General features: G+C 40.4%; 10 protein-coding genes across 14 annotated transcripts; 3 read left to right on the forward strand and 7 right to left on the reverse strand.

Moving 5' to 3' along the window:
• The first annotated feature begins 5,105 nt into the window (after window positions 1-5,105).
• Window positions 5,106-15,275, forward strand: LOC115780243 (ras-related protein rab7-like). The gene is made up of 6 exons (XM_030729335.1): window positions 5,106-5,430; window positions 10,419-10,481; window positions 11,736-11,862; window positions 12,021-12,239; window positions 13,650-13,778; window positions 13,902-15,275. Exons 2-6 carry the CDS (start codon window positions 10,429-10,431, stop codon window positions 13,995-13,997), a joined length of 624 nt encoding a protein of 207 aa, XP_030585195.1. The 5' UTR covers window positions 5,106-5,430; window positions 10,419-10,428; the 3' UTR covers window positions 13,998-15,275.
• Window positions 15,276-18,723: 3,448 nt separating this feature from the next.
• LOC115780631 (ras-related protein rab7-like) lies at window positions 18,724-37,474 on the forward strand. 2 transcript variants are annotated; one of them, XM_030729928.1, is made up of 7 exons: window positions 18,724-18,853; window positions 18,945-24,640; window positions 29,347-29,409; window positions 30,162-30,288; window positions 30,951-31,169; window positions 35,027-35,155; window positions 35,275-37,474. In XM_030729928.1, the coding sequence occupies exons 2-7, from the start codon at window positions 24,627-24,629 to the stop codon at window positions 35,377-35,379; spliced, it is 657 nt and encodes a 218-aa protein (XP_030585788.1). In that variant the 5' UTR covers window positions 18,724-18,853; window positions 18,945-24,626; the 3' UTR covers window positions 35,380-37,474. The 2 variants fall into 2 exon arrangements, with proteins under 2 accessions (XP_030585788.1, XP_030585787.1); XM_030729927.1 differs by lacking the exons at window positions 29,347-29,409; window positions 30,162-30,288; window positions 30,951-31,169; window positions 35,027-35,155; window positions 35,275-37,474 and having other exon boundaries at window positions 18,945-24,601.
• A 2,692-nt stretch (window positions 37,475-40,166) lies between these two features.
• Window positions 40,167-44,975, forward strand: arpc4 (actin related protein 2/3 complex, subunit 4). The gene is made up of 6 exons (XM_030728728.1): window positions 40,167-40,300; window positions 42,688-42,806; window positions 42,918-43,029; window positions 43,146-43,241; window positions 44,177-44,347; window positions 44,446-44,975. The coding sequence occupies exons 1-6, from the start codon at window positions 40,298-40,300 to the stop codon at window positions 44,449-44,451; spliced, it is 507 nt and encodes a 168-aa protein (XP_030584588.1). The 5' UTR covers window positions 40,167-40,297; the 3' UTR covers window positions 44,452-44,975.
• On the reverse strand, window positions 44,953-61,639 carry pfkfb4b (6-phosphofructo-2-kinase/fructose-2,6-biphosphatase 4b). Of its 3 annotated transcripts, none has more exons than XM_030728727.1 (14): window positions 61,503-61,639; window positions 52,782-52,898; window positions 52,601-52,697; window positions 52,215-52,281; window positions 52,039-52,113; window positions 51,901-51,957; window positions 50,987-51,108; window positions 50,296-50,503; window positions 50,040-50,186; window positions 49,848-49,952; window positions 49,622-49,751; window positions 49,470-49,532; window positions 47,578-47,642; window positions 44,953-45,974 (listed from the first exon to the last, which is right to left on the reverse strand). In XM_030728727.1, exons 1-14 carry the CDS (start codon window positions 61,543-61,545, stop codon window positions 45,915-45,917), a joined length of 1,356 nt encoding a protein of 451 aa, XP_030584587.1. In that variant the 5' UTR covers window positions 61,546-61,639; the 3' UTR covers window positions 44,953-45,914. The 3 variants fall into 3 exon arrangements, with proteins under 3 accessions (XP_030584587.1, XP_030584584.1, XP_030584585.1); XM_030728724.1 differs by lacking the exon at window positions 61,503-61,639 and adding an exon at window positions 54,236-54,413; XM_030728725.1 differs by lacking the exons at window positions 49,470-49,532; window positions 61,503-61,639 and adding an exon at window positions 54,236-54,415.
• A 991-nt stretch (window positions 61,640-62,630) lies between these two features.
• Window positions 62,631-68,147, reverse strand: LOC115779694 (neural Wiskott-Aldrich syndrome protein). The gene is made up of 9 exons (XM_030728442.1): window positions 68,054-68,147; window positions 64,475-64,621; window positions 64,147-64,233; window positions 63,981-64,056; window positions 63,799-63,871; window positions 63,623-63,707; window positions 63,371-63,524; window positions 63,022-63,254; window positions 62,631-62,834 (listed from the first exon to the last, which is right to left on the reverse strand). The coding sequence occupies exons 1-9, from the start codon at window positions 68,117-68,119 to the stop codon at window positions 62,697-62,699; spliced, it is 1,059 nt and encodes a 352-aa protein (XP_030584302.1). The 5' UTR covers window positions 68,120-68,147; the 3' UTR covers window positions 62,631-62,696.
• A 1,094-nt stretch (window positions 68,148-69,241) lies between these two features.
• LOC115780276 (MAP kinase-activated protein kinase 2-like) lies at window positions 69,242-74,172 on the reverse strand. 2 transcript variants are annotated; one of them, XM_030729380.1, is made up of 10 exons: window positions 73,760-74,172; window positions 72,486-72,625; window positions 71,710-71,774; window positions 71,533-71,612; window positions 70,919-71,045; window positions 70,653-70,728; window positions 70,401-70,525; window positions 69,870-69,955; window positions 69,711-69,788; window positions 69,242-69,621 (listed from the first exon to the last, which is right to left on the reverse strand). In XM_030729380.1, exons 1-10 carry the CDS (start codon window positions 74,021-74,023, stop codon window positions 69,400-69,402), a joined length of 1,263 nt encoding a protein of 420 aa, XP_030585240.1. In that variant the 5' UTR covers window positions 74,024-74,172; the 3' UTR covers window positions 69,242-69,399. The 2 variants fall into 2 exon arrangements, with proteins under 2 accessions (XP_030585240.1, XP_030585239.1); XM_030729379.1 differs by having other exon boundaries at window positions 69,711-69,791.
• A 975-nt stretch (window positions 74,173-75,147) lies between these two features.
• Window positions 75,148-80,590, reverse strand: uroc1 (urocanate hydratase 1). Its single transcript, XM_030729860.1, has 19 exons — window positions 80,465-80,590; window positions 79,826-79,956; window positions 79,523-79,616; window positions 79,355-79,414; window positions 79,144-79,272; window positions 78,996-79,057; window positions 78,839-78,905; window positions 78,574-78,717; window positions 78,380-78,468; window positions 77,426-77,488; window positions 77,128-77,307; window positions 76,930-77,027; window positions 76,772-76,844; window positions 76,408-76,597; window positions 76,230-76,328; window positions 76,022-76,121; window positions 75,758-75,839; window positions 75,565-75,664; window positions 75,148-75,468 (listed from the first exon to the last, which is right to left on the reverse strand). The coding sequence occupies exons 1-19, from the start codon at window positions 80,588-80,590 to the stop codon at window positions 75,328-75,330; spliced, it is 2,028 nt and encodes a 675-aa protein (XP_030585720.1). The 3' UTR covers window positions 75,148-75,327.
• An 820-nt stretch (window positions 80,591-81,410) lies between these two features.
• On the reverse strand, window positions 81,411-84,647 carry chchd4b (coiled-coil-helix-coiled-coil-helix domain containing 4b). Its single transcript, XM_030729706.1, has 3 exons — window positions 84,454-84,647; window positions 82,809-82,907; window positions 81,411-82,733 (listed from the first exon to the last, which is right to left on the reverse strand). Exons 1-3 carry the CDS (start codon window positions 84,473-84,475, stop codon window positions 82,399-82,401), a joined length of 456 nt encoding a protein of 151 aa, XP_030585566.1. The 5' UTR covers window positions 84,476-84,647; the 3' UTR covers window positions 81,411-82,398.
• Window positions 84,648-85,764: 1,117 nt separating this feature from the next.
• Window positions 85,765-92,054, reverse strand: LOC115780308 (protein transport protein Sec61 subunit alpha-like 1). Its single transcript, XM_030729427.1, has 12 exons — window positions 91,900-92,054; window positions 91,203-91,270; window positions 91,000-91,065; window positions 90,276-90,354; window positions 90,060-90,191; window positions 89,863-89,972; window positions 88,673-88,826; window positions 88,350-88,510; window positions 88,018-88,215; window positions 87,410-87,601; window positions 87,247-87,323; window positions 85,765-86,852 (listed from the first exon to the last, which is right to left on the reverse strand). Exons 1-12 carry the CDS (start codon window positions 91,904-91,906, stop codon window positions 86,666-86,668), a joined length of 1,431 nt encoding a protein of 476 aa, XP_030585287.1. The 5' UTR covers window positions 91,907-92,054; the 3' UTR covers window positions 85,765-86,665.
• Window positions 92,055-108,501: 16,447 nt separating this feature from the next.
• LOC115780141 (inositol hexakisphosphate kinase 2) lies at window positions 108,502-114,490 on the reverse strand. The gene is made up of 5 exons (XM_030729157.1): window positions 113,922-114,490; window positions 111,290-111,521; window positions 110,991-111,169; window positions 110,303-110,478; window positions 108,502-110,129 (listed from the first exon to the last, which is right to left on the reverse strand). Exons 1-5 carry the CDS (start codon window positions 114,133-114,135, stop codon window positions 109,542-109,544), a joined length of 1,389 nt encoding a protein of 462 aa, XP_030585017.1. The 5' UTR covers window positions 114,136-114,490; the 3' UTR covers window positions 108,502-109,541.
• Between the last annotated feature and the right edge of the window lie 16,032 nt (window positions 114,491-130,522).

A 130,522-nucleotide genomic window follows, 5' to 3' on the forward strand; every position in this document is an offset into this window, starting at 1 on the left:
AGCCATTGCCCCAAGGGCCTGACTGTGACAGTGGAGGTCACACTCTGTCAGCACAGCTGCCATTAGAGCCAGGATGGCCCCTAGAGAATTGCTCTCCTGGCCCCCATGACTCCAAGGGGCCCCAGTCTCCTGGACAGAGTGCATACAGCGCTGCAGCTGAACCAGGCGCTCTTTGACACCTGCAGCCTACAAGACAATGACACAGGTATTTCTTCATGAGTACCTGTTCTTCTTCATTTGGTGAAAGTCAGCAATGATTTGCTACTGCTAAATGTGTTCTAATCTGTTTATATGTGCATAAAAAGTCCAACAATAAAACTGTGCATGTGCATAAATATCATCCACTCATCCTCACGCATAACCGACAGCTCAGTTTTGTGTGGCAGCCTGTCTCTTACACTTACATCACCCATTGTAATCATGTCCCTAACACACCTGTTCCTGCATGAGCTCAGCACAGCCATATGATGAGGATATTTTTAAAGCAAATCTAATTTTATCCCTTCTTTGATTGCTGACGGTTATTCTTCTCTGGCTGATAGGTGGTGCCAAGTTTAGTGTCCCATGAGAAAGAACCTGCTGGCATCAGTTTGATGGTATGCTGCTTACTCTCACTGCTTCACGATAAATAAACAGTCAGACTTTCATATTGTGGTCTATTGGGGTTACATGACTGGTTTAAAGTTGCACCTGGCCCCTCTGAGATTTCACGATTTATAGGCTGAAAACTGTCAAAAGCATAATGAAAAGTACTGTGTGAAATTTTATTTACCTTGTACTGAAACTGGGGTAATTCATGTTTATGCTCCACTTTCCGAGGGACGTCCGAGATAGCTGGAAGAGAAACTTCTGTCCTGCAAGCAGTTGTCCCAGTTTGACCCTCACAAGCCCCAGTACCCACTCCAGCTCCAGTCCCTGGCTGGATGGGTGCAGCCACTAGATTCTCCTTGCAGGGAGAATTTATGCAGGCTGGAGATGCATCTGAGGACAGCAGCGCTCCAATATACAACAGAGAAAGCATGCTAAAAGAACTGAAAGGAAACATGGGAAAATGTTTTAAACTCTTAAGCTGTGGTCCAAGATGTTCCTCCAAGTTGTAGTTGCTATTTGTTGATGATCCCCTGAAAACTTTCACTTCACTTTCCTTCAGCTCATCAAGAAGTGCCTCCTCAGCTGAACAAGAGTTCACTGACTTTTCCCTTTTTAAAAAACAAAATTTAGATCTTCACATCTTGTTTTGGCCTCTCTGAGTTTCTTTCATTTTCTTTCGCTCTCCTCAGATCATCTCACTTGTTGTCCCCTTTCTCCTGCTCCTGCTAGTGAGGTTGCTTTGGCTCAGATTCCTAGATAAATGCGGCACTCTTTGCTGTCTGACACGGACTAATGCACCCACCCCCTAATACACACACACACACACACACACACACACAGACAGACACACACACACACACAGACACACACACACACACACACACACAGACACACACACACACACACACACACACACACACACACACACACACACACACACACACACACACACACAAAATCTGTTCATCTCCTTAACTCATCTCATTGCCGCTCCTACCCTCCCACGTAGCCACACACAGAGATGCATGTTTACACACACACATGCACCAAGAATGTGAATAAAAGTGCCATTCTATCTCTAAACACGTTTTGATAGATGTCTCTCACAAATTAATAGACTCTAGTCTTTGCTGTTATGGATAAAATTGTCTGTCTTAATTATGTAGGTGATGTGTCAAACTTTAAGCACCTCTTACCTTTAGCCATCATCAAGGTGCAAATATGGCAATATTTGCAAAGATGAAAATACAGCAGATGCTCCAAGTATGTGGCTCCTTCCCTCCCGTGAACCATTTTCTCACTCGCACGCTTTTGTGTTACAGTGTTTGTATTTACAAAGAGGCCATAAAGACGGCACATTCAATAGGTGTGAAGAGGAAGGAATTTCTCTATAAACACCAGAGTCATCCCAGCCATCAGGATTCTGCAGAGGCACACTTCCAGTAATGAGGAGAACAAATGTACACGTGTTGATATGGTGAGGAGGAGGTTTCAGTGAGGCGAGAGAACCGATTCATGTAAAACTGTGGCAGATCAATATTTTTAAAGATGTCACACAGAGTTTTGGTTTAATTTTAAATCAGTAAATTCATATACTTGGCTCTTGGTACATACAGTCATACGAAAAAGAAGTTTTCACAGGACTCTTTGCAGTCCTGTGAAAAACTAAGTATACCCCATGATTCAGTAGCTTGTAGAACCACCTTTAGCAGCAATCATTTGTAGTAATCATTTTTTGCATGACTATTAGTTTTCATATGGTTGTGGAGGCATTTTGGCATACTCTTTTCTTTTTTCTTTTTTTTTTTACAGTGTTGCTTCAGTTCAGTGTTAATGCACAGCTCTCTTAAGGTCCTGCCACAGTATTTCAGGTGGGTTGAGATCTGGACTTTGACTGGACCATTCCAACACTTAATTCTTTTCCATTGTGTAGATTTTCTGGTGTGTTTGGTATCACTGTCCATGTCCAAATTTCAGCCAAACTTTAGCTGTTGAACAGATGGTCTCACATTTGACTCTAGAATACTTTGGTATACAGAGGAGCTCATGGTTGACTCAATGAGTGCAAGGTGCTCGGGGCCTGTGGCTGCAAAACAAGTCCAAATCATCACCACCACCATGTTTGGCAGTTGGTATGAGGTGTTTGTGCTGATATGCTGTGTTTGGTTTTCACCAAATTTGGCGCTCTGCATTGTGGCCAAACATCTTTGGTCTCACCTGTCCAAAAGACATTGTTCCAAATGGCCTGTAGAGTCCGAGATGTAGCTCTTGTTTTTTTGTTGCAATTTGTCTGAGCATTGGGGTGAATTTACTGGGATGTCCACTCCTGGGAAAATTATTGCAATGTGTTAACACATACCTGACTGCTCCAGATGAGCAAGATGCCAAAACCTCTGCTTTTAGAGAGGCGCTCACACTTGCTGATGATCAGTTAATCAAGTGCATTTGAGTAGCAGAACCTGGGAGCTACATAACCTCTTACTACTATGTACTACTAAGACCTGTGAAGACTTTCTTTTTTGTATGCCTGTAATTATGCAGGGTAATTAATGTGCTTGACAATAACAATGTAGTAAATAAATAACATTAATAGCTGCCAAGGTTCTGAATATTTTTTATTACCTTTTCTATTTATTGAATTTTTATTCTATTAGAGGCCACTGATCATCAGTAAAAAGATATATGTAAATGAGCCAGTTAATCCATTGATATAATTTGTATTTGGTTGTGTGTTTATAAGGTACTCCTGTAATATAAATAAACAGCATATGATTATTAGAAGGATATTACTTAAAAAGTCACAATTGAATGGTACATATTTAGCAGTAAAAATGCCACAGAAAACCAGTGAAAACTATTATGAGATATTATAGATCACTTCTTTTATCTTTATGTGAGCAAACAAAAATTTATTTATGATGGCCATTCTCCATGTAATTCAAAATTGCAATCTACAGGCTGCTTAAAGCAATGACTTTTATATTATGCAAATACAGAGCATTCATCAGTGGGTTCTAATTACCTGATAGAGGCTGGGCAGTAGTTGTAATGAAATTTAAATGTTAAATTTATTGTTCTGAATAAACCTGGTTGAAAACCTAAACCTGGAAAAAGTCTGAGCTCATCACTCACTTGGCTCATTTATTCAAAATGAATTAACACTGCCCTCTAGTGGTGGAAGAGCCCAGCTCGCACTTTCCAGTGTAATAATTCACTAGAATTAAATAACCATCCAATAACCCTAACCATCACATCTCTAACATAGTATACAATGTATGATTATACAATAATGAAAAACCTTCAAGCTGTCTCCCCAGAAAGCTGACTCTATTCATCTGGACACCGATGATTGTACTGTTTATAAACCTGCACTCAGCCAACACTGAAGCAGTCACGTGGATGAGTGATGAAGGTTTTTCCCACTGAAAAAGCTTTCCAGATGAACTGAATCAACTTTCTGAGGTTTCCTTCCCTGGATTATTGAGCATGCATCAAGACGGTACCTTTAAAGGTTTTTTATTGTCATGTGTGTCCATCAGCCCTACACACTGAGGTCAGACTCAAACCCGATCTTACTATTTGGTTTTGTGCAGTCACAAACAATTCAAACGACAAATTAAAGATTAATTAAGATTAAACCCTTGGGAGCTAAGAAAATTATCTATGATCATTCAAATTGATATGGTAACAAGGTTAAAATTAGAGTAACAGGGTTGCACAAGATAACAAGATTGAATTTATATATTACTTTTATTTATAAATGATGACATTCATTTTACAAATTAATACTCAGAACCACAGAAATGCTGCTGAATACTATTTTATGTTTTTTTGTTTTGTTTTGTTTTTTACATATGTTTGTTTTATATGTATGGTAACAAGGTTGCAAATCAGTGCAAGTATTAGTGTTTTCTCAACAACAAAAAAGATGTGAGCTGTGGACTGTAATTGACTGAAAGTCAAACATAAATGTAGATATATAAATAAAGGAATTAAAGTTTGAAATTAAATTGTCTTCTTTTGGTAATACATGTAACAGTTTTGATTAGAGTGACACAATCAACAACAGTCAGAAAAGACTGAAAAAAATCCATATAAAAAAGTGGGTTTATAACTTATTTTAATTGTGATAAACGACATTGAAGTTGCCAAGAAGTTGAAACAAGAGAAAAAGGTATTTAGAACTTTAAATAATATTTAATATGTAGGTTTACATGTTGTCTAAGGGCAAGTGTAATTTACATAACAAACGTATGTTTAAGAATTCTGTGCATGGATTATTTTCAAATTCATGAGTGGGACAGAAACTATTCTGCAATTGTAGAATGGCCCACATATATTTAAACATGAACTATTTAATTGTTTAACGGGTGATAAACTTATGTCATGCTTTTCCCGTCAGAGACAGAAACTTAAATTATTTCTGTGCAAGTGACGCGGTAGTTGATAAATATCTGAGAGAGCGATGTCATTGGCGGGCTACATCTGACGTAGCACACAAGCGTTGTTTGGGAGGCGGAAGTGAAAGGTGAAGGCAGGGGAGTACTAGATAGTTAGCTGACTGGCTAGCTGGTAGGCAGGCAAGCCTTCAGGCAAGTGCCAAATTTAAACACTAGTTGTAGATAAATTACCTCGTCCATTTACGACACGGTTTTTGTTGGTGTCTACGCCAGAAAGTTTTCTAAGAATCTTTAAAGGGACATTGCCAAATCAACGCTAGCTAACGTAACGCCTAGTTAGCCAGTGACGCTAGCTGCCCTGCACAACAACAGCTCGTTATCTCGCAGCCGGCTCCGATACGGTCAGCAAGTCTCCTCTGGCGTGTGTTACGAGCTGAAAGTAAGTTTTTGAGACGACGACACAATGTTTATATGTGTAACGTCTGCTCACTTGTCACTGCTTTCTGTGTCCTGATAACCCTGACGCGGTAGCCGCTAATGGTGGTGCAGTGTTTTTCGGCAAAAACAAGGCCGGCCTGTGGCTCCTCTGGGTCGAATCCAACAAGGAAGGGGAACCGGGTAATCGAGGTTGGTCTGTCGGACAAAGCATCGTAAAAAATGTTGTCTCAGGGAATATTGATGTTTTTAAACTGTGTTAATTTCTATTATTGCTCATGCATACAAAGAAGGGGGTATTTTTACCTCAAAATTACACATTTGTGAGTGGTTAATAAGGTCCACGCCAGGGTGGGCTTTGGCCGCATCTTGATCAGAATCAGAATCAGAATCAGAAGGTTTTTATTGCCATATGGGTGAACAGGTTCACAGCCTTAGGAAATTGCTGCGGTACTTCGTGCGTACAGAAAAAAACAAATAAGTATAAAAACTATAAGACAATATACAAGTATACAAATTGCAAATATACAGAGATATTAGAGCTATAACTATAGCACAATATTACAAAATTACAAAATATACAGTGCAGAGACTAATTAAAAGATGAAAGAATGTAGACTATATTCCACTAATATGTACATCAGTGCAGTCAGACAGGTGCATAGACATAGGGTCATCAGCGTTTGTGGAGGGTGGTGGTAACAGTCTTAGGGTTATTGTTCATGAGTCCAACAGCAGAGGGGAAGAAACTGTTCTTATGGCGGGAGGTTCTGGTCCGTATGGACCGTAGCCTCCTGCCTGAGGGGAGAGCTTTTGTTGATGCTGGCCAGTGTGAACTTTCACCGAGCCCCTCAACTCTCCTGTCTACAGATTGTGTTAAATAAATGTGACATATCTCTGTCTTATTGCTACTAGGGAAACTTGACCTGTCGTTTCTGTTTTCTGCGTTAAATGGTTTTTGTTTCGTTTGTGACTCACAGGTCACGCGGTTACACGTCGTTCAGTGTCGAATTACACAACGTCTGCTGCTTGTACCAACAAGTTTGAGACATAAAATCTATTGCTATACGCGCATCAAAATTTGTCGTATTTTACTTTTAAATTACAGATACTGTCTGACACTACCATCTACCCTTTCCCCATTTTTTTTCTCATTTAGTTTTGTTTAAAAAACACACACACAAACTGCAGAGATGACTCGCATATGTTCTTGCACAGTGATATTTATTTTAATTTTTTGGGTGTGTGTTAAGTGATTGCAGTTGTTGGGAACTGTTCCTCAAGTGCAAACAGCTCTGGGAGTATGTATCATTTTAATTTGCTGTCAATGCACATGGATTTCAGAAGTTATTAAGTTGGTTGATCTTGAAGTAGTTCAGCTTATCTAGCTGTTCACTCAGGCTTGTTATGGCTAAAACACACACATATTTAGAAAGATATCCCTTGACTGCTGGAGCATCTGTTTCTCATGTGGGAACTGGTTAACCGGGAAACATGATCATGGCCTTACTCTGTGATGTGGAATAATGGACAGACTGTTAATAAACACCTGAAATTTGCCCTCCAAATCCATATTTAGTTTTTAGTTTGTTTTGTGTCATTTGGTGTGTATTTACAACACACATCAGAGGTGAATTCTAGCTGCTCTTAGCAGGAGTGGATGAGCAGGGAGGAGCTGTGCTGGATCCAAAACTTCATGGTTTTTAAAATAATATACAAGTGAATCTTTGGGTACAGCCCTAATTAAATCAGAAGCACTTATTTCAGAGAAATTATTTAATTTGAAAATCAGTTTACAAGTTTTGATGACAGAAGACTAAAATTTATCAGTTTTAGTGAAAGGCATCCATCTCATTTTGGACTGAACCTCCTGTCAGAGATCAAAGTTAGTATTGAGAAATCATGAAGTGCTGTTCATGAAAGTTTAAACACCTGAGCTCACCTTCAGCTGCAATCATGTGAATGGTTTGAGCACACCTACGTGAGTGTGTTGCTGCTGTTCATCTGTCTGCTACGCTGTGCTTCACAGTGCTGGTATTGGAGTTCCACCCAGAAAGAATGCAGGTGTTTTCCAGCTCATGAAGATTTCTGAAGTGTTTGTGTTTTATGAGATTAACAGACTGATTTCTGCTGACTGAAATGAAGTATTCGCATTTATTATTAAACTGCTGCCTAAAAGGTATTGCCTCACCACCAAAAAGGATTAAATTAATAAATTTTCACCTAGAATCAGAAACATAATTGATCTTCAATTAGACACAATGACACATACAGTGTATAACATATGTAGTACTATGTATATCTGTGCATATAGTGCTTTTCTAGCTTAGAGGAATTTGTGACGCTCCCAAAACAGTATTGAGGTAGTGCCAAAGGAAAATCACCTACAATTCAAAAAGCTTTCTGTCAAATTTCTGTTACTGTACATGAACTGATGATGACTGCTGGGCTGCGTGCAGCTCTGCACACAGGAGGGAGTTTATTTCCCATTTGCCGCATTAGAAGAAGGTAATTTGCTTGTGTGTATAGATTAGCAAGAATCACAGTTGAGGCATCTTCTCACCCCTATGCCCTTGTATACTATGAAGCAAATAAGGTCATCTTTAGCTTAGAGGAAATACTGCAAGACTTTAACATCAGGCATCTGTTGTTGCTGTCCTCTTTATTGACAGTATTCAAACCTACAGTAGATTTTCTAAGTTTTGTTGTGTCAGTCACATTATGAGTGTTTACATAACACAGATAAGAGAAATTTCTGTGAGAATATAAAGCAGCCTCTTGTGAAATCAAGGTTTATTTTGTCTAGTCTATTTGTGCATGGATAAGATTTACAGATAAACCTTCAAGAATCTAATATTGTCATATTTTAATCAACTGAGATACCAGCCTTACTTTATGTTGCTATAATTGTAGATTTATTCTGCATTATTGTCTCTTATTGCCTAAAAATTAGTTAGGCAGTTATGCTATGAGGCTAACTATGTATTTTCCACTGGAACACACTACATTTTGTGGTATATTTCATGCATGAAAAGCAGAGTCAACACTTTCTAGTTTGTTAAAAATCAAAACTGGCACAGAAGTGAATTGAATCTTGCCCATCATCATTCACGCAAGAATAGTCTTCAGTTCAGAGTACCCTTTTTTTATAGTATTCTGTGTACTGGTGAGCTGAATTTGTAATCAGAATTGGACAGAACCCAAAAGGAGATTTGCTTTAACCTGCGTCCAAACTAGAAGCAATTCACTCGTTGAACATCGTGATGAAGCTGACAGCTGGCCCCTTGCAGACATTATAGGCTCTGGTTACATAGGTAACTCTCTAATGTATTTAGTACCAGGTCATATGTCAATCAACTATATCCTGCACTGTCATTGGTGCTTTAATTGCTCACCTAGCAGAGGAGAAAAATTTCTTTGGTTCTGCCCACTTTGTGTCACCAGCAGTTATTTCACTCATAGTCCCTTGAAGCTGCCAAATGCATTTCACTTCTATGTTCTCTGGTCACCTCATCTCCGCAAATCACTTACAGTTTGGATGCAAACTGTAAATGATATATTATACATACATACATACATACATACATACATACATACATACATACATACATACATACATACATACATACATACATACACACACAGTAATCCCTCACTTATCGCGGGTGTTATGTTCCAGGACCACCCGCGATAAGTGAAAATCCGCGAAGTAGGGACGCTATATTTATTTAATACTTATACATTATTTTAGTAGTTATACACTATATTTAAATTTTTTTTGTTTGTTTGTTTTCACTTAAGCTGGGCCAGATCTTGCCAAGATCTCTTTGACAAGAACTGATTAAAATTGTGCACATGGGTGAGCAGTAGTGTTTGAGTGTTCAGAAAAGGCACAGATTACACAACATTTAACTACGACTCTTGCTCAAACTAAAGTGACACACTGAATTTGGCTTACCTAAGCCAAGGGTCAGTTGGTCAGACCCAGGTATTTTGTACAATACACCAGAATGTAGTCAACAATTTCTCCCTAAATGATCTAATATGTGTCTTATTCTTGTAAACTAAGTTTTTAAACATTGCAGTGTTTTGACTTTGGGGACAGAGGCTGAGAAAAAAGAAGGGTGTGGGGGGAGAGAGAGAGAGAGCGAGAGAGAGGGAGGGGGAGAGAGGGAGAGAGAGAGAGAGAGAGATAGAGATAGAGAGAGAGATAGAGGATATAGAGGGAGAGAGATGAGAGATAGATAGAGATAGGATAGAGATAAGATGATAGATATAGATGAGAGAGATATATAGAGGAGAAGAGTATTATAGTATAGAAGATTATATAGATAGTATAATATATATAGAGAGATATATAGATATATATAGATATCTATTTATGATAATATAATAATCTTATAGAATAATAGTGTATATATATTATAAATATTATATATATAATAGTATATATATCTATATACTATCTATATATATAATATTATAAAAATCTCATGTTGTATTTGTGCTCATTTTACATAATTATACCTTTTATAATACCTGACAGTGTACTGACATCTGCATGGTGCAGCAGTGTGTTGTCAGCTTAGTGACAGTGAAATCAGCAGGAAATGTCTGATGTGTCACTTGGTTTGTACTTTGAGGAGGAGTCTGTATTCTAAGAAGTAACTTCCCTGTTTGTGTGTGTGTGTGTGTGTGTGTGTGTGTGTGAGTGTGAGAGAGAGTGTGAGAGAATATGTTCCTCGTGATTTGCCCAACAGCTTAGGAAGCACATGACTGGAATGAGTGGCATTTATATATGATTGGTCCAGGGCCATGAAACTTAACACATAAATTTGTCCAATAGGCCAATCTCTAAAGAAACTGATTTCTTTTTGTGTTGAATTATATTGTTCCTGAACTATAGAAAGCTGGTGTTTAGGCTGTGACTTCCAATGACGAGGTCAGGAAGGCATTAGTGGCTGAACTCTTTTGCTTTCTGTCTTACTGCAGCTGTGGCAAAATGACATCCAGGAAGAAAGTGCTCCTGAAAGTCATCATCCTGGGAGATTCAGGGTGAGTCACAGCAAACTAGTATTCTATATATTTTTTTCAATTAAATGTGTTTCTTTTGTGTTACTTCCTCATTGATACACGTTATTGTTGTGCAATAATCTGTCACCAGGCAGAAAACAAACTGTCATCCTTGCATAGATAGCCCTTGTCTGCTGCTAATAACTGTTATTCAAAGACTTTTTAATGGGAACTTTTATTTTTCCACAGTATGTCATAAAGACTTTCAGTAAACATTAAGAAATCTTGGACCTGAAAAGACTGAAAGCTTTTTGTTTTATTACTTTTGTTGATAATATGACTCATCACTGGTTTCCTACATGATTTGCAATACATTAAAGTTAGAGTTAAGCAATAAATTATAATATTTTATGTGCTGTGAAAATATGATGACCAAGCTGGGTGAATCAGCCACCATTCATTCATGTTACCATGGTAGCAGGCTAAAATGTAGCACCAGGCCACTGCATATCAAGCAACAAAAAAAAAAAAAAGAATGTGGCTGAAACCTGCTTTGTTGGGTCGAATTGCCACTAGGATGGACCCCAAAGTTGACCCTGACTCTTTGCTGCCTCACCATTAAATGGTCTCTGTTTCTGTTTGCATCTGTTTGCCAGATGCAAATTAAGGTTGGCTCTTCTTTACACTAGTGTGTGGTGTTAATGCAGCTTAAATAGTTTGGTAACTGAAGAAAAATTACTTCTTTTTTTTTTTTTACTTTAGGTGTATAATAACACAAAGCAGTTTGACTGATATCCACAACTAAGAGTGAGACAAATGCTTTACTCCTCAGACTTGCTTGCCTTCTTTCTCTTACATGTACCAGCGTATCCGTTCTCTCACGCCCTCACAGGTCATTAATTGTTTGCACTGATTAAGGATCAGATGGAATTTGCTGAGTCTGTTGTCTTCTTGTTGTCCCACAGGAATAACACATTGATAATTTCACCATACTCTGTCATTTTAGTTTCCTTTAACACATGAATAAAGACCCTATAAGTGGCTATACTGCTGTACAAATTACATGCTAAAGCGGTTGGTGGTATGGTTGAGGTAATCGTCTTCCAACTCATATGTAATATATCCTTATATTTAAACTCAGCTTCTGTCACTTGAGATGGATATCTAATGTGTTCAAACCAATGGAAATTATAACAGCTTTTACCACATCCATACATGACCCAGCTCAGTGTGAATGACGTTAATTTAATTGCTGCATATTTCATATATCTGTTGTCTTGCTGCTTCCTTTCTCAGTGTTGGAAAGACCTCCTTAATGAACCAGTATGTGAACAAGAAGTTTAGTAACCAGTACAAAGCTACAATAGGAGCAGACTTTCTGACAAAGGAGGTGATGGTGGACGACCGGCTCGTTACAATGCAGGTGTGTGTAGGTGTGGTAGTTGGAGACTTTGATCATGTGAGGAGGACTGAAGCTGTAAATGATCAAGGCTTCAAGCAGAGTGTTACTGAGAGACATTGTTGCTTTGCATTACCTTTTAATCCTGGTGTGGCTAACTGTTTCCCTCTTTCATTGTCTAGATCTGGGACACAGCTGGCCAGGAGAGGTTCCAGTCTCTGGGTGTTGCGTTCTACCGTGGAGCAGACTGCTGTGTGCTGGTCTTTGATGTGACTGCGCCCAATACCTTCAAAACACTCGACAGCTGGAGGGATGAGTTTCTGATCCAGGCCAGCCCTCGAGATCCTGAGAACTTCCCGTTTGTGGTGCTAGGCAACAAGATTGACTTGGAGAACAGACAGGTTGGTATGAGATTTCTGAGACAACAACACCTGGGTCCAGTTTCTTTAATAGACTGTCTCTACCATAGCATAGATCACTTTACTTAAATGTGCTTATCAGTTGTAAGAGTACGCTGCACACTATGGTTGTTACTGTTGTGCTGCTTTCGTTGGCTGGTGTATAGAAGGAGAAAAGACAAAGCCCTCAAAAACTTAGACATGGACAACTTAGAAGTGTTGATTGGGTTAAACTGCTGTGTAAGGAATGGCACTTGGTGAAATTACAAGAGTCACTTCACCTGAGCAGAGGCCCTACTGTGGTCAGGCAAGTGCATGCCTCACATTCTTTTAGGGGTAAATGAAGATTTTAGTGTATAATGACCGAATCAGATGTGCATAAAGCATTACGAAGTCATCTCAGTTTTTCTTTTTAGTCCTCTGGTTGACAAATTGTCTATAAAAGGAGACAGTTCAGGAGTGTGGCTACTTGACCTTGATGTGGGCAGCCAACTAAGGTGACTCCAAAGGCACAACACAGAGCTCATCGAGGAGCCCAGTGTACCCACTAAAGAAATCTGCCATATGCAAATAATAGAGCATGCAGATTAATGTCCATGGCAGGACTCCACAGAGGAAGCTGCTGCTCACCAAAACCATCACTGTAACACTGTGATTGAGGGCTGCTTTCCTGGGCATTTTTATGGGGCTGGAAAGTTGACCTTAACAGAGGGAGATTTTCAAGTTTATGTCTTACATAATAATATCGGGGTGACTGTTCACCAGCTGAAGTTCAGTAACAGCAAAACAGCAATACTAAACATGGAAGTAAATCATATCCACCCTTTGAAGTAGCCCAGTCAGAGCACAGACCTCAACATAAGACTGTGAACTGACACACCAGGAAAGCTGTTCACACCAGACATCCTAAGAATAAAAAACAATCTTAAGCAGTTCTCTGACATTGAATAGTGCATAGTCCTCCTGAATGCTGTGCAGTCACCTATAAGAAATGCTTGTTTTTCAGGTTTTTGCTGCCCAAGTGCAGTCGGCCAATTGTTAAATCCAGGTTTACTTTTCTGCCAGCACCAGGAATATTTGTTCGTGTTAAATACACACAAAAGAATATTGTTTTATAAGCATAGTATGTCTTTGTATACTTGTGACTTAAATATCAGGCCATATTTTTAGTGTTTAGAACTTCAAATTCTGACTAGAGAAGCAAGTGAAATGCTTATTTATGTTCCTCTTACTGCATCATGATGCCCGACACACCCTTTTTTTAAATTACATGTGATAATTTTAACACACATTATTCAACAAAGAATATAAGTTAAATTGTCATATAACTTCAAAAATATGAAACTTGATGTTTAAAGGTCTTATATTTTAGCTTGTTTAGCTTGGACTCACTTTCCCTCTGTATTTCCACAGGTGACCACCAAAAGGGCTCAGGCCTGGTGTCAAAGTAAGAACAACATCCCGTACTTTGAGACCAGTGCGAAAGAAGCTATAAATGTAGAACAGGCATTCCAGACAATTGCACGTAATGCACTCAAACAGGTGAGATACAGTGTGGAGTGAAGGAGTGGGTTTTGGAATATCTTGTTGCATTGTATAACTGTTGAATTATTTATTTTAAATCTGTTGGGTTTGCTGAACATTTTTTTTCTTGATACCTCACAGGAGACCGAGGTGGAGTTGTATAATGACTTCCCAGGGCCCATAAAGCTGGGAGGGAATGACGGACCTAAACCCTCAACAGAAAGCTGCAGCTGCTAAGGGAAAACTTGGACCATCTTCTCTCTTGGCTTTTCGGAAACACCTATCACTGGTTACATCACCTCCACCTCGCTCCCAGGGAAGGGAATTCTCTACTGGTCTTCCTCCTCCATGCCATTGTTCATTCCACCACCATGACCTTTCACACAGTGCGCTGCACATGGATGTACCCCCCTCACACTTAATACACAAATTAATACACTAGTATTTTCTTGTAAAAAGTCCAGTGCCCAAAGATCACATGAGAGAAAAATGAGCCCCAAACCTCACAGTCCCTGAATTGACTGTGAGCGATATCCTGCCCTCCCCACCCATTTCTGCGGGTGTGGCCCCTGACACTCACGCTCAGGGGACAAGATGGAGCCATGTTCAGAGTACAATTGGGAACTCTAGATGTTCTTGCTGATGTTCTCTAATGTGAGGCGATGTTGGCTAATGTCAGCATCCCTAGTTTCATATTCTGATTTATATTTTGCTTTCTTTTTGCCTGTCTGTCAATAAATAATCTAGCTGAACTATATATACAGTTGTATTAATTGGCTAATGCTGTTTTTTGAAGCCAATCTGAAACACACTTTCTTTTTTTGTGCACTTTCTTTTTATGTTTTTGCCTTTTTAAATGTTATACAGGGATGACTGATTTTTGGGCAACATCTGCTACAACATGCCTTTCAGATTAGAATTCCTCTCTTTTCTTTTTGATATCTCCTGAGAATTTGTCTAACACTCTGATGATTGTCTTTGCCTTTTCCCTTCAAGATTGTGTGTTTAAAGGGTTTATAACTGCCTCACACTGCAGAAGAAATGTTACTAAGTAGACTAAAAGTAAAAGCTGGTAAGGCAGTCAGTGTAAAACATGGGTTAATTATCCCTGATATATTAATATTTGCCTTTTGTGTAACATTACTTGTACTGCTACTATTACTGCTGTATATGTTCTGTCCTTTCATCAGACATCTTTTCAGTGCTGTGGAATTACAATATGCATCACCAACACAGCGAACACCTGTCTTCTGTCATGTCTTTGTTATTGCTGTTCTTTCTGCTTGTAGCTCAGGTTGGCTAAGTACTTAATATTTTTAATGGATTGTGTATTACAGTATATAGATGGTAAAGGTATAATGGACTGAAATCACATGGATGTCCTCTGTTTCCATTTAAAGAAAATATCCAATTATTTGTCCAGTTATTACTTCCCATCTTTACAGAACGAAATTACTGCAATGCAAACAATGCTGTCAAAGATAATTCGGACATCAAATAAAACTCTTGAATATATTAACGGTCTGACTTTCTGTGTCTATGTACGTGTCTTTTTCCATTCAGATACCCCTCAGTTGTGTAATAATTGCGTAAGGCCTTGTTCACACGTACAGAGGGCTGTTCTTTATTTATTTAAACTTTGCTTTCTGGCCTTTAGTTCACACACAGACAGTTTTAAGTTACTCTAAACTGATTTAGAAAGCATCCAGTGATCAGCAGTTCTCTGGGTAAAAAATGCCTTGCTGATGTTAAAGGACAATGGTCAGACTGCTTTGAGCTGACAGAAAGGCAGCAGTAACTCAAATAACCACTCGTCACAACCAAGGCACACAGAAGAGCCTCTGAATGCTTGTCAAACCTTGAAGCAGACGGTCTACAGCAGCAGAAGACCACCCCAGCTAAGAACAGGAAACTGAGGCTACAATTCACACAAGCTCACCAGTTGGACAACAGAAGACTGGAAAAAAATTGCCAGTAATTGGATCCTCCTGGGCTCACTAATTTAAGCAGGGCTCTACTAATTATTCTCCCCTCTTTGCTCCTCCAGGTAACCTTGGTTTGTCTTTTGTTTTAGTTTGGTTTTGGGTTGCAATATTCATTCAGATTTCCACATACATGTCCACTCACTCATACACTGCATATACAGGACATACTGACATATTCACATCCCATATTTATCTTTCTTTTTGATTTGTTTACTTTTCAATAAAACTAATCTGATTGGCCTATACCTTTGCCTCCCCTCATTCTTTGTTACGGGCCATGAGCCAGCCTGTGACAGCTATCATGTCAATATGGTCCAAAATCTCTAAGAAATTTTTCCAGCACCTTTCGTGACAGTTCCAAAGGAAAAAGTATTAAGATGTACCTAATATGAACTTGATGGATGGATGTATCCTCCATGACCTCACCTTTGGTTTCTGTACTCCACAATCTGAAGCTTTAACATTACTCTTATTTTTTGTGGAGCTGGAAATTATTAGCTAAGGCCAGCAAGCTTGGTTCGCAAGTTGCATCCATAAATTATAAAGGTTCAATGCACACACATAACTGTTAATTATTGCTAACAGACAGATTAATAAAATGCTGTAATTTCATTTTAAAAGTGCAAAATGTTTGGAATGGCGACACCACACAGTAGACAGTCTTTAGCCTCAAAAGCGTTTACAGCCAGCAAGTGGCCATTAGGGGGACTGCAGCTTTTCACAGTCCTTTGTTATGACTTCATTTTTCAGTGGCAAATGTTGCCAATTTGGGATTAACTAACTTCACCCATTTCATATTTCCTGCAAAAGACTCAGAAGTTTCAAACACAAGATGGGTCCACTTAATGTTAATGAAAACAGGCTAAATTACCCAGAATAACAGCAAGCATGTGGAAATGGCCTCCTGGAACCAAACAACACATCCCGTTACAGACAGGCCTCGTTCACATCAGGCATTTTTGTTTAGCCATGTTAAAAACAATCATAAGACTTACTAAGTGACAGTAAGACCAGATAGCTGTTTAGCAAATAGTAATTAACTAACAGCCATCTGTAATCCCCATTGTTATTTTTAAAATAATTTTGGGCTGTAGGCAGATGAGACAAAAGATTTTGTGTCTTAAGTTCATCATGATAAGATCAAAGAACCTCTTCATCCTGAGGAGGAACCCAGTGGAGGTAAGTGGCCTTTGAAAATGCATCAGTCACACCTAAAGAGTTCCTGAAAGAGGTGTTGAAGTTTACATTGCCGCTGACAATAACTGTGATATTTAAAAGTGAAAGGACATTATACAATTATTTTAAAGTCACAGTCTCTCTCCCTGTCTCTACGCTCCGATATCATTGCAATTCATTTGACAAAAGAGACCAAAAACAAAGTTAAAGAAAAATGTGACACAAAGTCTTATTATTTTTATTTAAAAAAATCATGACACAATTTTAGTGAATTCTTTTAGCCATCATAAATTCCCCCTCCTCTTTGTCAAATGTTGTTTGGGGGAATAGTGATATATTTTTTTAATACTGCACATTTCTATTGAAGTCCATGCATGAGTATTTTTTACTTCAAAACTATATATTTCTAAATGGTTGATTAGCTACACACCAAGGTGGGCTTTGGCTACATTTTGATGTTGACAAGTGTGAACTTTGACACTTCTACTTATCAGAGTCTGCCGTGTGACAAGCAGGTTACACACCTAAATGCAGAACTCGGGATGCAAGAGTGGAACATGAAAGAAGCCTTTATTGCTGGCTGCTCAAAAAAGTTAAAAAATAACCCAATGGGAAACTTTGCCAGAAAAACACAGATCTAGGGAAACAAATCTCAGGACACACGGCGCAGAGGAGCATACAGCATAAAGGACAACATGACAAAGGGCAAGGGGAAAGTCAGATAATAAATACACAAGGTAATGTGGCTAGGGGATGTATATGATTTTACTTATCTTTTTAAGAGATATGCATTATGGCTAAGGCCTTCTAACTGAGGCCCTTTACCTTAAAGTCATCTTCTCTCCTATGGCCAAATAAGGAAAGGTATGCATTCCAAGACTCCCTGTCTTTGCTGAAAACTGGCTAAAACTGATACACAACAGGGAAAACAGGTGGGAAACAGCAGGAACAAATCAGGAACAATGAGCCAAGGGCAGTTAAACTCAATACAAGGCACATGAGACAAGAGATTATCAAAATTAAGCAAGAAATAACTGACAAGGGATATTTTACACAGATGAAGACTTAACAGGAAACACAGGGAAGGTATGGATAAACTGAAACACCTGGAATCAAAAAACAAACAATAATCAGAAACAAACAAGACAGCGATGGATGGTGAAACTAAGACTCAGAAAACCCAAGAATACTTATATGGCAAACAGAACCCAACAAGGAGACAAACCCAAAATAATATAAATGATAACCTCTTCCCAAAGAAATCATAAACCCACAAAACTCAAAAGCTTGGGTCAAAACCCAGGGACCATGACACTTGTGTCTACAGACTTTGTGGCTGCCGTCAGAGGCAAAGGTCATATATTTTGGTTTATTATTTTTAATCTTTGGTTAAAAAGGACAATAAATATGTTGGGTTTTTGTTGTTTTTTTTATCTAAAAGGTTCAATAATAAATAAGTAACAATGTTAAGTAAATTAATGTGGTTAAAGTTCATTTATCGGGTTAAAAAGGAGGAATGAACATTAAAATGTAAAGGGAATTCATTTTTTGTTCCGCATGCCACATTGTTGTTCCTGGGACAAGATTGAGTGGTGCACTTAGAGAGCCACACGGAACGTTTTTTTTTTAAGAAAGAGCTTTATTTGTCACATACATTTACATGCAGTGAAATTCATTCTCTGCATTTAACCCATCACACACATGGAGTATGTAGTACACACAGCACAGCATGGAGCAGGGGGCAGCCAAAGGGCGCCCGGGGAGCAACCTGGGGGGGTGGGCTTGGGACCTGGGGCGGTGGGCTTGGTTTCGCCTGACATGTCTGCAAGAGACCAGTCATAAGAAGTTTCCCAGAAGATAAAGGGTGTTTCTTGTATAAGAAGAAGCTGTATAAATCGTTTTTATTCCTCTGGAGTTAATGCGGCCAGTGAGGTACAGTTTATTGTGTTATTTGTGTCTTTTATTTATGTAAATTCTCTTTGTTTGCCATGAGCTAATTTAGGTCTGTGTTTTCCTTTCTTAGTTCTGACGGTGTTTTTGGGGCACTGTTAAGGCATGTAAAGACATGTGAGCCACAATAAATGTCTGTTGAAACCTAAAGAACGAAGTTGAGCCTTGATTGAACTCGAGAGGAGTAACAGTCAGAACGCGGCCTGCTTCGTGCTGGAGAAGTCCGGAGAGGGAGCGGTGCCTGCAGTAGCCGAGGAGGCGGCGTCAACGAGCAGCTCGTTAAGCGGTAACGTCGCTCTCTAACATCAAATGGAAGGCCGACTACATGCGCAGACTACACGAATCGGAGGCAGCCAGTGTCCAGGAATTCAGCGTGGTCAATCTGCCACCAAGTAACACGTTTAAAAATAAGTTAAATGTGAAGAGGTGGATTAATCTTGCTAACTTTAAAGGGACGCCATAAGTGGTGAAGGGGTAACCTGCTGTGGTTAATAATAAAAATAAATAAATAAATAAAAACACAAGTTTAAGGGTTAAGAAATTGTTTTGATACGAGGTGATTGTTACCAAGCTAATTTTAGGTAAATTACAAGTGTTTTGACAAATTTAAGAGTAAGCCAAGGTACTTAAAGGGCGAGTTGTATAACTTAGTTGGACATTGAAATAATTTTCTGTTTCGTAACAAGTGAAAGAAGATTTCTTATTCTGATGTAATGTGTCTGTAATACCTCATTTGAGTTGCTGTTTGAAGAGAATATTTGTTTATGAACACATTTAAAGGGGTAGTATTTAAGTTGAGTTAAAGCGACAGACTTCCAATATAAGGACACTGAAGTTAAATTTAATTAATTAGGCCCAAAGTACGTACACAAATGAACAGTGACATGACAATGCAAAAGGATTGTGATGTTGAAGCTGTGGAGTTGCAGCAAGAAGGAAGTCACGAAGAAGAGGCCTCAGGTACAAGCCCATTACATCCAAGCACAAATGAAGCTGTCTCAGTAGAGGGCTTGAGGAAAAGTGAAGAAAGGGTAAATAAGCTTCAAGCTCACTTCAAATTCAGCTATGACAAATGGAAATGGACAAATGTGTTTTGGATGTCTTAGCTTTGGACACCTATCTAAGAAATGTGAAAGGAGAAATATTTGTAACACCTGCAAGGGAAAACACCCAAGGTGTCTACATGAAGAACGAGACAAGGAGTCCAGAAGAAATAAAGACAGCAATAAAGAACAAAAGGAAATGAATGAAAGAGGCCCTGGAAATCAAGGAAACACCAAGTGAGGCAATCTCAAACCGTGTCATCCAAGGTAATAAGAGCAATCTCACATCTACAATAATTCCAGTTTGGTTATCCACAATAAGCAACCCAGAGCAGGAGATGCTAGTATACGCCCTTCTAGATAGTCAGAGCGACACTACATTTGTTCTGCAAGAAAAGGCAGATGTTCTGGACACGGAAAAGAGAGATGTACAGTTAAGGCTCTCCACATTGTCATCTAAAGATGCAGTTGTCCCAAGTCAAAGGCTCTCAGGGCTACAAGTCAGAGGTTTCTACTCATCAAAGAGAATCTCCCTTCCCAGTACATACACAAGAGAGTTCATCCCTGCCAATTTAAGCCATATTCCCACACCTAATACAGCGAGAGTATGGCCTCACTTGGAACACCTCGCTGAAGAGATCGCCCCTCTGATTGAATGCGATGTTAGTCTGCTAATAGGTTATAACTGTTCACAAGCTTTTGTACCTAGAGAAGTTGTGTCTGGAAAGAACAGTGGGCCCTTTGCCCAAAGGACAGATCTCGGCTGGACAATAGTCGGAGGTGTCAATCCTTGTGTCAACTATGGAGCATCATTGGATGCAGTCACAGGATCGTTGTCAAAGAAATGACACCCAGCCCACCATCTGATCAGTTGTCAAAGGAAGTGCACTACATCTCTCGCACCCAGGTCAAGGAAGTTGTCACACCTTCAGATGTACTCAAAATGCTCGAGGCTGATTTCAATGAAAGGCAAGTGGAAGATTCTCATCTCTCGAGAGAGGCTTTACGCTTCATTTCGATAATGGAGGAAGAAGTGAAAATTTGAGAAGATGGACATTGTGAGTTACCTTTACCTTTTAAAGAGGATAGACCGCATCTACCAAACAACAAGAACTGTGCAGAACACTGACTTAAGTGCCTGAAGAAAAGATTTGAAAAGGATAAACAATATCACAGGGACTACCTCAAGTTTATGAACGAAATAATAGAGTGTGGAGATGCAGAAAAGGTACCTCCTGAAGAACTGGACAAACATCTGACCTGGTACATACTTCACCATGGGGTGTACCATCCCCACAAGCCCGGAACATTAAGAGTGGTGTTTGATTGCTCAGCAAAGTATGAAGGAGTCTTATTGAACGATCACCTGTTGACAGGGCCAGAGTTAAGTAACACACTGGTAGGAGTCCTGTGCAGATTCCGAAAGGGACAAGTGGCAGTGATGTGCGACATCAAACGCATGTTTCATCAGTTCAGCGTCAGAGCAGAAGATCAAGACTATTTCCGCTCCATTGTCCCACCACAGGAAGGACAATGGAGATTTTCATTCTACTCCATCTGTCTACCGCATGCGTGTCCACCTGTTTGGAGCTGCTTCATCGCCTGCCTGCGCAAACTTTGGCCTTAAGTACATCGCAGCACAAGGTCAGGGACAGTTTAGTGAAGCGACAGTAAGATTAATTGAAAGAAATTTTTACGTCGATGACGGCCTGATCAGTTTCCATTCAGAAAAGGAGGCAATTTGTCTGGTGAACGAAGCAAAGCAACTCTGCAACACTGGAAAACTGCGACTGCATAAGTTCGTTTCAAACAGTCAACAAGTACTCAAATCCCTTCCCAAGGAAGGCTGTGCAGAGACAGCGAAAACCAAAGACCTTGCACTCCGTGAGCAGCAGACTGAAAGAGCTCTAGGTGTCAAATGGTGTGTCGCTTCAGACCATTTTCAGTTTCGAGTGGTCGTAAATGAGCGTCCACTTTCCAGAAGAGGAGTGTTGTCGATTGTGGCCTCCATCTACGACCCACTCGATCTTTTGGCGCCCTTCGTTTTACTTGGCAAACAAATACTGCAGCAAATGTGTCGTGACAAAACGGACTGGGATGCACCATTCTCAAGTGAACTTAAGCCACGGTGGGAGTCCTGGCTGTCAGATCTCAAGAAACTTGCAGATGTCAAGATCAACCGTTGTTACCTTCCTAAGGATTTCAGAGCAGTTCAGAAATATGAACTCCACTATTTTTCAGATGCAAGTGTTCCAGGATATGGAGTTTGTACCTACCTAAGAGCCATCAGTGTATCCGGGCAAATCCATTACTCACTTGTATTTGCCAAGTCCAGGGTAGCACCCACAAGGGTGACTACAGTACCAAGATTGGAGCTGTCTGCAGCAGTTGTCGCAGTACGTATAAGTGACATGCTCAAGGCAGAATTGGAGCTTGAAAACATTGAAGAATGCTTTTGGACAGATTCGCAAGTCGTCTTGGGATACATCAGCAATGAAGCCAGGCGATTTCACGTTTTCGTAGCAAATCAAGTCCAGCGTATCAAAGAGAGTACTAAACCAATGCAGTGGAAGTATGTCGCGTCAGAAGAAAATCCCGCTGACCATGCGTCTCGTGGATTAAAGGCTAAGGACCTTGTTACTTCCAACTGGTTTTGTGGACCAAGTTTTCTTTGGCAAGAGGAGCTTCTCAGTGGAGAGATTAAGGTGGGAGAACTTCAATCAGAGGACCCAGAAGTACGCAAAGTAGTCGTACACCGAACAACGGCAAGATTGGAGTCCCTGGCTGAAAGTTTTGTGAAATTCTCCAGCTGGTCAAGACTGGTCAAAGCTATTGCAAGATTTATCAGATTTGGAAGAGAGTTTAAGAAGATGCAAGGAAGAACCAGTGAAACTACTAGTCTTTAAGAAAGACAAGAAGCTGAGCTTAGGATCATAACTATTGTACAAAGATCAGTCTTCTTCAAGGAGATCAAGGAGCTTCAGTCCTGATAAGAGATAACTGAAGACAAGACAAGTAGGCTCTACCGACTTAATCCCTTCCTGGACCACAAGGGTGTCCTCCAAGTGGGAGGTAGATTGGAGCAAGCTACGCTACATCCATACGTCAAGCACCCAGCTATCTTGCCAAAGACCAGCCACAACACAAGGCTACTGATCGATCACTATCATCAGCGAGTGAAACATCAAGGTCAGGGCATGACAATAAATGAGCTAAGAGCAAATGACATTTGGACACTTTGATGCAGTCGAGCAGTATCATCCTATATCTACAACTGTGTCAAATGCAGGAAATTCAGACATGGAACAGAAGAGCAGAAGATGGCGAACCTGCCTAGTGAGAGGATGGAAACAACTCCCCCCTTCACATATTGTGGGATGGATTGCTTTGGTCCATATTATGTCAAGGAAGGAAGGAAAGAGCTCAAACGCTATGGACTGCTGTTCACATGCCTGTGCTCTCATGCAGTACATATTGAGTTACTCGATGATCTGTCAACTCACTCCGTGCTTTCATTGCCCTATGTGGAAATGTCTGTCAGTTGCGGTCGGACCAGGGTACTAACTTTGTTGGGGCAGGGCGAGAGTTCCTGGAAGCGGTTAAAGAAATAGACCAGGAAAGTCTGAAGCAACTTGGCTGCGAATTCATTATGAACCCTCCCTCCGCCAGTCATATGGGTGGAGCCTGGGAGAGGCAAATTCGTACAATCAGAAGTGTGTTGTCTTCTATTCTGAATCAGTCATCCCGCATATTGGACTGTTCATCATTATGGACCTATCTTTATGAAGTGATGGCTATAGTGACCAGTCGACCCATCACCACACACCTACTCAACAATCCTACTGGACCTCAACCACTTACGCCCAACCTTCTCTTGACGATGAAGTCATCCATAATACTACCACCTCCTGGAGACTTCGCAAGGGAGGATCTGTATCTTCGCAAGAGATGGCGTAGAGTTCAATACCTGGCCAATGAGTTCTGGCACAGATGGAAAAAGGAATATTTGTTGGGTCTGCAGCATAGGAAGAAATGGCAGAAAACAAGGAGAAATGCCAAGGTCAACGACGTAGTGATCATACAAGATGACAGGGCACCCAGAAACAATTGGAAACTCGCTAAGGTCACAGCAGTGTATCCAAGTGAAGACGGATGTGTACGCAAAGTGCAGCTGTTGATCAGTGACTCTGCATTAGATTGCCATAGAAAGAGACTCAGTAAACAGGTGCACTTGGACAGACCTATTCATAAGACAGTTACATTGTTAGAGGCAGAATAGAACCACTCACACTTGTAATAAAAATCACAAATGATTTGGTGGGAGTGTGGCTGCCGTCAGAGGCAAAGGTCATATATTTTGGTTTATTATTTTTAATCTTTGGTTAAAAAGGGCAATAAATATGTTGGGTTATTTTTATCTAAAAAGTTCAATAAAAATAAGTAACAATGTTAAGTAAAGTAATGTGGTTAAAGTTCATTTATCGGGTTAAAAAGGAGGAAAGAACATTAAAATGTAAAGGGAATTCATTTTTTGTTCCGCATGCCACATTGTTGTTCCTGGGACAAGATTGAGTGGTGCACTTAGAGAGCCACACGGAACGTTTCGCCTGACATGTCTGCAAGAGACCAGTCATAAGAAGTTTCCCAGAAGATAAAGGGTGTTTCTTGTATAAGAAGAAGCTGTATAAATCGTTTTTATTCCTCTGGAGTTAATGCGGCCAGTGAGGTACAGTTTATTGTTTTATTTGTGTCTTTTATTTATGTAAATTCTCTTTGTTTGCCATGAGCTAATTCAGGTTTGTGTTTTCCTTTCTTAGTTCTGACGGCGTTTTTGGGGCACTGTTAAGGCATGTAAAGACATGTGAGCCACAATAAATGTCTGTTGAAACCTAAAGAACGAAGTTGAGCCTTGATTGAACTCGAGAGGAGTAACAGACTTTGTTAAATAAATGCTACATATGTCTGTGCTAGTGCTGCCAGGCAAAGGGGACCTGTCATGTTGGTTTTCCATTCTGAATAGTTTTTGTTTCATTTGTGACTCACAGGCCACACGGCATTCAGTCATCTGATCATACGCCTATTGCTTGCACCAACATGATTAAGGACAAAATTAAATTTGTTGCATGCAATTTCATTTTTCAATTCTACTCTGACACTACCATGTACTTTTATCCAACCATTTTGTTATTTTGTGCAGAGTATAAAGAGTGAGATACACTGTAAGGACAAAAGTATTGGGCCACACCTGTTAATCTTTGAATTTAGCATCTAGCCATGCCATCTGCCTTTACAAGCATTTTTGAAAGAATGGTCAATCTAAAGAGCTCACTGAACTCTAGTGTGGTACTGTAATAGGATATCAACATTGCAAAGAGTCAGTGTGTGAATTTTTTCCCCTCCGAGATACTCCATCATCAACTTTAAGGGGTATTATTGCAAAGTGGAAGAGTTCAGGAACCACAGCAACTCAGCCACCAAGTGGCAGACAATATAAAGTTACAGAGCGGAGTTGCTGCTATGCATAGTGTGTGAAATTTCACCAACGCTCTGCTGACTCAGTAACTTAAGAGTTTGAAACCTTCCCTGGTATTAACATGAGTATAAAAACTGTGCACTGGGAGCTTCATAGCATGGGTTTCTATTGCCAAGCAGCTCCTATAGGCATAATGTGTAAGTGGCCCAGTACTTTTCCATATTGTATATGTTCTTGCACAGTGATTTTGTTTTTAATGATTGCAGTTCCTCGAATGCAAACAGCTCTGGGAATTTGTGTCAGTTCTAATTTGCTGCCAACTTCTGTACATCTCACAAGTTGATATGAGTCACCTGATTCTTGAAGTTGTTCAGCTTATCTGTCTGTTCACTCAGGCTTCTTATTGCTAAAATACACACATTTACAAAGACTTGCTGATATCCCTCGACTGCTTTAGCATCTGACAAACGTGACAAACATGAGAACTAATGAGGAAACATGATGATAGCCTTATTCATGTAGTGATGGACTGAACGTTGAGAAACATCTGAACCCTGCTTTCCAAAACTATATTTAGTTTAGAGTTTGCTTTGTGTCTTTTGGTCTGCATTTATAACCCATAACAGAGGTGAATTCTAGCTGCTCTTCTATTCTAACAGGAATGTCTGAGCAGAGAGGAGCTGTGTGTCTTCTGTATGGAGGCTGTGCAGCTTCCGAACCACACAGTGATGCTGCTGGTTAGGGCACTTTCATTAATGCCCCTGTAAAAAGTGACCATGATGGGTGCTGGAGCTCTCGCTCTCCTCAGTTTGTGGAGGAAGCAGAGGCGATGTTGGGCTTTCTTGGCCAATGCAGCAGAGTTGGTGGTCGTGGTCTCTGATTCATTCATTTAAAAATTTTTCACTTTAAGTTCAAATTTTGTTCACAGAAAATTAAAATTTGTCAGTTCTAGTGAAAGGCATCCATCTCATTTAGGACTGAACCTCCTGTTAGAGATCATAGTTAGTATTGGGAAATCATGAAGTGCTGTTCATGAAAGTTTAAACACCTGAGCTCACCTTCAGCTACAATCATGTGACTGGTTTGAGCGTGCCTACATGACAGTGTGTTGCTGTTGTTCCTGCTACTGTCAGCTACGCTGTGCTTCACAGTACTGGTATTGGAGTTTCACTCAGAAAGAATGCAGGTGTTTTCCACCTCATGATAGTTACTTAAGTGTTTGTGTTTTATGAGATTAACAGACTGATTTCTGCTGACTGAATGGTGATGAGGTTATTGCTTCATCACCAACCAGAAGGAGATTAATAATTTGTTTCACCCAAAATCAGAAACTGGTGTTCGCAATTAGACACAATGACACATAGTGTATAATATATAGAGTGCAATGTATATCAGTGTATCTCTATATCTGTATGTCATGCTTTTCCAGCTTAGAGGAATTTCCAACTTCAAAATATCTTCAAAAATATTTTTTTCTTCAATTTATTTATTAGGATTTCCTTTAAATTTTAAATGTTTTCCAGTTGTTCAAGGAATTACATAAAAGTGTGTAGCTTTCTGTTGAATTGTTACTCTACATGAATTGATATAAAACATTCAGGGCCAGTGCTTTTTAGGTTTAAAGCACAGTTAAAGGAAAATAGGTTTCAATTTCAGAAGAGTTTTAAATGTCTTTTTTAGCCACTTTATCAATTGGGTTTTCAATTACACACATGGTGCACGGTGGCGCAGTGCACTGCTGCCTCACAGTTAGAATAACATCTAAAAGGCCTGGGTTTGATTCCACCTTGGCCCAGGTCCCTCTCTCTGTGTGGAGTGTGGAGTCTAAAGACATGCAGTTACTGGCCTTAGGTTAATTGGCCACTCTAAATTGCCCATGGGTGTGAATGGTTGTCTGTCTGTCTGTGTTAGCCCTGCGATGGGCTGGTGACCTGTACAGGGTGTACCCTGCCTCTCGCCCTGTGTCAGCCCCTTGCGACCCTGAACAGGATAAGCGGAAGAGGATTTATGGTTTTCAATTAAATATATTTTTCTTTACCAAATGGAATTACAGAAAAAAAGTATTTTAAATCAAATAAGGTCAAACAATCTTATTGCCATTTCTGTTCATGAATTGATCATGCTTGTGCAGGGTAAGTTGTGCTTGTGATGGTAAATTTAGTATACTTTAAAGTTGTACTTGAGTGATAAAGTGCTGCCCACTTGCTGTAATGCTAATCATTAATTTATGGTGCCACAGACATAACATCTGAGCTAAATTTCTGCTATTGGCTCTTGTTCTGAGCTCCAATCCAATAAACAACACCAAACAAGAGTCAATAGCAGAATAAGCAGTTTGGCATTGGCAGAGAAAATGTGACAAGTTTTTCATGGGCGCAACCCACATGCTCAACTCTGCTGCTCAACCCACAAATCACAAATGCATTTTCTTTACAAATGTGGCACCATTTAAGGGTAAATAAACAGGCTTTCCAACACGATAAGATTAATTGCCAAGAAGTATTGTTACAGCAAAGAAATAACTGACCAAACACAATTTTCCTCACTTTTTGTACTAAGTATAATTCTTTCAAACTGTTTTATATACGTACACCATTACTGGCAATAGTAGGCTAATAAGGTATGTTGGCCAGCTTGATAGTCATACCTTCTTTTTTTTCTAAAAAAAGATAATGGTGGTTATTTTTTTCTAATAGAAGATAAGATAATGGTTGGTATAAACATCAGAGGGGTCAAATTAGACCAGGAGGGACTCCAGGCTTCTAGTACGCTGGTGGAAACATGCTTGCTTTGCTCACTAAAAGCACATTCAGAGCCAGTAAAACCTTTGAGGAAATGCTGCTACATATTACCATCAGACAGCTGCTGTTTCTGTTTTGTCAGCAACATTGTGATGACTGTTTACATACCACAGATATAACAGAGGTATGGGAAAAGATAAAGCAGCCTCTTATGAAATCAAAATTTATTTTGTCTGTCTAGTCTATTTATGTATGGATAACCGTGTAGATAAACCTTTAGGACTAGCATGTTTCTACTTGAATATATTCCATTTTGTGGTCTGTTTAATACATAAAAAGCAGTGTACAACTTTTTCCTAGTCAAAGCTGGGAAAGAAGTAAACTGAATTGAACAATGACAGGTAAGAGTGTGGTGGTATGTAGGTATGCATATTTCAGTTCACTAGTAATCAGAATTTGATAGTACTTGTACTGTGCAGATCCCAGAGCAGTGATGAGTGTTTGCACATTCAGAGAAGGCACAGACTACACAACAGTTAACTACCGCTCTTGCCTAAAGTAAAGTGACACCCTGGATCTGGCTGACCTAAGCTGTGTCAGTCAGGTGTTTTGTTCAATACACCAGAATTTATTCAACATTTAATCCCAAACTGACAAACATTACAGTGTTTTTGCTTTAGTATAGATTTAGATTTAAATTCATTACTTAATAGATGCCAAAAATAAATATATATACATGGTGTCTCCCAACTCGGTGTATTTGTGATTGTGATCGTTTTACATAATTATACTTTATAGAGCTTGACAGTGTACTGAGATGTGCATGTCGCTTAACGACAGTGAAATCAGCAGAAATCAATTGTCTGATGTGTCGCTTGGTTTGGACTTTGAGGAGGAGTCAATATTCTGTGTGTGTGTGTGTGTGTGAGAGAGCGAGAGAGAGAGAGATAAAGAAATGTTCCTCGTGATTTGCCCAACAGGTTAGGAAGTATGTGACTGGAATGAGTGGCATTCATACATGATTGGTCCAGGGCCATGCAACGCAACACATAAAAATAAATTTGTCCAATAGGTCAAGCTGTGAAGAAACTAATTTTTTTTTTTGTATTGGTTGCATTGTTTGTGAAGGACGGAAAGCTGGTGTTTAGGCTGTGACAAGACCTGACGAGGTCAGGAAAGCATTAGTGGCTAAATTCTTGTCTTTTTGTGTTACTGCAGCTGTGGAAAAATGACATCTAAGAAGAAAGTGCTCCTGAAAGTCATCATCCTGGGAGATTCAGGGTGAGTCATGGCAAACTAATCTTCAGTTTTGTTTTTAAATTAATCTTCAATTTAAATGTATTTATTTTGTGTTACTTCCTCATTGGTTATTGCAATAAGCTGTCACCAGGCAGAATACAAACTCTGGCCCTTGCATACACTTAAAGCTAAATCACTGTTATTGTTTCATGCCCAGTTCTGCATTATGCTGCCTATGAAAAGTACTTGTCATACTACAGTTATTCAAATCCAGTTTATGGGGACTTTAAAGGTGTGTAATAACACAAGGAATTTTATCGTGTATCCACAGCTAATAGTGAGACAAACATTTACTTACCTCGTCAGACTTGCTTACTTCTACTGATCAGTGCTCTCTCACTCACTTGGTTCATTAATTGTTTGCAGTGAGTAAGGCTCAAACTAAATATGCTGAATCTATTTTCTTACAGCAGATGTATAATTTTACCAGTTTTGCCATACTCTGTCATTTTAGTTTCCTTTAGCACAGGAATAAATACAAGTGGGTATACTGCTGTATAGGCCACATACTTAAGTGGTTACACTGGTGATATGGTGGGGGAATCATCTTTCAACCTGTCTATAATGCATCCTGCTTACATTTAAACTCAGCTTCTCTCACTTGAGATAGATATCTGATGTGCTCAAACCAGTGGAAATTATAAAAGCTTTTACCACACCCATACATCATGGATGAAGGTAATTTAATTGACGCATATTTCATATTTCTGTTGTCCTGCTGTTTCTTTTCTCAGTGTTGGGAAGACCTCCTTAATGAACCAGTATGTGATCAAGAGGTTTAGTAACCAGTACAAAGCTACAATAGGAGCAGACTTCCTGACAAAGGAGGTGACGGTGGATGACCGACTCATTACAATGCAGGTATGGTAGAGTAACCAGTTGGAGACTTTGATCATGTGAAACGAAACTGTAAATGATCAAGGCAAGCAGAGTGTTACTGAGAAAAGACTTTTTCTAAATCCTTAGTGCAGTGCTTCTCAGTTATTTTCTGTTATGCCCCCCCCAGGAAGAAGAAAACCTTTTGCGCCCCCCCACCCTCCGCCGCGAGTATTAATAGTCGCAGTGACTATAAATAGTGTATAAATAGTCGCGGAGGACCCTGCTCTACGCTGTGAGTAGGCAAAAAAAAAGAGAAGAAAGAAATGTACACCATAGAGCTATTGCTTACTGCGCACACTCTGACGATGAGAGCGCCACTGCCACTTACTGTAGTGGATGTGCAATTACACTTTATTCTAGCTCGGCAAAAAAAGATTGTTCACTATGGAACTATATTTAAGTCAGAAGTCACGCGCGAGCCAAAAACATAACAATGTGAATGCATTCCTGCACCCGTGAAATTAAATTATTTGCGCGGATTGTGTTTTTGCTTGCGTGTGACTTTTGACCTAAATATAATCCCCCACCCCCCCACCCCCCAAAATATCTCACTATTTGAGAAGGACTACCTTAGTGGAACATTGTTGCATTTGCATTATCTTTAATCCTGGTGTGGCTAACTGTTTCCCTCTTTCATTGTCTAGATCTGGGACACAGCTGGCCAGGAGAGGTTCCAGTCTCTGGGTGTTGCGTTCTACCGTGGCGCAGACTGCTGTGTGCTGGTGTTTGACGTGACTGCGCCCAATACCTTCAAAGCACTCGACAGCTGGAGGGATGAGTTTCTGATCCAGGCCAGCCCTCGAGATCCTGAGAACTTCCCATTTGTGGTGCTAGGCAACAAGATTGACTTGGAGAACAGACAGGTTGGTATGAGATTTCTGAGACAACAACACCTGGGTCCAGTTTCTTTGTTAAGATTGTCTACCATAGGGGCATGAGCTGTTTTTGCTTTAGTTTAGATCTGGATAAAAATACATTCCTTAATGGATGTATAAGTAAAAGTAAATATCTATATATGGTGTCTCCCAACTCATCATGAGCTTTCCAGCTCATGATGGTACCTGATGAGTTTGTGTTTTAGAAGCTTAACAGACAGATGTATTTTAACTAAAATGAAGGCTGTTGGGACATTTTCGTGCTTCTGTTAAACTGCTGCCTGAAATGTTATTGCCTCACTGCCTGAATCACACTTGACCTTGTTTAAAAAGAGTGATGAACATACCTGAATTAGTGGACATTAGGGGACATATTTTAGCTGACAAGGCAAAACAGTATTAAGTCATAAAGTTTGCTTGGTTGTTTATTCTCTTTTTAAAACTGCTTTATAGTTTTTTCAAGCACTTTTTACATGCATAGATACATTGAATGGCCACAGTAGGCTTATAAGATACACTGGCCATCCACCTCCATCAGAAGGGGGCAAATTAGACCAGACAGGGCCGGACTTGTAATACACTGGTGGAAACATGCTTGCTTGCCTTTTCACCTCCTACAAGCACATTCTAAGTCAGGAATACCTTTGTATGCTATGGAACAATTAATTAGCTTTAAGGAAATACTGCTACATATTACCGTCAGACAGCTGCTACAGTAGACTTTCTGTTTTGTGAATAACATTGTGATGACTCTATACATTCCACAGACACGAGAAAGGTTTTGGAAAAGACAAAGCGGCCTCTTTTGAAATTAAAATTTATTTTGTCTGTCTATTTATGCATGCAAAAGGTTTAAAGATAAACTTTATCCATAAATTCTGATCTATTTCTACTGAAATGCATTGCATTTTGTGATATGTTTCACACATGAAAAACAGGTCAAACTTTTTCTAGTTTATCAAAAATCAAAGCTGGGAAGGAATCTCCGCTGCACAGAGTAGAGTAGGGCAGGAAGAGCCAGCTCCACTGCTTCAGTTGAATTCTTTCTTTGTTCTTTTCTTAGTCTTAAGATGTATGCTGAGATGAAGGTCCATCTTGCATACCTTCATATGGAGAAGGAGGGGCAAGAGAGGGAGTTCAAACTCAAGAGGGATCATAAAATAAAGAAACTAGAAGTTGAGACAGACATTGGGTTGCATCATTTAGTGCCAATAAGGTCTGGTTCTATTACTATTGGTGCACAAGTGCCTGCTGCCTCATTCAGCATGAGCAAAAATATTCACCCTGTTCCAGCGGTTTGTGAGACTTTTTTCACCGCATTTGAATGCATAGTAATTACGTTGCACTGGCCTCAGCATGTGTGTGCCATAATGTGGCAGTGTAAATTGGCAGGCAAGTCCCAGGAAGCCTGTTCTGCCCTGTCTGCTGAGGACAGTCCAGTTTATCAAAAGCTCAGAAGCAATATCATGTTACCTGAATCCTACTGACAGCATTTTAGAAGTCTGAAGTTTGCCAGAGAGAAGGGAAACATTTTTAACTGGTGCTCTGCATCTGAGGCTATGAACTTCTGATGTTAATTTGTCTGCCACTTTGGATGTGTGACAATAATGGTGTCAATGTCAGGTCAGGTGAATAAGGTCTCAGTAACACAGGCCTAGAGACCAGCCCTCGTGACCATCTGGCACTGGTGCTGGTACTGGCATGTAAATTGAAAGTCAAAGCACTAATAGTATTAAAATTTACAAAGAAATGGCAACAGAGGTGGGAGACATGGGCACTGGGAAGACACTTATACAGAATTCAGAGAAAAGTGGATCAAGATAAGAAAAAAGGGAAGAAATGATATTTTCTAGCTTAAGAATAGGTCACACAACTCAACTCAACTGTGCAGCTTGTAGGAAAACGTAACACCGGGCAGTGTGAAAAATGTCAAGCAAAGAAAACAGTGTAAAATGTAATGATAGATTAAGATACAAAGGTGTGCAAAAGTTAGGTTTAGAGGTATTCAGTGGTGGCATGTTAGTACTTTTGGGTTTTTTAAGGAAAGTGGGAATTCTACATGGAATATAGGATTGCAGGATAAAAAATATTATTGTAGTGCGGAGATACCGTCCAGCCAAGTAGGCGCCACGGACAACCTTTATATTGGTTGCCGAAAAAGAAGACGCTGCAGCACTAGAGGGGTTTTGCTTTGCAGCTTGTTGGCTGTGTGTGTTTGTGGTGAGGAGGTGTGCTTGATCATTTTCCATTTATGATTTAGTCTTTTGTTTTGTGATCAACTCCTAGGATTTGTTTTACTTCTTTTGATGGTAATAGCAGTTATCCCATCTATTAGTTTAACCAATAATAATAATGAAACTTTGTTCTGCTCCTAAATTTGCCTCCTTGTCTCCTTTCTTCAATCTGGACACTTCTTACTTTCTCACATCCTCTAGACTTCTGGGAAAATGTAACAGGTGTGTGAGAAAGGAAAAATTGCAATAGTCATTGAGCAAATGGAGCAGAAGCACTTCTGTGGCCAGTCAAGTGCATGACTTACTTTTGTATGTGGTAAATAAAGATGTTTGTTTCTCACATTTGTATGTGGCTTACTAAAATAGTGTATCAAAACTTGCTGATGTGCGTAATCTGAAAGTTTAGGTATTCTTTAGTACACTGGTAGACAAGTTCTCTATAAAGGCAGACAGTTTAGAACTCTGGGTACTTGACCTTAATGTGGGTCACCTCCTGAAGATGTAGGCAACTAACTGCACCAGCTGAAGTTGGTTGCCTACACAAGAAAGTAAATCTTATTCATGCTTTAAAGTGGCCCAATCAGAGCACAGACTTCAACATAACAGACAGTGTGAGTTGACACCTCAGGAAAGCTGTTCACATCCATCTGAAGCAATTAAATCAAGGCTTACTTTTCTGCTAGCACTGGAATATTTTTGTTTTTTTAAACATAGTGTGTCCATCCATACTTATGGCTTAAACGACAGTCCATACTTTGTGATCAGTTAATGCAGAAAATTGAGCAGTTACAAAGTGTTCATACTTTTCATCTTTTTGGTGTTTGGTATTTTTTAACCACGGTAAAATGCTCACTTTGTGCTCCTCTCTCTGCATTACATTTTCACAACACCTTTTTTTTTTATGCATATGACAATCTTAACACAGTTTATCCAACAAAGAAATTTGCCATGTAACCTCACAACTATCGAACTTAATATTATTTCCTTTGGAGATAAAGTAAATACCCTCACCACCCACTTTAATACAGTAGGTACTGTTACACTGCTTGTTAATGTATATATCTAATGAGCCAATCACATGGCGGCAACTCAATGCATTAGGCAATCAGGACGACCTGCTGAAGTTCAAACCGAGCCTCAGAATGGGGAAGAAAGGTGATTTAAGTGAATTTAAATGTGGCGTGGTTGTTGGTGCCAGATGGGGTGATCTGGTTATTTCAGAAACTGCTGATCTGCTGGGATTTTCCCACACAACCATCTCCAGGGTTTACAGAGAAGTTTCAGGAAAAGAGTAAATAACCAGTGAGCAGCAATTCTGTTGTACTCTTGCTGATCATGTCTATCCCTTTATGACCACAGTATACTCATTTTCTGATGGCTGCTTCAGCATGCCATGTCACAAAACTCAATTTTTCTCGCAGTTGACAAATCTGCAGCGACTTTGTGATGGTGTCACATCAGCACAGGGCAATAACTTGGAGCTCATCACTGAATCTATGTCATGAAGAAATAAGGCAGTTCTGAAAGCAAAAGGGGGTCCAACCGGGTACCAGTCAGTGATTGTATTTCAGATGATTATTGTTGATGGACTCACTCTCTGTATTTCCACAGGTGACCACCAAAAGGGCTCAGGCCTGGTGTCAGAGTAAGAACAACATCCCCTACTTTGAAACCAGTGCAAAAGACTCCACAAATGTAGAACAGGCATTCAAGACAGTTGCACGTAATGCACTCAAACAGGTAAGATACAGCTCAATGCCGGGGGGGGTTGGGGGGGGGCTTTTGATTTTGGAATATCTTTTTGTATTGTGTGATCGTTGACCTTTTAAAAATCTGTTGGCTTTACTCTCTTTCTTGAGGCCTCACAGGAGACAGTGGTGGAGTGGTATAATGACTTCCCAGGGTCCACTATGCTCGGAGGGAACAACGAACCTAAACCTTCAACAGAAGGCTGCAGCTGCTAAAGAAAAACGTGGACCATCTTCTCTCTTGACTTTTCGAAAACACCCGATCACTGGTTACATCACCTCCACCTTGCTACCACCATCACCTCCACATGACCCTTCACTTCACACAATGAAGGGTCATGTTGCTGCACATAGATGTTACCCCCCCCCCCTCAAATACCTAATACACAAATTAATACACTACTGTTTTCCCTTTAAAATACGTTTACAAGTCCAGTCCCCAAAGATCACATGAGAGAAAAATGAGCCCCACCTTCTGACCTCACAGTCCCTGAATTGAGCGTCAGTGAGTGTGAGTGATGGAGCCATGTACAGAGTACAATTGTTGGGCCATACCATTAAAATATGTAAAGAAAATCAAAGAAAGAAGCTAACAAGAGGAGCCTACAATAGAGCTCATCTTGGCACAGCGAAGGTGTTTGGCACAACAGGGCATGCAGACAATAATTTTGCTTGCTTAAGCTGCCAGACAAGACAGGTTAAAGGAAAGAAAGAAAGAAAAGAGTACAACTGGGAACTCTGGATGTACTAGCTGTTGTTTTCTAGTGTGAGGTGATATTGGCTAATATCAGCTTCCCAAGTTTCAGCGAGGTACCAGGTTAGATCCCCTTTTACCAGCGCACAGTCTTATTTCTGAGATAATTCCTTTAAAATGCTTAAAAAGGCACCAACAGCACAAAGACTGTGGAGAGGTGCAGTTCAGCAGCTCGGATTAGCAGAAAGGAAGTTTATTAGAGCAACAGGTTACAGCAGCCAGTCTCAGCACACCTGTCATTCAAGGCAGAAAGGCCACTAACTTTGTCCAGGATGAGTTACAAACAAACACCCTTTTTGTACAGTTGTTATGAAGAGAGAAACTATCATTAGAGACTAAAACATATTTTAGAGCAGGGCACAAATCAATCTTTTTTTGTGGCTGCTTCTAAGTTCATGTTTGTGCCCCTGACAGATTTGTGCCTAAGGTAATGGAAACTCTAGCTCCCCCTGCTAAATCCTCTATCAAGAACCTTGGGGCAGCTTTTAACTCAGCTTTCACTTTGGATGCTCATGTTAAATCTCTGGTTTGCCCTTGTTTGTTTTTCACTTAAGAAATATTGCCAAGTTGAGTTCCGTTGTGTCATGCTATGAAATGGAGATTGTTATAATGCCTTTATTTCTTCACAGTCAGATTACTGTAATTCATTGTTTGTTTGTCTTAACAAAACTTCCGTAGACTGTTTGCAGGTTGCTCAGAATGCCACTGTGCAGCTTCTGACTAACTTTTCTAAGTAATCACATGTCAAACCGTTGCTAATTCAACTGCACTGACTCCCCATTAACTTCCAAGTGCACTTGATGATTTTTTTCATGGACAAGCACCAGTGTACATCAGTGAACTTTTGAATCCATATATCTCCAGCAGGTCTCTGAGGTCATGTGATCAGGGCCTGCTGGCTGTGCTGCATGCAGAGCTGAGACCTAAAGGAGACAGAGTATTTGTGACAGTGTCTCACAGACTCTGGAACCCTCTCCCTCAGATGGTGGACTCGGTGGATGAGTTTTTAAAAACGTATCTTTTTAAACGTGTTTTTGGGAAACGTTTTGTCTTTATGTTTTAGCATTTTGTTGTTAAGCACTTTATCTTGAAATGTGGTATGTAAACAAAATCTGACTCTACTTTAAACATGCTTTTTAATGCTATTTAGCATGGGGCAAATAAAGAGTGTCTAGTTTGACTTGCGTTTGGAGGCACCCTCAAGTGGACATTAGGGGAACTGCAGTATTTTGCACTTCTTTTTTTACAGCTTCATTAGCTCATGTGGCTGAAGGAACAATGTGTTCATGCGCTGGTGAGGTGCCCGTGATTCATCCCTCCACAAGAACTGCTGCTCCTCCTCCTCCATAAATTCTGACAGTATGGGTCAAAATGTAGTGAAACTTGCACACAATGATCACCTAATGGGTCTCCAGCTAAACGGTGCTTGAGGTCAGAGTTACATTTGTAGCACTTTTCCATTTTCAGAAGATTCACTACTTTGCATGTGATCCTGTCCAATCTATACATAAATGCTCTTTTCAGGTTTACATGACCTAAAAATGCCTTAGGCATACTCCTGAACTCAAACACTTTCACTTGGTGGAGAATGAGATTAATTTGTCCTGAATATGACTGTGAGGATGCTTAACTTCTCAATGGATTTAATGTAACAAATCTGAATTAACAGTGTATTTCTAGTGTTATTGACTACTCAAAGCTTTTTAGACTAAAAGTCACATTTTAACCATTCATTCATACAATGCTTTATTCTGTACACTTCAAGCATCTTCCTCACACAGCTACTTTAGAACCACCAGTTAAGCTAACATGCATGTCTTTGGACTGTGGGAAAATGCCCGTGCGGGCACAGGAGGAACATGGAAACTCTACACAGAGGCCCCGGCCAGGATTCAAGCTAGAAACCTTCTTGTATGTGACCGCCCTATGAATGTTCATTAGTTTGTGCAGTACAGCCAGCAAGTGACAAGAAAACTTATCACTTTCTTTCTGTACTTCACACATAACAATAGCTAGATAGTGAGCTGGATGAGCTACTATGTCACTGACACCCTAGCTGAACAAATCAGAGCCGGGCCGGGGGCGGGGCAAATGACCGGGCCCTTTATACCCAAATAAAAAACATCATTTTACAACATACACATGCCCAGAACAGTGGGAATGTGTATGTTATGAAATGCCACTCATCTTAGCTTAGTCCGTAAAAATGCTCCACTTAAGGCCTTTAAGGCCGTTTCACACCGGGTGCGTTGCGTAAAAATGACATGAAATTCCGAATCTTTCGGATGTGAACTTGTCGTGTAACCTGTTTTTGCGAATAAATCGCCCTCATAAAACGTACTGTGAAAGAAAGGAAGTCGACATCAAGCGATGATGTAATGAGGCCCTGATGTTTCTAAACAAGAGAAGGAAGAAAGAGAGTTTATGTGTTCATCCAGCTCATAAGAAAGCAGCAGCAGGGAGAGTTTCATGGCTTGATCCAGGAGTTGAAGCTGCATCACGGATGCTTTCGCGCATATTTCAGGATGTCAGTGGGACAGTTTGAGCTCTTGTTGGAAGAGTTGGGATCACATGTTAGGAGGCAGAGGATAATATCAGAGAGCCGACTGACCCGGAGCAGCATGTAGCTGTGTGTCTGAGGTAAAATATTATGATTTTATTGTCCCCACATCACTGGATATTCAGTACATTGGTGCGCGTTTTGAGCTGTGACCTCACATGCTGCTAAATGCAGCGCTCTGAATATACAGCTGGGAACAGTAAACTCATACTATTTTACCTCAGACACACAGCTACACGCTGTTCTGAGTCAGTCGGCTTTCTGAAATTATTCTCTGCCTCCTCACATATGATCCCAACTCTGCCAATAACAACTGCCCACTGACATCCTGAAGTATGCGCCAAAGCGGCCGCGATGCAGCTTCAACTCCTGGATCAAACCATGAAACTCTCCCTGCTGCTGCTTTCTTATGAGTTGGATGAACCCAGAATCTGTTTCTTCCTTCTCTTGTTTAGAAACATCACAACCTCATTACATCATCATTTGACGTCGACTTCCTTTCTTTCACAGTGCGTTTTATGAGGGCGATTCGCAAAAACGCAGCGCGTCCGGTGTGAAACGGCCTTTAGAGTGAAAATAAAGCCAGTCATGCAGTCCAACATCTTATTCAATATTTTACACCTACTACATCACTAAAGTCAGTCGGTCTTGTAAAGTTTTGAGCAACCAAGACTTAGTCCTGACTGTGGCAACCTTTAAAACCCCCATGTAAAACATGAATGATGGGTGATGTATAGTGGGTTGTATACTGTGCACATTGAGCCATGCATATTGCGATACAATCAAGACAGGGCCCTCCTTCTCCACCTCACCTCGGACGTGACAGAGGCCTGGCTACCTGAAATCTTATTCTCCTCTCCTCTCTCCCATCCGGGCCCCCTCTAGCCCCGGGCCGGGGGCGTGCCGCCCTCCCAGCCCCTCCAGAAGCTCCGCCCCTGCACTGACAGAGATTGCCACCTGGGATGAACCCGCACTTCCTTGTGTTCCCTCACATCCTGCAAAAGACTCACTTAACATACCTATGGTCAACTTGGGCGCAGTTCCTGTCATGTTTCACATAAGAATGACAATAAAACTCTCTTTGAATCTTTGAGAATAACTGCAAACATGGCCTTATTGAGTAGAGCAATGCATCCTGTTGCAGACAGGCCTCGTTCACACAAGGAGTTTCTATTTATCCATGTTAAAAACGAGCATAAGGCTTACTAAAGTTGGTCAGTGTGTGCCACTGAGCAGCATATGCAGTACCAGAACCCTGAAAGGAATTCAGTGTTTGCGCTTTTCTTATAGTGAAATATCCAGAGCAAGAATACCAGGTAGAGCTGCAGACATTCCAGTTAGATAAGCAAGATAGCTGTTTGACTGGAACCGCTTACCAGGCCACTTAAAGAAACTGAAACGCCAATACGCATTCATATTTATGTAAATATATCAGGAAACCCGTTAGAGAAGGTGATAACGTAGTGCTGATATTCTGGATATGAAACCTTTTGCAACAGAAATTGAAGTTAATTAGCTTTAACATACATTCCATTGCTTTTTTTTTTTTTTTTTTTACCCCTTGTTCAAGTAATAAGCAGTTACGCATGTTTGAAAAGTAGTTATTCTGCCTTTTCCTCTGTGAACTTTGGCCACAGTATTTTGCTGAGGAGCTCGAAATGTTAGTACACGCATAATTGATGAATAATATTTTGGATTTTGTAATCTACGTCCTTTTTCACACAGCGGCGGTGGCCGCAAATGATTTCCGGAATATTCACGGAAGAAGCTCCGTTAGTGCAGCTACTTCCGCCTTTAGCCGACTCTCCTGACACTGAGAAATGGTAAGAGAAAGTAGACATATTTTCTAATGAATCTATTTAGTTGAACAGTTATACATATTGGATGTTGTGTGTATTGGGTTTGTAGCTGTTTGTTAACTGAAACTACATTAATATTTGTGACCCTTTGAGTAGCTAGGTGGCCGGATAGCTAACAGGCTAATTGTATCTAGCTAGTTTCCTTGCTAAAAGGAAAAGGCAGATTGCTGCCTGGTTATAGTTCATGCTGACGGTGAAATCAGATGGGTCCTAACTCTGTAGTAATACTTGATTGTTAAGTAGCGTACAGTCTCCGTGCTATCTCTGCTACTGAAAAAGGAAGGTTGCATCTGGTGAGCTGCTCGCTCCAGCTGATCTGACGATATGGTTGATAAGGGGGTGGTGTAGGTGGTGGTGCTGCACCCTGTGGAGCTCGTCTAAAAATCCCTCTGCAAAGTCACGATGCGTTTATATAGATTCAAAGCTTTTTACATTTTTTCAAGTTTTGTGTTACTGATATCCTGAACCGTGTGCGGCAACACTCACCGGACACTTTATTAGGTACACCTTGCTAGTACAGATTTGTCGACTGCACGTCCGTGATGTGAGTCTCATCACATCTGATTATTATTAGGGAGGCCATTTGAGTATAGTGAACTCATCGTCATGTTCACGAAACCAGATTGAGATGATTTGAACTTTGTGAGAAGGCGTGTTATCCTGCTGGTAAGCAGCCATCAAAGGATGGGTACATTGTGGTCATAAAGGGGCTCATGGTCATGGACTCAGGTAGGCTGTGGCATTTAAACGATGCTCAGTTGGTACTAAGGGGCCCAGAGTGTGTCAAGAAAATATCCCCACACCATCACACTACCGCCATCCTGAATAGTTGATAGCAGGCTGGGTGGATCCATGTTTTCATATTGGTTACACTAAATTCTGACCCTGCCACCTGAATGTCGCAGCAGAAATCAGAACCCATCAGACCAGGCAATGTTATTCCAGTCTTCTGTTGTTCAATTTTTTTAATGTGTCTAAACTGTGGCCTCAGTTTCCTGTTATTAGCTGACAGTAGTGGCACCCGCTGTGGTCTTTTACTGCTGTAGCCCATCTGTTTCAAAGTTCAATGTGTTATGTGTACCTTGGTTGTAACAAGTATTTGTTGCCTTCCTATCAACTCGAAGCAGTCTGGCAATTCTCTGACATCAACAAGGCCTTTTCACCCAGAGAATTGCTGCTCACTTTTCTCTTTTTCAGGCCATTCTCTGTAAATCCTATAGATGGTTCTGTGGAAAAATTAACAGCGTCTGAAATATTCAGACCAGCCTGTCTGGCACCAGCAAACATGCCACATTCAAAAGCTCTTAAATTTCCTTTCTTCCCCATTCTGATGCTTGGTTTGAACTTCAGCAGGGCTTCTTGACTTTTCTGCATGCCTAAATGCATTGAGTTGCTGCCGTGTGACTGATTATATATTTGAATTGTGCATTAATGGACAGTTAAACAGGTTTGCCTAACAAAGTGGCCAGTGAGCAAATGTTGTATTGTGATACTGATGACTTTGAGTTTATGTATGAGGTCAGAGAGTAAAGTGAATGAGGCTATTACCAGTTTTTGATAGTTAAAGAAAACCCTTTTTGGTAATATTAGCTAACATTTTTTAAATAGTAAATAAAATAAAAACATGTTTGATGAAGATCCCTTCAATATGGTTATCAAACAGTCTCTTGGTGTATTTCTTTCTGTTCGTGTTGGCAACTGAAGCTTCTTCCTTTGGTTTTCAACTGGGTTTAGATCTGGTGAGTGCAAATGCCATAACGTATGACTTGCATCATTTTTAATACTGAGCAAACAACGGCTCATCCTCGAAGATGCAACCCCAACCATGTCAGAAATGTTCTCTTGGTGTACAAATGCTTATGGTTAAAGATGTTTCATTTGACCACATCCACTTTAATCTCACAAGTGCATTTCATCCCTTATTAGAAATATAAATGCTCATCAGCCCTACTATAATATCTGTCTGTCTGCTCATGCATTGTGATCACATTCTCAGTTATCAATGGGGAAGCTGTGTTACTGTTACTAAATTGCAGCTGCCGTTCACAACTTCCAACCATATTTGTGGATGTTTTTTCCACTAGAGCTAAATTAATCTCCTGCCGTCCATGTGCCAACAATGAATCAGTGTCACTCAGATCTATAGCTTTTTACACTGGATTTCTTTAGTTTGTGACAACAGTGGTGGATTTTGACTTGGCATACCTTTTAAGCATAAGGAATTGGTGAAAACGGAGGAAAGTGTATGAAACACACATGACCAGTCAGACTCAGCTGTACGTAAGAATAGATGCAGATGTGGTTCATTAGAAAATATTATCTCTTTTCTTTTTATTGTTTTCAACCCTCAGACAGCAACGTTGCGTCCGTATCTCAATGCTGTGCGTGCCACACTGCAGGCCGCTCTCTGCCTGGAGAATTTCTCTTCACAAGTGGTGGAGAGGCACAACAAACCAGAGGTGGAAGTGAGGTGAGTTTAGCAATGGTGTGAGACTTGAAAGAGTTTAACGTCACAGTCCCCGTGGACCGACTCTGTGACACAGTATTAATAGTCTGTGTGTGTTTGTCTGCTTCCTTCCAGGAGCAGCAAAGAGTTGCTCCTCCAACCTGTAATCATCAGCCGTAATGAAAAGGAGAAAGTTCTGATCGAGGGCTCTATCAACTCTGTCAGAGTCAGCATCGCTGTCAAGCAGGTGAGTGAAGACCTTGACTCAGACCAGATGGCTGCTTAGTAATTAATAGCATTCACGTAAACGTCAAAGCTGCCAGAAAGCCCCATTGTTATTTTAGAAACAATTTTCTGTTGTAGGCCGATGAGATTGAGAAGATTCTGTGCCATAAGTTCATGCGCTTCATGATGATGAGAGCAGAGAACTTCTTCATCCTGAGGAGGAAACCAGTAGAGGTAAGTGGCCTTTGAAAATGCATCGGTCACATTTAAAGGGTTCCTGTTAGAAGTGTTGGAGTTTATGTTGCCACCGGTAATAATGGTAATATTTTAAAAAATGAAATGGAAAAAAATATTTTCCATTCTTCTCCTCTCTACACTCTCTATAAAAAAGACCAAAGAAAAAGAAGAATTTAAATGACAACTTTATTATTATTGTTGATAGTAGTAGTTTTAGTAAACTAGTACAAGCTCATGCTTCAGTATTGTTTGGTCAGGGGATTTTAGTCAGTTGTTAGGTGGTTGCAAGGCAACATGATGACGTCATGCCTAATTCACGTTGTGTGTGTATATAAACGAGATGTTACTGTCTTGAAATTAAAATGATGCAATGTTTTTATAACATGTCACAGGTGCATAAATGCTACAAATGGGCAATTTATCCCATTGATAGTAGGTTGCTAGGTAACACAATGACATAATATGTGATTATAGATAGTTGTGTAGGAGGAATTCATGGAGAAACAGATTCTTTTGGCCATTGTCGATATTGTTGTAGTGAAAATCAAATAATGCAATAGCCTCTTTTTCCCCACACACACTTATTATGGGTGGAAAATTTCCCAAAAGAACCTGATAGGGATGACATTGTACTAACAAAGACAATTTGTTGCATACCAGATGTAGACAATAAAGTTTCATAAACTTTAACCACAAAGATTTTGTCTAGACATGTACTTGAATATCCAAAATATTAGTAGAGACAGAAGATTTTTTTTAGGTTAAAATAGCAGCTGTCATTTTATCTTCAATGTTTTCCACAAATATAAGATGAAGTTTTATTGCAGATAGTAGGCTCCTTGATCTACAGTCTACACCATTCAGTTCAAGTGGGTGAATGTGATGATGTGGCGAGAGGATGCCTAACATTACTCTGTTCTTTCATTTCACAGGGCTATGACATCAGCTTTCTCATCACCAACTTCCACACAGAACAGATGTACAAGCATAAACTAGTGGACTTTGTCATTCATTTCATGGAGGAAATTGACAAGGAGATCAGTGAAATGAAGCTGTCTGTCAACGCCAGGGCTCGTATCGTTGCTGAGGAGTTCCTCAAAAATGTGAGTTATAGTCTCAGTAATTCTTTCATGTGTAAAACTTTGTATTAAAATAGCCAAGCTTTAATATTACTTTATTGTGCTTTGTTCTACTTTCGCAGTTCTGAGAACAAGGAAACTCGGAAAAATGCATTCCTTTTGCAATCTTGGCCGTCACTGTGGAGCGTTCCCATCAGAGGAGTCAAACTATGATCAGCCAATGAAAGCTGAGCGACATAAGATGTACCGGCCAATGAGCTTTTAGCCTTTAAACTTAAATTACCCCTGTGCTCAGAAGTATTGATGGTTGTACATAATGAACATTCACATGTGAAACATTCATTTCTGCCTATGGAACAAGTCAGGGCAGGTCCTTAAAAAGAGTTATCGATATTAATGAGTACAGGCTAATATGGATTTTTTTCCAGATAATTTAATTTTTTTTTAAATATATAGACAATATATATATATATATATATATTATATGCATATTAATTTCCTTTTGCTGTTTTGTTACAACACACTTTAACCCATCAATGCAATCAATTAGGTGACTTTTCTTGCTTTAGTTCACAAGTACACAGATGAGTCTGTTGTCGATGAAACAAATGCATCTGCTGGCAATGAAGATAAATAAAGAATATGCTTTGTATTTCAGTCTGTCTGTGAAGTCTTTAAACACAACTGCACAGCTTTCTTTACAAGAAACATTAACATTTATTGAGGTTGGACAGCTGGAGACAGACAAGGCATTTTGGGTTATTTTTCCCCAGTATAGTAGTATACGTTGTTACCCCACAAAAAGTATTCATGCATGTACAGTTTTCACAGTTTTAATTCATACTTTTCACTTGTGATGGAGTGATTTAGAGGCCAAAAATGCCTTAAGTGACAAACCGAATATTTCACAAGTTCTCAACTTTTAGTCTTAAAGACAAATAAGTTTTAGTTTCACTATGATTACAACAGGAAGTGCTTCATTTTGGAGTTTTAGCATATCAGCTACATTTCAGAGAAAACATACGACATGTATGTAAAATTTCAGCCCCTTGTTTTTTTTTTTTTTTTTATGATGAGCTCATTGTAACATTTTCTCTTTTCTGGAATGTTTGAAATTTTTAAACACACCAAGAATAATCAGGGTTTTTTTTGTTTGAAAAAAAAAAAAATTAAGCAAGAAAAGGAAAACATGATTAGTGTCCTTGGTCTTTTCTGGTGTTTTTTTTTTTTTTTTTTTTTTTTTGTCTTCCATATAAAAACACCTTTAGAAACAAACAATGGCAGTATACACAATGCATGGAAGACAATGATTAAAGTTAATATCATTGCACCATTTAAGAAGTTCACATATTAAAAAAAATATTCACATCTGCCTTTAGTTTCCCCGCCAAAGAGAGTCAAGCTACTGTACGGTTAAAACAAATGTATAAAATGGACGACATTTAGTGAAAGTGCTTTACAATGAGAGTCTAGAAAGATGTCTCTGACTCAGGGAAAAAGCTGCCTCAGCAGTTGATCAGCACCGTTAATGCCGTTCAGAGGTCCTAACGAAGTTAGATGAGGTTTCGGCTGTGACAGGAAGTGAAGGAGTTTAGAAATGAGCTGGGACTGTCTGCAGAGCATCTTCAGTGCTGCGCTGCACATTCACATTCTGAAAGAGCGATGGGGGGGAAAAAAAAAAAAAAAAGAGTTACAGTTAGTTAAACAATTCATTTATTCATTAATTTCCTGAAGTCTGTATCTTGAATAAAAAGAATCCATCGTGTCACACAGTGGTACTAACAGACCTTGCGAGTCCAGCTATGGTGATTTTTAAACTCTAAGAACATCTGTTTAAAATGATTTCAAATAAAACACATTCATGATCCTGAGGCCTTTACAGCTATGACATTATTAATGTCAAACATTTTCAATCAGTGTTAAGAGGTAGTAAAGAAGCAAGCCCTTAATTCTACATAAATATTCATACTTAAGCTATTTATAGAAATCATTCAGTCTGCCACTCAACTACTAGAGCTGGACCAAAACAGGATTTTAAAGTCCAGTACTGACATTTGCTGATTTTAAAAATCGGATATTCCAATATATTGGCTGATATATATATAGATTTCTTTTTCCAGACCCACAAAACATGAACAGGTTTCTTAAACACTTGTTATGTGTAGTTATTTACTCATGTAAACTCAGCCCGATTCTGCTCAGATCAGCTTTCCTAAATATTGCGCCTCTCAAGACGGCTCAGGATTTCATCTTATCCAACTACGATCAGGGTTAACCCTGGGTTTCTGTACTATCAAGGCAGTTCACTTCTTACTGGGGTATATCACCATGGTTACCTTGTACTGTGAGATTAGAGATCAACACTTTCCAATTCCCAGCCTACTGAACGATCAATACCCTGGAAAGAAGCATTCCTGAAAGATCCCTCTGACCTCCGAGTGCGGATAGTAGGAGGGATCAAAGTTTTTAGCGTCTAATACCTTTGTGCTTCCCTGATGAACAATAGTAATAAATATAGATTCTCAGAATCAGAAATTTTATTCATTTTAAAAACTGAAATAGTTTAAACAATAATTTAATGAAATACTTGATTCTAATCCATCAGACTCTCCCGTGTCTTAACATTAGAGCTGTGATATTGATAAGTCTCCTAATTTTAATCTTCATTACAGCACGGTGGCGCAGTGGTTAGCACTGCTGCCTCACAGTTAGAATAACATTTGAAAGGCCTGGGTTTGATTCCACCTTGGCCCAGGCCTCGCTCTCGCTGTGTGGAGTTTGTATGTTCTCCCCGTGTCAATGTGAGTTTCCTCCCACAGTCCAAAGACGTGCACTTACAGGGGTTAGGTTAATTGGCCACTCTAAATTGCCCATAGGTGTGAGTGTGGATGGTTGTCTGTCTCTCTGTGTTAGCCCTGTGACAGGCTGGCAACCTGTACAGGTGTACCCTGCCTCTCGCCCTATGACAGCTGGGATAGGCTTCAGCCCCCCCATAACCCTGAACAGGATAAGCGGAAGTGAATGGATGGATGGAAGCTGATAAGCTTATCCTGCCAATGTTAAGGTAAGTGAATCCAGATAACAGAAAGACACACTGGCTATGTTGAATGCATGTCATAGTACAGGCCTCAGGAAACAAGGTCATAGTCTATGTATCCAGTGTTATTTGTGAGGGAGGCTCCTGACTGAGTTGTGGATGACAGCTTGAAAATGTAGTGAGGTCAATGGGCTGAGTGAGTGCCTATGATACCCACCTCTGGTCTGTCTCTGTGTGTGTTCACAGCATCCACGCTTAAACAGAAAGACTCCACTTTACATCCTGATTAAGAGCAAACAGTCATTAGACCAAGCAGAGATAATGTGTTATATTAAAAACATATAAAAAAAAATGCAGCCATTTCTGTTAAATACAGTGGCTTGCAAAAGTATTTATTTCACTGGAATTTAATGTGAAAGACCAACACAAAGTGGTATACAATTGTGAAGTGGAAAGAAAATTATACATGATTCAAAACATTTTTTACAAATAAACTGAAAAGTGCGGTGTGCAAAAGTATTCAGCCCCCTTTTCTCTGAGTGCAACCAATTGCATTCAGAAGTTGTCTGATGACTGCTAATGACTAAAAAGAGTCCACCTGTGTGTGATCTAATCTCAGTACAAATACAGCTGCTCCGTGACGGCCTCAGAGGTTGGTTAAGAGAATATTGGGGAGTAAACAGCATCATGAAGTCCAAAGAACACAGCAGACAGGTCAGGAATAAGGTTGTGGAGAAGTTTAAAGCAGGCTTAGGCTATAGAAAGACTTCCCAAGCTTTGAACATCTCACGGAGCACTGTTCAATCCATTATCCAGAAAAGGAAAGAGTATGGCACAACTATAAACCTACCAAGACAAGGCCGTCCACCTAAACTTACAGGCCGAACAAGGAGAGCACTGATCAGAGATGCAGCCAAGAGGCCCATGGTGACGAAATGCAGAGATCCACAGCTCAGGTGGGGGAATCTGTCCACACTGCACAAATGTGGTCTTCATGGAAGAGTGGCAAGAAGAAAGCCATTGTTTAAATAAAACCATAAAAAGTCCCGTTTGCAGTTTGCCAGAAGCCATGTTGGGGACACAGCAAACATGTGGAACAAGGTGCTTTGGTCAGATGATTGAAATTGAAAATTGAACTTTTTGGCCAAAATGCTATGTGTGGCGGAGAATTAACACTGCACATCACTCTGAACACACCATCCCCACTGTCAAATATGGTGGTGGCAGCATCATGCTCTGGGGCTGCTTCTCTTCAGCAGGGACCGGGAAGTTGGTCAGCGTTGATGGGAAGATTGATGGAGCCAAATACAGGGCAATCTTGGAGGAAAACCTGTTGGAGTCTGCAAAAGACTTGAGACTGGTGCGGAGGTTCACCTTCCAGCAGGACAACGACCCTGAACATGAAGCCAGGGCTACAATGGAATGGTTTAAAACCAAACATTCATATGTTAGAACAGCCCAGTCAAAGTCCAGACCTAAACCCAATCGAGAATTTGTGGCAAGATCTGAAAACTGCTGTTCACAAATGCTCTCCATCTAATCTGACTGAGCTTGAGCTGTTTTGCAAAGAAGAATGGGCAAAAATTTCAGTCACTAGATGTGCAAAGCTGGTGGAGACATACCCTAAAAGACTTGCAGCTGTAATTGCAGCAAAAGGTGGTTCCACAAAGTATTGACTCAGGGGGGCTGAATACTTTTGCACACCGCACTTTTCAGTTTTTTTTGTAAAAAATGTTTTGAATCATGTATCATTTTTGGTCCACTGACCTTTCACATTAAATTCCAGTGAAATATATTTATGCGTGTGGTTGTAATGTGACAAAATATGGGAAAGTTCAAGGGGTATGAATACTTTTGCGAGCCACTGTACATGAAATAAATCTAAGTGCACTTCCTTTTGAAAAATCTGACTTATTTCACACCCACTGGAAAGACATTTTTGATATCTTGGGTGTTTTGATAAATAAACATTTTCATAATATCTGTCTTTAAGTTTACATCTAACACATTTATATTGTGTTTCAGACAATACAGCAAGAAGAGTATTTAATGACACTACATTTATAATTGTATTTATGTCAATAGCCTAGGAAATTTTCCACAACTCACCATAAGCCACGGGGGTTAACTTCAATACTGTGTGCAAAGGGCACTTAAGATAAGGCAACTCATCTGTGATGACAGAAAGTTATAAGTTTTATGGTCGGTGTCTATAACAAAGAAAGAAAAACTTTAAACGGCCTACTTTAAGTCCTTCTTACCTGCAGTCTTGTCCAGGAAATATGCAAGAAGACAGCGCATGACTGCTTGGTGACAAATCACTAGAACGTTCTCCTGTCTCTCCAACTCCATGATCACGGGCTCCAGCCGCTGAACCAGGTCTTCATATGACTGAAGGAAGTTCACAGAGCAGTCAAACACTCGAAGGTTTTCAAGACACACAAAAGAAAAAACAAAGTTTTATGTTTGGAAGAGTCACATTCTCACCTCTCCTTTAGGATAGCGGTAGCGGTATTTGTCTTGGTCTCTCAGGGCAAACTCCAGAGGGTAATGAGTTTGGATTTCCTCGTACATCATCTCCTCACACACACCCTGGGTAAAAGGAGAAGAAAACCATTTAGCCTTTATGCAAATGCTTCAGAATTACCTTCACACTGAGGAAAGCAGAGGTTGACATACAGCGTCAATTTCATTGAGAGATTTCCACTGTTCGTATGGCACTCCGAGGATCTCTGCTGTCTGGATTGTTCTCTTCATTTGGCTGGTCCACACTTTAAGATCTTTGATGTTTTGCTCCTGGAGGAAATTCCTCAGACGTGTGGCAAACTGGACAGCAAGAGAAGAATGCAGAAGATCACGTTAAATCCGCTCAGTGATCTGAAACATGTGCTGACATATTTTCTGTTGACACAGACGCACAAACACCCACACCAACCTCTTGTCCTCTGGCAGACAAGCCCGAATCTCCCCCAATGCGTCCCTTGATGTTGAGGTCGCTCTCGCCGTGGCGACACAGGTAGATGGAGCGTGGTGAGATGTGGATGTTCATCAGGTAGTAGACAATACGGCTTTGAATGTGGTCAACGACACGGTTCACCAGGTAACGACGTCCCACATCCATTATCTTGATATAGGACAGATCCCTGGAATGAGAAGTTCTGTTAATCACCTGTGATGTGATCTTCTCCAATGCCTGATGTGAGAAATTAGGGCCATCAAAATTTAGGATAACCTTAACATGTAACTTCAGAGCTGATAAAGACAGAAACCTGCCCCATTGGGGCGGGGGGGGGGGGGGGGGGGGGGGGGGGGCAGATTAACCGGTGGAGGTAAAATATGCAAAATTAAATGTTTGGAATATCAACAAAAAAGAAAATCTGGTTACACTGTGGCAGCAGAAGCCTTGTTTGTATGATGCGTCCAACAGCTGTTTTCATGACTGTGAAAGAGGAACTGCAGCCCTGTGTCAAAGCCTACTATTCAACAACTATTATCGTCATACAGTGTGCATACATCAAACTTAATTTACTCAAGGTTATTCAATCTGTTGCAAAAAGGTGGTTTGTAATAAATTTAAGATACAGCTAAAATCTCACAGTGTTTCTGTACTTTTTGTGTGTCGTCACCTGTCGAGAACCTCATCCAGAGGCTGGTAGGATGACTCGTAACACTTTATTCTCTTCATGAAGTCCTTGATGGCCTCATCTGAGTCACAGTGTATGTAGTCTGGGCTTCCCAGTTTAACTTGCTACAAAGAGGAAACATGAGGCGAGGATGTGAGCAGACGAAAACGGGAAGGGGAAGTTTGCTGTCTGACACTGCCTTAAGCCTTTTTCACTTTTTGCACACTTTGCTGGAGTCCAAAGCTCAGCCCACTAACTTTACTGATCTCTTTTCAAGCACGTTATTTATGCATACTTTTACCGCTCTCCAAATAATTGTAGTGCTGGTCCACCACTGCCACAACAATTCATACAAGTACACATGGGTCTGGTTTCTTGATTTGTATAAAAAAGATGGACACAGCCTCCAGGTTTGAAGAGTGACAATGTGTAAATGCCTTAAACCGGCATTCTCTTTAATGGCCAGCAGGCGGTGACTCCTTTGGTTGCAAAAATAAGTGACTTTACTGAAGTCTATAAGTCTTGATCAACCTCAACCTCAGTAACTTTTGAGATTGACCATTTGCTCCTCTGAGTGGCCCCATTTTCTGAGTCACATCCGCACCTCGATTATGATGTGCATTTCAAAAACACCAAGATGGCAACACCTTAAAATGCTCAACTTGAAGCTTCAGAACTGGACTCCTCTAACCAACCAGCCTCTTGATGGTGATGCCACAGTGGCTACATCCATCTTTCATATAAAGTCTGTGTCTGCAACTCAGGTCTGATGAATTCTGAAGTACGTGACTCCTGATTTTTGGACTGAGCAGCTAATATTTGGATAGATTTTAACCATTCTCTGAGGTATATTAGGAATTTAAAAAGTGCTGTTTTGATCAATTCTACTGGACTGAATAAAGAGAGACAAAGCTCACCACTATATTTTGAGCAATGACTTCTGGGTCCTCACACACAGACTCCACGAAAAATACCTGAATTGACAAGAAAATATAGTTAACTTTGAGGTCATCGATCCAAGATTAAAAATTAACAGCATCATACTTTGAACATACCCTGAACCCATTCTGCTCAGCAAACCTGATGATGGTCCCTCTTCTTTCTCTCGTTGTATTAGTGGCATCGAAGACCTGCAACAACATGGAAAACAGAGTCTTATGCAGCCCAGGAATGCATTTTTTTGTTCTAGGATTACTTTCCACGTATACCTAAAGAAGAATCATGGACTCACCGCAACTTGTCCTCCTTCAACGCTCAGGTACTGCAGAACATCATTAAGAGCTGACGTAGCACACTGACTGTGGAAAGAAACGGGAGAGATTTTTGCACTTTAAATTTATACTGGAATTATTCTCGGGGTTGTGTTCATGTGTTCAGTCTCTGTTGCATTCTATATGACATCATGAAGGAAAAACTTCTCATTTTATATACAAGACAAGCTGTACTGGTTAATCATGTGCCACTGACAGCTGAAGGTTAAGGGGTTTTCAGTGTGACCGATCAACTCACAGGTAATTTTCTCTTCATTTGTTGAAATGAAACCCTGCAGTCACTGTTTGCGGTTGACCAACTTTGCATGACACAGACTGACATTGAAAAGACTGGCTGTGGACTCACCGTCTGATTTTTAGGCCTTCTTCATTATCTGGACGGAAAAACTCAAAGGACTTGTAGATTTTCAGACACTCTCTCCGGTACTGACCAACATTGAACTCTGTTAAGAGGAGACAGTCAGACTTTAAACAGAGAGTTCAGTTAGTTTTCACTCCATATATGATTTTGGGGAAGTTGCTTGTACCTTTTGTTGGCACGCCTATCCAGTTTAAGTATCGAGTCAGCTTCTTCGAAATGTAGGTTTTCCCTCGGGCTGGAAGTCCAACAGTCACAATGAGGGTCGGGCAATTTGTCATACATACTGAAAGAGGAGGAGAGACAACGAAACAAACTTAATGGTTGCTTTTCACATATTTAATTTGGTGAACACAGCTTGTCAACACTAATTTAATTAGTCTAGAAGGCTGCCTATCACATGTGACAGTAAAGACAAACACAAAAAGACTCTTTATGATAGTTACATACATTGCTACAGGACAAAGAGTTGGGATATTAGTATTTTTTTTTTTTTAACTACAATAACTAACACAATGAACTCCTTAAACCACATGCTTAATATTCTAAATGCTTTATGTGCATTTTATAATTCACCAAGCACTATGAGAGCTTGAGGCCAGCTCTGACAGATCAAGATCAAGAAAAGGTAAAAGAAATTACAGCTAAAAATAAAGGTGTGAGGAGCATATAAATGCAGGCAGCAGAAGAGAGGTCCGCATGCTTCCTTAATGGCTAATCAGAGGCGCATGCTGATTAAGTGGAAAAATGGCAGGTTTGTGCTCTGCAGTAGAAACTACAATTCAGACTTGATTGAAATTCAGCTATGGCAACAAACATCTGCTTTTTGCAGCCATAACCTGCTCTAAAAGTTGTGTTTAAGTGTTTAAGTGAATATTTGTTAGCCTTTTTTGTTCCTCTTCTTAGATTACAAACACTCTTTTTTTTTTAAACTAATGACTGTTTTCTTTTTTTGCGGTTGTTAAAACTAACTTTCATAGTACCAAATTCCTGCCTATACAAAAGGGGGGGGAAAGGAAGCAAACACATCCTTAGTAATATCTTTAGTGCTAAGACACCCCCACGCATCAAATACATATGCGATAAAGGAATCTGCATTGATGTCTAAGGAGACTCTAGTATTATTAAAGGTTATGGATATGATAAAATGTGTTGTGCCAAACAGGACAGGACTGGCTGTAGCTTTAAAATAAACAAATAAAAATAAAAATAGCGCCGAAAAAGGGAGAGATTGACTCAGCAAAAAACAAGAGGACCCGCAGAGAGAGCAAATCAGACAGAAGCACCTGAGTCACATTAAGAACAGCTGCCCAGTGTCACCCCTACAAGATAAACTAACATCAGACGTGCTGGCTGAAACCTGCCTGATCGGATGTCAAGCAGAATAAGAATAAATATGAACCAGACAAGATCCGCCTGATGCAACATCACCACGCACGCAACATCTCAAACAGCCGTGCCTAATATTTTAAGTTCAAACACAAATCTGACCTGAATCTGAAGCATACGTGCAAAATAGGGGGGAAACGAGCGATATTAAAAGAGAAAAGCCCATATACATATGACCAGAATCGCATCCCCCAGACACATCCTTTGCGCACTTGACGACCTGCTGCATCTTACCGCGTCTGTGAGCGATGTGTCCGTTTTTGCACGGCATCCAAATTTTCTTGAGCGGGTTCTGGGTGAGCTCCCGCGGGTAAGCCTCCACCATAAACTCTTGGTTGTCTATCATCCTGGCTGTTACCCTGCAGACAACAAACTGAGGCGGTGGGCTTCAGCGCTTGCACTGAAATTCAGCAGCGGGGTCGCTCACATATCAGCTGAGAAACAGCAGTTTCCCTTTACCGTAAGGACTGGAGACTGAGCGCAACACAGAGCGAGGAAGAAAAACAAAATGTCCCGGTACAGGATGTAACGTTACTTCGGTCGTGTTTTTTTGTTTGTTTGTTTGTTTGTTTTTTTCATGTCGGCATCATTAATTCATATTTTCAGTGAATTCACGTGTCAGTCTTATAGTAGGTGTTTACTTCAATGTCCATAATTTTCAGTATTTTAATCTGTTAACATTAAGCGCACAGTTACGTTTAAAGCGCTAAAAGACAATGTGGTTAATAAAAAAAATACTCCAAAGATAGAATAACATTTAACCAAATAAGACTAAATTAAGCAAATAAATGCATTCCAATGCCACATAAAGGCCAAAATTCATTTTGTTGCACATTTTTGATTTTTCCAGTCATGTGATGCCTGTTAAGTAATTTCTAAGTGTCTTGTGTAGAGAACGAACAACACATCTTCCACCAAAACGTGCCGGTTGACAAGTTACCGTAATTACTCGCGAAATACGCACGCAGAGTCGGAAGAAGCAAAATGAAAAACAAGTTTTTCGGCTGTTCACATGAGGCACACATGGGCAGTGAATGCAGCTCGAAATTGAGCCAATCAGAACTGAGATGAGCGGCCCAGCGGCCAATAGGAGAGGGGCATGGGGAGGCAGGAATGGCATGCGGACTGCTGGGAGCTCAGAACAACATCACGATGAAAACTGTGGATGCCTGGGTTTTACACGACCCAGTCACGGGCCCCACCGCTCACACATCCTTCTTGTATCTATAATTGCTGGACACTACGCAATCACACAGCAGAAGAATAGTGTTTGAGAAATTAAACAGGTGATTTTCACTGTTTTCTGAAATGTTTTATAGAAAAGCATAGGGACCATTGCTAGCAATTAAAAAAAAAAAAAAAAAAATTGCAGCTCTTAAATTGCCAGTCAGAATAGTGAGAAAAATATTAATAACAACCCTCATTTGTACAGCACTTTTTAAAACACACAGTTTCAAAGTGTTTCACAGTTTGTGTAAAAACATGCATTAAAGAACACACCTCAACTTGCAGAACATGAACACAAGTCAAGCAAAAGTTCTTATTAAGCCAAAAATAATGGGCAAAGGAGTTAAGAAAAGCTAACCTGTGAAAAACAAGTTCTCAGCAGTCGCTTTAAACAAAGCACTGATTCAGCCAAACTGGTGAAATGAGGAAGGTTGTTTCAAGTTTGAGCCCTACAACTTCAAAAGTGTAGTCGCCTCCGGATTGAAAATAAGAGTGTGGAAACGTAAAAAAAAAAGGCCACGATCAGGTGAAGAGAGAAGAATAAAGTCTCAGCAGCTCTGCCTATTTAGGCAGGAACCTGGCTATTTAGGGCTTTGTAAGTAAATAATACAATTTTCAAATGAATTCAAAATTTCACTGGGAGCAAGAAAAGTGGTGATGTATCAGCACTGACGGCTTAGTTTTTTAGGAGACCAGCTGCTGCGTTCTGGACTGACTGAAGAGGAGAAGCTGGAGAGGGCTGAGAAGAATGTGTTGGAAAGTAAGCAGCAGTTAATGGAGAGGGAGGAAAATAAAAGTGTGTACTAAAAGTTCCAGCTGGGTGACAGTAAAGACTGAGCTTCACAATACTGGATGAGCTCAACCCTGTAAAGCATGAACCATGAAATAATTGCGAGGAAATTTTTGAAAATGGAGTGTTAATTGAAGCTTCTGATGAATAAAAAAATTACATACATAAATTAATAAATATTCATTTGCATATATGGGTCTTAATTTATATAATTTTTGCTACATCTGGCATTTTTTCTATTGCTGAAAAATTTATTATGCAATTTGTTTTTTTGAGAAAAGAAAATGTAGCTGATGATGTAGAGGTCTTAAAAACTCACAGAAACTCACTTATCAAATATGATACACTTGGCGTTACAGAGTTACAGACAGGAAAATAATAAATAATAACAAGATTCGTGAGTGATTTGATATTTCTGGCAAAGCGGCCAATAAAGCAGCCATCCTCCTAAGTAAAACTGTCAGAGCTGAACAGAAGAACCTCAGCTTTGCCAGCATTTAGGGGAAAATTTAAAGACAACCAGTTAGTAATAGCAGTGAAGCATTCACTGAAGTAGGATTTGCTGCTGAGCTGTGTAACATTAGCATAGCTGCTCTAAAAAATCCCATAGAAGACACTAAGTAGATGGCCTGAGGGTAACATATGTAGTGAAAACACACATTATATTCAGTTCATCACAGTGCTAATATAGAGAGAGGCACTCATATCCACATCTGCCAAATGAGAATTACTAGGTATCAGGTTTAACTAATCACAAATAGGAGAAATTAAAGATGCATCTCAAACAAGAGCTCCAGTCTCTGGAGGTATAAACTAACTTATCATCACATTTAAAAGCAATAACCACCACATTTTCTTTTTGGCATTTTGTTCAGCTGTTTCCCAAAATAGGTGCAAATTAATTTTCTGTTATCTAACTAATCATTTCAGCAGTAAAATCAGTTATTTGTTCCTTCTTGCAGTTAAGTCTACCACAGCATAAATGAACCTCTCTGAATTCACAGCTGGATATAGGTCAAGGTCAGAAGCAAAAATATGTTTTCTTGACATTTTTACAACTCAAACAATAAACTGCACCAGAAACCTGCAGAGACAGGAAAAGAGAAATCCAGCAGCCTCACATTAAACTTAGCAACAAATGCAGATGAACAGAGCTCAAATTTCACTCTAAGTAAAAACTGAATCACATCACCTTTGAAATCACTGCTTATTCTCAACCTTGGCAATGTGCAGGAACATAATGCCCAGGCTCTGACACCAGAGGGCACTGTGCTTCAGTGAAATACATTACTATGAGGACAAATCTGTAGCCTAGGAAGATGTTCAGTGACCAGAGGTCATTAGGCAAAAGGTCAGCATGCAAGAGTGACTGAGAGCAGTCAGCATGTCACTAATCCAATCAACATTTCACTTCGGGGCTTCAGGAAACAAGTACACACGCACAAACGCTTGGCTTTCCAAATAAAAGCACGTGAACATGCCTACAGGCTAAGGAGGCATTTTGAGATGGTTATTCTTCAACCACTCATAAAGCAGGGTTCTCAGAAATTTTGTGTCCAATTAATCTGGAGAATGACACAGCCAACATAAGTGGCAGTTCTGATAAAAGATGTAAATTGACAACAAATACACAATATCCATTTATCTAAACTCATCCTGCTTCGATACAGCAGTTAATACCCTACAATAAGCCCAGTCATTTCCCATTTTCAATATAATCCTTAATACTCTCTGGTTTCAAAATTTCTTCAGTGTCTGGACTGTTCCACAAAAGCATCTCTAAGGGATAAGTATTTGGATTTGAAACTGTGTGCTCATGTAGGCTGAAGGCAAGGGCAGATGGCAGTCTATTTCTGGGCCACTATGATCCTACTTTCCCTAAATACAGGCTTTGACCTACAGCATCATTTTGAAGAATATGCAACAGATGCTAATCTAATGTGGGCTAAAGTTCACCCAAAATTTTCCACAAATAGTGGCAAGCAGCAGCATCAACAACCCTCCCACCATATTCCTGCTGCTTAGTTTCAGTTTGACAACACTTTCTTTGTGTCTTCTTGCTCAGTGCAGTTTGTTTGGGATGGCTTTGGAGTATGCTATTATTATTTTCAAAGTGATGACTATTAAATAAATACAAAGCCACCCAGCAGTGGCCCTGGGCCATTTTCTATCAAGCGTCCCTGCCTGGAGTCTGGCTCGGTTGATGCTGAGGCAGTCCCTAGTCATTCAGTCATCTTTCCAGTCAATCCCTCAGACAGCCTCCAACACCACCATCTTGGACTTGTTATGGTTGTAATCCTCATTCTGCTCTGTAGGTAGTGGTGTAGGTAGTCCTGCTGCTTGTTCTGGTCAGAGTTTCTCTCCGGCACACGCAAAGCAAGGACTGCCATAGATATCTGCAAGCCAAGACAGTGGAGTCTGAGTCCATCTGCAGGCAGACACACTGGAGAGGTAACTGAAGGTTATTGAAGACCTCCACAACAGTAGGGAAAACACTAGTTGGTTAGAAGAAACAGATTTAAAAAAAAAAATAATAAAACACTCACATACAGCACACTGAAAGGTTGCTGTACTTAATTACATAATAGATTGTCTAATGCCTGTAAGTTTATAGTATCAACTGACCTCAGGGCTGCTTTTCTGTTCTCATTAGTTTATTTTGTTTTGAGCATCAAACAAAATACAGAAGAAAAATAATGTTCTCTCCATAATCTAATATTGTTTTAGGCTACTGCATACCCAGTTATTCTTCCTCTACACATCAGGACCTTGGTTCCCACTGATCATGTAAACAACACACATCCATTAGTGAACATGACATTCGCATTAAATTGATATTTGCATTGAGGCGTAATTCCCAGGCTGTCCAGTGACTTAATTGTTTAAGGGGCAAACTGCAAATCCACAATGTCCACATTAAACTTCCTGTTCAGGGTACTTTACTGAATGTCATTCACCTGTCTGCTCCTTTTTTCTGGCTCTTTCTGTACCGCTGACTATCTAGAGGAAAATGCCAAAAAGATCATCTTAAAAAGATGGAATTTGATTTTGGAATTCAGCTGAAAGGATTTGCCTACACTGCTGAGTGATGATGGCTAAAGCTGTGAAGCTACTACAAGTCTGTGGTCTCGTCTGTTTTATTGATGATTTCATTCTATTTTGACTCTGATAACTGACTGAAAATCATGCAAAATGTTGCTCACAATATCCAGTCTGTTCAGGGTGATAAAAATTGCTTTCTTGTGCAAAAATCAAGCAATAATTTAAGTCAAATGAAAATCAGCAAATCCTCACATTAGAGAAGCTGAAAATAGAGCCTTTTTACTGTTTTATTTCCTTGATTTTTAGCAGTTTGCAATTAAACTTATGTCAATTAACAACAGTCTAATCTTTTTGCAATTAATTTGTATGTACACTTTGACCCAGAATCATTCTGTTGGTTCATACTTTATTAAACAGCATGGAAAACAACAGAAGAGACATTTCATCCGAGGGTGACTGACTAAGCCAGAGTAAGATGAAAACAAAAACACCGCTAAAGACCTTGAGACCGAACGCTCCTACATGCAAAACATGAGCTAGATGATGCAGAACACCGTGGAGTCGAACAGTTACCGCATAAACATTACAGAGCCTCGCATGAAGCCTGTACTGCACTGTGTGAGCGAGTGAACTTTCACCTAGATATAGAGCAGACATAGGGGGGTGGGGTGGAAGGGGAGGGAAGTGCAGCGAGAGTGAGACCAAGCCTTTAACAAGGGGCTAGAGGGAGGGATTGATCGTGAAGATTTGGAATCGCAATCTGGAGGACATAAAAGCATTAAAAAAAATAAAGATTTTCATTTTTCAAATGTTATTTTTAGTATAACAGACAGGGAAGGATGGCGAGAGAAGGCAGTCTTACTGCAGCGTCTGAGGGAGCCTCTCAGCCATGGAGGTGAATATCCTGCGGGATTTATTGTGGCTGAGCATAATGATACAATCTGTAATGGCTTTGCTGCACAAGCTGGAGCATATTCCAAGCCCTCTGCGGTTATAAACACATAAGGGTGCTCATGACAAAGCCAACTCAGTGCCTTTCCACCACTCCACTCTGAGTAGCACTGATTATTGTTAAACACCAATAGCAGTTTAATATATCAGTTACCATCGCTGCACTGAACATCCCCCCAGTATAAACAGATCAGCCAGACACAGATACACTGACTCCAATATGTTTTTCTTGTTTTTCTGCTTAGCCCCACCTCTCTCTGTGTAGACATAAGGACAGCCAGTAAAGCACGTCTCCTTCTCACCAGTACAGCCTGAGCTCTGCTCAATCCTCATACACCTGCCACAGCAGCTCAGGCTGAACACATTTAAACCTCTGTGACCACACGTGCACAAAGAACAGCAGGAAATCTGTCTGCCAGCATGCATGCTGCATGCTGTCCATCAATATGACAGCACAGCTACACGATATTAAACAGACTCATTGGGATACATGACTAATAGAATTACATAACAGCCTGTTCCTATTATACCCAGGACAATCGATGATATGATGCTGCTCTTTTGCACATATGCAAAACGAGTCATGGAGGCCCCTTAAACAAGAACTGCAAGCAGAAGTAAACAGAGTAGTAAGTAGAAAGTGACACAGCCTGAGCGCTTGTTAGACCAGAAGTTTAGACTCAAAATAACTGAAATTATTTTGAGTCCCCCTGATGCACAATACATGCTATAAAAACTGACTTTACAAGAGGTTCCTGGAGTAATCATCATGTTACTACTGATAAAGAGCCGCACATCTCTGTATCAACTTCATGAAAACCTGTAAAGTTTTCTTATAACTGGGTTGATTGTAAAGTCTGAAGAACGACAAGGCCACCCTTAAATTAGTAGATGCAAAACGAGCCAGAAGGTCTCCTTTTACCAGTATGCTCATAATTAAACTTTGCGCATTGCCGGATCAATAACCAACTCCAGATAGAATATTCTTGAATCATAACCCAATCACTTGGATTGAAAATCAGTTTGTTTTTCTGGTGGTCGTGGGGGTTTTGACACATCAGTACGATACGTGACATGGTGTGTGGTGACCCTGTGATAACAGTGTTTACAGTCTTTCCTTTCGTTCCCATAACTGTCAGCTGCGTGCAGGGTAGCTAACCAGCAGCAGCTGCAGCCAGGCTACAGGAAGATGCTGCCGAAGCATTTATAAAAGTAGCAAAATATTCTCTTTACTGGCAACACATCTGAGAGCGACTATCTTTTATAAATTTCCCAGCCTTGCGTGGCAGTCTGCCTCCCTCTTTTGCACGGCAGAGAGCCCTGACAGCTCAGAAGCGAGCCTACGTGACACACACTTGTTTACTTCATTCGCCTGCTAGCCCAGCTGCTCCGCTACAGCACACTCTGTACTCAGCGCCAGCGACGACTCGCAACAGCGTCGCAAATAAAACACAAATAAAGAAAAATAAAAGACAGAGCTCAGCGTCCTACCTGCCCTCTCCTGCGCGTTTCGCAGACTGCAGGAGCCTCTCATGGTCCCGGTTTAAAGCCTCTTTTTCCCAGCTTGGTGTGCGCAGTACGCGTTAAGCAGCTCGGCCAGTCAAATGAATGAAGCGAGTGAGTCGCGCTCAGGCTCGTCCGCAGGAGCGTGCGCACATGCACCTCTCTGTGTTAGCGCTCGCTTACTTCCATCCCCACCTCTCCACGAAATACACTTCTAAATATGCCTTAACCCTTCTTCCTTATGTGAATAAGCTATCGTCGGTATGCCCCAGGTATAGAAGCACCTGCTCTGTCCCCCAGACCACAAAGGGGCCTTAGAAACACTGCTTCCAGTTGGTTGGATTAGTTAAAATGTGTATTCGCATTGATGGTTATTCCCACATATTAAATCCCCAAATCGTCTTTAAAAAACAAACAAACAAACAACAACAAAACTTGTATCCAAACAAGGGAGTGCTGTTACAGTACAGGAGAGCAGAGCTTCCATGTTTTGTCTATTATGTGTGCTGCACTGTTTATTCTTAATGTTCCCCATTAAGCACATTTAAAATCATACATAATATACATATTACAGCTCACAGAAACAACCTACCTGAAACTAAACAATACAGTTATCCCAAATTTTAAATAGAAGATATGTTTGAATGGGAGTAAAACTTATACTAATGGTGCTTTTAGTAAAGTTTCCAGCAAAGAAAAAAAAATCCCCACATAATCCAAGGAAAGTGACTTCCCAAGATGTTGCTTCATTTGTGTTTTAAATACTTATTTCTTTGGTGATTTAGTCAGAGACAGTAGTTAAGAATTCCTCTATTTCTTCATTTGTGTTTGTATTGCTGAATATTTAAGGAAGCTGGGGTTTGCTTTAGGAAGTGAAAACAGGCCTTCTGTTATCTATTGTGTCCATCTATGATTCTAAACTAAGATTTAATTTATCATACTGATATGATGGCATTTTCAATTGTAAAAAAACCCAAACAAAAACAAACAAACAAAACAAAAAACATAAAGCATAATGCATAATATAGCTTTAAATTTCACCACAGTGGCCTTATGGTAGTTTAACTGGGCCACAGCCTTGTTTGACGATGAGAGCCAAAAGATAAAGAAAAAAGAAAAAGCATCTTTAACGTTCATTTACAGTGCAAGCTGATTTCCAGCATGTCTTTAAAAAGTCTGCTCTTAGTTAGTATTAGGACTAGCAGTAGTAGGACTTCCATCTTCACTTGTGCTTTGTTGATGGATCCGTTTTTCTTTGAACGCTTCTCTCAGTGCAGCCAGGAATAAGTCGCCTCTCTCTGTTGCTTTTCGGGAGCCAACCTAAGAGCACAAAGCAAAGTTCGTTCAGTCCACACATCGTGTACATGTGTGGATAATAATAATAATAATAATAATAATAATAATAATAATAATAATGAATTAAACTTATATAGCACTTTTCAAGGTACTCAAAGACGCTTTACAATTTCATGCACTATTCATGCTCAATCAGATCTATTTGTCTTACATCTTTGAAACTTGCACTTTTTCTGATCCTTTCTGTAGAAACTGGAGCAGGAGGAGGTGGAGGGGAAGGAATCAGAGGGTCGGTCTGACTCTCATCTAGTGAGTTTGTGCACTTTGGCGTTTGTTGGAAAGTATTGTTCTCTTTGATGGAAGGGACCGGTGGCAGAGGCCCCTTCTTCAGAGCAAGAGAGATGGATGCCCCTGCAGATCTTGGCAGTGTCTGAGAGATTGAGCCTGTGTATTTATGAAAGAACACTGTCTTTATATATATTAAAAAAAAAAAGTGTTTCTTTCAAAAATAACATGTTCAGAATCAAATAAATGGAGCATAAACTATCAGGATAAAGTACCTCTGTTCCTCAATTCTCTCTGCACAGCCTTCAGCCCTCCAAACTTGTTGATGATGCAGTCAACAGCTTCAGCAATGTCTTTGCCTTTCAGGTCTTCTTCAGTGAGTTTCGCCTGCATCAAGAGCCTCCTCATAGCAGGATCCAGATCCTTAAACTTCATCAAATAGACACAACAGGGAATTGTTTAACTGTCATTATGAAGGACTAATAACAGTTACCCCACTAACATTTCAAATGTGTAGTTTTACATACACAGCTTGAAGCTGGAGGAGATCCGGTGGAAGATGTGTCCATGGAGAGATCTTTCTCCACATTCAAATTGTCCAGTGATTCAAGTCTATAGAGAACAAAACAAACTGTGAACCACCTCTTTAATACGCTGCTCTTTCCTCCACTTTAAAGGCACAAAGAGGTGCTATTTTTCTTACCCCAAATCATCAGCAGCCAGTTCATGTGTTGAACTCCCTGCTGTTGTCTTTTCAACCATGCTGGTCATCTTTCCTGTAAATATAAATAAATATAGTATTAAAATATAAGAGTGGTCTGACCCTTTGATGGCAAAAGCATATTTTATATGTGTTGATACAGATGCATTTGCTTTTATTCTGACCACAGGCAGCCTCCACTGCTTGATGAAACTCCTCTGCTTCAGCCTCATTTGCAAAGTTGATGCCTACCTGGTAGTCCTGCGGAAACACAGCAAATCTACCCAAAACCCCAAAGTAGTACTCTGATAATCATAAAGCATGCATTGATACCCAGACAGGATCACTTACATCTGCAGGGAAAGTGTGGAAGAAAGTACGTGCTACAGTGTACTTGAATGGAATGTACACCTCCTGCTCCCACAGTAACTTGGCACGCTGTGTTTCAAGATGAGAGGAGAGTTAGATTTACACGAGGAAAAGTGTAGGCACAGCCATCAGGATAAGACATCCTATTGTTGCTGAAGGAAACTGCAAAGTAGAGGAAACACGTCATGCTGCCCTGCACTGTGCTGTGCTTAAACCATTAGATCACTGTTAAAAGCAGTGGGCACGTTTCAGTGTATGTGCCGATTTGAGTGGGCGGGGTCACTCTAAGCAGTCGTAATGTTCCTCTTACCTTGACACAGTATAGGTGGAGGAAATAGGAATGCATGGATAGATCCTCAATGAGACACACCACACCGCAGTCTAAACGACTCCAGCTTGGACTCTCACCCGGGGTACTTTTGGCCTGTAGTATCTGTGCCACTGTAGATATGATCAGCTGAAATACACCAGTAATCATGTAAAATACATCAACACATTACTGCAATTTGATCAGTTATTAGGCTCAGGTATGTTTATATTTGGTGTTTTTTTTTTAATTTTTTTTTTTTTTACTCTGTAATATGAGGAACATAGAGTAATCAAAACTATGATCAAATGTTAAACTCAATGCAACATCCTGGTGTCTTTGTGCAGCAAGAATATATTTATTAAGATCCAAGGAATGTCTCATAAGTAATTATGCAGTTCAGTTAGCTTTAGTGCAGCTTGTTTTTCTGATATTTTGCATTAACCCCTTCCTTGAGAACCCGTACACCCGTCCTCCTACACACTCTTTACTTTAATGTGTAACATCAGATTCAAAAAAGAAAACTTGTGCATTTGAAACCAGCTCACGTTTCCTGTCTGAGAGTAACCTTTGAATCATTCTGGTTTCGTTTCAGAGCAGAGAAGCTGCTCCTCAGAGAGATCAATGGCCTCTTTTCAGAGGCTGATGTTTGAGAATGATCTGTTTAACTACTTTTTTCTGTTGTTTTAATTAGATAATAGTGGACTACCTGTGGTTTAATTACATTTTGTAAAATCTTTCTGGTAGTCCAGTTACATTCAACATTGTGTAGTTATTTGAGTAGAGTAGTTTTCCCCCCTATGTTTTGTGTGGTGAAACTACAAGACATGTGCAGAGGAGAGAAAGTGGATCTACTGGGCAAAGGATGCTGAAAATAGAGCTGCCAGGCAGGAGGAAAAGAGGAAGATCGCAGAGATGCACTGATGCACTCATTCTCCACTGACCTCTTTTTACTCTCCACGTGTTTATATTACCACTGCAGCATGTGATCTCTGTTCCTCTCTTCTCTTTTTTCGTTTCTCTTTGCCCTAACCCCCCAGCTGTTTGGGGCAGATGGCTGTCCTGCTGCCCCTCACTGAGCCTGGTTCTCCTGGAGGTTTCTTTCTGTTAAAATATCTTTTTTTTTCCCCAGCGGCAAAGTGCTTGCTCACATTAGGTCACTTAATTGGGGTTTTGTCTTATACTGTAGGGTCTTTACCATATAGACTTTATAGTATAAAGTGCTTTAAAGTGACTGTTGCTGTAATTTTGCACTATATATATACACACATGAATTGAACTGAATAGAAGATTCATGTAGGGATATGTTGGGATACAGGCAGATGATCTGCTGTTGTAAAGCAGTGGTTCTCAAATCCAGGCCTCGTGGCCCAGTGTCCTGCAAGTTTTAGATGTGTCTCTGCTTCAACACACCTGAGTCAAATATAGAAGTCATTAGCAGGACTCTGGAGAAATTGACTGCATACTGAGGAGGTAATTCAGCCATTTGATTCAGGTGTGTTGGATCAGGGACACATCTAAAACCTGCAGGACACCGGACTTCGAGGCCTGGACTTGAGGATCTACACACTACTGGCTTGTAAACCTTCCCTTTCACTTTTGCTACTATCCTTCTGTCACAAATCACTCCTGACACTCATCTCCACCAGCTCCACCCTGCCTACACTCTCTTCTTCTTAAACAAAGACTAATCAGCATTTTTTTTAATGATACCAAACCTTAAATTTCTTGAACTTTTCCATTAATATGGTGGAATTTAATATTTACATTTATGTATAGCTATTATAGTTTTGGTATATTTGTGTGCCAATTTTTGTTAGCATTTGAATGTTTTTGCATTATACTTTATTATAATCATCCATCACTGTGATGAAGGGGTGTGGTTTTGGCTCAGCCACAACGGAGGGGTGGTGCAGAGTGTTCAAGGGGCAGTGCCTGGAGAGCCTATTTAAACAGTAAGTGTGCTGGGGCCAGGTGTGTGGAGTGGCTGCAGGTGAACTGAGTGAACTTGGCATTGTTTGGAAAGACACCTGCACAGTGAAAGCAAACACCATAAAAGAACTGCATCTATCTGTATGTGTGTCGGGGAAGCCGCAGTGGCAGAGATGTGATACAATCACACGTCTCATCACTGTCAGTAGCTTGTAGTTCAAACTACATTTTCAAAATAGCTTTTAGCTTATGCTAGCTTTTGTTTACCAATCCACACTTCTGTTGAGGATAGTTCAGCAGGAGTATGTTTACCAGCCTCCAGGTTGATAGTCTGCAAAACTACCAGTTCAAAGTTTCTCCAACATTTCTCACCACACACAAGTTAGCCTCATCCATGCTACACAAAACATGAATTTACAAGACTATAAGAGATTCACCAAAACATCTAATGTTCTCTCTTATGCTGATGACACAGCTATATCTGTCTATACCTGTGTCAGTCGGTTCTATCTTAGGCTACATAACACTTCTGGATGTGGATGTGTGCTCTTTGTAATAAAGATACTCGGTTTCTTTTAATTCAATTTAATTTATAGAGTGTCATTTCACAACAGGCCCCATGGTGCTATATAAACAGAAGGTACCATATAAGAAATTTATAGTGCCCTATAAAATGGTCATTAGCTTTTTATTGGGTATTATAAAGGAGATATTTGCAAACTCAAAATTTTTACTCCAGCATTTCTTTGGAACTTTTGTATATATATAAAAAAAATGCAACATTTGGCATTTTTATGTTGCAAATCAAATGACCATAGATGGTACCATCATTAAGATGTTGTCTTTCCTGGCAGTGTCTCTGCTCTGGACCTCCTCTATGTTTTCTTTCCAAATTTTTTTCTTGGTTGTAGTGATAATGACAGTGTAATGTAATTAACTGAGAGGGTCTGTTTGTTGTGCATAGCCTAGTTTGATCTTTACCAGAGACAGCAGCTACAGTGCCTATGTGTTTCGCAACAGAACATTTTTGGCCAAGGTGTACCCCGCCTCTGCTCTCTAAGCAGAAGAAACTAGATGGATGAAAGGCAATAAATACAGAATTTAAAATTTAATGAAATCATAGTCTAAAGTCCAAAAACTGGCAAAATTAATTATTATCAAATGGGTCTGATATATTTAAATGTTGTAGTTGCTGCTCTGGTAACATGGTGCTGCCAGACAAAACAAACATCGGACAAAATAAACATCCAAGTCTGTGGATGACGAGATTAGTCTAAATGTAAAACTAAAACAGATAGCCCATTCACGCACCTGGCTCCTTCTGATAGCAGAAACTGATAATACGAAAACAAACATGCACATGAAAATGTCAATGCTGTGGGGTATGATTCACAGGAGCATACATCAGACTACACCAAACTACTACAATAATATTATATACAACTTAACAGATGATGGGAATGTGTTTTATGCTCGTCGTACACATTTGGTGTTGTCAGCCTTGTAATTTATTCAAGTTCCATTAAACCTTGAAGCATTCATGTACAGCAAGTTTAAATTGGCTGATAATCTGGTTAAAATATTTATACATTTACAGGGAAAAAAAACAAGTACATTTTAACTATTTCCACAGACAATAATGAAGTGTACCTTATACTGAGGTTCAAGCAGACTGATGAGGATGCCTTTCTCACGGATTGTCAGGAGGTCACTCATCAACTGACATCCAGAAATCCAACCGAAGGCCATTACAAAGACTCGTATTCTTCTCCTCCTCACGACCGTCTTGATCTCACCTTTCCTCCCGTTCTAAATGCATCCAGTGGACCTACTCTGAAACACACGCCTTCCTGATCCTAACCATAGTTTGGTAACATTTCCAATGCATGTCATCATGCAAATTTATGAACACTACATAGTTTTGAGTAACCAAATGAACAAGGGTGCATGATCAAAGGTCATTTGTACACTCATCAGCAAAACAAAGGAGTACTTATTAATCATATGTATGTTGAGGTGTAAATAAAGTAGTTTTTAAGGAAGATATTTCCCTGTTACCATTCTGTTGAGGATGCAACTTTTAAAGATAAACTACTAAATATCTCCAGTCACTGGCTCATTCTTTTGCTCCAGTTCTGTAGAGCAAATAATTTTACTTTTCTTTCATACAAATATTCCCATTTTCATATCGCTTTAAATCCACAACCTTTCCAGAGAAAAATACTGACTCAATGCACTTCACTGCATGAGATTAAAGGTTCACAGAGAAATCCCAAGATAAGTCTTTAAAATCAGACATTGTTCAAGATTCAATTATAAGGTATATAAAGTAGTTAGTACTGCTACAACTACAGCGCCTCTTGTGGTTTTGTACACATGAAAAAGCGAACATTTATCTTGAAGTCAAGTACAGCAGGAAACACTAAAGGCTTGGCAAAGCCTTTGCAGAGGAAGAAATTTAAAGTGAGCGGAAATGTTTGGCAAGGTTAATAATAAGCAAGAACCATGTTAACACCGTTACACCTCAAGGTTTATATGTCTCTTGACAGTGCATAGTAACAGAACCACATAAACAGCATTAACTCTCAAAGAGTGATCAGTAGTTGCACATTATCTCGCCTAATTAGAGTCTTTTATGACTTCCAGATATTGTGTCTCATTGTTTACAGGAAGGTGACTCAATTCCTAAAGCTGCCACAAAATCTCGCTTTGAATGTTCTTCTTGATTTTCACTCGCGATCAGAAGAAATTTAAAGTCTCTCAATCGCTTAAGTCTCCAAATCTCTTTGTGATCTGTGTAAAATGAGCTATCATGTAAAAAGTGACAGGACACCAGTGTGAAAGATAAAAAACAAACAAACTTTTATTTAGCTTGATTTGAGTAGTAAGAGTTACAAATAAATGTGACTCCTTAGAATGAGCACAGTAACACAAAGAATAAGTAAATTACAACAAGTGATATGTTGGTGGAAAATGTTGCTACTCTGGTTTTAATACTACTGTTCTTCCAGGATTATTTTACCATGTTCTTCAGAAAATGCTACTTCTCCCTGACTAATACACATTCCTCTTTGATCTCCACCCCCTCCGTCAGCTCCCAGAAGAACGGGCCTCTTGCGTCTCTTATTCAGCAGAGGGTTGTTGGATGTATCCAAGTCTTTGATCTTCACCTGGTCGTAATCCACGCGCATGGTGGCCAGGGCACTGGTCATTTCCTCCTGTTGGAAGACGCAGTTTGTGCTGTAAATCTGCTCTGGTGCTCTACTGCCATCTTGTGGCCAAATTCAGAAGTGAAGACAATTCTCACCTTTACGTCTTCCCACAACTCCTTGTCCTCTGTTAAAACCCGAGAGGTGTGCAAGGGTGTCGGAGGGACCACCATGGACTTCTGTCACATAAAAACATGAACACCCGTGACTGCACAGGGAGAAAACACAGAGGTCAATGGGAACAAGCATTAACTTACACTAATCCAAGGATGGTTCATGAACTGTCCAATGGTCATCCTTTCACTGGGGTCTGTCTTCAGTAATTGAATGATGAGCTGTTTGGCTGCAGGGAACATGTAAAAAAAAAAAAAAAAAACACAGTTAAACACCCAAACAGTGCAATGTGCATATTTTTTTAATGTCATAGTTTATCTCAGTTGTTATGATGCAAAATTGTTTCTATCTCCAAAGCTCAGATAAGCGTTGTGTTCTCAGTTCTTCAGTGATCACAATTTCATATTAATATAAAAGAGCAAAAAGTCACACAGACAACCAAATAGGAAGCATGCAGTGTGTTGGCAAACCATGAGGTTTTTATTACTGTCAGTGGAAACTTTGTGCACGTCCACTTCCATTTCCACTGTTAACACATGATTATGTTGTTACAGCGTGCCAGGACTCAAGTGAAGTTGAAGTGACTCGGTAAGCATATTCATTCAGGGCCTCTCTTCTTCTGTTTTATTTCACAGCATTACGGATATTTTTCACATTCATTCTGTGAGTCTGACCTTCCTCAGAAACGTCTGCCCACTCTGGATTCGGAAACTCATATTGGCCCAACCTGATCCTCTGCTTCATGCCTGGAGAGATGGCTTGGCCTGTGTTTGAGTAGAATGGAGGAAACCCACAGAGTCTAGAGGAGAGGAGAGGAGAGGAGAGGAGAGAAGAGAAGAGAAGTTTACAGTTTTAATTTTACTACACTACACAGAGTTGATTAGTAGTTATAAGTATTGTAAATTACAGATGCACAAGATACTCACAGAATGTACATGATTACACCCAAAGACCACATGTCACATGATTTGTCGTATTTCTCTGGCCCAAGCACTTCCGGCGCTGAATGGGCAAACAGATACAACACAATAATGTGGACAGACTCACACAAAAGCAGGTCAATAATGTGCAGACACACATGGACACAATAATAAATAACAGCAAAAACTATGACTGTGATAAGACATTTGTAATACTGACTTATATGCAATGTACCTGAAACTCCTGCTATTACACTTCACTGGACACTCACCAACATAATACGGCGTGTAACACGGAGTTTGCAGGGAGTTGTGCAGTGTTGTCTCCTTAGCAAAGCCAAAGTCAGTCAGCTTTAGAGTAGCATTACTCTCCTTAGTGGTGTAGAGCAGGTTTTCAGGCTGTGGTGTGAATAACAAATGAAGAGGAAAAAAATTCAATTTGAGTACTTTTTAGAAAATGTTCCTTTGATTAACTATGAAAATGATTCCCAGGACACCAAGTACTGCTGCATCTCACAGATACACACACAGTGGCCCTTTTTTGATGCATCAAGTTTAGACAAAAGTCAGATTGGTCTGTCACTCCCGGCTTGTCACGTATGGACATTTGGCATAGTATTTCAAACTCTGGGTATGCATCATTCTGTAGTGTGCTGGGTTAATGTTATAATGCTCCTTATCTGAACCCAGCATGTGATCTTTTCCTTAAACTAAATTGTTTTTGCTGCCTAACCTGCCACTTGTTTTTCTTTTTTTTTTTTTTGCCCCTTAAAAGGTGTCCACAACAGCACTGCAGCTGGGACGCCTTCTTACGCAGCATCTGACAGAATAGCAGCACTTGTTGCCCTGGGACGAGAACGTATTGTTTTCACGGCAGCAGCAGTACCTTTACATCTCTGTGAGCAATGTCCATGTGGTGGAGGTAGTCTATGGCCATACCGATGTCATGCATGATCTCCGACACCTCTTATGGAGGATATGAAAGATATGACATAGAAATGGTAGCACAGATTGCAATGCAGAAACCATTAAATGAAACTGCCCGACGTGAACTCTAACCCACCTCTCTCTGTGAAAGCCTGGTCCCCTCTGGCCTGAATGCGACTGAACAGTTCCCCTCCCTCCATGCTGAGACAAGATTAACAAAGAGATCAGAACTGGGGCAGTGAGGGTACTCTTGGCAAATGACCACAGTTTTCCAATCATGGTTTTATAACAAAGCAAGTCATTGTGCCTGACTATTTACTGCTCAAATGAGTCCAGTCTCCTGGGCAAAAGCTGACTGTATGACGAGTAGGGACATTAAAGGGAACATCTACCCAGATCATAAATCAAACACAAATAAATAAGCTAAAGTTTTTTTGTTTGTTTTTTTAGTCTGACCACTTTGTTTCCTATGTTTCCTATGACCTGTGTATAGGTTATTGTTTGACACCCCCCCCACACACACACACTTTGTCTTTGAGTTATAGCTGAACTGTTTCAATAAGTTAAAATGAAACAGGAGGCAAAATAATAATGGACGGAATATTTCACACGCCCAGATGGACTTCCATTTTTGAATTTTGGCTGCTTGTACAAAACAAAACATTCAAACCACCTTCTCAACAAAGTTACAATAAGTATTTTTCACAAATTTGAAGTGTTTAAAAGTCCACTGATCAATCAGTCAATTGAGAAAATGATTAGTTGCAATACTTACTCTGAAAAGCCTGTTGCTCTGCTGTTTGGCTTAAATCAGCTTCACAAACTGACCTCCAGTATGTGTGAAAGCCACTCTGGCAATGACTTTCACTTAAGGGTGCCAAAAAAAATTAATACAGTGCTGCTAATTCTCACCATTCCATAACAATGAGGAGACATTTCTTCCCCTGGTGCATGTTCTCATACAGGCTAAGTATCCGTACAATGTGGGGACCTCCGGACGCTCGCCAGTGCAGCTCAACCTCTCGTCTGGCTTTAGGGGTGTCATAGAGAATCTGTTAAACATGACAACATGTTTGAAACATTTTAATGAAAAGCTTATAAATGCAAATTAGCATTATAAATATATAGCTTATAGCTTATAAATGCAAATTAAATCCATTCATCTACTGCTGTTTGCTGAACAGTTATTCCAGAGGGAGCAATAAAACTCAGCGTTTTAAAACTGCATTTAGCAAACATGCTGCATCTTTAAAGGCACAGGGCTGCAACCGTGGCATCAGAGCCAGGGGCTGAGGAGGGTATCCTGTTTTCCTACACATGTAGCTCCCAATCTAAATCCCAGCGGCCATGACAATGCATTCTGAGTGCTGGACGAGGAAGCGACTCAGAAGATTTCACATCAACATACGTTGCCACTCACACGATAACACTTAATTCATCACGGCCAAAGAAAACACATGGAGGAACTGGAGGGATTGCCCTTCCTGTTTAATTCTATAAGGCTCTGCTGTAACCCCAAAGCCAGCTGTTTATTTAATCATCAGAGCTGCTTACACAAACCTTTTGGGGGTCGCATCAGGAACGACATCCGGCATAAAAAGTCTGCCAAATCAAACACAAGGAGCTACCCACTATGGCGACAGCCTTGTGAATAAAGGAGTAACCGAAAGTGGCCTTAGAGCTGCGTTTCTCCCAGCACATAAGCTTTTGTGGTGGCTCGATGTGTGATGTGTGAAAAATGCAGTTTACCCCCCTTTTTGTTAAATGTCAGAGGGATGGATATAAAGCATCAACAAAGAAGATCATTGTCCACATAACAACCATCACAACACAGTAGAAACTGTGTAGAAGCATCCTAGACAACATATCACTGTGTGTGAGACACATCCACTGTCTGGGCAGATCAGTAAGCGAATCTGCTTCAGATTACTGCTCCATCCATTCATCCCTGGTTGAATTCCCTGCTTCGTGTGTATTATATAATGTAATCAGTCATACAAATTTGATGCTGCTGCACATTAAAGTTTAAATTCTGAAGATAAAAAGACATTAGAATATTTGCACAGATTTACAGTCACCATTACACGCTGAAGACCACAGCGACTGAGAGGAAATGAATAATTGATGTCTGATCTCTTTCTTTCCAGTGACATCAACAGAATAAAGTAGCAGGCACACTCACAAACCTTGAGGGCACATTTCTCTCCTGTTTTCTTGCAATAACACTCCAGTACTTTGCCATTGATTCCCAGGCCGAGAACCTGAGATGTTATTTTGTAGTCATCCGTCACCGCATTTCTCCTGAACTCCAGTTTGGAGTAAGCAGGTGGCTCGAGGTCAGTGAGGCCGCTGCCCAAGTTGCTTCCCAGGCTGTTGGAGTCACCGTTGGTCGCCGTCCCGAGCTGCGCAGTAATAGGATTTACCGACTTCTCCTCCTGGTTATGATGCATTTTTCTTTAAAAGCCGACAGTGGCGCAGAAAAAATGTCACCAGTCTCTGCCGCAGCAAATACCCAGTGTCATCTTAGCTCATCCACACATATCCATAGGACTTTCTTACTTACAGCACGATCTCGACCCACTCTCGACACGGTGCAGAAAAAATGAGGCAATCAAAAAAAAAAAAAAAAAAAAAAAAAAAAAAAAAAAAAAAAAAACCTTGGTGTGCAGGAAAGGGAGGGGAAAGAACGCCGTTATACCGACTTCAAACGAGTCCAATTATATCCTGGGTAAATATGTAGAGACTAAAAAAAAAAAACAAGAAGTGAAAAAACAAATCTCGACAAAAAATCTGGTACCTCTGTTCATCACTGTTATCTCCCTCTTCCTGCAAGGCGCACCAACCTCTCCAATTCCCTTACGTCAGCTCGACGAGGCTCAAATTCATTCACCATTCACAGATTTCTTAAAGGAACAATCCCGCGTAAAGACGCACCAGGACACCAGCAGACAGAGGAAGAAAACGGAAATGACTGTAGTAGGTACATCATCACCCGCACTCAAGGATGTAACGAAAAGCAACACTCTCTCTCTCTCTCTCTCTCTCTATATATATATATATATATATATATAATATATATATATATATATATATATATATATATATATATATAAATCACTCACAAGATATTTATATGTATCTTGTGACAAACACAGAGCACAGCAGATTTTGACTATTTGAAACTATTTGAAACGAAAGCTGTGTGGCTGGTTTTGGTTTCGTGTCAGTGTGCTGCTTTGAGCACTGAATAACCTGTTGGAAAGTGAAAAAATAATGCAGCTCAGGACAGAATCCAACGCGTTTTTTTATGTGCCATCAACTGTGACCAATGTGGCTTTGTCTTCCAGCTAAAGGGAAAAATCACTCTTTTAACTCTTAATGCTGAGAACCACATCCCTTCTCCTACTTCACTTCCTCTATAACACATAATATAAATGACATGACATTTTAATGACTTGATACTGACAACGGATTGATGACACATAAATAGCATGTTTTGTAATTTATACAGGCGCCAAAATAAAGAATGCACACATTTAAAATAACTGAAGCACTGAAGCAACCTGGCACATTGTCGTTCTCATGTTGCCATAATTTTTGGAACAGATTTATTACCTACTGCAATACTGACAAACATTTTGCAGGCTTTCTGTGTATTGAGATGTCTTTGTGGTTTGAATGCCAGTAGTCTGTAGCGTACAATTTGAACAGAGGGTTAAGGTGTGAGGCTAAGCAGCTGGTTACACCCTGCTGCTCAGCCCTGCAGGGCACGATCCAGCACATGCTCATCCTGCACAGGATAGGGCATGGTGACATGTAGCTGCCTGTTCTCCTCCATGGTGCGCTGGATGGTCTCATAGGCATTTGAATTTCCAGACCAGCAGCGACGAGCCACCTGCAACACACAGAAACACACAGATAGAAGCCAGCCGATAATCGTACGCATACTGTGTATTGAGACTGTAAGAGGCTTCCCACTCGATTCTCTTACCCCATTGGAGACATCCCAGCTGAGCATCAGACGGGCACGCTTTGATGCCTCCTCTGATCCGTCCAGCACCAAACCAAATCCTCCATTAATGACCTCGCCCCTGTAAATAGCATGCATTCATAAACACCCTGATTTAAGCGGGAGGTGAGTATTAAAAATGGTGGCTTTGATAATTTGTTGTAGTCAGCCTTACCAGCCAACACCACCTCCATTGTGCAGGGCTACCCACGTAGCACCTCTGAATGCATCACCAACAAAGTTCTGGACTGCCATGTCTGCAATGGAGACACTGTGACCTGTAACTTCCTTTTTTTTAAATACACTTCATTTGTCTAATTTTGGTTATTGTCATCAGGTGATCTCAAAGCAAGACCTACTGGAATTCTGTGTTTCTGACAGTTTAGTGAATAAACTTCAAATTTCAGTTGTATTCAGCTGTAGTGATCAGAACACATACCTGCACAGAAGGCAGAGCCATCATACACATTGGAAGTCTCTCTGAAGGGGCTGTCTGTGCCGCTAACGTCATGATGGTCTCTGCTAATAACCACTGGTGCCTGAAGAAAAGAAACAACAAAGACACCACTGAGACTACACTAAAAACTGAATCCTGTGCCCGTAGCAGTAAACATGAAATCATCTTAGCAGACAATTTTTCCTCTTACTGAAACTTTTCCATCAGAAATAGCCTGGTTGATAGCCAACGCAATGCAGATTCTTCCTTTCTGGTCAGAGTAGAGGATTCTGGCTTGTGATCCTACAACCTAAAGAAAACGTGGAGCATATCAGCATTCATTTGCACTAAGATACCCAGTGGGTGCATCGTTTTCATAGTGAGCTTACCATTTTGTGTTTTCCAGCCTCTCTGATCCAGCGAATGTTGTCACTGTACTGCTGTTTGACACGATCGGGTACGGTGGTACTCATTTCCTCCAGGACAGTGGCAGCAATGTCATCGGTTACAGCGAGATCTCGGGGGTCGCCAGATGTGCACACCCAGCGAAATGGCCCAAAGCCCAATGAGAAAATGTCCCTGTGACAAAGGTTTATAAGAAATGAGATCACAAATATTTGGCACCAGCTTATTGGCATATCTCCCAAGAGTAACAGTTATTGTACATAAAATAATATCACATTTTTATTTTTCAGATGGATTATCCTTTATTTAGTCAAGTAAAATAAAGAGTGTTTTTATGTAGTTTCTCACCCCATAATGTTTTGCACATAAGAAGGATAACGGAACTCTGTGGCTCCTCCCCCAACTTTTTGAACCTCTGCACCTATAAAACAACAGACAACATGCCTCTCTGTTAGTCTAAAACAAACTGTGATAATGATGTTCTCTGCTTGTGCTAAATTACTCACCAGCTCTTTGGGCCTCCAGTAGGAAAGCATTACCATAGTCCCAGAAGAACATGCCTGCATCAGCAAGCTTGTTGATAGCCTTTATTTGTCTTCGGAGACTGTGATAGTGTGTAAAACATATTTCTTCAGATTAACAGACTAACATATTGCAAATAAAATACAGTAACAATCTTTGTTCAGCTCTGTGATTAATTTAACCTTTCTTGGACAATGCTGCGGAAACGGTCGGGATCCGTGGACATGAGCTGGTTGGCCTGACGGAAGCTGAGCTGCACTGGATAGTAGCCTCCGTTGAATGGGTTGTGAAGTGAGGTCTGGTCTGAACCCAGATCTACCATGAGCTCGCCTGTCCTCTCAAACTCTAGCAGGATTCTTTCCCTGATTAGAAAGGGGTAAAAACTATGGCTAAGATCTCAAGATCACAACAACAAAAACTGGTTCCTTCACTCCAGCTGCAGCTGCAGACCACAGTGTAAAGTTATCCTGATTCACTCACCACAAGTCTACAATATTGCCATGATATCCCAGACTGAGGGGAGTCTTGGCACTCTTGGCCTCTCTGCAAGACAAAATATAGTAATTAGTGACTTTCACAGCATTGAGATTTACCTTAATTTATGGTTAGTTTCTTAAACTGGTTATAATCAATAGTGTCATATTAATTGCTAAGAAATGGCTCCAAGAGACCTTCCCAACTTGTGTAAATCTATCAATGTCCACAGATCTTCACTGAGCTGCTTGGACTTTCCCTTTGTTCTGAGTATTGGCCAATCCAATGAGTTCAGTCAAACAAATCCTTTTTACGCTGGCAAACAAACTACCAGTTGTAGTCAATCATGATGACTAAGGAGATGATTTAAGTGTGTGTATGTATATATTTGAGTCTGTATGTATACTTTTGATCCTGTGTGGATTAGGGAAAATCCAAAATAAATTCAAAGTTGTGCAGCATGAAGATGAATGCTGTACAATCATTCTACACTTGAAAAAGAACAGCTCAAAGAAAGCATTAAAAGCCCATGACTTGACATTCATGCCCATGATGAGTGTATGCAACCTTCTGACCACAAATGTCTCTCACACTAAACACTGTTATATCAAAACTCTTATGTTCATTGGTGCAGTGAAATTAAAAAACAATGAGAAGAAAGTAACAACAGATGGAGCGAAGCCTGCAAGCTAGTATAGGCAGTTGCTTGGATATGCACTGCTTCATACACACCCAGTTCCTTATATCACATTACCAAACACACCTTCCCAATTTGAGTCTATATAAGTCTATATAAGCACCACTTTGATATGTACTCACCATTCCATATCTTCCATATTAACGTGATGACAAGCTCAGAGTCTAACTGCCAAACTCTATATTTTCCTGATGTAGTAAATCATTTCAAATGTGTCTGACTGAACTTTTAATAAAGCTTTCTAGTCTATTGCTCTCCATTACCTTATGCGTTTAATGCACTGATCCAAGCTGCTAGTGACCTCCATTAGCCAACCCTGCTCATGTCTCTTTCTCAGTGGAGACTCATCCACCTAAACACAAATCAAATTCACACAGTCACATACACTTTACACAGTACTTCCTCTATCGTTGCTTAGTCATCAGTGTTAATGGGACATGGCTTGAAACCAGCTGACCTCTGCAATCACACCAACACAGCCGGCAATGACGGCAGCTTTTGCCTGAGCTCCACTCATGCCCCCCAAGCCAGAGGTCACAAACACACGCCCCCTCAGGTCATCAGAGCCCAGGTACCTCCGGCCAGCATTCAACACTGTCAGCTGCATGGAAAAAGAACACTTATAAAAACATAAAACAGGTACTAGAGCATGCATTATTACATATTTTGTGTGAATGACTTTCAGACTGTGGCGTGTGAATCTGTATTTAAGTTTTACAAACCATAGTGCCATGGACAATCCCTTGAGGCCCTATATAACAGTAGCTGCCTGCTGTCATTTGACCGTACCTGCAAATGCACAGCAAAGAGCAAAGAAATCACACCTCACTGCACTGCTACAAAAGAAGGAGGCAGCTAAAAAGCTCCTTAAAAACTCACATGGACACACCCAGTGCAAACATCTTCTCATACTGATCTCTGGAGGAGTAATTTGGAATAACCTGATTGAAGCAAAAGAAAAAAATGTTAATGTGTCATGCATCTCTTCATATGATGTTATTAAGCCAAATTCATGATATGCAGTTACCATGCCATTGGTTATGATGGCGCGAGGTGAGGAAGGCAGACTGGGGAAAAGGCCCATGGGATGACCACTGTACATGACCAGAGTTTGTTCTTCTGTCATCTCGCTCAGGTAATGCATCACAAGGTGGAACTGCACCCACACATATGCAAATATTAGAAGGTATACATTCTTATCAGAGACACACAAACAATCATGTTAACTCAGGGAATACCTGGGCCCAGTTACTGAACACCTGTCCGTTCCCTCCATAGGTGACAAGCTCTTGGGGAAACTGAAACACAAAGACCAAATTATTTGTCATAAACACAGAAATGACACAGAAAACGTGATCCGGCAAGCTTAGCCTTGTTACAGTAACACAAGCTTACAAAAAGCTTACCTGAGCGACTGCTGGATCCAGGTTGTTCATGATCATCAGCATCATAGCAGCTGCTTGACGTGTGCGGCATGGGTACTGATCGATGGGGTAAGCTCTGAGGGAACAGAAATCCATGTGAGTGTTGTGGTGGCATATAGATTCCAGTGACTGTAATTCTGAGCACTTCAACTAAATATCTATATAAAAATAATGAGAAATATAAATATAGCAAAAAAAAATGTTTATCAGATTTCTTAACAGTCAAACATTAATACAAACACTGGCATCAAAATTCCCATCCAGGCTCTCCTTGGGGAGACTCACCTCATGCGTAATGTGGGGCAGAAGCGGTACATGTATATGTGCCCATACTGCCGCAGCTCTTGAGCAAATTCAGCTGCAAGCATTGCATGGTGGGAGGGGGGGAAATAACGCAGGGCATTTCTCAGAGCCACCTAGAGGGAAGAGGCATTTAGAGGAAGTTAGTCAAGAAAAATAAATGTTTAAAGGATAGACATAATTAGATGTTTTTCTCCTTTCCTTGCTTTCTATTGTAACATATTAAGCCCTCCGTTTACTTCTCTAAATTATTCACTTACGCAGTAACTCAGTTGAGGACCGCTGAAAATAATCAATTTTTAAGGTAGCACATGATTCAGCGGCAGTGATGCAATAGGACAGAGTGCACAGATGCGTTTCCCCATGAGAGACATTTATAATAGAGCTACTGTGTGACATGATAGTGCAGCCCTGTTTGGAAAATGACCAAAAATGTATTGTGCACAAACTGGAATGTGACCACTTTTAATATTGTCTAAATCATCACAATTAGTGCTTAACATTAACTGCTACACTGAAAAAGAACTATGACAGTATATACCTGTACTACTGAGTGACATATTTCTTGGTGACAAAGTTCCTACAAACTGTGCGGGAGTACAGTTTTGCAGTATATTTACTCACCCGCTCCTCTTCTGCTGTGAGGTTGGGAGTGCGAATAGGTGCATGTGGTACATTTGGATCTCTTCCCCGGTTAGATGGCAAAGGGTCCAGGGGCAAACCGCTGCATATCTCCTTTAAAGTAGACATGCTCTTAGGTATTTGCTGCAGCACACTTGATCAGAAACCTGGAAACAAAGGTGAGGCTGGAGCCTGACGGCAGCTCTAACAGTCCCCCGTGGAGAGAAAGAATTCAGGGTGAGGGAGGAACATATGGAGGGCAATCACTCTTTACCTGTGACTGTCCCATTGGCTTTTTACTCATCTTTGCCCTTCACATCCCACCAATGGTACACCACAACTGCTTGGCTGCTTGGTAATTATTGATCCCTGAGGGAGTTTGAAGCAGCACGCTTGAGTGGGCAAACACTTACCAAGACCTCTGACCCCTGACGCTTAGACATTTAACTCCGTTACACAGAACTGTGTGTCGCAACGTACTTTAACCCTTTGGACAGTTCAGCCTTTGCAAAATCAGTTTCACTTGTACTGTCATTACACCCCCCCACCCCCACCAAGGGTGGGTATATGAGTTTTGCACGTTACTCAATACTAGAGAAGTACCCCATCAACAAAACCACAAATGCAACCAAATATCATACTGTGTTGTTTCTGAATCCATGTTTTCACTTGTACATTGCTTGCTGCTTTAGTTATGTAAATTAAACTGCTGTACTCATTCCAAATTATATTGCACTCCAGAATGTTTTTTTTTTTTCAGCAAATACAAAGTTTCTGAACCTCCAAAGATTTATTGGTTTGTTTACTTTAATATATAAAATATTCCTCATCAGAATAAGAATCTTGAAAAATATTAAACTTAAGATTTTGTATCAAAAAGGGCTCAAACACAGACACACAATATCTCGCAAGCCAAAGGTTTGTAATTGATTTTATTATAAAACTTTCAACAATATCCAAGTCAAGTCAGGTCAGTCCTGTGCAACACACACATATGGTTCATTTCAGTTTAGATGAGGTAAATCTTTCAGGATTGGTTATAAATTAGCAGATGAGATGCAGTCTAACTGGACAGAAGGCAACAGTGGAAACACAAGCAAAGAGCTCAAAACAAACAAATAAAAAAACCCGTGCAATAATTTCCTTCAGTTCATTCTTCACAGCTCTGTGAAGCTGGCAACTTTTTCAGTGATATTACTAAAACTTGAGACTAGTTTGATATGGATAACATTTGTGTAAATTGCAGAAAATAAAATCAACATGAGGGAAGAGAAATAAAAAAAAAATATATATATATATATATGAAAGACACAGTAATCTTACAGTCTCTGGCCCTGTGAATGATGGTTAATCAGAGCAGACAAATGTTCATCCTGAGACACACACAAAAAAAAATATACACACAATGCAGCTCAGTGGTTGCAGTAAGCTTGGTCCAATAAGCACTTTATTGAAGCTTATTTACAACCATTTTGGATGAGCAGGATTGAATAACTTTATGGGTCTTTTCTTTCTGTTGTCTATGACATCTTTTTGCTTACAATGTTTGCAAATGAAAGTAAACTAAATGCTTTTATCTACCATACTTTATCTTATTTTTTTCAAGATAGTCTCCGTTTCTATCCAGCCAATCAAATGACTTTAAATTAAGTCATACATCCTTCAACACAAATGCTAATAAAACAATATCAATAATCTGTGCTGCCTATTTCCTCCGTCATTCAGCCTTCCAGCTTCCACACACCCCCTTCTGCAAAACAAGCATTTCGATATTTTCTAAATGGGCTATTAAAAAATTCCTATCAACAGTAAAAAAAAAAACAAAAAAAAAAACAAATAATGAAAAAATATATCTGCATTATTTTTGTTCAACAAAAGGATGATTAGTCACTTCATATGTGAATAGTGAGTCTCGCTGTTGCTGCCGGGGCTCATCATTAGCTTTCCCCTGAGCTCTCTGTGCCGGCTTGTTTGGGATCAGAGTCCTGCTCAGGAGCAGATGATGAGTTTTCATTCAGCGCATCTGCAGTTTCAGAGTCTTTTGAGGTCTTGCTGGGTGATTTTTCATCTTCTTGTGGGTAGAGCTCTGGATAATGCTGCATACAATCCTGCATAGCCCTGAACTGCTCCAGGCAGTCAGAACCCTTCACCTCCTCCTTACTGTAGTGGAAACAGGAGAAGGCATCTTTAAATTCAGTCCCACAGGGACCACTTGCCATCCCACCCAGGCAGGGGCAGTTCCAATTAATCTCCCCACTGGCAAGAATTAAACCTGGGATAAGAGAGCAGAATACAGGATAAGAAACATGTACTTCAGGAACTTCACCAGAACTCTATTGTTCCTCACCTTGCTCCTCGTATGGGTCATTAGGGTCTTCCTCCACAAGCTCAGCATTGCTGGGTGTGGCATGATCCTCTTTGGTGACAAAGATGATTGTGTCTTTACCTGTTGTGTAAAACAGAAGCCATTTTATATCATCAGGAAAACATGGAACCTTGCTGCTCCCAGGGATATTTTATTTATTTATTTATTTATTTATTTATTTATTTATTTATTTATATATATATATATATATATATATATATATATATATATATATATATATATATATATATATATATATATATATATATATATAAATATAAATAAAACCTCCCTCTCACCAGCAACCCAGGAAAAAAACAAAAAAAAAAAAAAACAACTCTTTTGGTTCTGTGAAACCATGACTGACATTTAAATTTTTTTTTAAATATGCCACTCATTTTGCAAAATAAAAGATAATTTGGAGTTATGCCACAAAAAATTGAATGGAATTAACTGTTATTTATGTACACTCTTCTAGTCTTACTAATCACTCAAAGCACTTTAAACTAAAGCCCAGCATTTTATTCCACACATTTAAGAGCCTTGTCTGACACTGAGTCACAACTACATCCAATTTAGAACCATCAGCTGGAGTAACATGCATGTCTCTGGACTGTGGGAGGAAGCTGGAGTATCCAGAGAAAACCCCACAAGCACAGAGAAAACAGCACAAAAGATACAGAGTCCTACAGAGGTCAGAGGGTACCTTGAGAGATGGTGAATGTTGAATTAATAGTGATAAATATAAAAAGAAAGTCATGAGGATTTTCTATGATAAAGAAGGTAGGCCAATAAAATGTATTTAAATTATTGTGGCTGTTATATTTTCACATCTTGGCAAAACAGTACCTGATACTGTGCTATAATAACAGATGCTTTCTCTAAAACAAGTGTTGTAAATCCCATAAAACACACTCTTCCTGCTCTTTAAAGCATTAATTAAGGATTAATCCACCATTTATTAATTGATTATACATTCTAAATTGATCTATAGGTCAACATTTGTTATAGACACTTATTATGAGGTAATGCTTGGCCCGGGTACGAACCATACTGTGAAGGCACAAAATATGAACAGTATGTAAGGTTAAGAAAAATTCAGCTATTAAATCTCAGTGTCCCTCAAGCTGGAGCTAGGGCCACCATTAGATATTGAGGAGTAACTTGGCCTAAAAATGTTGAAAATCTAGCTAGAGTCTTAAACTTTAAGTTCATATGTATTCATGTATCAATGTATTCATAGCAGTCAAAAAAGTCAAAGTACCTCAAAACCATACTTTATGTGATGAAGTACTTCAAACCCAGGTTAGTCTAAATATTTTTACTTTAAACAACAGCAACTAGATTCGAGGTGGCTTTCACTGAAAAACGTGTTAATGAGTCACTTTCATAATTACAGTATGTTGCAGGCCTGCCGGGCTGTAGCATGTTACTGGTCAAGGTTAAACTGATGGTTACAGGTGGCAGACACTCCTGCCCTCTCAGGATAACTGTCCAGGCTCGTATCTTATCAGGGAGCTTGTTAATCCACCTTAATAACACCAACATTCATTTTTTTAAATTCAGACTCAACTAAAGTTTGTTAAGTTTGTCCAGAAAAGTTAGCCGGCTATCACAGCATGCTTACCTTCCTGTCTGACCGAGCTCATTTCTTCAGGCCGGATCAGATTAAATTCCTCCTCTCGACTCCCTGAAATAGCTGACAGTTCACTGATAATGGCGACTCTCACTGAGACACAACACAACCAAAGAAAAGATCACAACATCACCGGTTTGAGTCCATCTCTATAAAACCGTTTCACAACTTCTTCTTTTGGCTTTATCGGCGGATGTCAAACCAGCTCAGAGGTGCATTACCGCCACCTACTGGACAGCAGCTTTTCAAGAAGGTAAAATTAATCTTCAGCTGTTTAAAAGTTCCTCTTAATACCTTCCTGCCCTGGTCATAGGCTCAGCACTCTAACAATACATGCTTGACAGATTCAGGTGCATTGTTTGCCTATCAACTGCATCGCCGAGTAACTCTGTGCTGTATACTGAACAAATTTTTGACTGGGCTTTTATTTTATTTTATTTATTTTTGCATGTGAAAGTCTGCAGATGGCATGACAAACACCCAGTGTTGGACAATACCTCAAATTATGTGAGCCTAGCTGTTCAGCCTTTATATTTGAAACCCTTTTGTAGTGAATCAATGCTTCTATCGAGCGGTGCTTTTTCCGACTGTCAAAATGCTGTTTCTGTGCTTTACTGGCCTCTTCATTTCACCAAGGTACACTCTTTTTAGTGTCACACAGTGTGTCTGGTAGCTAAAGGCCCAGCTGCTGTTTCCCAGAATAACTTCAGTCAGAGATGTACAGGAGGGGAAGAAGAGAGGTTATATTTGAAGGTAAGGACTGCTCAGTGACATTTGATGGACTAGAAATTTAAAGCTTACATGTAATGTCCTCATTTGTTGCATGGAAACATCTAATTTTAAAAATCAGATATTGGGCCTGTATTTTCATTGCCTGCCATTCTGCAGCAGGATTAGTTCACTTCACATTTATTTTGTTTTCCAAATCTCATGGAAGCCCACTTTTTAAAATTTATTTATTATTAAAATCCACAATTTTTGTATGTCTGTGGTCAATTGTGTTAGATAATTGTGATGTGAAAATTAACAGTCCAGCCCTAGCCGTGCAACATGCAGATTAACAAAACCACACTATTTGGTCACACTTTTATCTTGTCTGTTTTTGTGTCATTGTTTGGCTAGTTATCTGTAAACGGCAGAAACTCAAACTAAAACCGTAAGTTAAATTATGAAACGGTCTAGCAGGCCAACTGGTGAGGAACCAGACAGTGAAACCAACATTTGCTAACAGGCACATCAAAATCCATCAGATTGTGTTGAAATAATGCCACAAGACTCCAGAAAAACACCTGTATTAAAAAATTATTTTTCCACAAAATGTTTTATTGAGAATGTTTTTGTACAAGTTTGTTCTGAAATGCATTTTTTTTTTTTACATATTTAAAGATATTATCTTACACTTAAGACAAATTCAAGTTGTTTATTATGCTTCCTATGTACAGAAAGTCTGAAAATAGTTATACTGAAAGTATACATGGAGCAGACAACTAATAAAAGGCAGAAGAGTTCACGATGCGGGTAACAAGAATGAATACAGCATGTCATTTAATACTGAAGCTCCCTGGGAATGCCTTAAATTAAAACAATGAGGAAACAAATTTTGAATGTTTCACTGAGGCTGGAACCCAATGTGAGCTCCACATCCTCTTCTTACAGAACTCTGACCAAATGAAAGCTTCAGTGCAGGGTCCCGATCAGGAACACACACAGTACCTCACAGTTCAGCTTCTGGTCCACACATCTACCTGAATGGCAGGTTAATTTAAAAAAAAAAAAAAAAAAGCTGAAAGTAAAAGTAGGAGATAACACTAAGCACACTGCAGACAGTTGACCGTCACCAAGTATGCCTGCATACCAAAACATCTGTCAGTCCGGAAAAAAAAAAAAAGATCAAACTCCTGCAGGAAGTCTTTCGGCGAATTCAGGGAGCTTTAATCACGAGTTAGGTAGAAAAATTGATAAAGCACAGCTGAAATGTTTTTCTCTGCATCACTTTGGAAGGTCTGTGTGGAGAACAAATGGAGTGAAAGTCAGCATATCGTCCCAGCACCTCACAGTATCCCATTTCAGCTGTCCTGAAGGTCCCTCAAACGTGCTAAAAATTGCAGCGCTGATGATGCGAGTGCTTCTCACGGCTGTAAAATAAATGCGGGGCTTGTGGTCCTAATAAATGTTGGTCAAAAGTACGAGGATGATGGCTTTTCTAGAAGAACAGGCCCTCGAAGCTTCCTACTTCACTCTGTTCTTTTACAAAGATTTCAAAGTACTGATAGATGATGGTGACAGCCAGCAGGATACCAGTGCCGGAACCAATGGCCCCAAGGAAGTCCGCCATCACTGACAAACCACCGATGCACAGCCCGCCAAAGGCAGCAGCAGTGGGAATGTACCTAAAAATCAAAACAGAGATTAAGGAAATTAGGCACCCAGTAAAAATGTAGCAAGGAGCTCTGTTCACATATATGGCTCAAAAAAAAAAACTTCAGGGAACATTCGATCACAGTATGACACACAGTCAGTCAGCTTCAGCTTATGCTTCCTGTCCCTGAAGTTTAACTGACTGTGTTACACTCTGATGACCAAGAGTTCCCTTACTTTTTTCTGAGCAGCATACACACTCTTAACTCTTCAGTGATTAAAAGTGTAGTTCAGCTGTTTGGGAAATTGGCTTAATTGTTATTTTTATACAGCACTGCATAACAAACACTTCAAACTGCTCTGTTTATTATGTGAAGCTGGTGAAAATCAAAAAGCTCAACAGGTGCAATGGATTTTATCTTTTACCTGTTAAGTTCGTGGACCATTGAGGTCTCTCTGTGTCCCCTCATCACCATCTGCTGCTCCTTCAGCTGTTTTGCCACCTGCATGATAAACACTAGAGCTCTAACACCACGTTTTCTTAAATCAAATTCATAACACAACCTGCTAGAAAGCAGTTATAACTTACATCTTTTGCAGAGGAGCCTGATACTTCAATCCAGGTTTTGGAGAAAAAGGCACATGAACCAAGCATGAAGACGATGTAGATTACTGCGTGGACCGGGTCCTCCAGAACAGAGCCAAACGATTCAGGGGGAGAGAGGTAGTAACAGAGTCCCCCGACAGGGTAAGCACGGGCCGGGCCGCCAGATGATGCGTCCTGTGAGAACAGGAACAAAATGTACTCCATTATCAAAATCATGGAGTCAATGACGCACATCTGGAGGCTGAGAATTTCAGGACGGATAAGCCCTTTCTCTAGTTAAAAACAACAAACAAAAAAACCCCAAGAACTTTGCTTTCATCAATATCCAAAACCATCAAAGAAGAGGCTGCTCCGGGCTTGTCCTGACACACATGTGATGGTGAGCTTATATAAATAGAGCTTATGTAGTTAGAAATAAAAATGCTTTTCAAAAAGCTGAGAGCAGGATAATTTTAAGATTAATATTTTGAGAAATACCCTGGAGTTTAGCACTAGAGATAATTTTATGAAATGCAATTTGTAAGTCAAACACTAATAAACAGCTAATTGAAGATATTGCAAAAAAAAAAAAAAAGCAAACATATACTTACAGACCACGTTCCGAGCAGATTAACCAGGAAGTTGCCACTGAAGCGCGTGGAAAGCATCTGGGAGATGACATACAAGTTGGAGACTAATGCAGACTGCAGGATGATGGGGATGTTAGAGGTATAAAAGAGCTTGATGGGGTAGGTGTTGTACTGCCCACGGTAGCGAGCTGACTTGATGGGCAGATCCACCCTGAATCCCTGTGAGAAGAAATGAACGTTTAGGAGAAATTCATAACCCTGGCTTTTTTTTTTTTTTTTTTTAAAGCCTCGTTTTAAATCTCAAGCGGGTTAGTGTGACATCACACAAAAGAAAAAAAAGAGGATCAACTGACCTGAAAGTATATCACTACAGAAAAAACAAATACTGTAGCAATGAGGTTCATGAGGTTAGGCAGATTCTGTCTGTAGAAGGCCTCTCTCAGAGCACGCACTTTGTCCGTCCTTGTGGCAAGCAGATGGAAAAGAGCAATGATCGCTCCCTCAAACTCTGTGCCTAAAAACACACACAAAAAAATGCACTAAAATTAGAAACATTTCTGTGGACTGCAGAAAAGTGACAGGGTGGACGACTTTGAGCACTGACATCATGTGTGTATTTTTTAAGTAAAGGAAAAAAACATATCACTTGTGAAAAGACCAATTAGTGGCCCCTTACCTCTTCCAGTGTTCACAGTGGTGGGGCTGAAGGCCTTCCAGACAATCGTCTCACAGATGTTGGTAGCAATGAACAGGGAGATCCCTGAACCAAGACCATAGCCCTTTTGGAGCAACTCATCCAGCAGCAGCACAATCAGCCCGGCAACAAACAGCTACAGAGGAACACAACAGAGCCAGTCATGTAAAAATGTTCCTCTTTGCTGTGGAGATTTGCCATCTTTGGAGTCTTGAGTATTGACTCTGACAACACATTATATTCTGTTCTTATATCTGAACATAATAAAAGAATACTGTTGCTTTAAAGGCCATCACTTCAAATTCCACTGGATGCTTTACTTTTATGAGTAAACGCCATTAATCTTAAGAAAGCCAGTGGGCTTGTGGAATTTCAATTACTTCATTTATAACCATTAAATACATTTTCATTACGTATTATTTTATACAAGAATTAAATAAAGCATGTAATCTGTAGTTAAAATAAAAGTTTCCTAGCTTCTCCTAGACCAAATGTTTCTTCAAAGTGTCAGCAGCCTCTCCTCAGTGATGGAAAAATACAGATTACATGTGCCCAAGCCGGAGTTAAAGGTATCTGTTTTTCTAGACCATGAAATTAACATATCCTTAGGCGTATAAGTATACTCACAACTAACCACTAACTAATATCTGTTACATTTCAAAGAGGCTGGCATTAACCAAACTGTTTATGACGAGCAGGGAGCAGGTAGCAGGGAAGGCTTTGGGGAAAAGACGAAAGCTGGGAAATTCTCCTTTGCCTCAGCCTTTTGTAAACTGATTAGAATTTGTATTGTTGGGTAGTCAACAAGTAATTATGCAACTTTAATAGGAAGCCTGAACTGGACCCTGTACTCAACTCACAGTGTAACTGTTTCTCTGAAATACACCTCGTGCACTTCTTTAACAATGACACCAATAATATAAACTCCACTTCAAGGAACACGCCTGTCATAATAATAAAAATCCCAACAACCACTGTTGGAAACTGAAAAGCAAACAATTTAATGCTGATCCAAAGTGGTCCTCAAAATCTGCACATCTGCTAGTTTGTTATACATTGTGCTTTTTTCTTCTTTACATGACATTTTCACAGCAAACGCATACTCAGAGTTAATTTATATATGTTCTTATGTTACATAAGAACATATATAAAGATATTCATCCTGTTCTTACCTGAATGATGATCAGCAGACAGATGCCTGCACCCATCTCTGATGGGTCTCCATACATGCCGGTCATCACATATACAATCGCCTGGCCAATGGTGATGATCATCCCAAACACTGAAAACATGATCAGAGGTCAGAGACTAAAGATTTGACAGGCAATTCTGCCCACTTCAAACCAACACCTGAGCAGAGTGTACATACATTTTTGTGCTCCATTAAAGAGCGCTCTGTCTTTTGGAGTGTCTCCAACTTCAATAATCTTAGCTCCAGCAAGCAGCTGCATGATCAGGCCTGAGGTGACAATAGGTGAGATACCCAACTCCATCAGAGTACCTAGAGGCAAATGTTCAAGTTAGGACATCCCAGTAGAACAGCAGACACATTTAATGTTTAATTAAATATTAGCAAGGCAAATACCTCTGTTTGAAGCCAGGATGACTCTCATCCAGTAGAAAGGATCCGCAGAGTCTGAGGACATTATGCCAAACAGGGGAATCTGAAGAACAATATTTTTTCATTTATTCCCAAATCTTAATTCCTTCCATGAAATAACAAGTGGTGTTGTATAACTGTGTCTCCCCTAAAATCACTAGCTTTGATACTTTTGACTATTATGTGAGATACGTATTCCTGTAACTGACTGCATCATAATAATTTCACTGAGATACTTTTCAACTCATTAAAGTTTTTGGCTGATGGTCCAAAACTGCAGGCAAATGTCGCACTACTAACCTAAATATTATCACCCTCCGAAAATAATGGCCTGAGTCATTTTTTTCAGGTTTTTCAGAAAACACAAAAAACTGAAACAAATATTTAAAATATTATGATTTAGGAAAAAAAAAATAACCTTTTCATTAAAAAAATTACTTGGGCTATTATTTTAGGAGGGTGACATTATTTAACCTAATACCTTTTAAAACAGTATGTGTGTTCATGAGAATTTATTAACGAATAATCATGCAACTATCAAAGATGGCAGATTATTTAATAACCGATAACTGAGGCCAACAGACTTGAAGTAGCCATTAGAAGATTTAATTGTGCATGACTTCATTGATCAGCTGATGATCACCTCCCTCTACAAAATATCACAGACGCTGATGGAGAAATACACAAACTAATCAACAGTGACACTCACCTGGCAGCACACCAGAAAGATGAAAAGAGTGATGGCAGTCCATAACACCTTCTCTCTGAACTGGATCTATCAATAGAGCAAATGATAAGAAGATTATCAAACGGGGGGGGGGGGGGGGGGGGGGGGGGGTATAAAGTTTACTGACTGCTTATTGTTCATTTATTACTATGAAAACCGGGAGAGAGGTAGCTAAAAATACAGACCTTTCTTTCGGGTTTTTGGATCTCTGGCAGCACGGCACAGAATGGCTTTATCACCTCCAAGAATTTGACTGAATAAACAAGCAAACATGAGTTAACTGAAGATCATATCTGATCATCATCCACGGGACGTGAAAATGAATGGGGGGCGGACTCTAAACAAATCTGAATTTACAAACAGCATCGATGTAACACAGAGCTTTAAAAAAAAAAATCACAGTTTCCTGTTGTTATGTGAGATCTTTACAGTACATCTAATTGTATGTTTCTTGTAGTGCTAGACAGGAAACAGGAACAGCGAACACAGAAAAACCACCGCCTGTCTTATGCGTCGTCATCACTACTGTCACTGCCTTTAAATGAGAGGCTAACAAGTTAGCTTCCAGGAGGTCTCGAGATAAAACTACTCATGGTATCGCTTTAAAAGCGCAACTACAGGCAAGAAAACAAGTTTGACAAAAATACCGCCTAGTTATTAAATTAAACTCGACAACTACTTCTCACTAGAAAAATAACAGGGCAAAAACCAATTATCAACCAGGAAGCTAACGACTAAATGCTAGCTGCATGCGATCAATGCCAGCGCTAATACCGTTAGCTAACTAAGTTGTCAAAAACACATTAAAATAACTACTTCAGTGTTACTATTGGTTTTCTGCATATCAGAGTCTTAAAACCCATGTGGCAAACTGAAACTTACTGCCCATGATGTCCCAACTTGTCACTTATACGGTTCTTCACAGTGGAAATCAGACCAGCTTCAGTCTGACTAACTGAGCCAGCGGGAGGAAAAGGAGGAGACACGTCACCACTACAGACACGAAGCCCAGCGATTTAAAGAGACAGAGACCCTTTAACGACCCGAGCCTGTGTCTTAACCACAGCAGCGACAGAAAGCAACTGAGGGCATTTGTTATAAGAAGACCGACTGCAATTTTTACGTACTTGTAACGCAAACGATCCTGGAGCCTGATAGCGCCAGAGAGTCTATGTGATAATCATTTTTAGCTGCTACAACTGCAGTTAAAGTTGGAGTGTGTGAAGTCTCACCACTAGATGACAGTAGATTGCAGATTGCAGTCAACTAAAATCTGTTTTCTGAGGCCTGATTTAGACTTGTAAGCGGCCGATGTCGTTGCCGGTATTTATACTTGTGCAGATGCATTGTGTGTGTTAATTACATTTGCTTTACATGTGGTGTTGGCCTGCAGAAACAAATAAAATGCTGGGACTTTTTTTTCCCCCTCCTGGGTCCTCAGTCTTTGTTGTGGTGATTTTCTATGTGTGTGTGTGTGTGTGTGTGTGTGTGGAGAGGGGGGGGGGGGGGGGGGGGGGGGGGGGGGGCAAACATATGATCCTTCTAGTTTTTCACTTCTTTGTACATTTCCTCACATCTGTTCCAATAGTTTCAGCAACCTTCCCCCAGGAATTCACTGACATTTATGAGTCCTTATATTGAAGCTATGATTATTATTCCCTCACTAATTATTGATAATTACTGATAAATTGAACTGCAGTGAAAAAGTAGCTGGAAATGCATGGGAGGAATCAGAGGTGCTGAACTGGCCAATCACAATCCTTGCAGGCTGTGTTGACCTGACTTGTAGTTAAATTTCTGGAGAGGTGCACGTCAGGTTATGTAGTAGTTTACAGTGTAGGGCTCAGAGAGGTTTCCAGTTAAACGTAGGCACAAAGACACAACTCACTAGTGTAAATCAAATCAGGCCTTATCCCTCCCAATTCAAGAGTATATTCCGAGCTGCTGTGACTGCTGTAGGACAAACAACCCTAAGTGCTGAATTACAGTAGAAAAGTGCTGTCAGTACCGGTCCATTTACCACATCTGTCAATCTAGCCATTGCCATTGCAAACAAGAATGGGTGAGGAGCAGATCCCTGATGTAATCCCATTCCCATCTTGAACTTGTCTCTCTCTCCTATCCCACCTCACCACTGCCTTGATGATGATTATATAGTATTTGACTGTTTAATGCTCAAAAGAACCCATTATATAATACATTGTTTTACATTTGAGGCTTTACTTTCTTTTGGTAAAATAATTACTATGATCACATGCATTAAGTGCATCAGAAATTGTACACAGTAATGTTTTGCTTTAAAATGACCCGACTGTTTGTCCCTCCACTACTGAAACATGAATTTTTCCACCAGAGGGCAGCACTGACCACAGGCAAAAAATTGTAGTTTAGGAAATACAGGGTTGTGAAGAAAGTGGTACAGCTCCTCTTGCGTATCACTGTCAACAAAGACAGAAGTAATGCACACAAAAAGGTTGACAAAATAACCAGAGCAGTTGATAGTGTAAGTAAAGGGAAAGCAACAGGCCGGCAACAATAATAATAATTAATAGATCTGCTCTTTGTGTTTGAGAGGTGTGCACTGATGTCAAATAGGTAACATGTACAAATGCTCCACTATGTATGCTTTGATTTGAAGTTGCCAGTTAGAAACCGATAACATTTATGCATAACAAGATTACATGATTAATGTAGAGATTTGTGGCCACCAAAAACAAGGGTCCAATCTAGTAACCATCAGGAATTTGTTCCTTCTGCGGATTTCTTTTCTTAATTCCAGATTTTCCTGATCAATTCACTGTATTTTTTTAAAGAGGACCTATTAAACAAATTCCCAGCCCTGCATTTTTATTCTTGGACTCTACTAGAGTAGCTTTGCATGAATCACAGTTCAAAATCATCCTGATTTACCTTACACTGAGCCTTGGTGCAATCTCTCTCTTTAAACTAAATTTCTTCTGATTGGCTCTCCCTGGCAAACAAAATATTTGATCAGGACTGCTATGTACTGCCACATTGACACAATTATTCATATATTTTATTTGAATCTAAAAAGAAAATATCACTTTTTTCAACAAAACATTTCAAACTGGTGTACCACATTGTTTCATGGAAATCGTGAGATGACTTCTCGCAGTCATTGTGAACACAACACTGAAGCTGAACAAAAAGACACAAAAAAATGTTCCTCGACAGCTGACAAGAGTCTTTGTCTTAATTGTAACATGAGAATGGAGGAATTTTGAGTTCCTTATGACTGATGAAGGTGAGACAATAAGGAAGGTGTTCTCCTTCCTTATTGTCTCACATTCATCTCATTCCTTGTTTTGTTCCTGACAGTCTGGCCTCTTCTAATGCAAGACAAGAATTTTTCACTCCCATGCTTGGTCTGCCAGTTTATTCACCTGCCGTCTAAAACCAGGTCACTCACTGCAGACATGAAAAAACCCACGTTTTCTGTAATTTGGATGAATTTGTGTGGGTTTGAATTGACCTGTGTGTTTGTGTGTGTAAAACAGATGGTCACAGTAATAGCTGACTGTGAGAAAGGCAGAGTTAGTCTTCAGGGGGATTTCTGTGCCATGTCCTGTACCCCATGGATTTTTTGTCAGTGAGGAGAAGCTTGTTGAGGCCAACTTGCTGAAGCTTGTTTTGCCAGCATACTGTTCTATTATACTATAAATCCTCTAATTACTGATTTGAATTTGTGTTCACTCGCTACTTTACGGTAAAAAGAGCTGAGCCTTCAGTCCTCGGAATAAACAGGTTGTGGCTGTGGCAAACAGCTGATGTGATCCACAGACATACGTATAGTATTTCATTAGGTCTGTCTTAAAGTGTAACTGCTACAGATCAGGTGCTAATGTCAGTCTGTTATAACTGGTTGGCATAAATTGTTCCCGTAATCCACTGCAGTGATCTAGCACACAGAAGAACGCCGTGTCCTCGACCTTAAACTCCGGGCTAGATAAACCTCTGGTGACCAAAGAGCACTAACTCCTCCCCAAGGGACATTTCTTACGTAGTCTTAAGAGGGTTGATGACGACTAAGTGAAGCTGGTAGCAAGAGCATATTGTTGGGGAATTTTGGAAAACCAATTAAAGGGATTAGAAAGCTCTATACTGAGATGAGAAGCTCCACATTTAACAAAGTAAACACAGCAGTGCTTTTGAGCTAAATACCAACAAAACCAATGCTGGCCTTTAGTTCAGTGTGTTAGCATGCCAAAATAGTTAACACTATAAAAAAAAAAAAAAGCACAGGACTGAAGGAATGTAAATAGTTTTGCATCCAATACTATTATTAACTTACTGCCATCACATTATTATATATTGTGTTATGGTGGGGAGAAAAAAAAATCACCTGTTAAAGCTGATAGACATGATTCACAGAAAGACAAGAATATCCAACAGCTGCTGATATTTCACCAATATGTCAACCTGCGGGTGCCACTAGAGAAAAGGTCAGGGGGGCAATAAACTCTGCAAGATGCAAAACATGGGGCATGTAAATGTTTGTAGCAAATTTCCCAGTGACCCATTCAGTAGTTTCAGTAGTTTTTTTGTTTGTTTGTTTTTTTTCACTTTTTGGTTTTTGTGTTTGCGTCTGTTGTGCTGCTAATCTCGTTACAGCAGCTCTACTGAGTTCAGACTCAGCGTGCTTGTCCTGTGTCACCTGTTCTCCCACATCTTTAAACATCTTGGCAGCAAAGTGTACTTGGCAAAACTATTTAATCTATAAATAAATAGTTAAACAAAATTCATTGTAAGATGTCAACAAAAAAAAAATAAATTCAGCGGTTTGTTAATAATACTATGAGGCCTAAACCTCGATGCAGCCTCATAATACTATGGGGCTGCATCAATAGCTCTTGGAGACTGATACTGATATTTGCATATAATATTTATTTATACTGATCAGAACAAATAAATGTTCTTAAAAAAAACATAATTAAAAGCAAACAATGAAGAAGATTAACTTTATCTTTTTAAAATCTGGACATCCTGCTTAAATAATTCTTCAGGACAAAGAAGAAGACAATATGACATGAAACTGTTGCCATTGTTCACTTCTGTAGTATTAATTATAGAAATGTAAAGGTTTATGGTGATATCATTGTACTGCAAATGTATGAATGCATTCACCATTGACACACACTGCCGTCACCTCTTCCACCCACATACTTGCTCATCATATTTGTTATAATACATTAATATATCTATGATCAAAGCAATTATTCCAAGGAAATTATTACCCAGCAGAAAACTAATAACAGACCCACTGTTCAGGAAATGTGGTGTGAATGACAAGCCGACACGTAACCACACAGCAGTTAATCATCTTTAATGGGGCTACAGTCACTAGGCTTAATCCAGATTATTTCAGACTAGGAGCTGAACACTCAATGCCTTCTCTACCTGTCTTGTCTTGTCTGGGGTATTTTAAGCATACAGAGTCATACAGGTCCCTTGATTGCTGCTTCTTGAGAAATTAGTGTATCTCTGCAGTATTAAGGCTATGTGTATGTATGTGGTTTTTTTAACTACGCTTTTTTGGGGGGGGGGACTGCACAAAAAGGATTCACTCAGTCTTACCTTCACATCATGTCTTAACGTGCTTCAGCCGTTGTATGAAGAAAATTTGTCTCACAGTGTGGATGACTGCAAGTTTGAGTTTGACAGCTGCAGTTACAGGCCTGACACAGTCCCCGAGGAGAGAAAAAAACAGTCTGTGAAACACAGATATGAGTGTGTTCGGCTTTGTTGTATCATAAATTGACAATCAACGGTAATTACATTCCTCTTGGTGTCAAGGTGTTATCTGACCAGTCTGCTGAGCATGGTTCAAGGAGGGTTGCATAACATCCTGTGATGTTGTCAAAAAAATGTGACAGGTATGTGGTTTCAGTTCCTGTGAAAAATAAATGCTCTTGTGGAGACAGTCTCAGAACACTTAGCTAATTCTTGTGTATTTTGTTTTTTAATGCGGTGACACATTATTGCTTTCTTTACTGTTTTCTCAACTGCTTTTGCACATTTTTAAGATTCTCAGCACTAAAGATGCATTTTTCCAAAACGGCTCACGGTACATGCAACAGTTAACCTGCAAAAAGGCTGTAGCTCAACCAAAATCTCTAAGTCACAGTTTTTCCCAGTTGCTTTGGCTGACAGCATTTTTGATGTTTCCAACTCTGAAGATGCATTTGTCAAAATGAAGTTTTTCTGTCAACCAATAAGTTGCTGTCACCAGATTGACAACTTTGACCCTGCATAAAGTCCGTTACCAAAAATGTTTCAATACTTTGTCATAATGACTCTGGAACACAAGAAACTGAAGAGTTTCACAGCATTGTATAAAACACTATCAATACAAAAAAGAAAAATGTACTCTGGAAACAAAGCATAAGCCCAGCCCACTATGTGCACCAGTACACTACAGGCACAAATCAGTGCTTAGAACTTATATATTTAGTCTTATCCTCTCAAACAAGGAGAGCCCTGTAGGGTGAAAATCTGCTTATGTTCTTCCTTTGCTGAAAGGTGGAGCTCCTTCAGTTGTTACAGTTTTTCTGTAAGGGTCTCGGGAATCTCGGGAATGTCATTCTCACCACTCTTAATGCAGTTCTCAAAATAGTTAAGGCATTTCTCATAATAGAGACTCACCTACGCAAAATACACTGAAACAATCAATATTTTTTCACATTTGTCAAAACATGCAAAGTCAGTGACCAATGAATAAAAACCCTTTAACCATCATTAAAGACTTAGACAACAAATGGTTTGACAATTTTATCAAAAACTTACTGACTTTGGTTTTTTTATCCTGTCCATCCTGGTCACTTCCAATGAAAATCCTAACATCTGTAGCTCTGCCACCTCTAGGTCTGTTACAGTACCACTCTTTTTGTCAGAGCCACTGTCTCCAAGCCATACATCGTAGCAGGTCTGACTACTGTCTTGTAAATCTGATCTTTCACTCTTGCTGCTATCCTTCTGTCACAAATCACTCCTGATACTATATGCATCAGAAAATGGACAATAAAAAATATATAAACTTACAACATAGTATCAACAACTGTATAGTACAGTAAAGTCACACTACAGTATATGCTTGTGTGCAATTAGCAGTGCCGTGACATAGAAATGAGACAAGAGCGAGAAAATGTGTTTATATTTGCTTTCAACTGAAGGGCAATTCACTATTACCGCTAACAGTGTGTGACTGGTCTCACTCTTTCAATTCAATTCAATTCAATTCAGTTCAATTCAATTCAATTCAGTGCCATCTTATTTATATAGAGCCAAATCAGAGCAACAGTTGCCTCAAGGTGCTTTGTATTGTAAGGCATAGATGCTACAATAATACAGAGAAAACCCAACAATCAGACAACCCCCTATGAGCAAGCACTTTGCAAGAGTGGGAAGAAAAACAAACAGGCTCAGGGAGGAGCAGCCATCTGCTATATATATATATATATATATATGTATATATAAAAAAAATCCAGCTTGCCCTGTGGGCAGTCTTTGTCCTCCAAGCTCAGGTCCTCTACCAGAGGCCTGGGAGCTTGAGGGTCCTGCGTATCTTAGCTGTTCCCAAGACTGTGCTCTTGGGAACAGCTAAGACTACTACGAGCTCTTGTCTCAGCTCGTAGTATTTATTAAGCTTCTTGTGTTCCTTCTTCTTGATGATGCCATCACTTGGTCCTTTGTATGCATGTGGGGTGTGTGTTGTGTCCTGTTCGCAGTGGGGGCAGTGGGTGCCGGCCTGGAGTTCGGTGGTGTCCTGGGGGTGCGGTCACTTCAGGCCCTGGACCTGCCTTCCCTGGGCTGCGGGGGGGTGTAGGGAACTGGGGTGCCTAGTGAGCCAGTAGCTAGCTGGCTCTCTTCCTCCGGGGGGTAGTCCTCTGCCTCCCGGTCATATTTATCCTGGCCCCTCCCCTCCTTCCACTCAGTTTAACATCACATTATGCACACATAGGTTCTCGGGGGAGGGGGGCTCGTGCTGCAGTGAGTAGGGCCATCACCTCGGCTCTGCTCGCTGTGCTGCGTGATGTCCCACTCCTCCTTTTTTAATTGCATTATACAGCTCACAACACATCATAGTACATATAGGGCCTTGGGGGGCAGGTGTCACACAGTGGTTAGTGGGTGGCACTGCTGAGGTGGCCCCACTTGTCTGTTCACTGCTGCCTGCACCTCAATTTTATTTACATTTTAGACATTGAGGGCCTTGGGGGGACGGTGTGGATGGGCGCTGTTATTCAGTGCTCATATTACATCTGTCCCTCCAATTTTAAAAGCACTGTAGTTTTCACACAGCCATACACATTCTTCTCAGTACATACACTCACATCACCCCCCCAACACGCTGAGTGGGAGGAGGGGGCGGGCGGGCCTTCTCACACCCTGGTTCCATGCACCCCGCCTGGGATGGGGACTGGCTCATTGTTCGGGGCTGGGTTGGCTGCTTCCCTGGGTTGCCGCTGGCTTGGTGCTGGTACCCGCTCTCTCACATTAGGTGTCCATGTATGTTACATGTGCGTATGCATGAGTGTGTGACTGGTGCATGCGCATGTGCGTGCGTGTGTATGTATGTGTGTGTACATGAGGGAACGACTGGTACGTGTGTGTGTGTGTATGTGCGTGTGAGTGTGAGTGTGTATGCACGAGTGTGTGACTGGTGCATGCGAATGTGCGTGCGTGTGTATGTGCGTGTGTGTACATGAGGGAATGACTGGTACGTGTGTGTGTGTGTATACGTGCGTGCTTGTGAGAGTGTGTGTGTGTGGACAGCTGGGCCTGGGTTGGTGGCTTGCCAAGCCTTGGCACCTGTGGGACACGGAGGGTGGGAGTTACCCCTCCCTACCGCTCCACGCTGCTCCCCACTGGTCGTCACTGCCGCCCCTGGGGTGTGGGTGCCCGTGGGTCCCGGGATGTGTGGCCGGATGTCTCGGCATGGTTTTTGGCCTGCTCCCTTGGCGGCCGTGACCTGGGGGTGGCTTGGGCCTCTTTGGCGCGTGGGGGGGCTCTGCCGGGTGTCGGGCTGCTCTCGGGCGCTTGGGGCCTCGGGGGCCGCATGCCTGGCTCGTGCTGGGGGTGCCAGCCTGCCGGGGGGGGTGGGCTGCCCGTCGCCTCTGGCTCTCTGGACTCTAGCCCCTGGATTGTGGGGGTTCCGTCTGTAGCCTCCCTCCTTCCTCTTCTGGGGAGTGTACGCGGTTGCCATCGGGATGTGTGGCCCCAAGTCTTCTGAGCTCCTGTGCTGTGGATGGCCTGGGTCCCCTGGGTCCTTCCCTATCTGCCTCTGGATCGCGGGGGGCATGGTTGCAGTTTCTCGCCCTCATTATCGAATACATTGCATGACAAAGGCGCATACACACACATTACTACAAACAATAAACTTGTGTGTGTGTGTGTGTGTATATGTAGGTGCATATGGGTGTGTGTATGGATGTGTGTGGGTGTGTGTGTGTGTGAGTATATCAACCCCTTTTATTTATTTATTTATTTATTTTTTCTATCTCCTTTCTTCCTTTTCTCTCCCCCCCCCCTTTTTCTCCCCCCCACCTCTTGTTCTTGTCCCTTCCTTGTTGCCTGTCAGACTTGGCATGAATAACTAAATAAAAAGATAAATAAATAAAAATAAAATTGCAAACATTAACAAGAAGAGCCTATAGGAAACATATAGAGCTGTTCTTGTCAAAGCAAATATGTTTGGTACATCAGTGCATTCGGATCATCATTCCGATTGTGAAAGATGCCAGACATGACAGGCTAAAAAAAAAAAAAAAAAACAGTGTGTGACTGGTCTCACTCTTTCAATTCAATTCAATTCAATTCAATTCAATTCAATTCAATTCAATTCAATTCAATTCAATTCAATTCAATTCAATTCAATTCAGTGCCATCTTATTTATATAGAGCCAAATCAGAGCAACAGTTGCCTCAAGGTGCTTTGTATTGTAAGGCATAGATGCTACTATAATACAGAGAAAACCCAACAATCAGACAACCCCCTATGAGCAAGCACTTTGCAAGAGTGGGAAGAAAAACAAACAGGCTCAGGGAGGAGCAGCCATCTGCTATATATATATATATATATATATATATATATATATATATATATATATATATATATAAAAAATCCAGCTTGCCCTGTGGGCAGTCTTTGTCCTCCAAGCTCAGGTCCTCTACCAGAGGCCTGGGAGCTTGAGGGTCCTGCGTATCTTAGCTGTTCCCAAGACTGTGCTCTTGGGAACAGCTAAGACTACTACGAGCTCTTGTCTCAGCTCGTAGTATTTATTAAGCTTCTTGTGTTCCTTCTTCTTGATGATGCCATCACTTGGTTTTGCAACATCTATCACTATAGCTTTCTTCCTTTGTTTGTCCACCACCACTATGTCCGGTTGGGTAGCCATCACAAGTTTGTCCCTCTGCCTCTGGAAGTCCCACAGGATCTCAGCTCTGTCATTCTCAACCACCCATTTTGAAATTGGGACTTCCAGGCCATACTGGGCTCAGATGTTCCTGTATACTATGCCAGCCACTTGGTTATGACGTTCCATGTATGCCCTGCCTGCTAGCATCTTGCACCCTGCTGTTATGTGCTGGATCGTCTCAGGGGCATCTCTGCACAGCCTGCACCTGGGGTCTTGCCTGGTGTGGTAGACCCCAGCCTCTATCAATCTTGTTCTTAGACCTTGTTCCTGTGCTGCCATGATTAATGCCTCTGTGCTGTTTTTCAGCCAAGTCATTGGTAGGAGTTTTCTATATCAGCAACTTCTTCTATCTGCCGGTGGTACATGCTGTACAGGGGACTGTCCTTCCATGATGGTTCCTGTTCTTTCTCAGGTTTCTGCTGCCTGAGGTATTCACTAAGCACATGATCCTTTGTGGCCATCTTCCTAGTGTAGCCATGAATCTTTTTTTGTTTCATTCTAGATAGCGGTTTTGACACTCACTAGTCCTCGGCCTCCTTCCTTCCACTTAGCATACAGTCTCAGGGTGCTGGATTTGGGGTGAAACCTTCCGTGCATGGTAAGGAGCTTTCTTGACTTGATGTCAGTGGCTTCTATCTCCTCCTTTGGCCAGCTTATTATCCCAGCAGGGTATCAGATGACTGGTGTAGGTGTTGATTGCTCAGATGTTGTTCTTCCCATTCAGCTGACTCTTCAGGACTTGCCTTACTCTCTGGAGTTACTTGGTGGTTGCAGCTATCCTAGCAGCATCTTCATGGTTCCCATTTGCCTGTGTTATTCCAAGGTACTTGTAGCTGTCCTCAATGTCTGCCATGTTGCCTTCTCTTTGCCCCCCCCCCTCCCCCACCTATATATATATATATATATATATATATATATATATATATATATATATATATATATATATATATATATATATATATATATATATATATATATATATATATATATATATATATATATATATATATACTTGTTTCTCTTCCATAGATATAATAGATATGCTCCTGCACTAATAATAAAAACAAACTAATTTAAACACAGTCTATTCTGGTCTGAAACAGTTCTGCATTCAGTTCTCCTTCTGAAGGATTTTGGATGCTGTTTTGACAACTTCAGCTATTATTTAATGATTGAGCCAAAGCAACTTAAATACTGTACTGCGAGGAAAACTTTTCACAGCTGAAATCTCTCCATAAGGTAGTGGCAGTGTACTATGTTATATACAGTGTGTGCCAGTTTTTAACTAACACTTAAGTCTTCAATTCTTCTTATAGTGTAATGTTTGAGCTTCCACATTAAGGCTTTGTACAACACTGAGATAATACAAGGTACACTGGAGGTCTGCAAACAGTAATTTCAGTTACGCTATTCATACCTCATCACTTCTGATAAAATAGTGGTGAAAGGTAAAGAAATCGTTGTTCTTCAAGCCATATTTCACCTTTGGGCCTTCAAGTTACATTAACCATCTTGTAAAATGGCACATGGGACTCTGTCCACTGTTTAAACCCATCCTGCTTTTCTACTCATATCTGGGCTATTTTTAAGCTTGCACACGATTCTCTGTTGTTGCTGCAGGGAGAAGTAAAGGGCTTGTGTGTACAGCAGATTCAGATCCTGTTTCGGTAGTTTGTTTTACTGAGAGGCAACTTCTTTTTTAGAGGATAAGATAATGTCTGTAACAGAATGCCTACTAAAGTCATTCAAGCACACCGGGTAAAGGCGTTCATAACCCTTGAACAGTAAAGGCTATAATAGCACATGTGACGCTACTGTGTATGTGCTGCAATTTTCCAAGCACCAAATAAACACAAACACCTGTGTGTTTATCTTCACATATGCAAAAAGAGCTGCACTCATGCATTATCAGAGTAAGATTAATAATACAAGCTCTTGCATAACAAGTGCTTTCCTCCATTCTTGGACTGAGTAGTTCTCCTTGACCTACTTTGATCCAGTAACCTTCAATCTGATCACATGTGTTGCAAAGCCATGAGTGCTGTGCTGCTAATTCCTGTTTCCTGTAATATTTTAATGAAATGAAATGTAATCTGGAAAAAAATTGAAGTTTATCTGCAGAGTGGTGCAGCAGTTAGCACTGTCAACTCACCACATTAAAGATCCTGGTGCAACTTTGTCTGCTGGATGGGCTCTTTCTCTGTGGAGTTTGCATGTTTTCTCTGTCCCTGCATGAGTTCTTACAAGTACTACTTCTCCAGTTTGTTAGGTTAAATAGTGTTTCCAAATTGGCTGTGTCAGCATAAATGACTGTCTGTCTCTTTATGTTGGCCCTGTGAGAGACTGCTGACGTGTCTTTGCACCCTGAACTGGATGAGCAGAAAATGGGCCTAGTTTTCATTTCACTCTCCAGCCTGACATTGTGAATATGTTGCCTCAGTTTCATTTCATGTTTCAGAAATGCTAAAAATGTTGGTGTTGTTCCCATAGAACTATTTTACTGTTAAATTTATCAGGTCAGTCACCAAAGCAACTGTCTATGTCCCACATCAGCAAACCCACATCCCTAAAACATGACAGCAAATTTTGACTCATCCCAAAAATACAAAAAAGTTAAAAAAAAATAAATAAATAAAAAAGATCAACTCAAGCAAAGACAAAGCCTTTTTCATCTTAATTGTAAAACCTATTTAAAATAAAAGCAATAGTATATGCCATTGAGGAGAAAAACACTAATCTAAATCTGTTTTGCAGCAGGCAGCAGATGAGCAGCGGATGTGGAGTTATTTTTAGATGTGAAAAGAGGAAATTATAATCCCTTTCATCTCAGGCCGCCTGCTATCATCTACCCTAAACTCACTGTCTCTCTGTTCACCTTCCTTTGATGATGTTCACTGTACCAAATCCCCAAACATGGTGAAAAGGACCAACAGATCAGAAGTCAAATGATAATTAACAGCTAACAAATGTTAAAACAATATTTCATTGTTAAGAAATCCATCCATCCATCCATCCATCCATCCATCCATCCATCCATCCATCCATCCATCCATCCATCCATCCATCCATCCATCCATCCATCCATCCATCCATCCATCCATCTCCTGCTGCTTATCTGGGTTTGGGTTGTGGAAATAGCAGTCCAAGGCTAGATGTCCAGACCTCTGTCTTCCACCTATTACAGCTTTTCTGGTGTAACACTGAGGTGTTCCCAAGCCACTCAAGAGATATGATCTCCCCAGTGTAATGCCCAAAACATCTCAACTAGAAGACACCCATAAAGTATCATAGTCAGATGCCCGGACTACTTCAAATGGCTTCTTTCGATGTGGAAGAGTATGAGCTCCTCCTGAATGACTGAGCTCCTCACCCTACGTCTGCGGCTGAGTACAGACACCGTACTGAGGAAGCTCATTTCTGCCACTCGTACCCGTGAGCTCATTTTTTCAGTCACTACCCAAAACTAGTGGTTAGGAAATCAGACCAGTAAAATGATAGCTTTGCTTTCATGCTCAGCTCTGTCTTTACCACAACAGAGTATCTGATGACACACCAATCTGTCTATCAGTCTTACTCCACACTCCCCTCACTCATGAACAAGACCCCAAGATAATTAAACTTCTCCACTTGGAACAGAAACTTCTTCCTCCACCCTTTTCCAGTTAATGTGGGATTAATGCCATCCATCCATTTTCTTCTGCTTATCCTTTTCAGGGTCACAGTGTGGGCGGGAACCTATACCTGCCACAGGGCAAGAGGCAGGGTACCTAGCGCTAACACAAAGAGACATACAGTCATTCACACTCACGGGCAAGTTAGAATCACTGGTTAACCTAACCCCTGTGATGTCCACTTCCTTAGAAATCTAACTACAGTGCGCATTTATGCAGCCCACAACCCCTCCCATTGGGTGCAGCCTCCGTCATAGGCTCAGTGTTAAGCTTTAGAAACATGGCCTCAGGTTTGGAGGAACTACTTCAAACTCTGTTGCAAACTGCGAGTTGGATGTCACTGCCTGATAAAACTGATGTGAACTGATGTTGCATACATAAAAACTGAATTGAATGACACTCCTCAAGGCCTCCTCATTATTCTAATATAAAAAGACATTTATTCCACACATACAGAAACAACAAAGGATTGAAAACCTGTTCACCAACTTAGGAATTATTTACTTTTCCATTGTGGAAAACCTAACAGCCTAACCCACTTTTGCGTGTTAACTAACTAACTCCACCCATTTCACTGTTGCATGATCGAAAGCCATACTGTACCTCCTATATATATATACAGGTTTTGCTAGAAATCCCTCCACACTAACAGAATTCTAGGCATGCTTTCCATACAGCCAGTGTTTGTCATTCAGGGTGTTTTCCAGCATTAGAGAGCTGATTAGGCAGACTACAAAGCTGCCAGCTTTGACAGGCAACACATTTCACAATGTAATTTAAGGAACATACAGTATGTTTAAAAAAAATACTAATCTGAACTTCTGGTTAATGCCTTCTTCTAATTCTTCCTGCTTATCACTATGGAACTGTTATTGAATTTTTTTTGTGTTAGAAGTTTGTAATCTGAGCTTTGTGCAGATCAGTCACCAATGTCACCGCTGAACTGCAACTGGGCCAAAAACCTCAACTAAACTGCTTAATAATGAACTCTGTGACTACAGTGACGCATGCAGTGTAAGCAGTCTTTGTTTTTATGCTGTCTCAAGCAAACTTGCGAAACCAAATGAAAATACCCAAAGCCAGTTTTCTTGGAACCTTCCTGTGTCCGGGGTGGACACAGGATTAATTTTCCCAAGAAGAGCAGCACCAATAATCTGAATTAAATTCTGTTCAATATTTATTGGTGCAGCCCTCCAGAGCAGTCCCAGTTTCTTACATAGTCCCTTGGGAAAATTAATTGTCCATCCGTGCAGAAGAATTCTATCTAAATGAAGTGAAACTGTGTCTGATATTTTTGATGTTTTAGCTCATTCTTACACTGTAGTTTTGGTTTATATGTTGAAACTCTGTCACGGTGTTGAGAATCCGGATCAGGTTCATCACTCCCATCATATCACGATTGAGGCCAGAGTGGTATAATCTTTCACTATATTCGGTCTTAACAACTAAGCTGAGCATCCATAAACTCTTGAATTTCTGCAGAGAAACATTTGCCCCTCTGTGACCCTGAAAGCAGTGCTATGACCATTTGCCCACCATCACACCTTTAGTAAACTCTCTTGAGTAAAATAACAACATAATGGTATGCTGTTTTGTGAAGGTTAAAGAATGTTTTTTATTCTAGTTACACATTAACAGTGCTCTTTACTTTGTTACACACACTTGTAAATATGGGAGCATGTCCTTGCTTTGAAACACTGACTCTTTCCTTCCTGTCCTTCTTTTCTTCTTGCACTTATACAATAGTCAGGAGGTATGTGTCACTATCAAAAATGAAAGCATTGTTTGTAATTGCATGATGCCAACTATGACTGATGGATGGAAAAAGTCCTAGTATCAAGTGTAAAACAAAACAAATGGACTCATATTTTCCACATCATTGATTCCTCATATTTTAGCTGGATGACAGATCCGGTTACAGACCTTCTTTCATTTGATCCGCATGAAACGTCAGATACGTCAGAAAACAGACAAAGAAAAGATATACAGTCTGAGAACATAGCACCAACTACTGTATAGTCCAGTAAAATCACACTACATGTATTCAGCAGCCCCTTTATTAGGTACACCTTTTCAACTGCTTGTTAATGCAAGTATTCAATCAGCTAATCACAGGTCAGCAATTCAAAGCATTTAGACACGTAGACATGGTCAAGACAGCCTTCTGAATTTCAAACTGAGCATCAGGAAGAAAGGTGAATGAAAGTGACATGGTTCGTGGTCTGAGGGTTTCAGAAACTGTTGACCTGCTGGGATTGTCCAACACAACCATCTCCAGGGTTTACAGAGAATGGTCCGCAAAAGAAAAAATACCCTGTGAGTGGCAGTTCTCTGAGATCAGAGAAGAATGGCCAGAATACTGATAGGAAGGCAACAGTAACTCAATCAGCCACTCATTACAAACAAGGTGTGCAGAAGAGCATCTCTGAAAGGATAACACATGGACCTTGAGGCAGAAGGGCTACAGCGACAGAAGACCACATTGGGGGCCACTCCGGTTAGCTAAAAACAGGAAACTAAGGCTACTTTTTGCACCGACTCACTAAAACTGGACAATAGAAGATTGGAAAAACACTGTACTTCAATGGCTTCCACAGTCACCAGGTTTCAGGTTTCAATCCTTAGTATGTAGTTGAAAAGTAGCTGACAAATGTGCAGCAACTGTGTGCTGCTATCATGTCAACATGGAGCAAAATCTGTAATATTTCCAGCACTTTGTTGAATCTATACCACAAGGCTCTAAAGCCAAAAGGGGGTCCAACCTGGTACAAGCAAGTTCTTTCAAACATATACAGTATAAATACATTTTCCTCCATTCATACATCCATTTGCTTCCGCTTATCCTTTTCAGGGTTGCCGGTAGCCTTCCCCATCTGTCATATGGATTTGAAAAAAGTTTGAAGTAATATGATTGAAAACACTGATGCAATGCTGGACAGTATTCAGGAAAATGAGTGATCTAGAGTTGTGACTGACAAAAACACAAACTCTTGATGAGCTGTGAGAGTTGAGTGAGAAGTGCACCAACAAAGTAAGAAAAGATCTTTTGCAGTGATAGCAGTGTGTATAAAAACAACGAGAAAAGGTAATGTGGGTGGAGAAAGTGTATAACTGATCTGAGAACTGCATTAAGAGTAGAAGAGCGAATTGTGGCAAAGTGATCGAGAAAAATTGTAATGATCATCTGTGACCTGCTATGACTTAATGATGATGTCCCCAGTTCAGATGCAGGTGGGTGTCAGCACAAGAGCTATTACTCAAAAGCACACAGTTTTCAGTACTCATTAGGACCCTCACAAAATCCCATATCACAAACTAAACCATTCTCTGAACTTCAAACCCCAAACCCACTATAAACATGAACCACAAACAATACATTTTACTTCAATGAATGCCTTTATTGTCAAGACACTGTTAACACACAGGTATACAAGAGAGTTCTTCCAATAACAAAAGAAATCAAAGTCTGTATAAGGAGGACGTAACATTTAAAGTGGTAATATGGAATGTACTCGTTTACATTTTAACAATCCTTTCAAATAAATAGTCTCTAATCTCTGTAGCTAGTGTTTTTAATCAATATATTCTCTTTGTCAAGTCAAATTTTCAGGAATGAAAAGGAGAAGATCAGATGAAAACAAAGACAGTGACAACAAAAGGATATTATCCCCTTTCCAAAAAGTATTTTGCTTATAGGCAATAAGTACAGGAGAGAACAAGTATCAAAAAAAGGCAAATCCCTTCTTATACAACTAAATAATAATCTTCCACTGAAAAGTGTAAATCCAAGTGCTTAGTTGACACTTAAACCATACAAGGGTCTTAAGAGAAATAAAATGTCCTTATAAGATGCCAACCTGTCAATTGCTACAAGGCTGCTGACCTAGCCAGCCAAGGTCAGCTTGTACAGTCAGCTTCCCTATGATTGTGTTGTGCTGTTGGGGACCAGCAGTCCAAGCATAATCCAAAAAAGTATCACAGGTAAAGCACCACAACAGGCTCCTAGTTACCTACAACTTCAATGTTTACTACCTCAGGCTTTCTCTCTCAGAGAGAAGTTAAAGAACTGTGTCTGTACCAGAGGAGGGGTGGGGGGGCTAGGGTGCTACAGGAGTCTCTGCATTTGTTGAGGGACCTCTCTCACACTACATTTCTCTTATGGTGTGTTACCAAAAGAACAAAACAAAACAAAAAGGAGCAGTCTCAGAAAAGTGCAAGAAGGGCACAGGGAGCCCCGTATTCTGGAAGGTGAGTGAGACCACAGGTACGACCATCTCCTCACCCAGAGGCATCCAACGTTCCCACCAAGCAGAGCCCCACGTAGGCATAGGGATAACACACCCTGGGGTAGCAGGGTTTCAGCTCAGTGAGCTCTTCCCGCGCTTAAAATTTAGGTCATGTTGGCTAAAGTGCAGCTTCAGTCTGCACTGTGATCCTCGAGCTCGGAGATAATTGTGATCAGGTTCTGGAGGCCGAAGATGAACCCACTGTCCTGACCTTCATGCACTACACTGTCTTCTCCATAGTGGCGACAGGTGGTGTGAGCAAAGTCAATCATGCGTACATCCACCATAGGGCTACTGGCCTCTCCTCCGCTGTGGGATGAGCGACTGCTGCTGCTCCCTCCTGACACACCAGCACTGACACCCGCTGAGGAGGAACGAGAGAAACCAAAGGCTCCTTCCTCCTCCTCCTCCTCCTCATCAGATGGCTCATCCTCATCACCTTCTTCCCCACCTCTATGTCTAGGTCTAGTGGGAGTCCTGGGAGGGTCTCCATCATAGATTATGAGCAGGGAGCTGGAGTAGAAGCGATAGGACTCACAGGCCTCAAGTGCAGCTTGCATTTCCCGGAGTCTGCGCAGAACTGGAGACAGCAGCTCATGACGCAAGCGATGCCCATTGTGGAAAAACTGGTAAAGAGCCTCCTTGAAGCCTGCAAGGGTCAGCTTTCGCCCATGGTATTTATTCATGAACATGAGTTGGCCAGGGTCTGACTGGTACACCTGCAGAGGTCAGACAGCAACATAAGCACTTCAGCTTCTCATAAACAAGAAAATACAAAAGATCTCTCTCTCTCTCTCTCTCACACACACACACACACACACACACACACACACACACACACACACACACACACACACACACACACACACACACACACACACACACACATTACCTGCATGCCACAAAGTCGCACTCCAATAGATGCAGATGTGCTCTGCTGACACTTTCGAATCTGATTGGCTTTCTTTTCCTCTGAGGCATCATCTCCATGTTGTCGAGTTCCCATTTTCAAGTCTAAGACACATGGTACTCTATAGCGCCATGTCAGGTTTTCTAAAAGAATAAATTCTGTGAAGGGAGAGTCAAGGATCACATGACAAAAACTGTCCCACTGTCACCAAGTGCTTTGCTCCTAGGGTGGTTATTTTGACTGTTGGGTTTTCTCTGTAATTATTGTAGGGCAGGGGTGCCCACACTTTTTCAGCATGCGAGCTACTAGCAAAGCTAGCGTGGTTAAATGCGCATGCACAGAGTGTTAACGAAACGGATGGATGACAGTTTATCATCCATCTTCTACTTCTTTTAATGCCGTGAGATCTACATTTTTCCCCAACTTCATTGGGAGTTCTGTGCGATCTACCTGCACTCCTCTTGTGATCGACCAGTAGATTGTGATCGACGTATGGGGCACCCCTGTTGTAGGGTCTTAACCTTACAATATAAAGCACTTTTAGGTGACTGTTTGTTGTGATTTGGCACTATATAAATAAAATTGAACTGAATTATAAACTGAGACCAGTCCCTTTATAACTGTACACTTCAGTACCCACTGAGAATTCCCATGTTTAGTAAAAGGATACTGTATTGGTTACGATGTTTTGCATTCTCCTTCATCCTCTGCAAGTGCTGCTGATGACATTTGAGACTCCAGGGGTTGTGTTTAATCTGTGCCACCACATTGCCTTTTTCCAGGCTAAAATAAAGAACATCTGCCTGCTGTTGTTGCTGCTGCTGCTGCTGAACTTCATCGCGATTATAACTGCAAAAGAGAGAATACAGAAAGTCCTCAGCTTTGGTGTGACTGAGCTTCATAAATATGTCTTCATCAAGACTCTTATTTCAGTCAAAAAACAAAGGTGTCAGCAGCAAGCATCCTCACCTCATGATCTTGTCTTCTTTACGGCTGTGTCTAGCTCTATCTTTGCCATAGTTATCATTCTCAAGCCCCAAAGGGGATTGCTTCTTGTTGCTCCACTTCACCATCTTGCTCTTGGGCTCACAGTCTGCTGAGGGGTCTTTGTTTTCCAGGTCCCCTGATTCACTGCGGAGTGGGTAGGCGATGAGGCACAAATTCCCTTCGTCGTCCTCTTCAAAACTGACTGAAACTACACCTGAGCGTGGGAGAGAAAGAGAAGATGTTTTATGTCCCTGTTTGTTACATTTACAAATTAAAATTGCAAAATATCTTTATTCACAACACAGTGACATGCATTGATGCTTTCAGAAATCAGGAAACCAAAACACAAAACCTGAGGGGTTTAAATCATAAAATCAGTTAAAAAAAACAAACAAAAATATATGATCCACGATGAGTGAAAGATTTACAAAATATAACAGAACTTGTTCAAGCTGAGAAAGGCATTTATTAAACCACTTCCAAACATTTTCATTCACAATCCTCTGTGACAGTTTAAAGTGTCAAATGACAATGAATCGGACACACAGATAAGACAATGAATGGTTTTATAACCAAAATAGATATTAAGTAACAAGACCATCTACCATGTTTATATTCCACATTCTTAAATAAAATAATACAGCTACTGTATGCTTGAAAATGCATCATCCCATTATGCTTCCACTGATAACAACATAATTTGACAAACTGATAAGAAAACTCCAGAGAAGGGAAATTAAACTAACGGATGTTTCTGGAAACCCTTGAACTACAAAAAATAAACTTTGATGCCAATGCTATATTTTTGGCACGATCCACAAAAAGGTACCAAAGCCGACCCCCCCCATCCCCCAATAAAACTCCCTACAAGGACCTGCGTATTGCGGGCAGAGTGGGGGAGGTGTTGCACCTAGAATAAACATCACAGCTGCAGTGGCCGAAACAGCTTAAGCACAGACAGGAAGGAGGGAGGAGGGATGCGGTCGCGCTGTTAAAGAGGAAATGTTTCAGATCTGGACCCAACATCCAAGTTACATGAGAGATGAAACAAAACAATAAGCAGCAGGGCTCATTACAAACCAGCCAGCGAGCAAGAGAATTAAATGACAGTTTATTATAACTGTAAACACAATGGACATGGAAATAAACGGAACTGGTTTTGCATGTTAAGGGGATCATGGTATCCATCTTTCTACGCAGGCGGAGGGTTGGCTTATGTCATGCGCACTGACGTCATCCTTCTGCAGAAAGCCCCGCCTCTGAAGGAATGTGTGGCTCAACGATGCACTGTCATCACACTATTGCAGCCAGCATTGGAACTTATGAGTCACCCAGTTTCTTTCAATAAAAGTAAATTAGTCATAAAGGTATATCAAATGAGATTATTACAACCTAGTTGCGCAAATTGACTATAATACAGTAGTAAGACTTAACTGAATTATACATCATTATCAGTTACGATCATTTTATAAGGTACAAAAGGTTCATGTCCAATCTTTTTTCAGGTCAGTACCTTGACATTAAATTGTAATACCATTTCTTCTACACAATACAAGTTATCCCTAACTTAATCTTAATCTACATCTACACCTTCGTGAAAGCCTTAATGTTCCTAATTCAGAATCCCACTGCAAGATGTCCCTGACACATCAGACACTGTTGAGATACGTTTATCTCCAAACAAGAATAAGAAACCTTACATTCTTTGAGAAGAACACAACTCTTTCCCCCTCTCTCATCATTATGTTAAATGTAAGACTGGAAAATGCTAGTGGGGTTGAGCATTTGAAGGCCCCAGACGTCTACTATACTATCTGCTCCTCACATCCCATTCCTTATCCAGGAGCTTTTTATAGCCCCATGCTGCATGACTGAAGAGTCAGTTACCACACATCGCGTCAAAAAGCCTGAAGATCTCTGTATCAGCATGTACTAGGTCTAATTGTCTATGGGGTTAACTGTGGGAGCCTGTGGCCCTGAACGCAACCAGGGAATATAACATTCCAATTTTAAGTCTGTGTGGGTGAAATGATTCTTTGTGCGCAGGTACCTTGAAACCAGACCAGGAAATCTTCTCAAATGACTTCCAAATTATTACTCTGGTGATCTGTCCCAGTTATTTTTGATTGCTGTGGAACTCTAATACGCGTCTTGAAACTATAGCTGCCTTAAAAGCGCGACACAGTCAAGAGACCTCTTGCTACTCATCCTCTTGGCAGGAAGTCAATCCATCAGGTTTGATGCTACCTGAAACCTTGCCTCACACACAAGGGTTATATAAAGAAAACGGGCAGTTGTGTCTGCCAAAAGCTTCAACACGACTGACACTGTGTACAAGTCATTTTGAAGCCAATGTATTCATCTTATAAATACTCAACATACATTTTATAGTGCTGTTCTGTACACCGTGCTCTTTGAGGCATTGCAGCACTCAATCGTAAGCATAAAACTGAATGTGATAGACATTTTTTTCTTTTTGCAATGCATTATTAAATGCACCCACGAGAACCTTGCACAATGCATGCACAGAGACACTGTAGGAACACACTAGAAGAACACACTAGAAGGAAAACAAACATGCTACTCGATTCATATTTGAGTTGCACAGACTCACCTTTATATTGAGGGGTGAACTTCCGCATCTCTGGTGGGAGGCTTTTATAGAACTGGTGCTCTCGGGGGATGAGGGGTTTGCAAATTGTCTGTTCCCCAAACCGTAGCACACAAGAGTGGCCTCCCACCTGGTGCACGAACGGCTCAAGCATCACCCCTTTTCCGGGATAAGGAGTCCCGTCCGCCTGCATAAGGGCTTCCAGAGCGGGACTCATCTTCACTCCGCATCGGACAGCTGTGCTGGGGGGACCCACGTCGAACGGGAGGCAAGAAGCTCGGCCGCTCGTTTGGCTCCCTATCCTCAGGCCGTTTCCTGTTCGCTCACAGGGGGCGCTGCTGCTCGCCTACTTGAACGAAGCCGTGAAAAACAAAGGGTTGAACAGGAAGGACGGAGCTAGCGACGAAATCCCGTAATTCCGATTATTTTCCTTCCTGGACAGCAAATTATAAGGCTCACCCGCTAAGCTGTATGTTCGTTGTGCTTGTACATATAATAAAAAAATGATTATAAAGCTCCTAAAAGCTGCCAGAAGATTTTAAAGCAGCGTAAGGTCCAACCCTACTCGTCGTCTCCTGTTACCGAAACTGACAGCTGGGTTGATCCGCCTGCTAGAAAAACAGCAGAAGCAGCGAGCAAGCCCCACCCCTCTCTAGAACCAGCCAATCACAAACACGCAGCTGTCGCTGGGAGGAGACGAGGCACCTAGGAGAGGATCAAGCAAACAAAGAGGAAGGAGAGAAAACATGGGGGAGGGTAGAACATGAAAAATGCTTGACACAAAAACATAACACTGAAGATTTTTTTTTTTTAATTCACTTTACTTGCAGGCTTCATCGCTGCTTTTACTTCGGAGATTGGCTGCAGTTTACATTTCTAGTCCTGTTATTTTCACTGGGCCCAAGCTTAAGCAGTGAATTTAGCACCAAACCAAGCAGGAAATCAAAACTGTTCTCACACTTTTCTTTGATTTTGATTTTTTTTTTTTTTACTTTTTTCACATCTCAGTGATCTCAGGGCAACACTGAAAGTGTGTTTGAGTGGAATGCACTATAAATGTGATGGGTGTGAAATCTAGATGTTGAATATGCAAGGTGGCTCTGTCTTTAATTTAAAAAATACGTATTTATCAATTTATTTATGAGACCGTTTTTCTTAAAGCAGGGATACCAGAAGTCAGTAACTAATGTGGAACACATCATCAACTTGCAGCAGTCCATGCAATCTATTAACACATGTCTTGTGAGGGCTGAAACTGTGTTTTGCCAAAACAGCATTAAGCTATGCCTTAGAAGTAGAGTCTTGAAGTTTATATTAAGATGAACACAGAACTGGCAATGTGGCTTCAAGTTCAGACCAAAAATAGAGCTGCATTAAAAGAAAGACACACAAGGCTGCATCAGGGCCACCATGGTTCATCGGGTACCAATAATAAAATGGCATACAATCCATTTCTCCAATATAACTTCAGGGAAAGTTGTTTACTCGAAGAACGTGCCAAAAAACATTTACCAGCACTCTTGCAAAACCATCTCTGTTGATTTTACAGAGCTAAGATCACACACATGAAAATAGCTCTTGCGAGCTCCTCCAGTGGGTTTTGTGTGGCATCTGAGCTGTGTCCAAGCAACAACTGCAAGGAAAAATTGAGGAACTGAGAAAAATGAAAGAACACTGAAAGCCACTGCTACTTAAGCTAGCTATAAGACCGAACAATTTTCCAGTCTAGTCGTGTAAAATCCCAAACTTCTTTTGCATTTCGCATTTCTCTCTTCCTTAGATCCAACCCATGAATACCAGCTGATAAATATTATTGTGGAAAAAAATAAAAGACATTTCTAGAGAGAGAATCAACTTTTTCCCTAAATAACAGTACGGTTTATTGTTGCATCCACCACACACACACACACACACATACACACACACACATTTATATATATATATATATATATATATATATATATATATATATATATATATATATATATATATATATATATATACATCAAATAATTAAACACCTTATCTGACACTTTATCTTGGATGGAAATTATTTTGGATGTACTGAGGCGAAGTGGTAAACTGTTGGCCACATGGCTTAGCTTGGAGTTCAAAAGTTGAGATTCATAGGGTAGCAGGTGTAAGTGTAGTAGTACACATGGTGTCGGTAACTTGAACATCTGTTAAGGCACCATATTGAGCAGGTTTTTGGAGCAACATGCCCCAAGTTATGACATTACAGTAGACACAGTGTGAGGATGCAAGAAATTACGTGGGTATTTAAACAAAATGAGTTGTAAGCTTTACAGCGTAGTCTCGTTGGCGTCAAGTGGTGCATCAGTGTCATGTCAGCTTTCCGTGGATTCAGGAAAAGAGATCCTGGCTGTGCCACAGGACCCACAATCCAGCTGTGAATCAGAGCAGTGATTCAATCTCTAGATGCTCCCTCCATGCACATCACACAATGCTCGACCTTCTACAAACACAGGAATCACTGCACACTCTCTCCACCAGAGATGTAGCAGAAATCTTGTTAAACAAATGCATCAGTATATTAACCAATGAAACAGTGAAACAGTCTGTTATAATGCAGCAACTTTTAAATTCAGTACCCATTATTACCCATTGTGTCTGATATTAATGGCAAGTTTTTATAGTCATGGTAATACACCTTACATTAAAACAGTCAAACAAGTTGGTGGTTGACACTGTTGCCTCACAGCCAGAAGGTCCTGGATTCAAATCCAGGCTGGGGTCTTTCTGCGTGGAGTTTGTGTCTTCTCCTCATGTCTGCGTGGGTTCTCTCAGTTACTCTGGCTTCCTCCCACAGTCGCTGGATAAGCAGAAGAAAAAGGATGGACGGACACAGCCTGGATCAGTATGTAGCTGCTAAATATTTAAGGCCAAGGACAGAAATAGTGGGTTTGATCAAAGCAATGCAAATTTCAAAGGGTCAGAGATAACAATAATTAGTACAACAGAGGATACATGTACAGCTGCAGGTAGTTTCATCTAGAGAATGTGAGAATTGTTCTTCCATAATGAGCTAATCAATCACTGTCTGTCTACAGTTTGGCTCAATTTGTCTAATGTATTAATCTAAGTAATATATGATGTCACTCAAACTGATGACAGATATTTTTTTATTTCAGGGAAAGTTCAGGTCACTGGACAGCTACAGCTCAATGATGCAAACTGACCCTTATTGACACTTAAGTAAGGATAAGCTCAAACAAGCTCAGTTTGCTATACTGCAGCCTGCACTGCCGTGAAGCAAGGCTGTGTCTTGAAATTAATTTCTTGGGGAAATCGCAACAGTATTATGCTACTAATTTGACCAGCTATTTTCCAGCGAGTCCGTAAGCCCTCTCAGTGATTCCTAGTCTCGTGAGGAAGTGAGACACGGGTGTGTAGGGGAGCTTACTGGTTCTGCTCTGTGTGTTGATAGTGATGAATGCTGTTGGCACGCTGACAGCCAATGCCAAGTCAAGGACAACCTTGTTTATTCCTGCACTCCCCACTGCCACCCACAATCCTCATATGGCTCCTTCTGCCTTTCTCTTTGTCTAGACTGGAATAAAAGGCACTAAAAATAAAACTGAAGCACCTGTTTGTTTATGTAGATCTGTCAACATAATTAAGAGCACAAATCATATTTTCAAATGCACATATTACCATTAAATTTGTTTATTTGTCAGCAATGACATGACATTCCTGGATGACAACACCTGGTTGACAGTAAATACAAGCATAAAACGTGAGTCAAGGCAATATTCAGTAAATAAATTATCCACTGTAGTGATAAGACTTCCTCTGCTGTTGCCTTGCATTTTCTTGTAAATACTGAAACATGAGCAAGGCAGTAAACTTTATTGCCTTGTTAGAAATAATTCTATGGCGTGGTGCTTAACAAGGACAGAAGGTAATGAGTGAAAAAATAGATTTTCTTCTTTACACAGAGTGATACTGGGGGAAAATAGTTCTTCTGCCAGTGGCTCTCAGGGGCAAGTTCATTTTAATCTTCAAAAATGGACACATGAACAAACAAAACTTTGACTACACTGAATCAAAATGCCAATGATATTGTATCCCAAGTAATCCAAGATCTGAGCTGGAAATGGCCTTGTGTCAATATGACGTGCAGTTTCTCAAACCGCAGTGAGCACCTACGCAACCTCACGGATTCAACGGCATTATCTTCAAGTACACTAACACATTCCTCAAGTACATTCCTGGAGCTACATGGAGTCCATTATACCAAAGCACAGTCACGTACTACAGTGGTATGACAAAGGGGGAGAAGCTGTCAGCATGGTTTATCCCCATAAAAGTTCATGCTGCTGGTCTCCTCCTCACTAATGACGCTAATCAGCTATGTGGACAGGTCACATATTTAAAGCCAATGTGCTTCTCAGAGCTACATTCATGTAATTTTAGCGAAACTGGATGCACTGCTGATAAAAATCAGGTGCGTGTGAATGTGCGTCAAAGTAAGCTACTTGGTGCACTGAGCTATGGCGGCAAAGACCTTTACAACTGGTGGAGACAAATGCATTCAGCCACCAGCTGTCTTGACATCAGATAATTGTAGTGTTTAAAGTTGCTGCACCCCCATCAGGCTGATGTTGGAGATAATGCTATGCTATGAGACATACACGTTCTGTTAACAAACAGCTAGGTCCTAGCCTCCCCCCCACAGGAAACACTTGACTTTTTCTCTTAAGTCTAAGGAAAGGTATGGACAGTCCTGTTGTAAACATGTCACACTGTAACGTGAGGCATGGAAAATATCTATGAAGGAGTGACTAATGGTCAAACAGATCACTGGTAGTGTCAAAGTTTATGTTTATTTTTGTATTTGTCGTGACTCACATGTCTGTTTTGAAAATAACGGGACGTGTTTATTGTCTCATTGTTGTGGCTTAGTTTCTACGTGCTGTACATCAGCACTAGGCCTGCAGTAGCACATCACCATGGGAACCATTTCGAGTGTATGTGAGCGACTGGAGTAATTTAGGAGAGGATGCAGACTGAAAAGTAGGATTACCATTTTTTTTTTCAAAGTGTATGATAGAAAATTAAAATAAGGTGTTTATGTTGGACACTGTTATTAATAAACCTGTAGATGTAAGCATGAACACATAGGACATGTCGGCCTCAGACTATGCTTTTGCAGCATCTGTCTGGTGATCTGTTATAGTTCAGCTGACACATTTTTTTTCTCACGTACATGCTGCCAAACTAGCCAGCACCACCCCACACCACTCCTGCCCCTGCCCAACCTTGCCTCTGACTCCTGACCGCTAATAAACTACAAGATTTATACTAATGGCCTACAATGATACCAGCTCCTCAAGTCCTGAAAGAGAAATCAGGTCAGATTTTATACTTCTTGTCCAGGATCCAGGTGGCCAGGTTTTGTCTGCAAGTGGGATTTGGGTAGAAGCCAAGTCTGTTTCACATGATCTGACTCAGGGAGTTGCCAGTACCCCAAATCCCTCTTGTCCCTGCCCCACATCCTGACTCGATGACCATCTCATCCAAATTTTGCTCAAGTTAAAGGTGGGAGGGGTCACTTTCGGTCAAATGGACCAGAATAAATCAGTGCTGGAAGGGAATTATTGAGCATCTATAGCTAGGGCATCCTATCACATTTAACACATCCTGTAAACCATTCACCATCCCATAAATCTGCTCTGCAGCTCAGTGACAGCAGTGTTCATCTTGCAGGTCATCAAGCCTCTAAATCTTTTTGAATATATTTGTAAAACTGCAAAACTTTTCATCGCAGGCTGGGTTTATGAATTTGCTGCAAATAAATGTCACCTTTGTGATACAGGAAACATATGATATGTGACTTTCTGATTTAAAAAAACACATTTTTCTTTAACTGTACGCACATTTTCTTTGTTTTTTCCTTTTAAAATTCAGTCCCTTAAAAGCTTTTATGCATCTACAGTCCAAATAGATGTTGACTCCTCCACCATTTAGGAGCATGCTGCACAACTCGTGGTTTCAGCAACAGACGCACATGCAAACACACACACAGATACATAATTAAATGAAAACAATGCAAGATTCCCATAATGCAAACAATCACGGAGGATACTACCCTGAAAAAGAACAAATCAACATCTGTCTTCCTCCACGATGATGCTAATCGACTACATGGAGATTCAGTACAAGCACTGTGGTCATAAGCCATGCTTCTCAGTGCTTGAAACAGGACAAGTGTAAAACAAATCAACACAACACATTGCACACTTAACTCAATTTCATGCTGGTGAAATACCTCATTCAGCAGATAAACAAAGTAGTGGGTACTTATTTGGGATCACGAAATGCGATGCAATTTGAAAATCTCTGTATGTTCTGTTTTGCTTTCTCAAAACAGCAGTGGAGAGTCATAAATATTAACTGCCTTCCACTTTCAACTAAAATCTGATCTCACAAATGCATTCTTTGTGAAACTGAGTGGAGTTTCCAACCACGTAAATCAGTCAAAATTATATAATCTGACTTGAACTATGTAGTCTTGCAGGACTTGCTGTACTGGGCTCTTCCTGTACCTCACTGTACATTAACAAGTTCCATATGACCCGAGTACGCTGAGAGCGAGTGAGAAAAAAAAAGTTTTTTACTAACACAGACTCACTCCTTCAGTTCTCCACATGTTGCACAAAAGAGCACGTGGCGCTTATGGCTGCCAAAATGCAGAACCATAATATTTTGATTTTCATGCACACACATGTGCACGCCCAAACACAAGAGGCATGATTAGTCTGAGCTCTGGCTTGTGCACGCTGAAGAGTGAGTCCCAAAACAAACAGTGCAGGGATACATTTACCATTCAAGGGCTTTCATGAAGCTCAAGTTCATTAGGGCACATGGAAATAACTCATTGTTCGCACTTTAAACTGGAGAGGCGTGACTGAGCTCTAAACAGAATTTTAGAGGATTTCTTACTCAATTGAACTTCTTGTATTTGGGTAAACGTCTGGAGGTTCACATTCTTTCAAAGTTTTTGCAGTTCTAAAGGAACAATTACAGAGCACGGCTTATTGTCCAAACTGTGTGCAATGCAATGAATGATAAAATGCTTTCTCTTTGTTCTAGTGGTGGTGAAAAGTGAATTTCTTATTCTTTCTAAAGTGCAAAGGCCTTTACACGAGTCCTCCTGCTGTGTGCAGTGGTCTCCTCGCCACTTTGTGGTGTACACCAGTTTTTCCAGGAAAATGGGGTAAACATCATCTGTTGAAAGTCAAATGCAGGACTCCTCCCACTGGGCTGCACAGAGCGAGGTTTTTGTTTTCAGTCTGCAGATATAAGGGCTTCTGGACTTCCCTCACATACCAGTGGTGTCTCAGCTTGTGTGAGTGTGTGTTTGTCTCTGGGTGTGTGTGCGTGTGCACATGTATGTGCTTGAGAGAGAAGGAGTGAATGTAAGTCCTGTCTTCTCCTGCTGTATTATATAACAGTCCAGCAAATCCAATCCGTCTGTATCTAAACCCCATGACATTATATCAATACAAAGTACAGGCTGTCTAGAGGTGGCAGCTCCACAAATACAAAAAGGCAGCCATGTTCTTGCAACTAATTTCAGACTAACCATTAAACTGGCTAACCTCTAATTTGTATATGCTGCCCCTGTCAGTTACGTCACTTCAAGCAGGGAGGAGACTTGAGTATGACTTTCAAGAGAGATTGTTTACCCCGTCTTTCTTGGAAAAAGGAAACCGAAGTACACACAGCAGCGAGGAGTCATGACCTTTGCACCTAAAAAGAATCGGAACTTCATTTTTCACCACCTCTAGAAAAATAGAAAACAAGATTTTATCTTTCACTGCATTAAACACAGTTTTGACAATCAGCTGTAAGCTTTGTCCCTGAGGTAAGACAAAAATGCTGATCCACAGTCACCTATTTAACTGTATTTAGAACTGCAAACTTTGAAAGAATGTGAACCTCCAGAAGTTATCCCACTCCCTAGAAATTAGGAAATAGTACAACAGTTCAGTGAGAAATCCTGGAAGATATTGTTAAAGGGTGATGGATCTTAAAGGATCCAAACAGAAGATGAACTGTGGGGCTAAATAAGTGATTTTGAGATTGTCATGTAGCAAACTGAGTTCCTAAGAAAGAGAGTTCCTCAACCTTGGAGTTCCTTCAGTGACTCCTCTACTTCCACACACAAAGTATGGTGTTGGCACATGTTGCTTATTTGCTTATTTGTACACTTAGTTCTGAATTCAACTTGCAATTAACTCAGTCATGCCATGTAAACCCCTTGATGTTTAATTAGTGACCTAGCCAGTTTGGACTTCAATACTGAAGACCGACTAGTCTGATCACTGTGAGAAACCATCAATATTTTATCACATCTGAATGGCTTTAAACTAGGCTACTATTGATTCTGCTGCTGCATCTACTTTTGGTCCTGAAAACAGCAGTTGGACACACCAAAGTAAAAGCTCAAAGGTTTTCTGTTTACAGCAGATAAACCTACTGCCACATGAAACTGCTGTTCTACAGGAGTCCATAATGAGACGCTTAATATATTGTCCAGATGTTGTTGTTGGCTTTGGGGGGGCTCACTGCCAATACTGTTCAAATAAGCATGTATTTGAAAGTGCCATCACATCCCTCCTTACTCTGGCATGAGTTAGGATAAAAGAGGTTCATATGTTCCCAAGGCTGCTGTCAGAAAAGAGTTACAGTGAAGTGCTTTGAGAGCATGCATTCCCAAACTTCCATTTCTGATCCAAAAACTGATGTAGAGTTCTTGGTATTATGTTTCTAAGAACTGCATGTTTTTCAGTTTCATATCTGAGCCTGAGAGTATATCAGGGGAGTAAAGTAAAGTAAATGAGTTCAAATATGTGTGCCTGCTCTGTTATTTGTTGTTGTACAGCATTTTGCTTAGACATCTCTGCCTTTGTCATACAACCTTAATTCCAAAAAGCTGGGACGTTGTGTAAAATGTAAATAAAATTTATTTCAATTTTACACAGCATTCCAAAATATTGGAATTTAACTATACCATAAGTACTGACCAGCCTGGACAACAGATAAAAAAAAAAAAACTAAATAGATAACATAAATATTTAATAAATAATAAATATAAAATTATTAAACATTAACACCCTATTTCATTACATACCAAGTGATTTTAGTTGGTAGGTGTAGGTGCTGACTCAAAAGCAGCACTTGACTTCACTCTTTGCAAATTGAAACAGGCCAAAAACAGAACTGTGATAAAGTAGAGTGAGTGGCACTTAGGACTTAGCCTCATTATAAATAGAGGTGTCTATAAATGTGGGCTGAATGAGAGCTGGCACAACACACATTTTATATTCACGTGTCACAGTCCTCCTCTATTTTCCAACCACTTGTCCGTCCATCTGCAACTTGTGCATTGTTGATCAATAACACATTAGGTTAGTTGCTCTGAATCAATCTGCTGATATAGTGATTGCTCTGTAACATCACAGGGTGGGTTTTTTTTTTTTTGGCACTGTGTTTCAATGTGACATTGCTATGTATCCAAACTGAATTTCAACAAGGTACTCTCCTGTTCATAACTTTAATGGACAGAATACATAGGAATAACCAAGAAGCAGAGGGATTTCAGTTCAGTGGTCTTGGGATCGAATCATGACTTTACGCACATGATGTGGTCCTGTTGGTTTCACTGAGTGGTGACCTCTGGCTCGTGATGGGCTGTTTTCTTTTCAAGCATGCTGTGGCATCTCCCTCTCTGTAATCTAGGAATCCCTAAACTCCTGCACTTGCATATCACTGAAATGGAGGTAAAGACCAACTCATTCATAAACTCATGTCGCCAACCTTGTGTGCAAGTTACAGAAATCAATAAGCTGATACAACACCATAGCACAGTGTGTGCCAGTGACATCACTTTTGGTGCATAGTGCTGTTCACAAGGGTGACAACGGTGAGTTTAAAAGAGCCATAAGACTACATAGTCAAACTGTGGGAAAAAAAAAAAAAAAGCTGAATAGAAACAAGACAATGAAGAGATGACTCATTCACAAGGGGCTCAGAGTGGAGCTGCTTCAGTTTCAAATTGAAAGGCACCAGTTCAGGTAGTTTGGGGATCAGATTATGATGCCTCCTGGATACCTCTAGTTGGATGTGCTCAAAGCCCTACACTGTTTCAGGCATACATGCTACAGATCCAGGTCACAAAAAAAACCAGAACAACATCTAAAGAACTGCAGGCCTCAGTTGCCTCAGTTAAGGTCATGAGTCAACAGTAGGAAAGAGACTGGGCAAAAATGGCATCCATAGGAGAGTTCCAAGGAGAAAACCACTGCTGACCAAAAAGAACACAAAGGCGTATCTCACAGTTTCCAAAAAACATCTTGATGACCCCCAAGACCTTTGGGAAAATATTCTGTGGACTGACAAGACAAAAGTTGAACTGTTTGGAAAGTTTGAATCCCGTTACATCTGACATAAACTAATACATAAAAAGAACATCATAGCAACAGTCAAACATGGTGAGTGATGGTCTGGGGCTGCTTTGCTGCTTCAGAAGGACTTGCTGTAATTGATGGAACTGTGAACTCTGTTCTCTACCAGAAAATCCTGAAGGCAAATGTCCGGCCATCAGTTCATGCCCTGAAGCTTAAATGCACTCCGGTTATGCAGCAGGACAATGATCTGAAGCTCGCCATCAAGTCCACCTCGGAAGGGCTCAGAAACAACAAAATGAAGGTTTTGCAGCCTAGTCAAAGCCCGGACTCAAATTAGTTTGAGATTCTTTGGCATGACCTTAAACATGCTGGAAAACCCTCCAATGTGGCTGAATTCAAACAATTCTGCAAACATGTGAAAGACTCATTGCCTATTATCACAAACACTTGATTGCAGTTGTGCTGCCAATGTTGGAACAACTGGGTATTAGGTTTAGGAGGCAGTTACTTTTTCACACAGGGCCAGATAGGTTTGGATAGCTTTTTCCCTTAATAAATGAAATGATTATTTAAAAACTGCATTTTGTATTTACTCAGGTTACTTTTGTCTCATATTAAAAATGTTTGCTCATCTGAAACATATAAGTGTGACAAATGTGCAAAAAAAAAAAAAAAACCATGAAATGAGGAAAAGAGTCAAATATTGTTTCCACAGCACTGTTTCAAGTGCATTTAACATGATTCTGCCACTGCTGAGAGAGAAGCTACAGGAAATGTCAGTAAATACATCGAGCATCTCATGGATTACTGACTACCTGACAGACAGGTCGCAATATGTGAGACTGGGCAGTGCTCTGTCTGATGTGATGATGTGCAGTACAGGACCTCTATAGGAGACTGTGCTGTCTCCATTCCTGTTCACCTTGTACACTTCAGGTTTTTAGTATAACTCCAGATCATGCCACCTACAGTGATACCCCCAAAGCACATAGTAAAATAGTACCACACACTAGTGGATAATTTTGTGGAGTAGTCTGGAGCGAATCATCTGCTTCTGAGTGTGAATAAGACCAAAGAGATGATGATTGGCTTGAGAAGGAAGAGAACGGCTGCATGACCTGTGTCTGTCATGACACAGGATGTGGTGGAGGAGTACAATCACTTGCGAATCAGCTTCAACATCAAGCTCAACTGTAAGGCTAACACAGAGGATGTATGCAAAAAGAAGATGAGCAGGTTCTATTTCCTAAGGAAGCTGAGATCCTTCAACACGTGCAGGAAATTATGGAGATTTACTGTCATTCTGCTGCGGCAAGCACACTGAACTTTGCTGTGGTCTGCTCGGGGAGGAGCATCAAAGCTGGTGACACCAACAGACCAAATAAACTGATCTCAAAAGCTGGCTCTGTGATTGGCTGCAAACTAGACACATTCAATGCACATATTAAACAAATGTGTAGGACCGCTTTCTTGCATTTGCACAATATTTCTAAAATTGGAAACATCCTTTCTCAGACTGATGCTGAAAAGCTAATTCATGCATTTATTACTTCTAGGCTGGACTATTGTAATTCATTATTATCAGGCTGTCCTAAAAGCTCCCTGAAAAGCCTTCAGCTGATCCAAAATGCTGCAGCTAGAGTACTGACAGGGACTAGAAAGAGAGAGCAGATTTCTCCCATATTGGCTTCTCTTCATTGGCTCCCTGTTAAATCTAGAATAGAATTTAAAATCCTTCTCCTCACATACAAGGTCTTGAATAATCAAGCCCCATCTTATCTCAAAGACCTTATAGTCCCATATCACCCAAGAGCACTTCACTCTCAGACTGCTGGCTTACTTGTGGTTCCTAGGATACTTAAAAGTAGAATGGGAGGCAGAGTCTTCAGCGTTCAGGCCCCTCTTCTGTGGAACCACCTCCCAGTTTGGATTCGGGAGACAGACACCCTCTCTATTTTTAAGATTAGGCTTAAAACTTTCCTTTTTGATCGAGCTCATAGTTAGGGCTGGATCAGGCGACCCTGAACCACCCAGTAGTTATGCTGCTATAGGCCTAGGCAGCTGGAGGGTTCCCATAATGCACTGTTTCTTTTCATTCACCTTATTTACTTTGTTTATACTCCACTCTGCATTTAATCATTAATTGTTATTAATCTCTGGCTCTCTTCCACAGCATGTCTTTTTTCTCTCCCCTCAGCCCAACTGGTCACAGCAGATGACTGCCCCTCCCTGAGCCTGGTTCTGCTGGAGGTTTCTTCCTGTTAAAAGGGAGTTTTTCCTTCCCACTGTTGCCAAGTGCTGCTCATAGGGGGCCGTTTTGATTGTTGGGTTTTCTCTGTATTATTGTATTACCCACAATACAAAGCGCCTTGAGGTGACTGATGTGATTTGGCGCTATATAAATAAAATTGAATTGAATTGAACTGAACTGAATTTGAAGCTGTGGTGGAGAGGAGATCACTGAACAAACTGTTATCCATCATGAATAATCCTGACCACCCTCTGCATCACTGACTGGGCAGGCAGTGGAGCACCTTCTCTAACAGTCTGATTCAGTTTCACTGCCACAAGGAAAAATACAGAAAATATGTCTGGCAGGCTTCTGCTGGTCATTATTGTTATTATTATATCATAATCATTTAAACTTCTGTACTATAACAGACAAATTTTCCAAATATGGGATACATGAAGTAATTTTCATTCACATTCAGTCATGTCCAACCTGGAGGAAACCCATGGGTGGTGATAGTATGGTTAAAATTAATTAATTAACTAATTAATTAATTGGCACAAGTGACTGCAATTTATTTAAATTTTACAGGCATGAGAAAATACATGGCACACATTTCTATAAATCTGGGTGAGTAATCTTAGCATAAATTCTGGGGGTGTGGATTAAATCTGCAGTTCTTTGAGCTGAGTGTTTGTGGGTGCACACTCAAAGCTCTAGTGTTAGGGTACTGCAGTGCTTTTCTGCTTATTCTTACAGCACGTGATGACTGATGCACGTTTTTGCAGAGATTGTAGCCAAAGAACTACATTTCTCCATCCCTCCATTACTCCATCACTCCATCACTCACTGCCTCCAGGCTTCACGTCCTCTTTCTGCTGATATACAGGCCTACCTCCTTCCTCCCCCAAACTATTTACTTAACATGATTGCTTAGATATCTTAAAAATCAATCTGTCTTCATGTCCTCGTATTTGATTGCATTATATCAAGGTAAAATTAAAATTAAAATTATTTTCCCAAGTTTTGCCATGTAATGCAGTTCATTATTGTTCGTGGCATTATTACAGTTAGCCATAAGCCCGATTCCTTCCTTTCTTCTCTCTTACAATATTTTTATCATTCAAAGTGGTAGCATCCTCCTACAATATATTGAAAAACCCACAACACTGATTACTTTTTTTGAGCGTATTCTATCCCTTCCCACCTGCATCTCCCTCTCCACTGCCACCCCTCGCTCTGCTGCAGTGTGGAATTTTCCGAGCAGAGCAAGTGCTGCAGTGCCGAAGCTCAGAGTGATGGCATACAGGAAGATGAAAAGGATGGAGGAGGAGGGCAGGGTGAGCACTACTTAGCACACATCACAAAAAAAACCTGAGCCATTGTGGGGATAGATCCATCACCTCACCTCCCTACATGTATTCAGTGGAAAAATACCAGCCACAGGAGCAACACTGAGGAGTTGGAGAGCACACACAAGATAAGATAAGGGATGTGAACATATTGATTTAAAATAGATAATAGGTATAGCACTATATTAATAAAATTGCACGGAAAAACCAAACTGCTTTTTATTTGCATTATTTTTGGTATTGTATCGATGTATCAGCAATGTTGCATTTGTCCTCACAGTTTTAAGCATAAATATATTGCATGTGTATAAATCTTCCCACTGAAGCATCACAATTCTGTAATTAATATATGTTTACTGAATATAATTCAATAAAACAATATAAAAGGCAGCAAAACAAACACAGATCATTAGGAATGAATGAATTACTAAAGAGCCAACCTTCATTATCAATCAATTGTAGTTCTTTCTAATGCAATTAATTTCTCAGTGGAAACCTTAACGATCTTCTATACTAGTTTGACTAATGGCACAGGATGTGCTGAGAATTTTTCTTATAGCTATGTTTTGTTGAGTTACTTGATAACGAGGCCTGCATTTTGCATTTGCAATGCATTTCATGGCAAATTGTTTCTGGCAAAATAACTGCATGCACATGATTCGTATAGTGAATGAAACCACTTACAGATTTATGTTATAACATAAAATACAGCATCACTACAGGGCTGGAAGGTGCACGTTACTACCCAGCAGTAGTTATATTAGTTGTTAGGGACGACGAGTTCCCATCAACTGATCTGACAAACAGCAAACAGATACTGCAACATCTTTGGTGTAAATGTGGAGGAGGTGATCGGAAATGTGTTAATGACAATCTGTGACTGTGACAACTATGCAGCAGCGGGTTTCTGAGATAATGTGGCAATGTCTGCAACTCAGGGTATTTAGTGGCTAAATCATTAGGGGAAATTTTGCTGCAGTCTGTTGGGTCAGTGTTAGAATGATGACGTTGTAAAAAGTAATGAGAGTGGGAAAGTGTGTGTGTGTGTGTGTGGGTACAGTTTAGATTATTGTCCTGCGTCACCAGATGTGTAGCGCATGACATCATTTACCCAGCGGACATCTTCAGTAACCTCTGTGGTGGCATTCTCATACTTTCTGTCCTGGACACAACGAGGCATGCGCTCACCCAAAAACATTGAATCTGTACAGCTAACCATTAGATGTATCATTCTGCAGTGACAGAAATGGCAACATACAGGATTGTTGCAAAATAAAATGAATGATCACAAGTGAGTAAGCTGCCAGTGCAAGGAATAGAAAATTCAGGAAATCACACAAAACTGAATATGCCAAAAATGTAGTAATGGAACACAACTAAAGAATGGTTAGAATCAACAAAATAGAACATTTTCAGTCCGGTTCTAATAGACAGCTGTGGCAATGGGTATGACTGAGGTCATGTATCTGTACTTTGGTCTTAAGAGCTACTCCAACAATAAGCTGACACTTTGGAAAATTTTCTTTATGATTATGATATTGTTTTCAATGCACAGTCACAAAGGTGGTATTAACATGTAAACAAGGTTAATGTTATATTGGTGCTTCATTGTTGCTTCCTGGCTTTCTATGGGTGCTGATGCCTGCACTGTTAATCAGTGCTCACATAAGGAAGGCAACACTGAGATGTTTGGTAATGGCAGAGCAGGACTACCTGCTTTAAAGCAGACAGTGGGTGTTATTTCTAACAATACCGGCCTGCTGCCTGCAAAAGAAAAAGGCAGCTGACAGTGATCCCTGTGAACCTGAGCTTTAGGAGGGGTATAAAGATTCCTGGTGCAAGATTGTTAAAGAGTCTGCACTGTGGCCTTTATAACCTATTAATGCAACACAGGTAGATTACACTCATCTACAGCGAGATTCAAGAATATTTATGAATCCAAAGATTTGTAACATCCTCTTTATTGGCTGACATTTTACTCTTATTTTAAGGAAACTAAATTTCAGGGCACAGTGTTGAAAACTTAAGATGGAGGCAGTCTGCAAAAGTGAATATTGAACATAGACTGGACTAAGTGGCTCAGTGGAATATCGGTAACATAAAACTCAGTCAAAATTGGATTGGAAATGTCAGAGTAACTCTTTGGCACCAACCTAAGCAGGCATCTTATTGACTGAAAGTTAATTAAAGTTTGACGCACATGAGATCTATTCAGAAAAGCAAACGTCAGCTAGCATGGATATGTGTGTATGCTCGACAAAACCCAGCCACTCCTCCTGAGAGATCCTATCATTTGCTGCTACCATCCTGTCAATTTCTGATGCCAAAGGAAACTGGACCCAGTGAGCCTCAGAGACAGGAGCGGTTTTATGAGAATCCTGTGGAGTTTGGGACCTGTGCCAGACTAGGCCACTGCCACAGGTGCCAGTCATCTGTCCTTGTATGTAAAAAGTCTGGGACACTGTCAAAACAACCAAAAAAAGAATGAAAGAGTGGAATGAAACTCAGGTTTCATAAGTAACCAGTTCAAAACTCAAACGTTAACTAATCCTTCCTTAGGAACAAATCCCTGTGTTACCCCTTTAT

This window comes from Archocentrus centrarchus, chromosome 5 (assembly GCF_007364275.1).
Source record: "Archocentrus centrarchus isolate MPI-CPG fArcCen1 chromosome 5, fArcCen1, whole genome shotgun sequence".
NCBI lineage: Eukaryota > Metazoa > Chordata > Actinopteri > Cichliformes > Cichlidae > Archocentrus > Archocentrus centrarchus.

Excerpts from the sequence above, each read along its gene's own strand:
- LOC115780243 (XM_030729335.1), top strand. The coding sequence starts at position 10,429 with ATGACATCCAGGAAGAAAGTGCTCCTGAAAGTCATCATCCTGGGAGAT. Across the intron at positions 12,240-13,649 it reads TTGACTTGGAGAACAGACAG|GTGACCACCAAAAGGGCTCA; the intron begins GTTGGTATGAGA and ends GTATTTCCACAG. Across the intron at positions 13,779-13,901 it reads CACGTAATGCACTCAAACAG|GAGACCGAGGTGGAGTTGTA; the intron begins GTGAGATACAGT and ends GATACCTCACAG.
- LOC115780631 (XM_030729927.1), top strand. The coding sequence starts at position 21,483 with ATGCGTGTCCACCTGTTTGGAGCTGCTTCATCGCCTGCCTGCGCAAAC.
- arpc4 (XM_030728728.1), top strand. Across the intron at positions 42,807-42,917 it reads AAACCAGAGGTGGAAGTGAG|GAGCAGCAAAGAGTTGCTCC; the intron begins GTGAGTTTAGCA and ends GCTTCCTTCCAG. Across the intron at positions 43,242-44,176 it reads TGAGGAGGAAACCAGTAGAG|GGCTATGACATCAGCTTTCT; the intron begins GTAAGTGGCCTT and ends TTCATTTCACAG.
- pfkfb4b (XM_030728724.1), bottom strand. The coding sequence starts at position 54,347 with ATGATAGACAACCAAGAGTTTATGGTGGAGGCTTACCCGCGGGAGCTC. Across the intron at positions 51,109-51,900 it reads TCATTGCTCAAAATATAGTG|CAAGTTAAACTGGGAAGCCC; the intron begins GTGAGCTTTGTC and ends TCCTCTTTGTAG. Across the intron at positions 45,975-47,577 it reads CACACAGAGACAGACCAGAG|AATGTGAATGTGCAGCGCAG; the intron begins GTGGGTATCATA and ends TCGCTCTTTCAG.
- LOC115779694 (XM_030728442.1), bottom strand. The coding sequence starts at position 68,119 with ATGAGTGACCTCCTGACAATCCGTGAGAAAGGCATCCTCATCAGTCTG. Across the intron at positions 64,234-64,474 it reads TCCACCTATACTGTGTCAAG|CGTGCCAAGTTACTGTGGGA; the intron begins GTAAGAGGAACA and ends CTTGAAACACAG. Across the intron at positions 63,525-63,622 it reads CTCCTCCAGCTTCAAGCTGT|TTTAAGGATCTGGATCCTGC; the intron begins GTATGTAAAACT and ends TATTTGATGAAG.
- LOC115780276 (XM_030729379.1), bottom strand. The coding sequence starts at position 74,023 with ATGCATCATAACCAGGAGGAGAAGTCGGTAAATCCTATTACTGCGCAG. Across the intron at positions 70,729-70,918 it reads TTACACGCCGTATTATGTTG|CGCCGGAAGTGCTTGGGCCA; the intron begins GTGAGTGTCCAG and ends TTGCCCATTCAG. Across the intron at positions 69,622-69,710 it reads AGTTGTGGGAAGACGTAAAG|GAGGAAATGACCAGTGCCCT; the intron begins GTGAGAATTGTC and ends GTCTTCCAACAG.
- uroc1 (XM_030729860.1), bottom strand. The coding sequence starts at position 80,590 with ATGTCTACTTTAAAGGAGATATGCAGCGGTTTGCCCCTGGACCCTTTG. Across the intron at positions 78,718-78,838 it reads GGATTGTCCATGGCACTATG|CTGACAGTGTTGAATGCTGG; the intron begins GTTTGTAAAACT and ends TTTTCCATGCAG. Across the intron at positions 75,665-75,757 it reads AATGGAGGTGGTGTTGGCTG|GGGCGAGGTCATTAATGGAG; the intron begins GTAAGGCTGACT and ends TGCTATTTACAG.
- chchd4b (XM_030729706.1), bottom strand. The coding sequence starts at position 84,475 with ATGAGCTCGGTCAGACAGGAAG. Across the intron at positions 82,908-84,453 it reads GAGCTCGGTCAGACAGGAAG|GTAAAGACACAATCATCTTT; the intron begins GTAAGCATGCTG and ends TTTACACAACAG. Across the intron at positions 82,734-82,808 it reads TGACCCATACGAGGAGCAAG|GTTTAATTCTTGCCAGTGGG; the intron begins GTGAGGAACAAT and ends CTCTTATCCCAG.
- LOC115780308 (XM_030729427.1), bottom strand. Across the intron at positions 89,973-90,059 it reads CTTTAATGGAGCACAAAAAT|TGTTTGGGATGATCATCACC; the intron begins GTATGTACACTC and ends TCATGTTTTCAG. Across the intron at positions 88,827-89,862 it reads GTCTGCTGATCATCATTCAG|CTGTTTGTTGCCGGGCTGAT; the intron begins GTAAGAACAGGA and ends GTTCCTCTGTAG.
- LOC115780141 (XM_030729157.1), bottom strand. The coding sequence starts at position 114,135 with ATGAGTCCCGCTCTGGAAGCCCTTATGCAGGCGGACGGGACTCCTTAT. Across the intron at positions 111,170-111,289 it reads AAAGAAGACAAGATCATGAG|TTATAATCGCGATGAAGTTC; the intron begins GTGAGGATGCTT and ends TCTCTTTTGCAG. Across the intron at positions 110,479-110,990 it reads AAAACATCGTAACCAATACA|AATTTATTCTTTTAGAAAAC; the intron begins GTATCCTTTTAC and ends CTCCCTTCACAG.